This window comes from Dasypus novemcinctus, chromosome 9 (assembly GCF_030445035.2).
Source record: "Dasypus novemcinctus isolate mDasNov1 chromosome 9, mDasNov1.1.hap2, whole genome shotgun sequence".
Classification (NCBI taxonomy): domain Eukaryota; kingdom Metazoa; phylum Chordata; class Mammalia; order Cingulata; family Dasypodidae; genus Dasypus; species Dasypus novemcinctus.
This window is the reverse complement of record NC_080681.1, coordinates 101733252-101876734: the sequence shown is the minus strand read 5'-3', so window position 1 is coordinate 101876734 and position 143483 is coordinate 101733252. Positions and strand designations below refer to the sequence as shown.

The 143483-nt window shown below is 48.0% G+C and overlaps 2 protein-coding genes and 1 long non-coding RNA gene across 3 annotated transcripts; 1 reads left to right on the top strand and 2 right to left on the bottom strand.

Annotated features, from left to right (window-relative positions):
- Nucleotides 1–30298: 30298 nt before the first annotated feature.
- On the top strand, nt 30299–75526 carry AZIN2 (antizyme inhibitor 2). The gene is given in 11 exon segments (NM_001293731.1): nt 30299–30444; nt 30538–30655; nt 31338–31517; nt 32988–33161; nt 38936–39108; nt 40124–40258; nt 41091–41256; nt 42487–42649; nt 43801–43913; nt 71787–72001; nt 75059–75526. Coding segments are annotated over 9 exon segments (1383 nt in total). The 5' UTR covers nt 30299–30444; nt 30538–30655; nt 31338–31412; the 3' UTR covers nt 75198–75526.
- Nucleotides 75527–85126: 9600 nt separating this feature from the next.
- On the bottom strand, nt 85127–91558 carry LOC131279804 (uncharacterized). The gene is made up of 4 exons (XR_009187260.1): nt 90665–91558; nt 88294–88418; nt 85930–86078; nt 85127–85787 (listed from the first exon to the last, which is right to left on the bottom strand). It is a non-coding gene; the product is annotated as an uncharacterized lncRNA (long non-coding RNA).
- A 1974-nt stretch (nt 91559–93532) lies between these two features.
- TRIM62 (tripartite motif containing 62) lies at nt 93533–120314 on the bottom strand. Its single transcript, XM_023592564.2, has 5 exons — nt 119214–120314; nt 109596–109691; nt 104908–105164; nt 103902–104017; nt 93533–95785 (listed from the first exon to the last, which is right to left on the bottom strand). The coding sequence occupies exons 1-5, from the start codon at nt 119619–119621 to the stop codon at nt 95235–95237; spliced, it is 1428 nt and encodes a 475-aa protein (XP_023448332.2). The 5' UTR covers nt 119622–120314; the 3' UTR covers nt 93533–95234.
- Nucleotides 120315–143483: the final 23169 nt, after the last annotated feature.

Genomic DNA, 143483 nt, shown 5'->3' with positions numbered 1-143483 from the left:
CCCAACTGCTTGAGCCACATCTATTTCTCCCCCTCTTTTAAAAGGATTTATTTTTTATTTATTTCTCTTCCCTTTCCCCCTGTTGTCTGCTCTCTGTGTCCATTCGTTGTATGTTCTTCTGCGTCCACTTGCATTATCAGGCAGCACTGGGAAACTGCGTCTCTTTTCTTGTTGCGTCATCTTGCTGGGTCAGTTCTCTGTATACGCAGTGCCACTCCTGGGTGGGCTGTGCTTTTTTCACGTGGGGTGGCTCTCCTTGCAGAGCACACTCCTTGCATGTGGGGCATCTCTCCATGGGGGCACCCCTGCGTGGCACAGCACTTCTTGCGTGCAGCAGCACTGTGTGTGGGCCAGCTTACCACATGGGTATCAAACCCTGGACCTCCCATATGGTAGGTGGATGCTTTATCAGTTGAGCCACTTCTGCTTCCCCTCCTTTATTTAAAATCTTTTTTTTAAAGATACATAGATCACAGAAAATGTTACATTAAAAAATATAAGAGGTTCCCATATACTCCACTCTCCATACCTCCCACTGCTCCCACATCAACAACTTCTTTCATTAGTGTGGTACATTCATTGCATTTGATGAGTACATTTTGGAGCATTGCTACACAGCATGGATTACAGTTTATGCTGTAGTTTACACTCTCTCCCAGGCCATTCAGTGGATTATGGCAAGATATATAACTTCCTTCATCTGTCCCTGCAATATCATTGAGGACAACTCCAACTCCCGAAAAAGCCCCCATATCACACTTCTTTTCCTCTCCCAGCTTTCAGCAACTCCCGTGGCCACTGTCCCCACATCAATGATATAATTCTTCCATATTCTATATTAGAATACCAGTAAGTCCACTCTAATCCATATTTTATTCCTTCTTATCAAGTCCCGAGGGAGCCAGCTATTCTCTGGGCTTGGATGGTAGAATACGTCATGCCTTTTGTTCTCTGCTGTGGACTCTGGTGCCAATTACACCAATTCTGGGAAAACAGGGAAGGTCCTCCCTGGCACCTCACCTCATCTGGTCACACTGCCCTTTCTCTGCCAGCCACTGTACTTAGCACCTTCCTCAGTGAGTCCTGCCCCTGCCCTATGAACTGGGAATTATGACCTCCATTTTACAGATGAGGAAGAAACCTGACCCAAGGTCATGCTCGGTGCCCACTCTGATCCCTACACCCATATGCTCAGGGGCCCTGGGTTGCCAGAAAGCCTCGGAGCTGTTGGAGCCTCAGTTCTGGTCTTCTCAGGGCCTTGCCAAGGAAGGGAGAGGCCGATGTGAGTGGTGCAAAGACGGAGGGGCGCTGGGAGGAATTTGCAGTGAGGCTAGGGTTTCATACTCCTGCCTGGGACTGCTTGGCAGGTACATGTTTGGGGAAAAAGAGAGGGAGAACTGGTTTTTACTTTCTCTTCAGACCTGTTCCTAGTGGATGGCAGGCCCAGGGACCAGAGGACTGATCCCTGGGGTGACAGCCCTGGATCACTGACACCCTCATCATTTGTTGGACTGGAACCCCTTCTCTGCTGCAGAACCTCTGATTGGAGATGCCAGCCCCAATGAACAAGTGTCTGTCCAGTTCCTGCCCCTGCTCCCCAACTCCCTACTGACTCCTGCTTCCCATCATGCTGCACTCCCAAGTCCCAGGATGTGACAGTTCCCAGTACCTACTGCCTGCTAGGCACTGAGCTCATGTTGAGGATCCAGAAATAAGTGAGACATAGCCTCTGTGCTCGAGCAGATCATCGTCGAGTAGAAGGAGAAACTTCCAGATGCCACGTTACAGGGCACATTTTTTTTCTTCAAAGATTTATTTTTTATTTATTTCTCTCCCCTCCCTCCCAGTTGTCTGTTCTCTGTGTCCATTCACTGTGTGTTCTTCTGTGTCCACCTGTATTCTTGTCAGTGGCACCGGGAACCTTTGTCTCTTTTTGTTGTGTCATTTTGCTGTGTCAGCTCTCCGTGTGTGCAGCGCCACTCCTGGGCAGGCTGCACTTTTTTTTGTGCTGGGCGGCTCTCCTTATGGCGTGCAATCCTTACGTGTGGGGTACCCCTATGTGAGGGACACCCCTGCGTGGAACAGCACTCCTTGTGTGCATCAGCACTGAGCATGGGCCAGCTCACCACATGAGTCAGGAGGCCCTGGGTTTGAACTGTGGACCTCCCACATGGTAGGCAGATGCTCTATCCATTGAGCCAAATCCACTCCCCGTACAGGCACATTTAATAAGAGTAAGACTCAGGCACAGTGGAGCACAAAGGGGGGAGTATGTGCTGAACAATAAAAATGAGTTGCTGATACATGCAGTCACATGGATGAGTCTAGAAAACATAAAGTATAACGAAAGAAGCCAAACACAAAAGAGTACATAAAACTGAATGAGGGAAGCGGACTTGGCCCAGTGGTCAGGGCATCCGTCTACCACATGGGAAGTTTGTGGTTCAAACCTGGGCCTCCTTGACCCGTGTGCAGCTGGCCCAAGTGCAGTGCTGATGCGTGCAAGGAGTACTGTGCCACGCAGGGGTGTCCCCGCGTAGGGGAGCCAAATGCACAAGGAGTGTGCCCTGTAAGGAGAGCTGCCCAGCGCAAAAGAAAGTGCAGCCTGCCCAGGAATGGCGCCACACACACGGAGAGCTGACACAGCAAGATGACGAAACAAAAAGAAACAGATTCCCGTGCCGCTGACAACAACAGAAGTGGGCAAAGAAGAACATTCAGCAAATAGACAGAGAATAGACAACTGGGGCAGGGAGGGGGGAAGGAGAGAGAAATAATAAATAAATCTTTAAAAAAAATAAAAAACAAAAAACAAAAAAACCCTGAATGATTCCATTTTTATGAAGTTCTAGAACAGGCAAGACTGTGGATTATATATAGATAGAAATAAGATCAATAGTTGCTTGGGGTGAGGGACACTCACTGGTAAGGGTCATTGTTTTAGTCTGTTAGGCAGGTAAAAGAATATATCAGAAATACGTTAGCTTTTACAGTGGGGATTTAATGGCTTACAAGCTTACAGTTCCAAGACAGAAAAATGTCCAAATCCAGGCATCATCAGGTGATGCTTTCTTCATGAAGACTGACTGCCAGAGCCCCTGGACTCCTCTGTCACGTGGCAAGGCACATGGCGGCATCTGCAGGGCTCTCCCTTCTCTTCCAGGTTTTGTTGCTTCAGCTTCTAGCTTCCCTGGCATTCTCTCTTCTTCCTCTGAATTTCATTCTCTTATGAAGGACTCCAGTAAGAGGATTAAGACTCACCCTGTGCCATGCCTTGATTGAAGTAACTTAATCAAAAGGCCCTACTTATAATAGGTTTATATCCAGAGGAATGGATTAACTTTAAGAACATAATTTCCTAGGGTTCATAACCTTCAAATTGCCACAGTCATGAAAGAATTGTTCTGAGGTGATGGAATGTTCTGAACTCTGATAGGGTGTGGGTGACACAAGAGAATGCTGTGTTAAAACTGACAGAACTGGACTTTCAGGAAGATGGAAGACTAGAAAAACAAAGGACTCTCTTCTCTTACAGAAAAATAGCTAGACGACAGGCTGAAAAGACCTGAAAAAAAAAATCTTCTAGGATTTAGGACGTCAGGTAAAGGCTGGGCACTGCCCAGAAGAGAGAGGCACAAAGGAAGGGAATCGTGATGGCCAAACTGTGAGCTGAAGCCAGCGGCCACTATTGCCGGCACCTCCCCCACACTAAAGGCACTAGGACTTTCAGGCCTCTGAGATGGCTACAGACAAAGGGGGCTCTAGGGATCCACTGCCCCAGGAAAGGGAAGAGAAAGGGATGTGGCTTAAGCCTGACCTAGCTTTTGACCCACAATTTTAGTCTGCTGTGTCCCACCAGCCCTTCCAGGCCAGGTGGGACTGTGCCATGATTTGCCCTGGGAGCCAGCACAGGACTGGAGAGATTCTACACTCTCAATCTCCCTGTCTTCTAGCCAGGGCTGATTGTTGAGGATGTACCTCTGCAGGAAACGGGCGAGAGGGACACAGCCTAAGGCTGACTCAGCTTCTGACCCACAAATTTAGTCTGCTGGGTCCCAGGAACTCTTCCAGGCTGGGTGGGGCTGTGCCATTGCTTGCCGTGGGAGCCTGCAAGGTACTAAAATATTCTAAAACTAAAACTAAAAACTAAAGAGAGCCCACCATCCTAATCTCCTTCCCTACTAACCTGGACTGACTATTGAGGACTCAGAGGGAAGTGGAATTATTTCCTACCCAGGAAAAGGGAGGGGGCTGCTGGAGAAGGCTGAAAAACTGCCTCAGAGAAAGTTTGAATTATAAGGCTCTTAGCCTCCAAGCAGGAAACTTTATCACATTATCTGGTCTGTGTTGCAGCAAACACACTCCAACCGGGCATTAAACTGAGAGGGCTGCCAAAGATCACCATCTACTGGAGGATCAAGGAAGTGCACGTGAAAAAAACTAAAAATAAGAGGGGCTTTTCCCAGCCTTTATAGACTCCCTCCCCAAGGCCCTAGGAAGCTGGTCTGTAACCTATTACTGGGTCCAGAGCCCAGTTTTGAGCAACTTACAGGGAAAATCCTAACAATCCAGGTGGAACCAAGAATCAAAGAACAGCAATAGCACACAGCCTCCTGCCACTAAATCCCCACAAAAGAGAAAGAAATCAAGCATCTGAGTAAACAACCATTCTAATCAGATGCCTAGACACCAGCAAAATTTATGAGCCATATTAAGAAAATGAAAGATATGGCCCATGAAAAGGAATATATCAAGGCCCCAGAAGGGATGCAAGATTTGAGAGAATTAGTGAGATGCACACAAATTTCCAAAATCAAATTAATGAATTGAAAGACAAAATGGCTAAAGAGATAAATGACATCAAGAAGACATTGAGTGAACGCAAAGAAGAATTTGAAATCATGAACAGAAAAGTAACAGAGCTAATAGGAATGAAAGACACAATGGGGGAAATAAAAAAACACGTTAGAGGCATACAACAGCAGAGTCAAAATAATAGAAGAGAAAATAAGTGATACTGAAGACAGAACAGCTGAAATTGAAGAGGGTAAAGAATGGAAAAAAATGAGCAGGGGCTCAGGGAGTTGAATGACAACACAAAACGCAACAACATCCATGTCATGGGAATTCCAGAAGGAAAAGAGAAGGGAAAAGGGGCAGAAAGAGTATTTGAGGAAATAATTTCCTCAAATAACTTCCCAACTCTTACAAAAGAAACAAGCTTACATGTGTAAGAAATACACCATACCCCAATTAAATAGCCCTATTCCAAGACACATACTACTCATAATGTTAGATGTCAAAGATAAAGAGAAATAATGTCAGATGCCAAAGATAAAGAGAAAATTCTCAGAGCAGCAAAGGACAAGCAAGCCATCACATATGAGGGATGCCTGGTAAGACTTGGTGTGTATTTCTCTTCAGAAACCATGGAGGCAAGAAGACTGTGATATAATACATTTAGGGTACTGAAAGAGAAAAACTGCCAGTTGAGAATTCTTTATTTTTTTAAAAAAGATTTATTTATTTATTTCTTCCGACCCCGGTTGTCTGTTCTCTGTGTCTATTTGCTGCATCTTCTTTGTCCCCTTCTGTTAATGTCAGCGGCATGGGAATCTGTGTTTCTTTTTGCTGTGTCATCTTGTTGTGTCATCTCTCCGTGTGGGCGGCGCCATTCTTAGGCAGGCTGCACTTTCTTTGGCGCTGGGTGGCTCTCCTTACGGGGCGTACTCCTTTGTGCGTGGGGCTCCCTTACACGGGGACACCCCTGTGTGGCACTGCTCTCCTTGAGCTCATCAGCACTGCGCATGGGCCAGCTCCACACAGGTCATGGAGGCCCGGAGTTTGAACTGCGGACCTCCCATGTGGTAGATGGACATCCTAACTGCTGGGCCAAGTCTGCTTCGGCTGAAAATTCTTTATCTAGCATAACTGTCCTTCAAATATGAAGGTGAGTATAAAATATTCACAAACAAACAGAAACTAAGAGAGTTCGTAAGAAAGAATCCACTTTTGCAGGAAATATTAAAGGAAGCTTTAGAGCTTGAAAGAAAAAGACAGAAGAGAGAGACTTGGAGGAGAGTATACAATAAATAATAGCAGAAAGGATAACCAAAAGAGTAAAAAGACAGACAAAAATATGATACGACATATGAAAACCAAAGAATAAAATGGTGGAAGTAAATAATGCATTTACAGTAATATCATTGAATATGAATGGATTAAACTCCCCAATCAAAAGATACAGGCTGATGGAATGGATGAAAAAACATGAGCCATCCCTAAGCTGCTTATAAAGAGACTCACCTTAGACCTAGGGATACAAACCGGCTAAAATTGAAGATTGGAAAAAGATACTCCATGTAAATACTAACCAAAAAAGAGCAGGGGTATGGGAAGTGAACTTGGCCCAATGGATAGGGCGTCTGCTTACCAAATGGGAGGTCCGCGTTTCAAACCCTGGGCCTCCTTGACCCATGTGGAGCTGGCCCATGTGCAGTGCTGATGTGCACAAGGAGTGTCATGCCACACAGGGGTGTCCCCCATGTAGGAGAGCTCCATGTGCAAGGAGTGCGCCCTGTAAGGAGAGACGCCCAGCACAAAAGAAAGTGCAGCCTGCCCAAGAATGGCGTCACACATGGAGAGCTGACACAACAAGATGACGCAACGAAAAGAAACACAGATTCTGGGTGTTGCTGGTAAGGATAGAAGCAGTCACAGAAGAACACACAGCAAATGGACATAGAAAGCAGACAACTGGGAGGCCGGGGGGAAGGGGAGAGAAAATTAAAAAAAAAGGGCAGGGGTAGCTATACTAATATTGGACAAAACAGACTTTTAAAAAGTTATAAGAGATATAGAAGACCATTATATATTAATAGAAGGGAAAATCCACCAGAAAGATATAATAGTCATAATATCTATACACCTAACCAGGGTGCCCCAAAATACATGAGACAAATTCTGGCAAAACTGAAGGGAGAAATAGACATCTCTACAATTATCATTGGAGACTTTCAACACAGCACTCACATCATTAGAAAGAACAACTAGTCAGAAGATCAACAAGGAAACTGAGAACTTGAACAATATGATAAATGAGTTAGATTTAACAGACACATACAGAACATTGCATCCAAACTCAGGGGGTTATATGTTCTTCTCAAGTACCCATGGATCTTTCTACAGGATATACCACATGTTAGGGCACAGTGCAGCTCTCAATAAATATAAAAAGATTGAAAGTATACAAAGCACCTTCTCAGATCATAATGGAATGAAACTGGAAATCAGTAATAGACAGGCAAAAGGTAAATTTGCAAATGTGTGGAAGCTAAATAACACACTCTTAAATAATCAGTGAGTCAAAGAAGAAATTGCAAGTGAAATCAGGCAAATGAAAATGAGAACATAACTTATACAAACTTATGGGAGGGAAGCAGATGTGGCTCAAATGATTGAGCTCCTGCCTACCACATGGGAGGTCTGGGTTCAGTTCCTAGTGCCTCCTAAAGAAGACAAGCAAGAGAGTGAGCTGATGTGATGGGGCGGTGCGGCAAGCTGATGCAACAAGATGATGCACAAGAGACACATGGAGGAAAACATAATGAGAGACACAACAAAGCAGAGAGGGGAGGTGGCTCAAGTGTTTAGGCCCCTCCCTCCAACATGCAAGGTCCCAGGTATGGTTCCTGGTGCCTCCCAAGAAAAACCCACAACAAACAGACACAGCAAATGCAAACAATGAGGGGGTGGGGAGAAATAAAAAAACAAAACAAAACAAAACAAAACAAACAAACAAACTTAGGGGATACAGTGAAGCAATCTTGAGAAGGAAATTTATAGCCTTAAATGCCTATGCTAAAAAAGAAGAAAGCACTAAGCTCAAAGATTTAACTGCACAACTAGAGAAATTAGAAAAAGAACAGCAAACCAATCCCAAAGCAAGCAGAAGGGAAGCAATAATAAAGATTAAAGTGGAGAAAAAAAGAGAAAATAAAGAAAACCAAAAGCTGCTTGAGAACATCAACAAAATCGACAAACCCCTGGCTTGACTAAGGAAGAAAAAAAGAGAGATGATACATATAAACAAAATGAAAAATGAAAGGGGCAAAGTTATGACTGACCCCACAGAAATAAAAAGGATCATAAGAGAATATTCTGAGAAACTGTATGCCAACAAACTAGACAACCTAGATGAAATGGACAAATTCCTAGAAATGCACAAACAACCTACACTGATGCTACAAAAAATGGAAGAACTTAACAAACCAATCACATTTAAAGAGATTTGAATCCATCATCAAAAATCTCCCAACAAAGAAATGTCCAGGGCCAGTTGGCTTCACAGGTGAATTTCCACCAAGCATTTTGAAAAGAATTAACGCCAATCTTGTTTAAACTCTTTCAAAAAATTGAAGAGGAGGGAAAATTACCCAACACATTTTTACAAAGCCAGCATCACCCTAACATCAAAGCCAGATAAAGATGCTACAAGAGATACAACCCCAGGTATTGGTTCTTCTGAGCGCTTCAGAGACCCACCTGTTCTATGGTCATGGCAGATGGAGTTCAATTCCATGTCAGTTGGGCCTACTTTGGAGTTTGTGTTTCTGTGTGATGGAGCTAGACTCAGATGTGATCTTTGTTCACAAGTCTCTCCTGTTACTTTTAATGGATCTGTTGTTGGTGTTGGGGTTTAGTGTATACTCAGGGGACCTGAATCTCTGGACTGACCATGTACTAGCCAGGCCCTGAGCCTCAACAGACTTGCAATTCCTACACTCTGGTTTATTGGACTTACCCCACTCAGCTAACATGGAGGTGAAGAAGGTCAACCACCACACCAGGGAGCCAAGAGTGCCTACAACTGAAAGCAGGAGAATTGCATCCAGCATCCATGTGGAATCTAAGCCCCCTCTTGACATTGATGTGGAGTGGACACAACCATTCTAAGGTCCACAGGATGGAGGAATAGAGTATGGATTAGAATGGACTTACTGATAGTCTATACATGAACTATTGTGATTAGTAATCGAAGAAAATGTGGCATTGGTGTGGAGAAAGTGGCCATGGTGGCTGCTGGGGGTAGGAGTGGGAGGAAGAGATGTGATGTGGGGGCATTTTCAGGGGTTGGAGTTGTCCTGGGTGGTGCTGCAGGGACAGTTACCGGACATTGTATGTCCTTCCATGGCCCACTGGGTGGACTGTGGGAGAGTGTGGGCTATGATGTGGACCATTGACCATGAGGTGCAGCAGTGCTCTGAGATGTATTCACCAAATGCAATGAATGTCTCATGATGATGGAGGAGATTGTTGTTATGGGAGGAGGAGTGGGGTTAGGGGGATGGGGGGTATATTGGGACCTCATATTTTTTTTTAATGTAACATTAAAAAAATAAAGACAAAAAAAAAAGATGCTATGAGAAAAGAAAATTACCGACCAACCTCTCTAATAAGCGTAGATGCAAAAATTCTCAACAAAATACTTGCAAATTGAATTCAACAGTATATCAAAAGACCTATACACTACAACCAAGTGGGATTTATTCCTGGTATGCAAGGCTGTTCAACATAAGAAAATCAATCAATGTAAAACACCATATTAACAAATTGAAGGGAAAAAAACCCACATGATTGTCTCAACTAATGCAGAAAAGGCATTGGAAAAAAATCCAGCATCCTTTCTTGATAACACTTCAAAAGATAGGAATAGAAGGATTGAGCTAATAAAGGAGTTCAGCAAAGTGGCAGGATAAAAGATCAACATGCAAAAGTCAGTAATGTTTTTGTACACTAGTATTGAACAATCTGAGAAGGAAATCAGGAAAAAATTCCATTTATAATAGCAACAAAAAGACTCAAATATCTAGGAATCAATTTAACCAAAGAAGTACATGACCTATAGGCAGAAAACTACAAAACAATGCCACAAGAATCAATGAAGACCTAAACAAATGGAAAGACATTCTGTGTTCTTGTATTGGAAGACTAAATATCGTGAAGATGTCAATCCTACCCAAACTGATGTTTAGATTCAACGCAATACCAATCAAAATTGCAACAGCTTACTTTAGAAAAATAGAAAAGGCAATTACCAAATTCATTTGGAAGAGAAAGTGCACCCAAACCGCCAAAAACATTCTAAAAAAGAAGAATGACTTGGGAGGAATTTCATTGCCTGACCTTGAAACATATTAGAAAGCTACAGTGGTCAAAACAGCATGGTACTGGCATAACGATAGGCACATTGATCAGTGGAATAGAATCAAGAATCCAAAAATAAACCCTCACATCTACAGTCAACTGGTTTTTGACAAACTTACCAAGTCCATGTTACTGGACAAAATAGTCTCTTTAACAAATGGTGCTGGGAGAACTGGATATCTATAACCAAAAGAATGAAAGGAGACCTCTATCTTACTCCCTAATTAAAAAATAAACTAAAAATGGATCAAAGACCTAAGTATAAAAGCCAGGACCATCAAACTACTAGAAGAAAATGTAGGAAAACATCTTCAAGACCTTGTAGTAGGTGGGTTTCTTGAACCTTACACCCAAAGCACAAGCAACAAAAGAAGAAAATAGATAAATGGACGTCCTCAAAATTGAACACTTTTGCACCTCACAGGACTTTGTCAAAAGACTGAAAAGGCAGCTAACTCAATGGGACAATATATTTGGAAATCACATATCCGATAAGGATTTAATACCCATGGTACATAAAGAGATGTTGCAACTCAACAATAAAAAGACAAACAACTTAACTAAGAAATGGGCAAAAGACGTTATTAGACATTTGTCCAAAGAAGAAATACAAATGGCAAAAAAACAACAACGACAACACACACATGAGGAAATGCTCAACATCACTAATGATTAGGGAAATGTAAATCAAAACTACAATAAGATATCATTTTATACCAATCAGAATGGTCACTATTAAAAAGACAGAAGTTTTTCTGTGTTGGAGAGGATGCAAAGAAATAGAAACACTTATTCACTGTTGGTGGGAATGCAAAATGGTACAGCCACTGTGGAGGACTTATTGGGCAGTTCATAAAAAAGTTGACTATAGATTTGCCATGTGACCCTGCAATACCACTACTGGGTATATACCCAGAAGAACTGACAACAGTGACATGAATAGATATCTGCACATCTATGTTCAAGCGGTATTATTCACGACTGCCAAAAGTTGGAAAGAACCGAGGTGTCCATCAAACAATGAATGGATAAACAAACTGTGGTGTATTCACACAATGGAATATTATGCAGCTATAAGAAGAAATAAAGTCATAAAGCATGTGACAACATGGATGAACCTGGAGGACATTATGTTGAGTGAAGCAAGCCAGACACAAAAGGATAAATACTGTATGATTGCATTACTATGAACTAAATATATTGTGTAACGTATTGTATGATTCCATTTACATAAAATGTAAATATAAATCAATGTATAAAAATTAAAAAAACCTGATAGAACTGATCTGTGAATTCATTGTTAAATAAATTACACCTGTGGTAGGAGCCTCTAGCATACCCCCAAGGGTATGCATGCCCTTGCGTAATTCCCTTCCACTCTGTATCAGACTGCTCTGTTTCCTGATGGATGCCAGCAGAAGTGATGGTATGAGGCTAGGTCACAAAAAACATGGCGGTTCCATCTTGGTCTCTCTCTTGTCTTCTCTCTCTCTTTCTCTTGGATCACTAGTTCCAGAAGAGCCCATGACTTGAGCATGCCTATAGAGAAATATATGTGGCCAGGAACAGGCACATCCTGTGATTAGTTATGTGAATTAGCTTCGAAGCAGATCCCTTGGCCCCAGAGAAAGGCTTCAGATGTCCTTAGCCTCAGCCAACTGCTTGACCACAGCCTCATGAGTGCTCCTCCAGCAGGACCACCTATGTCAGTTTTTCTTCCAGTAACAACACCCCATTTTCCCTTTGGAAAGCAACACAGCCCCCACTCTCATCACACATGGTAAGCAAGGGGCCATTCCCACTCCCAGCTCCAGGCCTGGCCAATCAGAGATGTGCACATCAAGCAACCAGGCCAAGGAGACACAACCCTGGGGTTTGGGGAGCAGGGTGGTAAAAGCCTGCCTGAAGAGGAAGCCAACTCAGAGGAAGGCAGAGCTCAGACTTGAAGCAAAAGAGATTCCCAATGATGGTTTTGGGCCCTTGGGTTGAGTCTGTGTCTGAACTTTTATCCCTCAATTGCTTAGTTACATGAGTCAGTATATTCCCTTTTTGCTTGAGCCAGTTTTTGTTGGGTTTTCCATTACTTGCAACTAAAAATGTCTTGATTGATCCAAAGTGTCAGGGCCAACTTCTCTGAGGAGAGAACATTTAGACAGAGACCTGTAGGCTGAGCTCCAGTTGGTCAGGTGAAGATTGGGAGAAAAGTGTTCCAGGCAGAGGGAGAAACAGATGCCAAGGACCCAGGAAAGGAAAGAGTGTGGCAGGTTTAAGGAGCTAAAGGGGGCCCAGGATGGTGGTGGCAGGGAGAATGAGGAGGAGATGGGCAGAGATGAGGGTGAAGGGGGTCCGTGATGGGGTCCATGATAGGGGGCCTTGCAGGCTTTGTTATGGATCTGGGACTTTATCTCAAGAGCAAAGGAAAGTCATTGATGGGTTTTGAATAGGAATTGACTTGAATTGTATTTTGATGTTATTTGCATTTTTTATAAGAACACTCTGGTTGCAGGAGGTAAGAATGGTGCAGGGGGATCATTTAGAAAATTATTGCAGACCTCCCGGCTCGAGGTGATGATGACTTAGACGGAGTGGGGCAGCAGACCTATATAGATTAGATGGATTTTGTGCAGCTAGTCTCCAAAGATGGCCCCCAATGAGCCATGCCTTGTGTATTCCCATCCCACAGGGAATCTGGGATGGCCCTATGGCCCGCTTTAACTAATAGAATGCAGAGGAAGAGATACTGTGCCAGCTCTGGACCCAAGACTGAAGAAAGCTTGTTGGCTCCTGCTTTTCCTCTTTGGAAGTCTTGAGCCTCCAGGTAAGAAGTCTAGCTTCTCTGCTGTGAGAAATGTGGAAGCTATAGGGAGGTCCTGACATATGGAGAGGCCCAGCAGTTCTAGTGTCCCAGCTGAACTTCCAGATGACTCCAATCCAACCTGCCACCTGATTGCAACTTCATCAGAGACCCCAAATGAGATCAGCAGAAAAATTGCCCAGCAAAGCCTGATCAGTCCATAGCATCATGAGACACAATAAAAATAGTAGTTGTTTATAAGCCACTTGAGTTTTGGGGTGAGTTGTTTTGTGGCACTAGCTAACTGAAGGCCAATTAGAGAACTAGTCAAGGGGCAGAAAGGGGGCTAAGAGAGTGGAGGGAAAAGGAGGAGTCAAGGGTGATACCAGGTTTCTTGCTCGAGTGCGAGTGGGGAAACGGGATGGGGAGCAGATGGGAGAGGGTATGATGACGAGTGCATTCTGGACATTTGAGATTGAGGTGCCTGGGATCACCTGTGTAATACACACGACTCTGTGAAGAGGCTTGCTTAGTGTCCACGAAGGGCACTGGTGATCAAGATCAAAAGCCCACTCAAGCCAGTGCTAATGAATGAGAGTAATAATGGCAAGGCTGATGGAGTGGCAATCACACGCACTCCTTTCTAACCATTCTATAGGCATTACCTTGTTTCCAAGTCAACCACAGGAAGGAGAGAGTTTTATCATCCCCATTCTACAGATGAGAAAAGTGAGGCACAGACAGGTTCCCTGCATCACACCATTGAATAAATGATGGAACTGCGATTCAAAGGCACAAGTCTAACTCCCACGCCCATGCCCCTGAGGACCCCGTTAGGCAGCCTCCACAAAGGGGGCTACCGAACAGACTCTGGTTTCACGGATGCCACGCAGACTGGTAAGATTCAGACACAGGGGCAATACTCCCGGCTCTTCCTGGAGTGGATTCCACAGACCCTGGCTCTGATCCCATCACCCAGCCACAGTTTCTCTATCTCTGGTTGGTCAGTTAACTGGAGGCCTAAGCATGAGGTGCCCAAGTGTGCTCTTGTCAGCAGTGGAGGAGGGAAACAGAGGCTGGAGGTGCAGGCATGGCTCCCTTGGTCCACGCATCTGTGGGGGTGGGTGGACAGTTTTTAGAGAGGGCAGCATGGCTATGGCAGCCACTAGACAGAGGCCCAGCTTGGATCAGGCATGCACACTCTGCAGCGCCCAGCACCTCGGCCCCTGCCCCACTGTAATCCCAGGGAGGGGGCGGGACACAGTGGGAGGGAGGGGGTGGAATTCTGCTGCCCACCACCTCACACTGCACCGACCCACTCCCTGCGCCTCCTCTCTCCCTAATCTTCTGTCCCCTGTGGGTGTTCCTCAGCTCAGGGCCCCAAATCTCCCCGTGGGGCTGCTTCTCCCATCCGGGCCCTGCACGCTGCTTCTGACACAGCTCTGGATTTCCATCTCTGGCCTGGTGTCCCCGTGACTCTGGGTGAAAGCACGAATAGTGACCACTGAGAACGCATCTCAGGGAAGCGGCTGTGGCTCAAGTGATCGGGCTCCTGTCGACCATATGCGAGGTCCCAGGTTCGGTTCCTGGGGCCTCCTGGTGAAGGTGAGCTGGCCCGTGCCATGAGCTAACGCCACAAGGTGATGCAACAGAAAAGAGACACAGAGGAAAGACAATGAGAGACATGACAAACCAGGCAGCGGAGGTGGCTCAAGCGATTGAGTGCCTCTCTCCCACGTCAGAAGGTCCCAGGATGGGTTCCTAGTGTCACCTAAAGAGAAGATGAGAAGACAAGCAGACATAGAAGAATGCACAGCGAATGGACACAGAGAGCAGACAGCAAGTGCAAGTGGCAAGGGGGGCAAGAGGGATAAATAAATGAAATAAATCTTAAAAAAACAAAAACAAAACACATTTGCGGATGTGTGTGCCAGGCACAAGGCAAGAGCTTTTACCTGTGTTAGCTCACAAACCCATTACAGCAACCCTAGGAGGTAGGTAGTATTATGCCCATTTTACAGATGAATAAAGTGAGACCCAGAGAAGATAATAAGTTTTCCAAGATCACACAGCTAGAGAGGGATGCCACAGGAAATGAACTGAGGGTTACATACTCCTGAAGTTTGTATTCCTAAACTCTGGGAACAGTGCAGGAGCCACCCTAGGCTGGTTTGACCCCACCCTACCTCCTTGCCAAGGTGGGGCTGGAGGCTAGAGCCTGAGGCCTTCCTTCCAGCTTTGACCTTTCCCTGCAGTGCTTTAAGTTTGTTCTCAGTGTGTGGTTCCAGACCTGCAGCTTCAGCACCACCTGGGAGTTTGCCTCTTCTTGGGCCCACTCCAGACCTCCTGAATCAGAAACCCGAGAGCAGGGTCCAGCAACCTGTGTTTTAACAAGTCTTCCAGGTGATTCTCAGACAGGCCTAAGTCTGAGAACCGGTGGAACCACTGAAGAAAAAAGCTGTCGTCAACAGCCTTTTCCATTCTCCTCCCTGGTGGCTCAGAGGAGAGCAGCTGGAGAAAATGAGCATTTTCTGTCGAGTAAGGTTTTATTTTGGATGTTGTTGTTTTTTCTCATCACGTTTGTCAGAAATGACTCAGGTCTTCCGTGAAAGAAGGTGTAAGGAATCCTTAATTGTCACACACTATTTTTTCCCCTACATTTATGTTCAGCCTAAAAAAGAGTGAAAATAAACAAATAAACCAAGCAACCTAATTCAGCATGTTAGCATCCTGTCTGTCTAGGGAAGAGCTGTGACTTTAGTCCCCCGTTCAGTCCACACACTTCAGCTTTGCCTGCTAGGTCCCCGGGCCTGGGCTGGATTCCAAGGGCACTAAGACACCCCCCAAATAACTAGCATTCAGGGTTCCAAGGCTGGAGCCCAAGGCTCTGCTCCAACATGGCCCTGAGCCACACCATTTCAAGTGCTTCGCCAGTGGTTTGAGTCCATGCTCTGCCACTTACCTGCTGTGTGACCTTGGACAAGTCAATTGGCCTCTCTGGGCCTCAGATTCCTCCATTGTGAAGTGAGAACAATAAGTCTCACCTTGCAGGCTTGTTCTGAGGTTGGAGAAAATGCACCTAGCATGGCGCCACTTACTAGCTATGTGACCTTGGGCAAGTTCATTAGCCTCTCTGTGTTTCAGTTTCCTCCTCTGTAACAGAGTTGCTAATATTATGTACCTCAGAGGGTTGTTGTGAGGTTAAAGGTTTTATATGTATCCTACAACAGGGCTGCATAATAGTAAACACTCGAGCAGCATTAGCTATTGTTATTACTAAGCTCACAGCAGTGCCTAGCTTATAATTGATGCTCAATGAATGGTGGCGACAGTTAGTGTTTTGGTGCTTTCCATCCTTATCCCACTGACAGCTCTGGCCTTCGATGTCCTGAGGCTGCTGTTTTTGGTTTCTGGTTACTTCGGGGTCTTCCTCTCACTGATACCAACAGAGGGGTAGCAGTGCTGCCTTCGGGTGATGCCCTCTCTGAGTTCATCTGGTGTCTGTCTCTGGTTCCAGCCACTGCCCAGGTCTGCTGCCGTTTGCTCTTGGCCTGGCTTCAGCTCTCTTTTTTTCTGGCTTCATTCCCTATCCTCGCGGAACAGCTCGCTGTGGGAGAGCCAGACTGAGGGAAGTCTCAGCTCTGTTACTCTAGCTGTGTAACCTCAGACAAGGGATTTAACCCGGATTTCCCATATGCAAAATGGAGCAAACAATGCCTCTCTTGCAGTTTGCCCTAAAGATTAAGTGCTGTTGTATGATTGTAAATATCCAGCATGGTGCCTGGCACACAATAGGTACTCAATAAATGTCATGGAATAAATCCTGTAATCATTCTGTTCTGCTGTCTTCACCTATAAAAGGGGGAAAGAGTCTTCCCTGTCTGTGGCAGAGCCTGCTAGTTGCCAGCCAATATGCAGTCTCCCCTTCTTCTTTAGTATTTTGACTTTATTGCGGGGAAGGAGAGGAACCGCAATACACCCAACTGAAGACTCCATTTTTCCACCTCCCTTGCAACTGGGTATCATCATGCATCTCAGGTTGGGTTAATGAAAGGAAAAGAACAGATGGGTGGAATTTTGGAATTGTTGCTTAAAGAGAGCCTTCCTCCATCTTCCTTCGTGGTGCCTGAAATATGCAGAGTTGGTGTTTAAAATAATTAACAGTTTGGAGACGGGTTCTAACCAATCAGAAAGGATGCTGACCATGAACAATTTGTCTGGGCCCACTCATGTACATTGGCTAAATATTAGCCCTGTAAATGTGTTGGAGCTCTAGCAGCCATTTTGGACCATGAGAGAAACCCTAAGGATAGAAACCAGGAGCTGAGTATGGAAGAACTGGAAGCTAGGAGGCGGGAAGCAAACGTGGCTCAAGTGGTAGGGCTTCCACCTACCATACTGGAGGACCTGGGTTCGATCCCTGGGGCCTCCTGGTGAAAAAGAAGAGAAAGTGTGCCTGCGTGGTGAGCTGGTGCCCACACAAGTGAGTCACGCAGCAAGTAGATGATGCAACGAAAGAGAGACAAAGGGGAGAGTCAAGGCGAAGTGCAGCAGAAACCAGGAACTGAGGCGGCCCAGCTAACAGGGTACCTCTCTCCATAGTGGAGGTCCCCAGGATCAAATCCCTGTGAATCCTAGAGGAGAAAAAATGAAAAGAGAAGACCAAAAGAGAAATAGATACAGAAGATCACACAGCAAATAGATACAGACAGCAAAAATAGCAGGGTGAGTGGCGGAGGGGGAGGGGACGGGGAGGAGAGGGGGAAGGGGGAGGGGGGGGGAGGGGGGTATCTTAGTCTCTGATGACTCTGTGAAACTGCCCATACCTGACCTAGATTGCCTGTCTCCCAAATTACACAACACACATAACGAACTTAACCTGTATTTGTTTATGGGTCTGTTGTTTTGCCTTTTCCACTCTACTCAGCCTAACTTAAACTTAAATGATATCCAGTCCCATGAAGTATTGGGAAGCCTGAATGAAATGACTAGGAAAGTATTTTGCAACCTCCAGTGCTATAGAAACTTTCATTATTGCAATGTCATGACCATGATGATGATTGATTTAGGAAGAAGAGGTTGAAATGGGATAAGAGGGGACTTTTCAGGAGGGGGAGGCAAGATGGCGGCTGAGTGAACTTCCTGGTTACTAGCTCCTGGGGGGAATCGGCTGGGAGGCGTCGGAGACTCTTTGGGACCGGCTGTTTCGGGATTTTTCCTGGTCCGGAGGTGTCTGGACATCGATTTGGAGGGAAGGTAACAGAGAGGATCCATCTGTGAAATATACACGGAGATCCCAGCTACGTGTGGAGGACTCCCTCCTTGGGTAGGCGGAGCCGAGGCAGCTAGCACCGCGGCGGGTGGCGGGCAGGAGAGCCGAGCCGCGCTGTGCCGCAGCGGGCGAAGGAGACAAGCCCAGCCGAGCCTAGCCGTGCCGCGGCGGGCGGCGGGCGGGAGAGCCGAGCCGCGCTGCGCCGCGGCGGCGGGTGGTGGGCGGGGAAGCCGAGTCCGGCCGAGCCCGGCTGAGCCACAGCGGGCGGGGGGGCCGAGCCCAGCCACGCCGCGCCGGGCGGCGGGCGGGAAAGCCGAGCTCAGCCGAGCCCAGCCGAGCCTGGCGGCGGGGTTTCTGTTCTTTGATTTTATTTTTTATTTTATTTTTTTTTTATTTTTTATTTTTTTGTTGTTGTTTTTGTTCTTTTTGTTCTTTTTTTTTTTTTTCCAATCCTCTCTTTCTTGTCCCCAATATTCTTCTTATACTATTTTACCTTAACAATACAATAGGTCCTACAGGAAATACCTCACATTTGCTGGGTTTCCTCACCCTCCACTGCCTCATTTCTCTGTGAATAGATTTAGCCTATCTACACTATCCCCTTTCCCCTACAACTTGATATCCTCCACCATCTGCTATCTCTCCTATATTCCATCTCCCTTTCTTTGATCCACAAAGTGTCTAACTCTTAATTTCTAATACCTTTGTTTAGTTTTCCATCTGGTATTCGTCCCTGAAACTATTACCTTTCTTTTCTCTTTCCCTCTCTCACGAAAACAATAGCCTCTTAGTACGTACCACATTCCTCCCATATTCAGTCGTCTACCTCATTATAGGTACTTTCCTACTACTATAACTCTACACAATTTACATGATCTAACCCCCATCCTCCCAGAACTCATATTGTTGCTTTGTAAACATATATCACCAATACTACTTCACACTTTTTCCTTCCTTACACAATTGACTTTCCCCAGCACTAATACTTTCCTTTAAAGTGAGCTTAACTAGCAATAAGAAATTGGAATAAGAAGAACAAAGTGACAAAGAGAAGATATAACACTTACGCAAAAACAACAGCTAATTAATCTCCAAGACTAGACAAAGAAGCTAAGGAACTGATTAAACCCGTCAAGAAAAAATGTTGACAAGACAGCAACAAAAATCTACAAACCAAACCAGTAATCAGGAAAACATGGCTGAATCCAATCAACAAACTGAAAATCAGGAAGGGGGGCAGGACTTCGCACAAGCAATGAAAGATCTCAGAACATTTATCACCGACAAATTTGATGAAGTAATGAAAGAGGTTAACAGTGTGAAGACAACACTTGGAGGGGAAATTGCAGACATGCGCAAAAAAATAACAGATATGATGGAAATGAACACCACAATTCAAGAAATCAAAAATACACTTGCAGCAAATATCAGCAGACTAGAAGAGGCAGAGCAGAGAATTAGTGATGTGGAAGACAGTGCATTGGAAATCAAACAGATAGTAGAAGTGGTCAATAAAAAGGTAGAAAAAATCCAGATAGGACTTAGGGACCTGAATGATAACGCAAAACGCTCAAACATACGTATTATAGGCATTCCAGAAGGAGAAGAGAAGGGAAAGGGGTCAGAAGGAGTGTTGCAGGAAATAATGAATGAAAACTTCCCAAATCTACTGAAAGAGACAGATGTACATATCCAAGAAGCACAGCGCACTCCACTGGTCATAAACCCCAACAGGCCCACCCCAAGACATATACTTGTCAAATTATCCAATGCTCAAGACAAAGAAAAAATTCTAAAAGCAGCAAGAGAAAAGAAAACCATCACATACAAGGGAAACTCCATAAGATTAAGTGCTGATTTCTCAGCTGAAACGATGGAGGCAAGAAGGCAGTGGTATGATATAGTCAAGGTACTAAAGGAAAAAAATCTCCAACCAAGAATACTCTATCCAGCTAAACTAGCATTCAAAAATGATGGAGAGTTCAAAATATTCACAGATAAACAGAAACTGAAAGAGTATATCAACAGGAAACCTCCCCTTCAAGAAATTCTTAAGGGAATTCTGCAGGAAGAAAGGAAAAAACAGGACAGTCAGAGATGGAGGAGAGTGTAAAAGCAACAAGAAAGACAAAAATAGAAGGGGAAAATAAAATAATACAAACAAAATATAACAAACACAAATCCAACCAAAATATGGCTACCATAAATAACTCTCTAAACGTAATAACACTGAATGTCAATGGATTAAACTCACCTATCAAAAGATTCAGACTGGGACACTGGATAAGGAAATACGACCCATCTATATGCTGCCTACAAGAGACACATCTTAGACCCAGAGACTCATGGAGGTTGAAAGTGAATGGCTGGAAAACAATCATACAAGCAAACAACAACCAAAAAAAGGCAGGAGTAGCTATATTAATATCAGACAAAATAGACTTTAAATGCGAAACAATTGTGAGAGACAAAGAAGGATACTATATTTTAGTGAAAGGGACAATTTGTCAAGAAGATCGAACAATCATAAATATTTATGCTCCTAACAAGGGCGCCTCTAAATATGTGAGGCAAACGCTGGAAAAACTAAGTGAAAGAATAGATGCATCTACAATTATAGTGGGGGATTTTAATACACCACTATCAACTCTGGACAGAACATCTCAAAAGAGAATCACTAAAGAAACAAAACATTTGAACAGTATATTAGAAGAGCTGGATCTAATAGACATATACAGATCATTACACCCAAACACAGCAGGATATACATTTTTCTCAAGCGCACATGGAACATTCTCCAAGATTGACCATATGCTAGGCCACAAAGAAAGGCTTAATGAATTCAGAAAGATCGAAATCATACAAAACAATATCTCTGACCACAGTGGAGTCAAGCTGGAAATTTGCAAGGGACAGAGACCCAGACTTCACACGACAATTTGGAAATTAAACAGCACACTCTTAGAAAAACAGTGGGTCAAAGAGGAAATCTCAAAAGAAATCAATGACTACCTTGAAACAAATGATAATGGTAACACAACATACCAAAATTTATGGGATGCAGCAAAAGCGGTACTGAGAGGGAAATTTATAGCCATAAATTCATATATCAAAAAAGAAGAAAGAGCAGAAATTGAAGAATTAACCGCACATTTGAAGGAATTAGAAAAACAACAACAAAGTAACCCAACAGGAAGAAGAAGGAAGGAAATAACAAAGATAAGAGCAGAACTAAATGAAATAGAAAATAAGAAAGCACTTGAAAAAATAAACAAGACCAAGAGCTGGTTTTTTGAGAAGATCAACAAAATTGACAAACCTTTAGCGAGACTAACAAAGAAAAAAAGAGAAAAGATGCAAATACACAAAATAAGAAATGAGAAAGGTGATATCACCACTGACCCCACAGAAATAAAGACTATCATAAGAGGATACTTTGAAAAACTATATTCCAACAAAAATGACAATTTAGAGGAAATGGACAGATTCCTAGAAATACATAAGCAGCCCATACTGACGAAAGAAGAAATTGATGATCTTAACAAACCAATCACAAGCAAAGAGATAGAATCAGTCATTAAAAATCTCCCAACTAAGAAGAGCCCAGGGCCAGACGGCTTCACAGGTGAATTCTACAAAACATTCCGGAAAGAACTAACACCAATCCTGTTGAAACTATTCCAAAAAATCGAAACAGAAGGAACACTGCCTAATTCCTTCTATGATGCCAACATTACCCTAGTACCAAAGCCAAACAAAGACACCACAAGAAAGGAAAATTACAGACCAATTTCTCTAATGAACCTAGACGCAAAAATACTTAACAAAATACTTGCTAATCGTATTCAACAACACATTAAACGAATTATACACCATGACCAAGTGGGATTTATCCCAGGTATGCAAGGATGGTTCAACATAAGAAAATCAATCAATGTAATACACCATATAAACAGATTGAGAGAAAAAAACCACATGATTATATCTATAGATGCAGAAAAGGCATTTGACAAAATACAGCACCCCTTCCTGATAAAAACACTCCAAAAGATCGGAATACAAGGAAACTTTTTGAACATGATAAAGAGTATATATGAAAAACCTAAAGCCAACATTGTTTACAATGGCGAAGTCCTGAAATCCTTCCCTCTAAAATCAGGAACAAGACAAGGATGCCCATTGTCTCCGCTCCTATTTAACATTGTCTTGGAAGTACTGGCTCGAGCACTGAGACAAGAGCCAGATATAAAAGGCATTCAAATTGGAAGGGAAGAAGTCAAAATTTCATTATTTGCAGATGACATGATCCTATATATAGAAAACCCTGAGAGATCTTCAACAAAGCTCCTAGAACTCATAAATGAGTTTAGCAAAGTCGCAGGTTATAAGATCAATGCGCAAAAATCAGTAGCATTTCTATACACCAATAATGAGCAAGATCAGGAGGAAATCAAGAAACAAATACCATTCACAATAGTAAATAAAAAAATCAAATACTTAGGAATAAATTTAACTAAAGAGGTAAAAAACTTATACATCGAGAACTATACAAGATTGTTCAAGGAAATCAAAGAAGACCTAAATAAATGGAAGAATATTCCCTGTTCATGGATAGGAAGACTGAATATTATTAAGATGTCTATCCTACCAAAACTGATCTACACATTCAATGCAATCCCAATAAAAATCAACACAGCCTTCTTTAAGGAACTAGAAAAACTAACTATGAAATTTATTTGGAATAAAAAGAGGCCCCGAATAGCCAAAGACATATTGAAAAAGAAAAACGAAATAGGAGGAATCACACTTCCTGACTTCAAAACATACTACAAAGCTACAGTAGTGAAAACAGCATGGTACTGGCATAAGGAGAGACACACAGACCAATGGAATCGAATTGAAAGTTCAGATATAGAACCTCATGTATATAGCCATATAATATTCGATAAAGCCACCAAACCCTCTCAACTGGGAGAGAATGGCCTATTCAACAAATGGTGCCTGGAGAACTGGATAGCCATATGTAGAAGAATGAAAGAGGATTACCATCTCACACCTTATACAAAGATCAACTCTAGATGGATCAAAGACCTAAATATAAGAGCCAAGACCATAAAGACCTTAGAAAGCAGTGTAGGGAAACATCTACAGGACCTTGTAATAGGAAATGGCTTCATGAATATCACACCAAAAGCACGAGCAGCAAAAGAACAAATAGATAAATGGGACTACCTCAAAATTAAAGCCTTCTGCACCTCAAAGGAGTTTGTCAAGAAAGTAAAAAGGGAACCCACACAATGGGAGAAAATATTTGGCAACCACATATCTGATAAGAGACTTATAACTTGCATATATAAAGAACTCATATATCTCGAAAACAAAAAGATAAACAACCCATTTAAAAAATGGGAAAAAGATTTAAATAGACACTTCTCCAAAGAAGAAATACAAATGGCTAAAAAGCACATGAAAAAATGCTCCAAATCCCTAGCTATCAGGGAAATGCAAATCAAAACTACAATGAGATACCATCTTACTCCCATAAGATTGGCAGCCATGAAAAAAACAGTAGAATACAAATGCTGGAGAGGATGTGAAGAAAGGGGAACACTCATCCATTGCTGGTGGGAATGCAGAAGGATCCAACCATTCTGGAGGACAGTTTGGCAGTTTCTCAAAAAATTATCCATAGATTTGCCATATGACCCAGCAATACCACTGCTGGGTATATACCCATCAGATCTGAAAACAAGGACACAAACCGATATATGTACACCAATGTTCATAGCAGCATTGTTCACCATCGCCAAAAGTTGGAATCAATCCAAAAGTCCATCAACAGATGAGTGGATCAATAAAATGTGGTATATACACACAATGGAATACTACTCAGCTGTAAGAACCAATACACTACAATCGCACGTGATAACATGGATGAACCTTGAGAATCTTATGTTAAGTGAAGCAACCCAGGCATTGAAGGACAAATACTATATGACCTCAATGATATGAAATAAGTTAACTGCCTCAGAGAGCTAGAGTCTGGAAAAGTGGCTTACTGGAAATCGGGGGGTGGAGGAAGGATGTGAGTTAATGTCTGTAGGGGTGGAATCTGTGATGAGCTGGGGGTAAGTATGAGCACAAAGAAGGGACAAAATGGGGGCAAGGGGTTACCTTCAGGTGGGGTTTTCTGGGTTTGAGGGGGGCTGGGGATGGGAAGAGGGGTAATATGGTCCAAGAAATAGGTGGGAGGGAGGGGCAACATACAAACATGGGAGAGTGCCAGAAGTTCGTTGAGAACTAAATGTTGAGTAAAACGTATCAAAGTATAAATAGGAGGGTCACCTGGTTAGGACGCTCAGGGGGTATGGTCTGATGCGGGACGGACTCCGGAGGGAATAGCTGAAGGCTCATTTTGCCAAGGTGGGTTCTACCATTGGGTGGGGTGAACCCATATCCTGGGGAAGACTAATGCCGTCGAATAGAGAGAACTGTATCTCTCGTGAGAAAGGACGGCTCCCAGGGCATTAGATTGGCAGGCGTTGTGGGCCCTAAGGGGAGGGGAAAATGGACGTGCAATGGATGGAACAAAGGTAAATAAGGGGGCAAAAGAGGAGTTATGTGAGAGTACACGAGGATGAATATAAAACAGCTAATATTACACCAAAAACATATAGAGGACGACAGACTAATAATGAAAACCATAAGACAAAACATAGGATAACTAAAAAATTTAGAAAACTGTACAACCTAAAGCATGGAACACATAGTAAGCACAAATGTTACCTTGTTTGAAAACTATAGTTTCGGAATCTGTACATCAGTTTCAGGAAATATGATATGAATAAGTTAAAAGATTATTGCTGTGGAAGGGAAAAGGTTTTATGGTGGATCTGGGGAAATACTGTATATTGTATATATAAATTTTGGTGATCTAAGACTCTTCTGAAGCTGACATTATGTTGGGATTCACTTTACGGGAAGTTTTGGATCACAGAGTGGTTCAACAATGGCAGCGGAGGAATACTGATATGGGATGTTATTGACAGGATATATATGGTTGACAGGGAGTTATACAGGGCATATGCCCAGGGTATATGGTAATGTCTATATATACTCATAGTGGAAACAATTAAAAACAACAGCTGGGGGGGTACTGGGCTCCTGGCCGGGGAGTCACTGTTGTGGGCCCTGGGAGAGCAGCGGCAATCCTCCAGGTGCAACGGCAAGAACCAGGAAGGAAGGAGGGCCCAACAGTGGGCTCTTGCTACTAATGGCTACACTTTTGAGCCTATGCACCTGCAATAAGAACAAGGCCTAGAGTAGCATTGTGCCTGGGGGTTTCCTCCTGACAGCCTTCATGTTACTCAAATGTGGCCACTCTCACAGCCAAACTCAGCGTGTAGATGTGATGCATTCCCCCCAGCGTGGGACACGACACCCGGGGATGAGCCTCCCTGGCACCGAGGGATCACTACCACATACCAGCTGAAGAAGCAACTAGAAAATGACCTTGAATTAAAGATTCAATGCGGAACAGCAGAATATACCTGTCTACATATAATAACATGACTTCGGGAAGCGGTTTGACCTAATGTAAGGGGGAAATGGAAAGGAGAAATGAGATTATAAGGCTGTGAGTCTCTAAAAAAGAGTCTGGAGGTTGTCAGAAGGAATACCCCTATGTACAACTGAACAGAGTCTAAGAGACAGATAAGGTAGATACAACCCCAGGTATTGGTTCTTTTGAGGGATAAAGAGACCCACGGGTTCTATGGTCATGGCAGAAGGGGTTCACTGCCATGACAGATGGCCCTTCTTTGGAGCTGGTGTTTCTGCGTGATGGAAATGGACTCAGAGGGGATCTCTTTTCACAAGACTTGCATGCTACTTTATTGGAATTGTAGTTGGTGCTGAGTTTAAGATATATGTAGGGGATTTGAATCTCTGGACTGATAATATGACACCCAGGCCCAGAGCCTCAACAGACTTCAGCTCCTACACTTTGACTTATTGGACTTACTCCACTCAGCTAACATGGAGTTGAAGAAGGTCAACCACCACAACATGGAGCCTAGAGTGTCTACAACTAGAAGCGGGAAGAGTGCATCCAGTACCCATGTGGAATCTAAGCCCTCACTTGACATAGGTGTGCAATGGACACAACCAATCCAATGTCCACAGAGGAAATGTGAAATGGGTGTGGGAACGGTAGCCATGGTGGCTGCTGGGTGTGGGGAACGGGAGGAAGAGATGAGATGTGGAGGTGTTTTCGGGACGTGGAGTTGTCCTGGATAGTGCTTCACGGACAATTACGGGACACTGTAGATCCCCCCAGGGCCCACTGGATGGAACGTGAGAGAGTCTGGGCTATGATGTGGACCATTGACTATGGGGTGCAGTGATGCTCAGAGATGAACTTACCAGGTGCAATGGATGTATCACAATGATGGGAGAGAGTGTTGCTGTGGGGGGAGTGGGGGGCGGGGGCGGTGGGGTCGAATGGGACCTCATATATTTTTTTAAATGTAATTAAAAAATAATAATAATAAATAAATATTAAAAAAAAAAAGATAAAAAAAAAAAAAAAAAAAAAAAAAAAAAAAGAAATGGGATAAGATGATTCTGGCCAGAGATCTGGAGCTCTTTGTCCTACTTCAGTTCCATGTTCTTGAGAGCTCTGCAGAGCTCTGTCAACTGAGGTGACAACTGCAAGAGAGTCTGCCAGGCAAGGAGATGCCAGCCTTTAGGCTGGATGCCAACAGGACAACTAGGTGGCTTTTGTTGAACTGAGGCCAGAATTCTCAGCTGCTGGTTGGCAGTCAAGCATAAGGGTTAAGGACCAGAGCAGTTTTGGATTTGAATCTGGTCTCCATCCTTACTTGCAGTGTGACCCTGGGCAAGTTACTGAACTTCTCTGAGCCTCATAGTCTTCATCTGTAAAATGGTAACAATGATATCCTCTATGACATAGGGTTGTCATGGAGAGTCAAAGACATCTTATACCCAGGAAAGAAAAAGAGAAAGTCACAGACGATCTGTACCCATTCAGGATGCAGATTTTTCTGCTCTGACCACTAGCCTTTGACAGATTATAAATTGACAGACTAGATTCTTGTTCATTCCTTCTTTCCTTTATTGATTCATTCAATAAGCAACTCGTGCCTACCATGCAGTACCCGGTGATGAAAAGAGCTGGTGTGGCAGACCCAGTCCATGGCATCCAAATGCAGCTGGCTGAAAGTGATTTTTAGAAAAGTAGAGGGAAACGGACTTGGCCCAGTGGTTAGGGCGTCCGTCTACCACATGGGAGGTCCGCGGTTCAAACCCCGGGCCTCCTTGACCCATGCGCAGTGCTGATGCGCAAGGAGTGCCGCCCCACGCAGGGGTGTCCCCCGCGTAGGGGAGCCCCACACTCAAGGAGTGCGCCAGTGAGGAGAGCCGCCCAGCGGGAAAGAAAGTGCAGCCTGCCCAGGAATGGCGCCGCCCACACTTCCTGTGCCGCTGACGACAACAGAAGCGGACAAAGAAACAAGACGCAGCAAAAAGACACAGAGAACAGACAACCGGGAGAGGGTGGAGGAATTAAATAAATAAATCTTTTTTTTTTTAAAAAAAAAGAAAAGTAGAGCCAAAGTTTGTTTGGAAGCCCCTGCCCTCCTCTTACTCACACCTTCCTTTCTTGAGACCTCCCCTTGGTGTTTCTGCTGTGGCTGTCCTGGTGACTCCCTCCCAATTAATACACGCTTGCTCTCAGGAAGACCTCAGTCACCAATTCATACTATGGTACAAATGACTACGAATTTCTCAAAGCATGGACCTGTAAATGATCCCTTCTGTGAGGCAAAAGACCCCTACTGAAAGGCTGTTCCTATGCATAAAAAGCAAGAAGATTCCAGGCAAACAAGCCCAGAGAAATGATTCAGTCTGAACCCTCTCTGTACACAGTGGGAAACTGAGCCAAGCAGAAGTGACCCAGGTCCAAGCAGGGTGATGCAGCTAAGGTCATCCAGGAGTCCTTGGGCCAGCCTGGGTGGGGAGGAGAAAACAGTTCTCCTGGACTCCATGTTCATGCCCTGCACCATCTGTGTACTGAGCATTACTGGTGAGGCTGTGCAGGGTGCCCTGGGGAGATACTGGGGCACGATAAGAAGTGTCTCTGGCTTAGAAGATGCCTACAGCCTGGCAGGGGACATGGACACATATTTTACACTAAAAGACCTTTTGGCCCCACTGATTTGAAATGTTACCTTCATTATATACTATATTTTCCATTAATTGCACGAGACTGTTCTAGACTTTATTTTCTTAAACTATTGTCTCTTCCTGCACCAGCACTGCTATAGCTTTATAAAATATTTTGATATCACCATCCCAGGGTCCACAGAATGGAGGAATAAAATATGCATTAGAGTGGTCTTACTGATATTCTACTATAAAAAAAATTGTGACTGGTAATGAATAAATTGTAGCATTGAGGTGGAGAAAGTGGCCACAGTAGTTGCTGAGGGCAGGGAGAGGGAAGAAGAGATGTGATGTGGGGGCATTTTTGGGACTTTGAGTTGTCCTAAATGATATTGCAGGGTCAGATGCTGGACTTTATATATTCTGCCATAACCCACTGAATGTACTGGGGAGAGTGTGAACTACAGGGTAAACTATTATCCATGTGGTGCAGCAGTGCTCCAAAATATGTACACCGAATGTGATGAATGTGCCACAATGATGGGGGAGGTTGTTGGTGTGGGAGGAGTGGGGTGGGGAGGTGGGGGGTATACGGGAACCTCTTATGTTTTTTAATGTAACATTTTTGAGATGTATATATCTTAAAAAATACAACTTACAAAAATGATGGGGGTGGGAGGATGGAGAATAGGTTATACGGGAACCTCTTACGTTGTTTAATGTAACATTCTTTGTGATCTATTAACTTTAATTAAAAAAAGTGTTTAAAATATTCTGATATCTGGAAGTCCTCTTTTTCAAGCTCCCTTGCTATTCTTGCATAGTTACTGTTCCAGATAAACTTAAGGATTAGTTTTTCAGTGGTATAGCTGTTCAGTGTTCTTGAGCACTGTTTATGCCAGGCACTGGGCACTATGAGGTGAAAGTGCTCAGTCCCTACCTCTGGAAATTCACAAGCCAGCTGGGAAGTGTAACCAAGCAGGAAGTGTAAAGCAACAACAGGAATCTCATGCTATGGGTAACAAGAGCCAAAAGAGGAATCTATACAGATATAAGTACTGGGAGTTCCATTGTTCTTCAGGGCTGGGGAAATCATGGAAGTCTCCACAGAGGAGATGACATTTATACTGGACTTTGATGAACACGAGTTTGTCAGGGATAGAAGAGAAGAATCGCTTTGAGAGGAGGAAGTCAAAGAAAGTTTCTTGGAGAAGGCAACACATTTCACTCCGAGAGGTGAGTAGGAATTTGCCAATTTCAGAAGGTGAGAGAAGACAGGGATGCTTTGTCCTGAGCTGGGGAAGTCACAAGAAGGGTCTAAAGTCACAAAAAAGCTCTCTGAATACATGTTGGTTTTAGAGTTGGAGGAGCCAGAGGAGGTATAAGGAGTAGGCAATTTTTCAAAAGAAGGATTTTATTATAAAAGTAATTCAAGGTGACATTTGACCTAACCTTTGAGGGATGAGTAGCCGTTCACAAGGCAGGGAAGAGGAAAGAGGAGCCACGGCGTTGGGGCAGTCACAGAAAGGGCTTCCGGGAGGTAAGGAGAAACCTGGCCTCTTGCCTGCGCTCTAGGGTCGGCAGCGGATCGGCGTTGGGAGGCGGCGGCCTGCGGTTGGGCTTTCTCCACGTGGGGTACCCGGGGAGGGTGCTCAGCTGATCACTGAAGCGCAGGTTTGCGGAGCCGGAGCGCTGCTCTGAACGCTTTATGTCGGAATCGACCAATGGGACGGCGGCACCCGGTTGCCAGGGTTACCGAAGGACAGCGGGGTGGAGGCGGGGCCTGAGCCCTAGGGGGCGGGGTCTGGGCGGGGCTTATATAAGCGGGCCGCGGGCAGGAGGCGGGGCGTGGGGTCGGTGGCAGCAGGGCGGGCGGGGCGCAGGCCGCGGGGCCCGAACCGGGGGCAGCGAGCGAGCGGAGGCGCGGAGGATCCGATTCACTCGCTGGGGAGACCTATGGGCCGAAGCCGTGTAAATGCGTTTTAAGGCGAGTGTTGGGGGTGGCTGGGGGAGCCGCGCGGAGAGGGCGCCTTTGGCTCCGGTGCTGACTTGCTCTCCCGCCGCCCTTGCCTCCTCGCAGCAGGGGCCTCGGCTCCGCAACTGCCACTCCTCCTCGGGGTGTTGCACAAGTTTCGAGGTCACCGGCGACCCCCCCTAGCAGCGCGCCTGGCTCTGGCCCCCGCGGAGGACGGGGCTTGGTAAGGGGGCCTGGGGGCGGGGTGGGACCTTGGCACCAGGAGGGGCACCGGGAGGGGGCACCGGGAGGGGTCGCCCGGAGAGAACCTCAGGCTTGCGTTCTCGCCGGCAAGTCCGCAGCCTCCACCCACCACGTGGCACCTGCGTGCGCGCTTCGAATCATAGCACGTCAAGACCAACCTGGCCCTCATTTACGAATAGGGAAACCGAGGTTGTGAGGGGGCAGATAGGACATACCTAAAGTCATGCAGCAGACAGCGGACCCAAACCTAAACCCCAGCTCTCAGGCTGAGATTCTGCCTGGCTGTGGGCAGCCTCTATGTGAGCGTGATCAGGACTGGAGGCCCTGGAACCTTCTCCACCCAAGCATCTCAGTTTTCCTGTTCCGCCTTTCCTTAATCCAGCAGGTCAGAATTGAGAAGCATCTTCAAAACAATCCCTCCATTTTACAGACAGGGCAACTGAGGCTAGAAGAGGCGGTGACATCTAGGCATACAATGCCTTGACCCAGTCTAGAGTCTGAGATTCCTGACCATCCCCGCCCTTCCCAGTGATCCTGAACTCCCCGGGTTTGTGCTGGCTCAGGGTGTGGCGGAGCTGGGTGCCCTGGCCTGGGAAGGTGAGGAAGGCAGCGGAGGCCGACCCGCCTCCCCACCGGCTCTATCCCTCTCCCTCTCCCCGCAGTGTGTTGCATACTTTCTAAAGCGGCAGCAGCAGCAGCAGGTTCAGCTCCATCCAGCCCGTGGGCTCCTCCTCGGCATGGCTGGCTACCTGAATGAATCGGACTTTGTGATGGTGGAGGAGGGCTTCAGCACCCGAAACCTGCTGGAGGAGCTCACTCTGGGGGCCTCCCAGGCTGCCACGGTGAGAGGCAGGGGGAGAGACGGCTGGTTGCCTGTGCTGGCCCAGCTGCCTCTTCTGGAAGTACCCCGAGGACCCCCGTTTATTCTTTCCCGTAGTTGTTATTCAGCCCTTCGTATTTACAGGGAGGGGCCCGTTTTATCCCCAGTTCTTGGTCCTTGCCCCAAAACCTTCCCCTCTCCGTGTTCCTGGCCTTGATGAACAGCACATCATCTACTGGCCCTTTCAGCTGGGGATTCGGCCTCTCCTCCCCATCTCTCTTCTTCACCCCCTACTTCTAGGCATCAGCACACCCTGGGAAACTGTCTCCTGAAAAAACCCTCCCGTGCGCTCACTTGGAACCTCCCTTGTCTCCGCCCTCATCACTCTCAAGGCCCTCCAACCTCCTCCCTGCCTCAGCCCAACCTCTCCAAATATATCATAGCCTTGCTCAAAAATCAGAATTCTTTAGCAGTTCCTCACTGCCTACAGGACCAAGCAAGTCAGAATACCTTTGCAAGGCACATGGGACCTGCCTCCAGAGCCCGGTTTCCGGCTTCTCCCGCAGTGTCCGTTTACTCTCACTTTGCAGTGATGCCAGCGGCTCTATGACCATGCCTCTGCTCAGATTGCTCCCTCTGGGCCTTCTCCCAGCCTCTCTCCCTTACTTATTTCTGGGCGTGCCTTTTTTCTGATTGCCCCAGGCAGATTTAGTATTCTTCTCCAGGCTCCAAACCACTTTGAGAGTTTATTTGAAGAAACTCTCATCTAGCATTTATTGAATGGACTTGTAATTGCTTAAGGGGTGCCTTCTCTTCCAGACACAAGCCCCTTCAAGACTGAGCCCTGTCTGGACAGTTCTGTTCCTTAGCATAAGGTGTCTGGCACCAAGTGGGCATCAGTAAACAAAGTAATGCCTAAAAGGACACTGAGTTCCAGAGAAGGGTTAAGTAATGTGGTCTCACCCTCAGCCACACACGTATGGGGCCCTCGGCAAATCTGTGATGACCAGATGTCCTCAGGGACTGGTGGGATGACTTCTTCAAGGAATTTCCCCTTTCCTGGAGAAGATGGATGTGTATGCAGTTCTGGTATTTTGGGAGCACATCCAAAATACAGTAGGGACATCAAGGGCAAAAGTTGCCTTGTTGGCGGGGGAGAGTGGAAGCTGAGCTGGAACTGGAACTTGAAGGTAGATTAGGGTTTTGCGGGGTAGAAGTGGGGGAAGGGCCTGGCAGGAACAAAGCCTGAAGGTGGGAAAAGGATTCAGCAGCTGGAGTTTGAATCGTATGATCTGGGAGTGGGGGTGGTGGGAACTGGATCATGGAATGCCTGGCTGAGGACTTTGCCTTCTACCCTGAAGGTTTGGGGAGCTCCAGAAAGCTTTAGAGCAGGCTAGCATCATGGCCCAGAGCTGAGCTTGGCAGGACTGTGGATGGCATGGATAGGGAGGGGTCTGGGTGGGGCCTCACAGCCTCCCCTCTTGTTGTGCAGGGTGAGGTTGCTGCCTTCTTCGTGGCTGACCTGGGGGCCGTAGTGAGGAAGCATTTCTGCTTTCTCAAGTGCCTGCCGCGAGTCCGGCCCTTTTACGCTGTCAAGTGTAACAGCAGCCTGGGCGTGCTGAAGGCCCTGGCCGAGCTGGGGCTGGGCTTCAGCTGTGCCAACAAGGTGAGCCTCTGGCCCCCACCGCTGCCCTGACCCTCACTGCCTCCTGAACACTCGTGGCTGCGCTGGTAGGCCCTGGGGAAGTAGGAGTGGCCTGTACTTGGCCTTCTGGGAAGGTTCACCCACTTGGGAGGGGGCTTAAGGCGACCGGGGGGTGGGGGTGGGGTGCTGGTGGGAGCTCTGAGTGTGGAATTTTGCCAGACTTTATGTTCCAGATTGGAAGTTTGTGTGTCCCTGGGTGGATGGGTCACTTTTTTAATGGATATTTTCAAACCTCTTGGTATCCTTGTAATTAAAAATCAAACAAACCTTCACATCGTTGGTTTTATTTTATTTTTTCTTGTATAATCTTTTTTTTTTTAAGATTTATTTTTTATTTATTTCTCTTCTCTTCCCTCCCCAGTTGTCTATGTCCATTCGCTGTGTGTTCTTCTGTGACCGCTTCTATCCTTATCAGTGGCACCAGGAATCTGTGTTTCTTTTTGTTGCATCATCTTGTTGTGTCAGCTCTCCGTGGGTGCGGCGCCATGCTTGGGCAGGCTGCACTTTCTTTCGTGCTGGGCGGCTCTCCTTACGGGGTGCTCTCCTTGAGCATGGGGCTCCCCTATGCAGGGGACACCCCTGCATGGCACAGCACTCCTTACACATATCAGCACTGCGCATGGGCCAGCTCCACACAGGTCAAGGAGGTCCGGGGTTTGAACCGTGGACCTCCCATGTGGTAGGCAGACACCCTATCCATTGGGCCAAGTCCACTTCCCTCTTGTATAATCTTAATAATATGTAACCGCATTTTCTTAAGTAATCCTTCTAGGGTTTTTGTTTGCTTTTTGCCAATGCTACTGTCTTTCTAATTTGATTTCTATTGTTGTCTTAATTCCCTCTACCTTCTTTGCATTTACTTTACCTATATACTACTGTTATTCAATAGTTACTCCCCAAATATCCATCGAGCTCCTACAGCGTGTAGCAGTGTCTACACTGCTGGGTAGGGCTGGCAATAGTGTTGAGGAAGACAGATGCTGTTGTCCTTGACTTGGGTGCTTGGTTCATTGGTTTTCATTCTATTCTTACTCTATGACAAACGTCTTTAAAGCTGTAAATTTTCTTCGGAGTACAGCTGTGGGCATATCTCATTTATTCTTTAAGCTACTATTTACTGAGCACCTACTTTGGGGCCAGGTACTATTCTAAGTGGGGATTTAGCAATGAACAAAACAGAAAAAAAAAAAAAAGCCCTTCCCTCATGAATCTAGAAAATAAACAAGTTAAAGAATTCAGTGTATAGCATTGTAGATCTTAAGTGCGGTGGAGAGAATTAAAGTAGGTAAGAGGAGTAGGGGATGTTGGGAGGGAAGATTGCAATTTTAGATAGTTTGGCCAGAGAAGAGAGCAAAGCTCAAGCTCTGTGCATAAGGAGGGGAAGAGTGTTCATATTGGATGCTGTAGAGAGAGTTCTGGAAGGACTTCTCGGAGGAGGAAAGATGAGAGCTAGACTGGGCAGGTTGACAGGACTGGAGGATATTCAGGTGGGAGAGAGGTGTGTGCACCAGGATGGGATGGTCAGAACCAGCAGGTTAACCTTTACCAGGGACCACATGTTAAGGCTCTTAGTAGCAGAGGAGTCTTTCTCTTGCATCAGCCTGGCTTTGCACCCCTTATTTTGAGAGTGTCTTACATAAAGCCCAGTGCAGCGCAGAGGGGGAGAGATTTCCGTTTTACCGTTGAGGGACCTGGAGGCCCACCTCCCACGGCTTGCTCGTGGCTGAGCCAGGACTGCCCTGGCCGCAGCCTGCCGCATCTTGGCCTGCGCTCTGGAGGCGGAGGAAGGGATCCGTTACTGGCCCTCCTGATCCAGGGGTGAAGAGCTGGCCCAGACGCAGCTGACCAGCACGGGTGCTTCTGGAAAGGCAGGGTGGGGCGCTCCGCCCTCTAGCCTCAGGGCCTGGCCTCGCAAGGGCAGAACTGCGGGGTGTTAGGGCTTAGAGAGACCTTGGAGGCTGTGGGCCTTGAGAGCGGCGCAGCTTGCCGAGTGCTGCTTTTGAGCCAGGCGCTTTGCCCAGTGTTTTCTGGACATGATCTCATTTTATCCTCGCAACGACCCAGTGAGGTAATTATTACCGCGCGTTCTGACCACAGCCCTGCGAGGCACCGCTTCAAAGAAGCTGCGCGAGGTTGAGTGACTTGCCCCAGGGACAGGCACCTGTGGTCTCCGACTCCATCGTCTTTTCCAAGGTCTGCAGGGACGGGATTGCTGAGCTGGGCCTGGGCCAGCGGCGGGTGCGCGGCCGCGGGGTAGAACCCGGGTGCGGATCGGCGGGCGGGGTCACGCAGCCCCTGGGGCGAGTTTACTCTCGCGCACGCACAGCCACGTTGGTTGGAAGGCGGAGACTGCCCTCTCCTGGCCAGCTGTCAGGGTGGCCGCGTTTCAAGCCCCGTTCCCTAGCCCGGGCAGGGCCAGGCTGGGACCCGGCTGGGCGAACAGATGGTCCCACTGCGCACGGGAAGGAGCTCTGGTCCTCCCTTCCACCTTCCCAAGGACCTTGCCCCATCTCTCCTCTTCTCACCCCTTGCCCTCTCTTGCTGTCTCCCTCAGCATCTCCCTCCCTGGACCCACCACCTCCTTCAGCCTAATCCCTTGCCCCGGTTCATGGCCAGCCTTGTCAACGAGCCGTCTACACTCGCTTGCCTGCACCTGCTTGCTGGCTCGCAGCACTGGCTCCTGAAGCCGTTGCTTCCCGACCTCCACTCTCACCACTCCAAGGAATTCCTCTTACCAAGGCCTCCTGTGATCCCCAGGCTTCTAGATCCAGAGAGCACTTTATTTTAAACATTGATTTTGAATTATTCAAATAATACATTGATTCATTCACCAAAGAAAGTAGGACATCAGCTTTATGTCTGCACAGATAATCATCATTATGAATTTGGTGGCCAGATAGTATTTAAAAAATACACCATGGCCTATAGAAAATACATAAAATGTTTTGGGATTTTTCAAGCAAATATGAAAGGAGTTCTTACAGTGCATACCATTCTTCAGAAGCTTTAAATTCGGCAGGTTTTGGCCATCACTCCGTGTTGATGCATTTAGACTTGTTCAGGCGACACTCCCCGGTCCTCTTGTAATCTGACCTCTCAGTGTCATTCAGCACAGCGACATTTTCTTTTGAAAAATACTCAGCTATGACACATACTCCTAGTTTTAAAGAGTCCAGCAGCGTGTAAGATGAAGAGCGAGCGCTGTTCTGCGCCTGCCCCCTCCTTGGTCCCTCTGCCATCTGGGACACTTCCTCCCATCTGGACATGGCCGCGCCTCTCCAGGAACGAGGCTGCTCTCCTTACTTTCCCCCCCTCTGGAGACGGGCTCTTGCCTCACTTTCCCCTGGTCCCGGGAGCTGGCTTTTGCCAGTCTTCTACTACCCTTTAAGTGGTCAGGTTCCTCTGGATTTGGTCTCAGACCCTAACCCTGCAAAGCTCTTCTTAGGGGATCTTTTCTCCTCCCGTGGCTTTACATGCCACCAGTACGCCCCACCTGCCATGTTTTCATCTCCAGCCCAGACCTGCGCGTCCAGCTGCCGACTGGCTAGCACCCAGGTGCCTGGAGCCCGGCCTGTTCAAAGGCCCTGGGGGTTGTGGAGGCCCCTTGTAACTCTCCAGAATCCCCGCGGCCCTTCGCCAGCCCATTTCCGCGGGGTGGCCTGTGCTCCTTCATCCGGCTGAGCTCCTCGCCTCCAGGTGCCTGGCCAGGCCGCTTCCTCTCCTGGCCATGTTCCGTCCTCCTCCCGGCCTGGCGGAGGCCCTCTGCGGGCCTCGACTGAGGTGTCTGAGCCCCTCACACCCACTCTCCCCATCGCACCGTCTCTGTTATCTTGTACTTTTTCTTCCAGGCTTACCCCATTCATAATTCCATTACTCATTGTTTACTTGTGAAGGCCCATCTTCCCCACCACCTAAAGCTCCACGGGGTCACAGTCTCTGCTTTATTCACCCCTTCCTTTGAATAGCACCTGTCACAGAGCCTGGCAACTCAGTAGATAAGCTCAATAAATATCTGTCAGTTCAACATTGAGGTCGTAAGAGCAGGGAGCACTCAAGTTTGACAGTCCTAGGTGAAATCTACAGCTCTGCCACTTATACACTGTGTGACTTTGGACAAGTCACCCAACCTCTCTGAGCCTCTGCTTCCTACCTTATACTTAAGGTTATCAGGAGGAGTAAATATTTAAATCAGTGGCTGACACATAGTAAACTTTCAGTGAATGAGAATAGCTATTATTTAAATATTCATCAGCAAAGCTAAATCACACATCCTCAAAGTGCTATCCTCTCTGCTTCCTCTTTCCACAGGTGGTTAAGTAGGGAGCAGAAACACGTTTTCACATGCACTCATGCTCGGTCAGGGGAAACATCTGCCTCTGGGAAGCAAGCTGTGAGAGCAGTAATTCCAGCTCTGGATGTGGGCCTCTGCGTCCCTCTCTGCCACTTACCGGCTGTGTCACCACTGGCAGATGGACCTCCCTGAATTCAATTTTGTCCTCCGTAAAGTGTGGCTAATAAATACTTCATTGGATCGTTATAGGCATTACAGACATAATGTGTATAAATACCTACTGCTGAAAGATTGCTAAATTGAAATGTAGGGTTTTATTACAAATTCAGGATGGCTAAAAGTGGCTCTTATGTCTCCTACTGTGTTTCAAAACTGGCTCCCACTTGACCCCCTTCCCTTATCCATGCAGAGTCAGATCTGCATTCGAAAGTTGGTTCTTCTCCCTACTTGCTTTGTGGCCTCTCTTAGCATCAGTTTCCTCCTCTGTAGAATGGAGGATTAAATAAAGTAGTGACTCTACAGCAGGGGTCAGCAAGCTGGATGATGGGCCAAAACCAGCCCACCACCTCATTTTGTAAAGTTGTATTGGATCACAGCCATGCTTATTTGTTTACCTACTGCCCTGGGCTGCTTTTGCACGGTGGTGGCAGTTGAGTAGTTGCAACAGAGACCCTCTGGCCTGCAGAGCATGAAGTATTTACTCTCTGGCCCTTTCCAGAGTAAGTTTTCTGACCCCTGGTCTAATGCAGGGCCTGGCTTGTGGTAGGTGCTCAACGAGCATGGTAGCTGTAATTAGCAGCAGCAGCGCTATTTGTCGGTATCACTTGTGCTGCGTCAGGCAGAGCAGTGTTCTGTGAAGAAGAAGAGGAGGTCTTGAGGGGAGAGGGGTTCATTTGGGGTCACTCAGCCCAGTGTTACACACAGTGGTGGCCTTTGGACGTTGGGTGACCTATGTCAGAAAGACTCTTGGTCTAGTTGACTTTCTAATACACTAACATTCTCTAAACATTTAAATCTGCCAGGAAAATATGTCAAAAGCTGGTCGTCAGGGCTTCCATGAGTCCATATAAGTGCCTTCATGTGATTTAGAAAGTCCATTTCTTCAAGACACTTAATTGTTATCATAAATATACTGATTTTTGGTTTAATGAGATGCTTTACTGCCAGGAAATTTCACTAAATATGCAAGTCTACCATGTATTCGATGTGAATGCAACCCTCCCAGGATTGTGCAGTGCACAGCCTGCGTGACTGTACACAGTAGCCCTGCCTGCCAAAGAATGGTGAGCCAGTGTAAGTCCTGATTTCTGAAAATCTATTGAATTAGAGTGTTATGGACCTCCCCATGCTTGGGTACAACTTTGTCCCTCATCTGTGCTTCCTTGGGCTCCATGGGCCCTGCAGGCCCTGGTGCCCCCTCACCATTATCTTTGGGACCCCACAGGCAGAGATGGAGTTGGTCCAGCGTATTGGCGTCCCTGCCAGTAAGATCATCTATGCCAACCCCTGTAAGCAAATTGCACAGATCAGGTATGCTGCCAAGCATGGGGTCCAGCTGCTGAGCTTTGACAACGAGATGGAGCTGGCAAAGGTGGCAAAGAGCCATCCTAGTGCCAAGTAAGCTGAGAACCACACGTGTGAAGGAGGGTAGCTGGTGCGTGAGGGTGGAGGGGGCCGGGGGAGTGAAGGTTGGGACAGAGGCCTGAGCTCAGGGAGAAGGAGGCGGCGCCATGTCCCCTGCCCTGGGCCCGGCCACAGTCAGAGGAGGTTGGAGTGGGGGCACCTGGGCTGGACCCCGGTTGCCAGGGCCTGACTAGGACAGAGGCAGCTCCCGGCGGAGCTAAGCCCGTGTGTGATGGAGGTCAGAATCACAGGCCGAGACTGCAAGAAGGGCTGGCAGCGCGGCGCCGCAAAGCAGGTGGCCTTCCAAGGGGGCCTGGAGAAGAGGGTCGCACTTTGGTGGGCGGGGCGTAAGCAGGGCGTTAGTGTGACCTGCACGAGCCAAGGCACGGAGGTGGGAAACAGCACGGGGCGTTTGGGGATGGCCAAATTTGGGTGTGGCCGGAGTGCGCCCGCGTGAGGGGCGGAAGCAAACAGTGGACGAAGCTGGTCACCGGGCAGGGACCTGGTGCCCAGGGGCTGTGGCAGGGCGTTTGGCTCAGGCGTGCGGTTTTCACACTGTGACTCGACACCCTGCGGACTCCAGGGCGGGCTCTGGAGGTGGAGTGGGGCCAGGTGGGCGGTTCCCCCAGAACAGCTTCCATTTTGTCCATTTTATACGATAGAGGGTTCTCCTTAAGGTTTTATTTAAAAATCATAAATGAAAACGTTGGAAAACTCGGGCTGGTGTGGAGGCCGGTTTGGCTGGATTAGAGCTCAGTGCACCTGCCCAGGGAAAGAACTGGTGAGGCTGGCCCCGGGCAGGGCCGTAGGGATGGAGACACGGGCCGCTGGGGGGTGGACTGCTCAGCCCTGGGGGTTGGCTGGCTGTGCAGGCCGAGGAAGGGGTCAGGAGCCTGAGGGGCTGGGCGGCTCTGAGCCCCGCAGGCTCACAGCCCTGGCCTCTGAGAAGACGTGGCTCGGGGTGGGGGAGGCGGGGTCGCCCCAGCAGAGGCGCTGCCTGTCCCCGCAGGATGGTTCTGTGCATCACCACCGATGACTCCCACTCCCTGAGCCGCCTGAGTCTCAAGTTTGGAGCGTCACTGAAATCCTGCAGACACCTGCTTGAAAATGCCAAGAAAAGCCACGTGGAGGTGGTGGGTGTGAGGTGAGTGGTGCCATCCCTGCCCTGCCAGGCCCCCCGCCTCTTCCCAGGAAATCGATCACTTCTACAGGAGACCCCCACCCCTAGGGCTTCCAGGCAGGGCCTGTCACCAGGGCCTGGGATCCTAACAATTGAGAATTTCCTCTCTTTAGAATAAAGATTGGGTGTGTTTCCTGCCCTAACCCCACAGCCTTCAAAATGTCTGGCCCAGTATGTTTCCCCCAAGGACTTGATTTCATCAGGGTTTCTTAGGTTGTAGCCCCAAAGTTGTGCAGCACATCCTTGTCCCTGTCTCTTTTCTTGCAGGGATATGGAAGAAGTAATGGTAATGACCTAGCAATAGAGTTTTCATTTATTCTTTTCTTAGGCTATGCAGGGCACTGTGCTTCACGTACATTATCTCACAGGTTAGTGTGGTACAAGGCCTTATCCCCATTTTAAAGATGGGTAAACTGAAACACAGGCAGGTTAAGTAACTTGCCAAAGTCACGCTTCTGATAAAGAGACACATCCAGCGCTGGCTGACTCTGGGGCCTTGGCCCTCATCCTAAAAAGCTCAGCCCCAGGGGCTGCACAGAGAGATGAGAGGTGCACCAACTGCCAAAAGACCTCGGAAGTAGCCTCCTGTCAACTCCTCACTTGTCACATGGCCTTTGGCAACCCATTTCACCTGCCTGGCCTTTGTCCCTGCATCTGTAAAGTGGGCACAGTGTCCCATGAGCCTGCTAGAGATACTGCCTGACCAGCTGGGGTGCCAGGGTCGCTCCTGGCTGGGGCCAGGGGGATAGCACCCTGGGGCCTGGCATGTGAGCCAGGGCTCTCTCTCCTTCCCCAGTTTTCACATTGGCAGTGGCTGTCCTGACCCTCAGGCCTACGCTCGGTCCATCGCAGATGCCCGGCTTGTGTTTGAAATGGGCACCGAGCTGGGCCACAGGATGCACATCCTGGACCTTGGCGGCGGGTTCCCTGGCGTGGAAGGGGCCAAAGTGAGATTCGAAGAGGTACCTCGGGGGCTGGAAGCATCCTGGGCTTGGGTGGGGCAGGATGGGGGCCGGGAGGGGTGTAATATTCACAGGGAACCCCGCTGGGGGTGGAGCCTCTGTGGTGCTTTATCTGGATCTTCTCACTTATTATCCCCATATTACCTCTGAGCAAACGGAAGCTCAGAGAGCTAAGTCCCCTCCTGAGTCTCAGGCAGAGCCCAGCTGCATACGCAGTTCTGCCTGACTCCCCCCCAGGCCTTTCGCCAGGCCCCTGCAACATATTTGCATAACTCCTAAGGCTCCTTGACCTTGACCTGGGTACCCCTTATTCACTGACCGGAGGGCAGGGGAAGGAAAAGCCAACCTTGGTGTCCACTCACAGTCCACCTGTCTCCTTCCCACCTGTGAGATGAAACCCAGGAAAATGGTGTCACTTCAATTCCTCCTCCAACCACTAGTGGTCGCTTCTCCTTAAAAAGCGCCTCATATCCTGTAATAACCATGTCTAGGAATTGACCCTAAGGAAACGATTGGGGATGTACACAAAGAATTAGACTCAAAGACGAGCATTGCAGCACTTTTGTAACAGAAGGCTGTGGACTTTCCTGATCCATCTAACAATTGGAAATTAGTTAAATTATCGTATGTTCTTATGATGAAAATATTACACAGGGGAGATCATTAGCAGTCTATTGAGTAAAATAGGTTTTAAAAACATACTCAGGAAAAAGGAAAAAACCGTACACAGCCCCCTCCTGCTTATAATAAAAGAATAGTGCTTGTATGTATAGAAAAGAATCACGGGAGCTACTCCAAAAGTTAACACTGATTAGCTTCCTCTGATGGAATTAGGGGTGATTCTTATCTTCTTTTTCCTTCCCTGTATTTTCTGAATTTTCTGTCATCAAACTGTGTTATTTAACAAATTGGTTATTTATGAACGAAAGCGCCACATCAGGGCTTCCAGAACCTGAGTGCCAAGTGTTATAATAAGAGTGCCCCGTCCCACTGTGGGGGACAGGGAGGGAAGTGATTTATGCAAAGATGAGGATCTCCATCCACATCCTTCCCCCCCTACTTCCCTGGCCAGCTGCTTTCAGTTACCAGCTGGGGCCGCAGCTGCTGCCAAATCCTTCTTCCTGAAATCGAAGCAGCTTTCAAGAAATGGGCTTGGAACTGTAGCAAGCCTTCAGGATAAATCTTGCATTTAAATCACATAATTGTGCCCCCCCAACCCCTCCCACCCAGATTGCTTCTGTGATCAACTCAGCCTTGGACCTGTATTTCCCCGAGGGGTGTGGTGTGGACATCCTTGCCGAGCTGGGGCGCTACTACGTGACCTCGGCCTTCACCTTGGCAATCAGCATCGTCGCCAAGAAGGAGGTTCTTCTGGACCAGCCCGGCAGGGAAGGTGGGTGCCAGGTGGGCGGGGGACCCCTGTTCTCCCTGGCAGTGGCTGGCTGAGCAGGGTCTGGTTTTAGGTTCAGTGGCAGGGGGTGAGGAAATCTGGAGAATGGAGCCTTGCTTTAGGGAGTTATAAATTCAAGTCCTTTCACTCCAAAGACACTTACTTGGCATCTTTTTTTTCCCTAGGCATGTTCATATTTTGTGAAGACTAATTGAGGAGAAAAACTTTAGGGAGAATAGGTACTTTATTAATTCCATTTCACAAGTGAGAAAATTGAGTGCCAAAGAGAATCCAAGTGAATTGCTTAATAGCTAGTAAGAGGTAAAGCCAGGATTTGACCCCATGCCTGTCTCCTCTACAAAATACAGGCTCTTACTCACCCCACTGATTCTTATAATGTAATGACAACTTATTTATTTACTTATTTATTTTTGGCAACTTATTTTTTAAGTCCACTTTACAGGTAACAGAACATGGGCTCAGAGAGGCAAAGTCACTAGCGGATAAGGGGCAGTGCTAGGATTCAGATTCAGGCTGGGCTGGTCCAGAGCTGCCCACATTGCCAGCCCTTCCAGATCAGAGCAGTCCTCGGCAGCCCTGGGAGCAGGCGGTGTCAGGGACTCAGATCTTGGGCCTTTGGCCCTGGGGTCCTCAGGCAGGAGAGCAAAGGCAGGTCTGCGTGCTCTTCCCTCGAGCAAATCCACGTGGAGGGTGGCGGGTTCCAACAGCAACAAGGGGCACATGTATGCATACATGGGGGGGTGGTCGTGTCGGGGGCAGGTAAGCTCAGCCTTACTCTGGCCCCCTTTAAAGGCTCCTGTCTTGTCCAGCCAGGGTCCTGGCCTCTCGCTCCAGTCACCCCCGAGCAGATGGCCTAACCTTTCGGAGCCTTGCTTGGGTGGGCTGCTCTGCCTTCGTGGGGGGTTGCAGTGCCCGGGTGCAGGCTGGGTCCCGAGTGGGGTTGTGTAGTTGCCAGGACGTGTGTTCCTGACGCTGGAAGAGCCTCGCGTCATCTACTGCAGGACCCGCCCCGTAGTTGAGGAAGGGGCCTCCCTTTCCTTCAGGGACCTGCTGTCCTTCTGAGCCCACCGTCGAGCCGGCTGCCCGCTGCTCTCCCCTGTCATTGCGGCCCCTGACCCCTCCCCTCCCTGCAGAGGAAAACAGCTCCGCCCCCAAGACCTTCGAGTACCACCTTGATGAGGGCGTGTATGGGGTCTTCAACTCGGTCCTGTTTGACGACGCCTGCCCTACCCCCATCCTGCAGAAGGTGAGCCGACTACCCCAGGCGGGCCTGTCTTCAGTTAAGTGGGTTTTAAAAAATACATTCGCTATTTTTTTTTTAAGTAAATAACTTTTTTTTTTAAATTAAGTAAAGCACATTTATGGTAGAAAATAGACAAGGATGAGTGGGAACATTTTGATATATTTCCTTTCAGTTTTTTTTTCAAACGTATTTTACTTTTTCTCCATAAAGCTGGGATTGCATTGTTTTGCAGCCTGTTTTTTTTTTTCATTTATTGTATGATATGTCTAGTCCCATGCATTAACCACTCTTTTTTTTTTTTATTTTTTTTATTTTTATTTTTTTATTTTATTGACTTTGTAATAATATTACATTAAAAAAATATATATATGAGGTCCCATTGAACCCTACCACCCCCACCCCACCTCTCTCCCCCCCAGCAACACTCCCTCCCATCATCATGACACAGCCATTGCATTTGGCAAGTACATCTCTGGGCACCCCCGCACCCCATGGTCAACGGCTCATACCATGGCCCACACTCTCCCCCATTCCATCCAGTGGGCCCTGTGAGGATTTACAATGTCCAGTGATTGCCCCTGAAGCACCATCCAGGGCAGCTCCATGTCCCAAAATGCCTCCACCTCTCATCTCTTCCTGCCTTTCCCCATACCCATCAGCCATCATGTCCACTTTTCTCAATCCAATGCCACCTTTTCTATGTGGACATTGGATTGGTTGTGTCCATTACACCTCTATGTCAAGAGGAGGCTCAGATTCCACCTGGATGCTGGATGCAATCCTCCCACTTTCAGTTATAATCACTCTAGGCTCCATGGTGTGGTGGTTGTCCTTCTTCAACTCCATCTTAGCTGAGTGTGGTGAGCCCAATAAGTCAGATTGTAGGTGCTGGAGTCTGTTGAGGCTCAGGACCTGGCTATCACATTGTCAGTCCAGAGATTCAAATCCCCTAAATATATCTTAAACCCCGACACTAACTGCACCTCCAGCACATTAGCATGAAAGTCTTATGAAGAGAGATCCCATCTGAGTCCAGATTCGTCACACATAAACACCAGTTCCAAAGAGGAGCCATCTGACCTGGTAGTTAACCCCATCGGCCATGACCATAACTCCCATGGGTCTCTTTAGCCCTCGAAGGAACTGATATCTGGGGGTTGTATCTGCTTTATCTGTCTCTCAGACTCTGCTCAGTTGTGCATAAGGGCAATCCTTCTGACAGCCTCCAGACTCTTTTTTAGAGACTCGTAGCCATATAAACTCATTTCTCTTTTCCATTTCCCTCTTACATTAGGTCAAACAGCGTTTTAAAGTCATGTTATTTTATGTAGACAGGGATATTCCGCTGATCCACGTTGAACCTTCCATATGAGGTCATTTTCCAGTTGCATCATCAGTTGGTAGTTGATAGTGGTCCCTCGGTGCCAGGGAGGCTCATCCCCGGGTGTCATGTCCCACGCTGGGGGGAAGGCATTGCATTTACATGCTGAGTTTGGCTTCGAGACTGGCCACATTTGAGTAACATGAAGGCTGACAGGAGGAAATTCCCAGGCACAATGCTGCTCTAGGCCTTGTTCTTATTTTAGGCTTATCAGCTCACAAGCTTAGTCATTAGCGTCATGGGCTCACTGTTGAACCCTCACTCCCTCCTGGTCCCCGCTGCTGCACCTGGGAGACTGTCGCTGCTCCCCTAGGGACCACAACAGAGCACCACTGGCCAGGAACCCAGTACCCCCCCCTACTGTGGTTTTTAATTGTTGCCACTATGAGTATATCCAAACATTGCCATGCACCCTGGACATATGTTCTGTACAGCTCCCTGTCAGCCATATATCCCCTGTCAATGGTATCCCATACCAGTATTCCTCCATTGCCTTTGTTGAACCACTCTGTGATCCAGAACTCCCTGAAATTTGAAGCCCAATATAATGTCAGGGTCCTTACTAGGAAATGGCATATAGCGATGGGTTTAAAGGTTATATAAAGATTACGTGTTGACTTTAACCACTCTTTTACAATACTTTTTGATGACTATGTAGTATTTTAACCAGTGATTGTCTATAGTTTGTCTAACTCTAATGTTAGACATTTGGTTCCCTGTTTTGAGCTTTGTAAGTGTATCTGGGCACACATCTCTGACTATTGCTCTGGGGTAAATTCCTAGAAGTAGAACAGCACAGTTCATCTGTAATGGGGTTTTTTCCATATTGACAAAGGGGACAGTGATAGAGAAGAGATTCCTTTCAGCCCCTGGAATTCAGCCCAGGACCTCCTGCAGCCCTAGTGGGCATCTTTAAAAGGGGAAGGGAAACCAGACCTACCAACACATCTTCACAGCTGCAGGCCTTTGCCTGGGCGGCCCTCTGCCCAGAAGGAAATGTCTCTTCGAGGACTTGGTCCCCTCTTTGAACGTCGCCAGCCTTCCCTTCCCAACACGCCTGATCTTTGGGGACCCTGGCAGATGCCAGCTACTCTTTTCGGCCTTCCTGCCCCTCAACCAGCCGCAAGCAGGAGTCCCCCACCCCACCCCAGACTCCCATGTTTGTGTGGATGAGCTTGATGGTGTCCTCGTCCCGGGGTTGTGTCATTAAATGTTGTCGCAGCTACTTGTCTGCATAAGCCTCCCCAGTGTGCTGGGGGGCCGGTTTTCTACCCTGTCTCAGTCGCGTTGCCTGCAGTCTTGTCTCCCATGTCCTCCTGCACCAGAAGGCCAGGGGAAGCTGAGGCTGCAGAGCAGCAGCGGCTGCAGAGCAGTTGCTCTCCCCCTTCTGTTCCCTCCTTCTGTCGCATCCCTGACCCATTCCGCATCCCCGTCATTGTTCCTCTGAGGGTCTGGACTGTGTGACCCAGCTCACTGCCCTCAGCATCCCTCCGGGTTTCTGCTTCGATGAATCTCTAGTGGGTTTTCCTGCCCCTGGCGCCCTCTTGTGACCCGTGCTGTTCCGCCCCTGGACAGCGCAGACGCTTTTTTCCTTTGGGCTCTCAAGCCCTTGCCCAGCTCAGCCACATGTCTGGCGACGGCGTGGGTCCCCCAGTCTGGTGATGGAGACGGACACTGGGCAGATGACAACACACGTAGTAAGCTGGTTACAATTGTGCTGGGAGTGCAGGTCAGAGGGGCCCAGCCTAAGGGGGTGTCTGCACCTTCTCCAAGGAAGGCCCCCTTGCCAGTGGTTGTGGCACCTTTGCACCCCGCTTTTCCCTCCCAGGGACTTTGCTCTTGGACCTCAGGTGTAGAAAATTGTATTATTAAACATCATCTTGGTTTCAAGGTACACTTCTCATCTTTGGACCATGCATGGTCCTCTTTTGCTTATGTTTCTTTTCTATTTTTTCAAAAATCCACCAAATTTTTATTGAGTAACTTCAATATGCAAAACACTATCCTAAGGCCTTCTGGAAATAGAAGGTAAGAATTGTCTTTGCCTTGGAAATTCAATCCTGTTGGGTAGAAACACTTTTGTATATAGATGTGTGTATGTGTGTGGGGGTGGGGTGGGGGGTGCGTGAGAGAGAGAGAGAGGAAGGGGAACTACAACAGTTTCAGGAGAAAAGTACAGTACATGTGCTATGATTTTTTCATAAATATTTTAATATGTATCTCTAAAAGATAAGGACTTAAAAAATAACCACAATACCACTATCAAGTAAAAAAATATTAAGAATTCTTTAGTACTCCCAATCATCTAGTCTCTGTACAAATATCCCCAGCCATCTCATAAATGGTTTTTATAGTTGATTTGCTGAAATTAGGAGCCAAAGGTCCATTTATTTTATCTGGTTCATATGGCTCTCTCTCAACCTATCAGTTTCTCCACTGTATTAGTCAGCCAAAGAAATGGGTTGGTTTTTATAAAGGGTGTTTATTTGGGGTAGGAGCTTACAGATACTAGGCTATAAACATAAGTTACTTCCTTCACCAAAGTCTATTTTCACATGTTGGAGCAAGATGGCTGCTGACATTTGTGAGGGTTCAGGCTTATGGTTTCTTCTCTTCCTGGTCTTGCTTCTTTCTGGGCTCAGGGTTCCTCTCTTCCTGGGGCTAGCTTCTCTTTCCTCTGTGAGCTTACTTCTAGAAGTAGAAGTAGAATGACACAGTTCATCTGTGAAGCTTAAGACTTCAGTACCAAACTCCAACATCAAAAACCCTCAGCTCTGTCCTTTGTCATGCCTTTTATCTGTGAGTCCCCACCCCTTGGTGGGTGGGGACTCAACGCCCTAATGATGTGGCCCAATCAAAGCCCTAATTATAACTTAATCACATCCAGGTACAGACCAGATTACAAACATAATCTAATATCTATTTTTGGAATTCATAACCATATCAAACTGCTACACCCACCTACTTTTCTGTTCAATTTCTTTCTTGAAGAAATTGAAAAAACTGGGTTGCTTGCCCTGTAGTGTTTCCCACATTCTAGATTTTTCTGATTGGTGAATTTCCTGGGTTTCCTTTAGTGTTTTTGAACATGTTTCCCTATGCCCATCTTTTTCTGAAACTAGTGGTTAGATTAAGATTTGATTGAGTTCCCATATGTGTTTTTTTATATAAAAATACTTCATTTTAGTGTAATCAGCATCATTTACTACCTTACCCTATCTTCAGTCATGTGTTTATCATTCCCTTGCTTTCTTTTACTTGATTTTATCACATCCAAATTTATCCTTAAAATGTATGCATGTATATATATAATTTATTTGTTTTTTTACTTTATGAAGATGGTATTATGATGTATGTAACCTTTTTGAACTTTTTTCACATCCTGTATTTTAAGATTGATCAGTACTGCTGCATGCCGCTGGAGTTCATTCATTCGATCACTATATAACACTCCGTTGGTGAATATCCCAGATTATTCACCTAGTCTCCCGTCAAGGCATTTGGATTTTTCTAGGTTTTTGCTACTGTGAATTCTGCCGCTGTGAATATTCTTGTCTGTGTCTCTGTTACACACGAGCAAGGAGGAATAGCTGGGGCCAGGGCTGTGAATGTTCAGCATCGTGAGCAGCGTCGTGAGGTCTTGCCAAACTGTCTTCCAAAGCAGTTCCATGAATTTACAGTCCCACCAGCAGCACATCAGACACTCCGTGGATCCACAATCCTCTTCCTTCCCAACACCTGGTATTGTCAAACTTCAAAAAATTTCCCAGCTGGCTGTAAAATGGTATCTCCTTGTGTCCTGGATTTTCATTTCCCTGGTCACTAATGCAGTTGGACGTCTCTTTGTATATTTATCAGCCATACATGTCTTCTCCTCTTCTAGAGTCTGCACTTCATGTCTGCACCTCTCCACCACGTGGCCTGCACCCACTGCCCCACTCCCTCAGCTCCCACTCCCTCTTCAGACCTCTCCAATCTGGCGTCTGTTCCACGAGTCCATGGAAGATACTCTTGCAAACTACCCGGCACTCCCATGTGGCTAGGTTCATTGGTGGCTCTCCTGTCACCAGCAGCTGCAGCCAGCACAGCTGGCTCATCTTCACACCCTCCATCTTTCCCTTGACTCTCTTGACAACGTCTTAGCTTTGCCCTCTCCTCTGACCATTCCCACCTTGTCTCTAGCCAGTGCTTCTTTCTTCCACTGATCATTCTCTAAATGTTGACCAGCTCAGGCCTCAATCCTTGACCCTCTTCTCTGGCCATACTTCCTAAGTGAACTCTTCTAGAATGAGGTTTCAAATATCCTCTTCTCTCTAATCACTTTCAAATTTATATCTCTATCTTGAACTCCAAACTCATGTATCAAACTGTCCCCTCGACGTTTTCACTCAGGTGTCTCATAGGCATCTCAAATTTAACATGTTCACACTGACGCTTGAGAAACTTCTTCCTCTCTCCCAGTCTTCCCCTTGTGGTAAACAGCACTGCCAGCTAGCCCCCAGTTGTAGCTAAAACACTTCAGCATTATTCTTCATTTTTGCTTTCTCTCTCTTCCCATATGCACTCCATCTGCAATTCTTGTCAAGTCTTATTACAAAATACACTTTGATCCACCGAATTCTTTTTCTGCCAACACCCTAATTCAAACCATCATCACCTCCTGATAGGGCAGTAACTACTAATCAGCCTTCTGGCCTGTTTTAGTTTCCTAGGCTTCTCAAGCAAATACCAGGAGATGGGCAGGTTTAAACAATGGGAATTTATTTGCTTATGGTTTTGAGGGTAAAAGAAAGCCCAAATCATACCATCATCAAGGTGGTGCTTTCTCCCCAATGACTGGCGTTCTGAGACTGGCTACGGTGGTGCCTCCTGGTCTCTCCCTTCTCTGCCAGTTCTGTTGATTTCAGCTTCTGGTTGCTTCCTCTGTGGCTTTCTCCCCTTTCTGTCTGAATTTCATTTTATGAAGGACTCCAATAAAGGATTAAGACTCATCCTGATTGAGGTGGGACACACTTTAACTGAATAGCCTCATCACAAGGTCTTACTTACAATGGGTCCACACCTACAGGAATGCATTAAATTTAAGAATATGTTTTTCTAGGGTATGTACAGCTTCAAACCACCATATGACCTTCATTCCTGCCTTCCTACCATCCGTTCTTCACACAGCAAAGTGACCTTTTCAAAACCCAAAAATCAATATGCCACTCATGCTGAAAATCTTTGGTGGCTCCCCATTCTCTCAGAATAAAATCTAGAATTGACATAGCAAGATGATGCAACAAAGAGACACAACGAGGAAACACAATGAGAGACACAGCAAGCAGGAAATGGAGGTAACTAAAGCCAATGGATACCTCCCTTCACATCGGAGGTCACAAGTTTGGTTCCTAGTGCCTCCTAAAAAGAAGATGAGCACACAACAAGTGGACACAGAGCAGACAGCGAGTGCAAAACAACGATGGGGGGTGGAGGTGGGTGGGTGCGGGAGTAAATAAAAAAAATAAATCTTCAAAAAAATATAAATTCCTTACAAAAACCGGCAGGGCTCTTGCCAGTCCCTCCAGCCACATCACTGCCACTCCTCCCCTCACCCATCGCTCCAGCCCATTGGCCCCCTTTCTGTTCCTGCAATGCCTACTCTTTCCAACTACAGGCTTTGCACTTACCATTTGCTCCACTCAGAAAACTTTCTGCTGGTTTCTGAGATGATTGCCTATTCTTACCCTTTATGTCTCAGCTCAAATATCTCTTCTTCAGAGAGTCCTCTCTTGATCGCCTTTTCTAATGTGGGCTCATTTCCACCACCAGATAATTTTGTCACCCTGTTTATTTTTTTCATAACATACCACAATCTGTAATTACCTGGTTTGTTTGTTGACGTAGTAGGTGCTCAATAAATACTTGTTGAATGCATGATAAATGAATCACCCACTATACTGTGAGCCCCTTGAGAGCAGAAACTCTGTTCACATCTACACTTGGCACAGAGTAGGTGCTCAGTATAAGTTGGAATCAAATTGATTTTTTAAAAATCATAAAACTAACAGAATTTAAAGGAACTTTCAAAAATGGAAAAAAAAAAAACCAAAACCCTGTAGTCTTCTACTCTAATGCAGCTCCATTCATTTTTCCATAATACTACTCAGTCTTTCACCATATACAGGGTCATGTGGTCACAATCCTCACATACAGACTAGTGTCTAAAGTCACTGTGCACTTACCGTGGCAGGTGCTGTATTAAGCACCTTACGTGGCATTACTCTGGTTAATCTGTACAATAGTCTTCTAAAATAGATAATATTATTGGTCCATTTTACAGTTGAGAAAACTGAAGCTGAGGGAGGTGAAGGAACTTGCTCAAAACCCCAGTTATTAAGGGGTGGTGCTTATTAACTGTAGATTGTGAGACCCTTGGAGGTAGGCTGCATGTCTTATGCTCAACCTTTTGATTTCTTTTTTTAAAAATTAACTTTATTTGCAAACACTAATCTGTTTCTTATTCTAGTTTTGTGATTTTTTTTTTTGTTCTTGCATACAAGTTTCAGCACACTATTGTGAGTATTAACTAAGTGTGTTGGATAAGGGAATCTGTCCCTTATCAATCTTTGGTGCTTTGCAGGTTATGGATTACCTTTATTTTATATAGAACTTTTTACTAGTGCAGAAATAGCAAGTTTACTGGAGAAAATTTAGGGCAAAACATAAAATAAAAGAAATAATAATCCCAGGGCAAACATGTGTTTGCATTTCATGTATGCAAGGTATAGTTGAGGGCGGGGAGGGATCCAGAGGTGGCAAGTGCCATGTGAGTTTTATAGGAATCTTGGGGAGCAAATTCAGGGCTATAAGCTGCAGCCACCCTCTCCATACAGGGGCCCTGTCCCTCTTGCCAATATTGAAAGATTTGCTTTCTTGTCATTCTATTTTATTCTAGTAATTTATGTTTTTAAAAGAGAGAGTCTGTTTGGAATGTATGGCAATAGCATTTGCCAAGTGTGGGTCTGCTTAGTGCTTGTCTTAAAAATTCTTTTTTTTTAATTAAAAATTCTTAATAATTTCTAATCCTTTTCTGTTTTCTGCTTTGTCATACTGTAAATTGGTTTCATTTTTTCAGTTATTTCCAGTCCTTTGTTTTATTCTTTTGATGACTTTTATTTTTAGTTAAAAATTTTTTTAAAAAATTTCTCTTCACCCCCCACCCCCCCGACCGATGTCTGCTCTCTGTGTCCATTCGCTGTGTGTTCTTCTGTGTCCGCTTGCATTATTGTCAACTGTACCGGGAATCTGTGTCTTTTTTTGTTGTGTCATCTTGCTGCGTTAGCTCTCTGTGTGTGTGGTGCCACTCCTGGGCAGGCTGCACTTTTTTCTGGGTGGCTCTCCTTGTGGGGCGTTCTCCTTGTGCATGGGGCTTCCCTATGTGGGGGACATCCCTGCATGGCATGGCACTCCTTGCACACATCAGCACTGTGCACAGGCCAGCTCACCACACGGGCCAGGAGGCCCTGGGTTTGAACCTTGGACCTCCTATATAAGAGGTGGACGCTCTTTCAGTTGAGCCAAATCCGCTCCCCTTAATCATTTTTAAAAAATTGTTCAGGCCTTTTCCACACTATTTGACAACAGCTTTGTGCTGTGTTTAGGAAACTGGTGGAATGACTTCTACTTCCAGCAGGGAAGCGGACTAGGTACTCTGAACAGCCTCCCCACTGACAACAAAGAAAAATATATCCTGAGCTTTCAAGAAGGTAGGGAATCTTCAGAGGCCAAAAGTTACATGAAAGCAGAAACCCCCATTTTACTTAGAGTAAAAACCAGTCTATTCTCAACCCACTGGACGGAGAAGTCCTTTTAGACTGTAAGTTAAAGCATGTTGCTTCTCTCCCTAGAGCCCTGCGCTGGCTTCTCTCCTGCTCTGAATTAAAAAGCTGAAGCCCTTACAGTGGCGCCTAAGACCTTGTTTGACCTGTCCTTGTTCCCTCTCTGGCCTCATCTTCCACCACTCTCCCTCCACCTTGCTCATCAGCCACACTGGCCTCTTGCTATCACTTGAACTCACCCAGGCACGTTCTTGCCTTAGCATCTTTGCATTGTCTTTTCCCTCTGCCCTGACCACTTTTTCTCTACATCGTTTCAGTAAGGTCCTACCCTACATCTTATACTCTAATTAATCCTCCAATCTGACCCACCCCCTGTTATGTTTTCTCTTTTCTCTGGTAGCACTATTATTGTATTAGTCAGCCAAGGGGTGGTGATGCAAAATACCAGAAATCGGTTGGTTTTTATAAAGGGTATTTATTTGGGGTAGGAGCTTACATATACCGGGTCATAAATATAAGTTACTTCCCTCACCAAAGTCTGTTTTCATGTGTCGGAGCAAGATGGCTGCTGACGTATGTGAGGGTTCAGGCTTCCTGGGTTCCTCTCTTCCAGGGTCTTGCTTCTTTTTGGGTTCAGGGTTCCTCTCTACCCAGGGCTTGCTTCTTCCTGGGCTCAGTGTTCCTCTCCTCCTGGGGCTTGCTTCTGTTTCCTCTGTGAGCTTACTTCCTGGGGCTCCAGCTTTGGGCTTCAGCATCAAACTCCAACATCAAAAACCCTCAACTCTGTCCTTTGCCGTGTCTTTTGTCTGTGAGTCCCCACCCACCAAGGATTCACGCCCCAATGACGTGGCCCAATCAAAGCCCTAATCATGACTTAATCACGCCCAGGTACAGACCAGATTACTAACATAATCCCATATCTATTTTTGAAATTCATAACCATATCAAACTGATAGAATTATTTTCTTGCCTACTATAAAATTTTCTTCATTTTGTTTGCCTTCCCCTGCTAGACATAAGCCCCATGAAGATGGTGAACTTTTTCTATTTTGTTCATTAATATGTCCTAAGCATATAAAACAGTGACTACTGTAGAAAGGACTTTTGGGAAGTAGTGACTATTGGGAAGAAAGGAACCTTGAACCCAGAGAGAAGCAAGACCCAGGAAGGCTGAACCCTCACAGCTGTCAGCAGCCATCTTGTTCCAATATATGAAAATAGACTTTGGTGAGGGAAGTAACTTATGCTTTATGGCCTGGTATCTGTAAGCTCCTTCCCCAGATAAATACCCTTTATGAAAACCAACCGATTTCTGGTATTTTGCATCAGCAGCCCTTTGGCTGACTAATGCAACTATTCAAGTAGTGCTAATTTATTCATCTAGAGATATCCTAAATTTGAAATTGGCTTTCAATCTGAGGGTGTATGCTGACTCTTTGTAGCTTTGATCTTTAGTTTTTTAAATTTATTTCTCTCCCCTTCCCCGCCCCCCCCCAGTTGTCTGCTCTCTGTGTCCATTTGCTGTGTGTTCTTCTTTTTTTTTTTTAAAGATTTATTTATTTATTTAATTCCCCCCCTCCCCCGGTTGTCTGTTCTTGGTGTCTCTTTGCTGCGTCTTGTTTCTTTGTCCGCTTCTGTTGTCGTCAGCGGCACGGGAAGTGTGGGCGGCGCCATTCCTGGGCAGGCTGCTCTTTCTTTTCACGCTGGGCGGCTTTCCTCACGGGCGCACTCCTTGCGCGTGGGGCTCCCTCACGCGGGGGACACCCTTGCGTGGCACGGCACTCCTTGCGCGCAGCAGCACTGCGCATGGCCAGCTCCACATGGGTCAAGGAGGCCCGGGGTTTGAACCGCGGACCTCCCATATGGTAGACGGACGCCCTAACCACTGGGCCAAAGTCCGTTTCCCTGCTGTGTGTTCTTCTGTGTCTGCTTGTATTCTTGTCAGTGGCACTAGTAATCTATGTCTCTTTTTTGTTGCATCATCTTGGCATCAGCTCTCCGTGTGTGTGGCACCACTCCTGGGCAGGCTGCACTTTTTTTGCACTGGGTGGCTCTCCTTACAGGGCATATTCCTTGCGTGTGGGGCTCCCCTACATGGGGGGGCACCCCTCCTTGCATGCATCAGCACTGTGAGTGGGCTAGCTCATCACATGGGTCAGGAGGCCCTGGGTTTGAACCTTGGACCTCCCATGTGGTAGGTGGACGCCCTATCCATTGGGCCAAATCTGCTTCCCTGATCTTTAGTTTTGATAGCTTTGTTGTTCCTTTTCTAATTCCTCCAAGTGTGCAATTAGGTCTTCAATTTTAACTCTTTCTTCTCTTTTGATATATGAATTTATGGCTATGAATTTCCCTCTCAGAAGAGCTTTGGCTGAATCCCATGGGTTTTGATATGTTGTGTTGCCATTTTCATTCGTTTCAAGGTAGTTACTGATTTCTTTTGAAATTTTCACCTTGATCCACTGTTTGTCTAAGAGTGTATTGTTTAACTTCCATATCTTTGTGCCTAATCTGGTTCTCTGGCCCTTACAGATTTCCAGCTTCATTCCACTGTGGTCAGAGAAATCACTTTGTATGATTTCAGTCTTTCTGAATTCACTGAGAATTTTTCTATGGCCTAGCATATGGTCTATCTTGGAGAGTGATCCATGTGCACTCAAGAAGAATGTATATCCTGCTGTATTTGGATGTAGTGTTCTGTATATGTCTATAGGTCCAGATCCTATAATGTATTATTCAAAGTCTTTGTTTCTTTATTCATTCTCTGTCAAGATACTCTGTCTAATCATGATAATGGTGTATTTAAGTCCCCCACTATAAGTAGAGGCATCTATTTCTCCACTTAGTTTTTCCAGTGTTTGCCTCATGTATTTTGAGGTGCCCTGGTTAGGTGCATAAATGTTTATGCTTGTTCTTTATTTTTCAAAGATGACCCCTTTTACTAATATATAGTGTTTGTCTTTGTCTCTTAAAATAGTTTTGCAATTTAAAGTCTATTTTGTCCAATATTAGTATAGCTGCTCCTGCCCTTTTTTGGTTATTGTTTGCTTGTAAGATTGTTTTCAAGCTATTCACTTTCAGGCTCCTTGAATCCCTGGGTCTAAAGTGGGTTTCTTATAGACAGCATATAGATGGGTCATATTTCCTTCTCTATTTTGCCAATCTGTGTCTCTTGACTGGTGAGTTTAATCCATTAACATTCAGTGTTATTGTTCTCAAGGAATTACTTATACTAGCCATATTTTCTTTGGGTTTATATATGTCATATGTTGTTTTTATTTATTTTTGTCTTTTTAGTTGTTCTTAAACTCTCCTCCAACTCTCTCCTGTTTTTTCCTTTCAACCTGCAGAACTCCTTTTCTTGAAGGGCAGGTTTCTTATCGGCATACTCTCTTGGTTTCTGTTTATCTGTGAATATTTTGAACTCTCCATCATTTTTGAATGCCAGCTTTGCTGAATAGAGAATTCTTGGCTGGAAGTTTTTTTCTTTTAGTACCATAACTATGTAATATCACTGCCTTCTTGCCTCCATGGTTTCAGATGAGAAATCAGCACTTAATCTTATTGAGCTTCCTTTGTATATGATGGTTCTCTTTTCTCTTGCTGCCTTCAGTATTTTCTCTTTGTCTTGAGCATTGGACAGTTTGACAAGTATATGTCTTACAGTAGGCCTGTTGGGATTTATACTGTTTGGGGTGCATCCATCTCCCTCAATAGGGTTGGGAAATTTTCAGCCATTATTTCCTTTAACACTCCTTCTGTCTCCTTTCCCTTCTTTTCTCCCTCTGGGTTGCCTATACTGCATACGTTTGTGTGTTTTGTATTGTCACTCAAATCCCTAAGTCCCTGTTGGAGTTTTTCTTTTTATCTATCTGTTCTACTGTCTGTTTGATTCAGATATACTGTCTCCCATATCACTAATTCTTTCCTCTGCCAGTTCAAATCTGCTGTTATGTGCTTCCAGTGTATTTTTGACTTCTTGGATTGTACCATTCACCACCATCATATCTGTTATCTTTTTATATATGTTTACAATTTCTTCAGTATGTTCTCCCAGTGTTTTCTTAATATCCTTAATCTCTTCCTTCACTTCATTAAGTTGGTCCATGATATTTGTTTGGACAACTTTGATTAGTTTTTCGATGTTCCGTATCTCTTCCTGGTTTCTAGTTTGTTCATTGGACTGAGTAATGTCTTCCTGCCTCTTGGTATGGTTTGTAGTTTTTTTGTTGCTGTCTGGTCATCTTTTTATCTTGATGTGTTTATTCAGTTGATTAGGTTCTCTCTCTGCTTTAAAGTTTTATTTAGTTGCTGTTTTCATGTGTGTGTTAAGTTTTCTCTTTGACACTTTGTTCTTCTTATTCTGTTTCCTTGCTGTTATCTATGTTCCCTTGAAGGAAAAAGATTAGGGCAAGAGAAAGCAAAAGAGGTAAGAAGAGAAAAAGGGTAATAGTAATAATAATAGTAAAAGTTAGAGGAGGAACCATATAAGACCTAGAAAATGAATTTTTAACTCATGAAAGCAGTGCACAATAATAGGAATAAAAAAGTGGAGTACCTACAATGAAATGGGAAACCGAATATAGAGAAGTATATAGAATGAATTAAAAGGCCAGAATGATGAGGAGAGAGGGAAAGAGAAAAGAAAGGGCAAAAAGAAAAAAGTTAAAAACAAAAACAGAATAGAAGAGTTAGAAATAAAAAACCAGAATAAAAGAGGATTAAACAGATGTGGAATGTAAGAACAACAAAAAGCAGAAGATAGAAAAATGTAGGAAGGAAAAGCGATAGCGTTGGTAGACAAAAATCAGTATTCACTGAAAAGGGGAAATCAAGGAAGAGGAAACAGCGAACAAGAAACAAGCCAGCAGCACCTAATTGAAAAAAAGGGGAGGGGGGGAGGGAGGAGAAAGAGGAAAGAAAGACAAGAAAACAAACAAACAACAACAACAAACAAACCCACAAGCAATCAGTCAAACAAAAACTAAGGAAAAACATCTTTTCTCTTAGGCCCCATGGAGCTTCTCAGTCTGCCTGTGTTCATCGATCGATTACCCTGCAGCCTTCTCTCTGCAGGTTTTGAAGCAGGTGTTAGCAAGGAAATTAAGTTAAATTTTAAAACAAAGGTAACCTTTTTAAAAGGAAAACTAAGAGACCCAAGAGAAGCTAATACCAGAATAAGGTCTATGTTTTCCCTGTCCTGAAGTATTAACTGGTTGTTTGATATCCCAGTGGATCACTGAGAGAAACGGGGAATCAAACTAGGGCCTTTGTATATTCAAGGTGGAAATACCTCCACTAAGCTAAACTTTCTTGTTGGGCCAGTTTGCTCTTCCAAAGCTGTCTAGTCACTTTCCCTTGGGCAGGGTTGACTCTACGGTTGGATAAATTCCTGCTGATTCGGAGTCTGTCCCCCCCCTTTTATTCTTATTGCTTTCTCTCGAAGGGCAGCAGCACACAATAGTCTGTGTGAACATTCCCTTTTGAAACTCAAATGGCACACTGGTGACTTAACCCATCGCAGAAATAAATGACTCTCAACCCTCTTCCAGACCACCCCCTCCTCCCAGGGGACCCTAAATAGGCTCTTGGAAGCTTATTAAGCATTTTCTACTGCCCACCTCCCTTAGGGGAGTTGAAATTTCGAGTTTTCAGCACCAGACTAATCATTTGCCTGACTCTGCCTTCTCCCAGGCCGAGTTCCTCTATCCCAGGACGGTTAGGGAAACCAGGCTCCTCAGCAGATTTGCCTTTCCCCTCTTCCTCGTGTCACCTCGAGCCAGCTGGTGTGCTCCTCAAAGGTCAAAAGTGGGTCCAGGCAACCAAACCCACCGAAAGGAAACCCCTCTCCACCCTTCACCAGAACCCTCCCACTCTCGGAGAATGCTTCCTGCGGCTGGGTGACTAGCAGGAGTGGGGCTTGCTGGTGGCTTTTGCCTTGAGGGTGGGGCTTAGCATTCCCCAGTTCCAGCCTCAAGGGCAAGAAACTCAGGGTTTTACCTTGAGCAATTTATCTTTGTCAAGCTCTCTCCAGACCAATGCCCTGAAGCCTCCTGCTCTGTGGGTTCGCAGAACAGCTCACTCGGGCAGGGTCTTGCCCCCACTCAGCCATTTTTTGCAAGAGAGATGGTGAATGTGCAATTAAACCGACACCATCTTTTTTTTTTTTAAAGATTTATTTATTGATTTATTTCTCTCCCCCCACCCGGGTTGTCTGTTCTCCGTGTCTATTTGCTGAATCTTCTTTGTCCGCTTCTGTTGTTGTCAGCGGCTCGGGAATCTGTCTTTCTTTTTGTTGTGTCATCTTGCTGTGTCAGCTCTCCGTGTGGGTGGCGCCATTCCTGGGCAGGCTGCACTTTCTTTGGTGCTGGGCGGCTCTCCTTATGGGGCGCACTCCTTGCGCGTGGGGCTCCCCTATGCAGGGCACGGCACTCCTTGCGTGCATCAACACTGCGCGTGGGCCAGCTCCACACAGACACCGACACCATCTTTGATAGCTTTGTGGATGCGCAGGGCCTGATAAAGACGGAGACTCTAATAGGATCCCCTCACCTAAAGCCAGGAATCCGGAACAGTGCATCCTTAGTGTAAGGGTGAACTAGGAAAGCAACCTGTCATACAAAGGGGGACAGCAAGAAATCTTGTCTGTTTTGACCTTGGTAGTGATTGGAGAAGGGCAAAAATATATAGAATTTCCAACCACAAGCCAATGTTCTCTTGGGCTGGTGGCCCAAATTCATATTCACTGTGTGGTCTGAAAAACCTCAAGTCAAGAATTTATTTTGCCTGGCAGTAGCAAGCACAAATTCTCTCTGAAGGAAGGAAACTTTAGCTTATGCTTTAGCTTAAGCTTATGCTTATCCCCACAGATAAATTTCCAAGGCACATGAGCTCACAGTCAAAATCTTGAAATGCTACAAGGCACTATGAGGGGAACCAGCAGAAGGAAGAGACAGCAGAATCAGATGATAATTGCTTCATGTATTAGAATTACCAGATGCTAAGAGTAAAACAAAAATGTTTATAATGTTTACAGAAATAAGATAATGAAAATATGACCAAAGAATAAGTGAATTATAAAACTGTAAGCAAGCAGGCTTTAAAAAATACTAAATATGACTTCTAAAAATGAAAAATATGAAAATTAAAATTACTGATAGGATAAGCTGCAGATTACTGAGAAATGAAGGGAGAATTAGAGTATGGGGAAGTCAGAGCTGAAGAAACTATGCAAATGTAGCACAAAGAGACAAAGAGATAGCAGATAGGAAAAGCTAAAGAAATGGTGGATAGAGTGAGAAGACAAAAAGTTTAATCGTCGTTTCAGGAAGAGATTGTATCAGGATACAGAAGTCACACCAGTAATTTGTACAGGGAAATTTTAATATAAAAAATTTATAGGTAGTTAATTACTAAAAGAGGTAAAAGCAGCTACCACCTGAGGCACTGACGTAGACTGAACAAGGAAGATATTTAGAAACTTAGAGGAAGGCTCCTCTCTCCAGTGCTGGGGTTCAGCCCTTTGAGGCGAGGCTGTGGGTATCACAGGAAATGCAGACTACTAGTGGCAAAGAAACATGTGAGAGGGTGTCCACCGTGGTGGCATTACAGGAACAGCCTGCCACTGAGTGGAGGAGAAGCTCGCTGGAGAGTGTGAACCAAGGCTGCACTGTGAGGGCCACTGAGGTGAATGTTGCTGGGCCCCCGCTTGCTGAGACATAGGTGGCCACACAGAAATCAGCATGCTGAACTAGGGGAGGAAAGACCTTCTTCCTGATTTATCTTTGCAGTTTTTCTCTAGTCCTCTGTATTGACAAAGTCAAACATTGAGCCAGCTGTTAAGGAGAAATGTCTACAGGGTCCAGCTCCAGTAACACAAAGCAAGGTAAAGGATGGATTTGCAGTTGAAGGGCAAAAAATTAGTGACTGGCAGAAAGTTAATGGAGAATGGGAGACAGGAAACCTATTCTCAGATTCAGGAATTCCAACAAATTCTAAGTAGATTACCTCAAAATAAATCCATACCTAGACAACGTATTAGTGAAGCTAAATACCAAAGACAAAGAGAAAATCTTAAAATTAGTAAGAGAATTGAGGCAGGTAGAGGAATGCTCATAGAAGAATGACCATGAGACTCAGGTGATTTTCCTGCCCAACAATGGAAGCCAGAATACAGTGGTACAGGAGCTTCCAATATGTTAATCTAGAGTTTTATACCCAGCACAATTGTTCTGAAAGAATGAGTAGGAAATATAGGCAATTTCAGACAAAGAAACGGCAAGAGATATCTTCACTGAAGGAATTTCTAAATGACATAGTTCAGGCATAAGGAAAATTATTCCAAATTGTATGATCTAAGTTGCAAGAAGGAATGGTGAGTTAAGATAGGTAAATATGCAGGGAATTTAAAGAACCATTGATTGTCGACAACAACAGCAACAGTGCTACTAACATCTAACTTGGGTTAAAAAAACAGGGTTTAGTTATGACTAGGTTCAGATGTGAGTAACAGATCCCAAAGTATGTGACTTCAACTAGATATAGAGGTTTACTTCACTCTCATGTAAATGTCTGGATATAGGTAATTCAGAACTGATTTAGTGGTTTCATAGTTATCTGGGACTATATTGCTACCAATTATCTGCTCTTCTAGGTGTTGGCTTTATCCTTAATCGAACCTCCAGCCATCATAGGAAAGAAGAGGCAAAGGACATATGCAAATTGTCTCCTTTTGTTGTTTTTTTCCAATTGTCTTTTAAGGAAATCTTCTGGAAGTGGCCACAAAACACTTATCTTTTTAACCCAATGGTCAGATCTTAGTCTCATGGCCATAATTTCATGCAAGGGAAGTTGGGAAATATAGTCTTCTTTAAAAAAATTTTTAGGAGTTACCAGATATTGAACCCAGGACCTAATATATAGGAAGCAGGTGCTCAACCATTGAGCTACATCCATTCCCCAGTGAGAGTTGTTTTTTTCACTTGTTTGTTTTGTTTTCCTTTTTTTATTACATTTTTTTAAAGATACATAAATCACACAAAATGTTACATTAAAAAAATATGAGGTTCCTAAGTACCCCACTTCCCACACCCCCCACTCCTCTCACATTGACAGCTTCTTTCATTAATGTGGTACATTCATTGCATTTGATGAGTACCTTTTGGAGCATTGCTACACAGCATGAATTATAGTTTATGTTGCAGTTTACACTCTTTCCAGTCTGTTCAGTGGGTTATGACAGGATATAAAATGTCCTGTATCTGTCCCTGCAATATCATCAAGGACAACTCCAAGTCCTGAAAATGCCTCAATATCACACCTCTTTTTACCTCTCCCTGCCTTCAGCAACTCTCACAGCCACTGTCTCCATATCAATGATATAATTTCTTCCATTGCTAGAGTCACAATAATTTTATAGTAGTGTTTGTTTTGTTTTTAGGAGGTACTGTGGATTGAACCCAGGATCTCATATATGGGAAGCAAGCACTCAACCATTTGAGCTATATCTGCTTGCCAGGGAAATATAGTCTTTACGCAGGTGGTCATGCGCTCAGCAAACACTGAAGGCTGGAATCTCTAGGGAAGGCAACTAGCAGCCTCTATCACAAAAAAAAAGGTTGAGTAAAACATTGCATAGTAAAAGCACATAAGCTTGGAGGAAGAGTGATCAAAGTTGATGTTCTAATGTTCTGAAATGTTTGAGAGGAAGGTAAAAATATTGATTAATTTTAGTCTTTTGGTTAAGCTTGCATGTTAAAATATAACTGTATAGAGTAATCACTAAAAGAATAGAAATAGTATAACTTCCAGCGTAGAGGGTAATTAAAATAGTTTTGTCATGGCACCAACATAAAACAAATAAACAAATGAAACATAGTTGAGAATTTAGAAAACACCCACGCATTTATAGAAACTTGCTTTTTGACAGGATTTGCAAAGCATATCATTGGGGATTGTTCAATATATGGTGCTGGGGCAACTGTCCATATTTCAAAAAAATGAAATTGGATCCCTATCTCACATCACACATGATTATAAATTCAAGAAACCAATTTAAGGAGAATATCTGTTTGACCTTGAAACAGGGGCAAATAACCTAAAATGCAAAAAGTGTGAGTCAAAAAGGAAAATACCGATGTTTATATACATTACAGTGAAGAACTTCTGTTCATGAGAAGATACCATATGTGAAAGTAAAAAGGCACTCTGAAACTAGGAGAAAATATTGAATCGCATACACAATTGATCAGGGTTTAGTCTACAGAATATATGAAGAATTCTTAATTAAGAAATAAAGACAAATAAGAACTTGAGAAAATAAGGGAAAAAGCAACTCAGTAGAAATATGGGCAAAGTTTGTCAATGAGGAAAGCCGAATAGAATATGGAAAGGTGCCGAACCTCACTGATAATCAAGGAAATGCAAATGAAACTGAAAATATGTTGCCATTTTATACCTACTAAATTAGACAAAAATCTAAAAGTATGTGTAGCAGTTTGATATGGTATGAATTCCAAAAAAAGATACTGGCTTATGTTTGTAATCTGGTCTGTGCCTGGGCATGATTGAGATCTGATTGGGGCTTTGATTGGGCCATGTCATTGGGGCGTTGAGTCCCCACCCACCAAGGGGTGGCAAAGGACAGAGCTGAGGGTTTTTAATGGTGAATTTTGATGTTAGAGTTTAATGCTGAAGCCTTAAGCTAAGTCCTGGGAAGTAAACTCACAGAGGAAAAAGAAGCCAGCCCCAAGAAGAGAGGAACTCTGAGCCCAGGAAAAAGCAAGCCCTGGGAGGAAAGGAACCTTGAACCCAGAGAGAAGCAAGACCCTGGAAGGGAGGGACCCAGGAAGCCTGAACCCTCGCAGCCGTTGACAGCCATCTTGCTCCAACATGTGAAAATAGACTTTGGTGAGGGAAGTAACTTATGCTTATGGCCTGGTATCTGTAAGCTCCTACCCCAAATAAATACCCTTTATAAAAACCAACCAGTTTCTGGTATTTTGCATCAGGACCCCTTTGGCTGACTAATACAGTATGACAATATCAAGTCTTGTTGAGGATATTGAGAATTGGATCTCAGTGCTAGGTGGCAGTATAAATTGATATACCTACTTTGGAAAACAAGTTAGCATTATTCAAATAAACAATGTATACCCTATGTATTAGTCAGGGTTCTCTAGGGAAACAGAATCAACAAGAGATATCTGTCAATCGTATGCGCTTTTATAAGAGTCTCTCACGTGACTGTGGGGATGCACAAGTCCAGGTTCTACAGACAGGCTGCAACCAGGGCCTCCAATGAAAGGCCAGTGAAGGTCCTTGAGAAGTTCTGGGAGACAGTGGCTGTCCAAAGACGAGCTGGGAAATTCTCTACATTTCAGTAAACCTGCATGGCATCCTTCATTCAATTATTCTATTTTAGTCTGGGAGTCATTCTTAAGATGATGGTTTCTTCTCCTTGGGGCCATATGGGGACCCACCCTTTCCACAGTCTTGCTTAATGGCCATTTTCTTGGTTCCACCCTCATCAAGCATCTGGGTGTTGACCAAGCTCCAAACCTCACCCACTAAGAGTGTTGGGTGATTGCCACACCTTACCCAATCTTTGGATTAGAGTCTTAACCCCCCTAGTACAGTGATGTGAAGACAACATTGTCCTTAACCTTTGGCATACAGGCTCAACCCTCTCAGAGCAATGAGTTGACCACCTGGCCTTCCCTAACCTTTGGGGGACAGGTCCACCCCTCTTAGACCTGTGGGGTGCTGACCTTATTGCCATAATCCTTGGGGAATGTGTGCCACCCTCTCTGTACCCTGAGGCAGCAAAACTCTCCACGAACATCGGACAGGAGCATCCACGCTCTTCAACTGCTGGGGCAAACTCACCCTCTCTCTATACATGGGTGGGGTTCCTCTCTTGGCCCAAGGTCATGCCCTAATTCCAGATCCCAGCTTCCATGGTTTTCTTCTTTTTTAAATATTTATTATTTATTTTTTAATTGTCTTTTTTTAAAAAAGATACATAGACCACAAAAAATGTGACATTAAAAAATATAAGAGGTTCCCATATACCTAACTCCCCACTCCCCCACTCCTCCCACATCAACAACCTTTTTCATCATTGTGGCACATTGATTGCATTTGGTGAATATATTTTGGAGTACTGCTGCATTGCATGGATTATAATTTACATTGTAGTTTACACTCTCCCCCAGTACCTTCAGTGGGTTATGGCAGGATATATAATGTCCAGCATCTGTCCCTGCAATATCATTTAGGACAACTCCAAGTCCTGAAAATGCCCCCACATCATATCTCTTCTTCCCTTTCCCTGCCCTCATCAACCAATGTGGCCACTGCCTCTAAAACAATGACACAATTTCTTCCATTGCTAGAGTTACAATAGTTCACCATGGTTTTCCTCTTGAAATTGTTTCCCCTTTAATCTCTCCTTTCCATGTTCCTTTTATTCCAGACTGACAGTGGTTTTGTTCATACAGCTCTCTCAAAAAGTCTGTTGGTTTAGCATGCAGGAAGCAGGGGTCCAAGCCATTAGACAGTAAGACTTTCCAAAAGTCTTTCTGACATAACTGCATCATGTTATGTAAATCAAGTCTGATTTACAAGTTCCAAGTTTAGTTAAGTCCTCCAGTGGGGCACTTTCATTTGGGAGCTTGATTTCCAGACGCTTGGAATTTCCAGAATCAGTTTCTGTTTTCTTTGTGCCCGACAGTTCAGTCCTCAGCATATCTCTCTCGTCTAACATTTTGCTATAAGCTGCAAGCAGAAGCCAAGCCACATTCTCTGGGTTTACTTTGGAAATTTCTTCAGCAAAATGCCCAGGCTTACCATTTTCAAATTCTGCCTTCCATAAAAAACTAGTAATTAATCTTGCTACGTTCTCTGCAACTTTAAAACATGGATCACCTTTCCTCCGGTTTCCAATATAGTTTCATCATTTACTACTAAGGCATCATAAAAAGTCTCTTTAGCATCCATAATGCTATCAATAGTCTCTTCAAAGTGATCTAGGCCTTTTGCATCCAGCATCTCACAATTCCTCCAAAAAATGTTCTTAATGTTGGAGTTTGATGCTGGTGTTAAGCTGGAGCCCCAGGAGAGAGAGTCAGAGCTGTTCACCTGATAGTCTACAGCTGACCTTGTGGAGAAAGGCAAAGCCAAGAAAGCCTCATAGTCTACAGCTGACCTTGTGGAGAAAACAGAGGAACTGAGCCCAGAGGAACCCAGGAAGTCTGAACCCCCGCGGACGTCGGCAGCCATCTTGCTCCAACACGTGAAAATAGACTTTGGTGAGGGAAGTGACTTTTGTTTTATGGCCTGATATCTGTAAGCTCCTACCCAAATAAATACCCTTTATAAAAACCAACCCATTTCTGGTATTTTGCATCAGCGCCCCTTTGGCTGACTAATACACCTTATGTTCCAGTAAGTTTCTAGGCACATATCATGAAGAAGCTTTCAGCATATGAGTTTGAGGCGATATATCAGAAAGTTCATAGCAGCAATCTTTATAATAATTTTAAAAACCCCACTGGAAACAACCTTAATGTTTGTTGGCAAGGTAATGGAAAAATAAATTACTGTGGATTCCATACAATAAATACCATGAGGCATATTGTGAATTATGGCTGCATACATGATCCAAATGATAGGCAATGTAAGCTTCAACAATAACAAAAAAGCAAGTTGCAGAGATTAATACTCTATAGTTCCACTTATTTATTTTTTAAAGTTTATTTTTTATTTCTCTCCCCTTCTCCCTCCACCCCTGGTTGTCTGCTCTCTGTGTCTGTTCGCTGTGTGTTCTGTGTCCGTTTGCATTTTGCATTCTTGTCGTGGCACTGGGAATCTGTGTCTCTTTTTGTTGCATCATCTTGCTGCGTCAGCTCTCCATGTGTGCAGCGCCACTCCTGGACAGGCTGTGCTTTTTTCGTGTGGTGAGGCTCTCCTTTCGGGGCACACTCCTTGCATGTGGGGCTCCCCTATATAGGGGACACCCCTACATGGCATGGCACTCCTTACACACATCAGCACTGCACATGGGCCAGCTCCCCACATGGGTCAGGAGTCCCTGGGTTTGAACCCTGGACCTCTCATGTGGTAGGCGGACACTCTATCAGTTGAGCCAAATCTGCTTCCCTATAGTTCCATTTAAATAAATTTCAAAAATGTGTAATACTAAACAATATATTGTTTAGGGATAGATATACTTGTGGAAAACAAAGAAAAGCAAGAGTATGATGAACATAAAATTCAAAATAGGGAAGTGGATGTGGCTCAAGTGATAGAGCCTCTGCCTACTATATGGGAGGACCCAGGTTCGATCTCTGGGGCCTCCTGGTGAAAAAGAAGAAGAGAAAGCATGCCTGTGTGGCAAGCCAGTGCCCGCACAAGTACCTGTGTGAGTGACCATATGGTAAGCCAGTGCCCCTCGCAAGTGGGTCACGCAGCAAGATGATGATGCATCAAAAGAGAGACAAGGGGGGAGACAAAGTGAAGCGCAGCAGGAACCAGGAACTGAGGTGGTACAATTGACAGAGAACCTCTCTCCACATCAGGGGTCTCCAGGATCAAATCCCAGTGAATCTTAGAGGAGACAAAATGAGAAGAGAAGACAACACAGACAGCAAAGACAGCAGGGTGGGAAGAGGGGAAGGGGAGAAAATAAATAAGTAAATCTTAAAAAAAAAAAAATCAAGATAGTGCTTATTTCTGGAGGGTTTAGGGAAATGGGTTGTCACTGGGGTAAACCACAAAAGGGGTTTCAAAGATATTGGCAATTTTGTATTTTTTAACTGGGTGGTAGGTACACAAGTGTTCATTATATTATTATTCTTTATATGTTATAATGATATAAATGTTCTTTTGTATGTATTAAATATATAACAAAAACTTGAGTCTGTCATTGTTGCTTTATTAATATTCTCTGATGGACTCATGTTTTTTCTTATATCACACTGCTTCTAATTGTTTAGAAAAATATATTTGGGATTTTAATTAGTAGTATTTTATTTAATCTATTTATTAGATTGGAGAAAAATTTTCTTTTTTGTTTCACTAAATTTTTTTCCAGCTAGGAGAGGCTAAATTAATTTGTTTTATTTCTCCCATGAAGATTTTATTATTTTCTTTGAATAAGTGCCCTAGGTACACCCAAGAATTTAATAACTGAATGCCTTCATTACTATTGTGAATGGAGACGTTCCCTTATGCTTTATTTTTTTAAATTATTTTTTTAGGAGGTACCGGAGATCGAACCCGGGACCTCCTATATGGGAGCAAGCACTCACCACTTGAGCTACATCCACTTCCCTCCCCTGTGTTTTTGAGCTGTCATACTGGCTTACACACTGAATCACATCGATTCACATCGATTTCCTCTAATAAATGCCCCCCTTTGGATTTTGCAGGTGGACATACATGTTATCTGCAATGAAATATTTTAATTCTTCATCTTCTATATAGTACACCTTTTTGTTTATTTTTTCCTAATAGCTATTGCCAGTATTTCTCATATGTAAAATACGATTGATAGTGGAAAGCATCATACTTGGAGTCAGAAGACATGGGTTCCAGTCCAGGATCTGCCATCTAATAGCTGAGTAACTTTAGGCAAGTTACTCTCTCTGCTGTCTTCATCTGGACAATGAGGGTGCTGAGCTTTAATTACTAAGGTTGCTTCTGGTTATGAAATGTGGTCTTTCTGGTATTTTTCTTCCTTATTTAAAATAGTCTCTTTTCACTGCAGAGCTTTGTTTTCTGTAGATTTAATCAAGAATAGATGCTATAGGCTTTCGAATGCCATTTTGATGTATTGGGAAAATTAAATTTAAATCACAAATCCTTATATTTTCTCATTCAGATGAAGCCAGTGATCAACTCTGCTATTATTATTCCTACCTTCCAGTTTAGAGATAAATTATCTGATCATTGAAGATGATTCTCTGACCATAAAGGTGGATTTGCCTAGCTAAGGCTTCATTTAGGATTTTTCCTATGTGTTCCCACTGAGATTTTGACCATATATTTCTATTTTTTTTTTTCTTCCTCTTTTTAGTGTGCTGTCCTTGTCTCATCCTTTAAACATGGTTTTTGTACACTTTAAAAGTTAGGAAATTATATAGGGAGTCCATCAGGGTCACTTGCCTTTTAAAATGTTTGACTTTCTGTGGGCCTGCTCTCATATGGGACCTCTTTGAGGAAGACAGGCAGGTGTGGCTAGGAGGCACTTGTCTGGGACTACTCGGAATCCTGCCCCTTACTGCCTCTGGAACCTGGGGCAGTCACGAACCCTCTCCGTGTTCGCCATCCGTGGAACGGGCATTATGGCTTCACGCCAGGCGGGGTGAGAAGTGGTGGACAGACTTTGTAAACTAGGAACCTCACCCTCTCTCGCAGACTGGGCGTCTTGTGTTTTTAGGGTGCTTGTTCATTTTCATTCATTTGTTGGATTTGTACACAGAGCTGAGACTTGCAAGCCTGTTGCCACATGATTTGGAATTATCTATTTTGCAGATTCCTTTTTTGTTTTCTTTTTTAAAATAATGGCTTTAACAGTGAAAGAGTAGCTTTGTGCTATTTCCTGTGAAGTTTTAAAATCTTTTTCTCCAGTGACTTATTTCTACCACTACTAAGAAGCAAGAGAACTCTTATTATAACCCAAGGGTATATTTTCTCTTTATTGTGGAAGAACATTTAAAACCTATCTTCTCAAGAATCCTTGTGGATTTGTTTATACAGTATTTCTCTCCCCAGAACTTTAAAAGTAAGCTTAAGCTTTTTAAATAATTAGAACTAAGGGAAATAATTCAGTGCAATTGAAATTAATTTTGTGCATTAACAAAAGGCTTGTAAACAAGAATGTTAAGTTACACGAACAAGGATACATTTGTCTGTCTCCCCTTCCTAAAAGATGAGCTTCATGAGCACAGGAATTTTGTGTGTGTGTGTGTGTGTGTGTCTTCACTGCAGCATCCCCAGAATCTGGGATATAGTAGGTGCTCAATAAGAATTGGTTGAATGAATGAATATAGGATAACTCTCATTCCTGATTTTAATAATGTGCATGTTTTTTTTAAATTAATGAGACTAATGGTTTATCAAAGAACGTTTCCTCAAATATATAAATATTATTTCTGCTTATGAACACTGTGCCTTTTCTTTCTCAATTTTACCATTTTGGCTCTTGGCTAAAGCATTTCTTTCTTTGTGCATTGTTCTTCCTTCTAGGCTGTGTGGCTGACTTCTGTTCATATTCTCTCTCTTTTCTTTCTTTCTTTTTCATCACTCATCTATTTCCCATACATTCACTCCTCGATTTTTAAAAAATTATTCAAAAAAGCACCTACTGTGTGCCAGAAGGCTAGGCATGGAGGAGATGAGGGTAAACAAGACCGACGTGCTCCCTGCCCTTATGGAACGTGTGGTCTGACAGGGAAGACTGGCCTGAGCAGATGCATTTCCCAAACAGTTCATCGTGAATTGTGCTAAATGCTATGAAGGCGTGCGGAGCATGGAGGCTTTGGAGAGGCTTCCCCAAGGCCGTTTTAGCTGAACCCTAAGGCACAAGCAGGAACTGACTAGTTTGGGGTTGAGGGAAGAGCATGTGGGAAGGCTGGGGGCCAGCGAAGGGAAGCAGGGTTCATTTGGGCTGCCCAGAGCAGCGGGAGTGACTGGGACACAGCCAGAGAGGCAGAAGGTGGAGCAGGGGCCTCCCAGGGCACAGCAAGGATTCGCTCGTGAACATCTTTTGGAGCCGGGACTCTTCCTCCAGGACGTGCCCTGGCAGGAGCCCTATGGTGTGACAAACTGCCTCGATATCTTGTCTGACTGTAACTGACTGGGGTTACAGATTTCTTCTGGGTTTGGAGGTCATTTAAGAAAAATATATCATTTTTATGCAATTGGTGTTTATGAATTTGGGCAAGTCACTTAACCTCTCAGAGCCCCATTTACCTGAAATGGGAGTAATCAGGTCTACCTGATGGGGTCCCCTGTGACCTCTGCCAGGGCTCCCCTGTTGACTGTCTGTTGGAAAGCCCATCTTCCTCGCCAGACTGAGAGCCCTAAGCGGGGCCAGGTCTAACTCTCCTGTGTACTTCTGGCTCCTGCTACTGGGCCTGACCCTGAAGGAGGGGATCTGGGAGGCCTTCAGAGAAGAGGCAGCCCCAGGGCTGGGGCCAAAAGACAAGCTGGGCTTCAGGGTGGGGGTCTGGATGTGGCCAGTGAAGATGGAAGCATAGAGATGATGCTAGCAATAATAACAACAATAGTAGTGCCAACTTATTGAACCCTTGCCATGCACTAGACATTGTTGTAAATGCTCCATGTATACTAATTCATTTATCCTTTCAGTAACCCTAGTTTACTATTATCATTCCCATTTTACAAATGAGCAAACTGAGGAACCGAGAGATTGCGGATCTTGCCCAAGGATACACAGCTAAAATAGTAGAGCCTGGATTTAAGACCAGGCAGTGCAACTTCAGGGCATAAGAGGCAATGCATGTGGGGGCGGGGGGAGGACTTTAAGTTCCAGCCTAGTCTAGTCTTTATCCTCTTGGTTATGGGAGCCCTGGAAGGTTTTGGAGGGAGGCAGTGTTAAGGCTGTGGCCTGCCCAGGGAGGTTGAAGGCGCCATCCCTTTCTCCTGCAGAAACCATCCACGGAGCAGCCCCTGTACAGCAGCAGCCTGTGGGGCCCGGCAGTCGCTGGCTGGGACTGCGTGGCTGAGGGCCTGCGGCTGCCACAACTGCACGTAGGCGACTGGCTGGTCTTTGAGAACATGGGCGCCTACACCGTGGGCACAGGTTCCCTCCTCGGGGGGACCCAGGCCTGCCACGTCACCTATGCCATGTCCCGGGTGGCCTGGTAAGGGGGCCCTGCTGGGAAATGGGGGGCACGGAGTGGGCAGCCTGGGCAGAGGCAGCGAGGGAGGCCTGAGATTTATGGCCTTGCTTCCACGTTCTCCGATCTGACAAGTAGCTCTTGGCTGCTGATTCCAGGCGAGGCCCTGGGCTAGGCACCTGGCGGGGGCCGTGAATGAGACTCGGCTTCCCTGGGGGAGCCCAGAGCCTGTGAGAGACACAGAATTGAGAGACCGTGCAGGGTGGAGGCGGCTGGGGGGTGGGGGGAGCTGTGGGAACCTCCAGCCCCCCCTTGGGCCTAGACCTGCCTCTCTGAGGGAGGTGGAGGAGAGGGGGCTCCAGGCGGAAGGAGCAGGGGCCAAGCACGGTGCCTTCAGGAACCCAAAGAAGGTGGTCGTGAGTGGAGAGGGGGGCTAGAGGGCCTTGAGAATAGGGGAAGCCGCAGACCGGCTTGACGGGGCAGGGACATGGCCCCCCATTTGTGGGTTAGAAAGACCACCCTGCCTACCCTGTGGATTAGGGAGCTGGGCGACTGCTCCGTGATGTGGACTTTCTCTCTGAGCCTCAGTCTTCCCCTTGGAGAATGGGCCGCCTGCCTCACCAGGCTCGTGTGGATCCAGGGAGGCAAGACAGACGGAAAGCTGCATTTGTGGGATCCTTACGTCAGGCCCCACCTTAGGCATCGTACTATAGTTCCCTTCACTCCCACAAAACTCCTTGGGGGCCAGTGATCATAGACAGAGGGGTGACTTGCCGAGGTCGCGCAGCTGGTTGGTGGTGAATTAGGGCTTTTCTGACTCTTTGGACTCTAGAAGGGCCTCTGGGGGGCTGGGAAGAGGGCCGAGGCAGGCAGGGGCCCTACGGCCACCAGGGGCACACAGGAGCGAGTGCGGCCCATGTCCTGAGGGGCACGCTGGGCATTGAGGGTCCCCAGGAACGACACCACAAACCACCAGACCTGACAGGGCGGCTGGTGATCAAGGGCACACTTCTTGTGTCCACGCAACAGTACTTTGTCTCTGTGCCGTGCGGGTGCATGGCATAAATGATGCAGCCATGAGCACATCAGAGATATTTTGCTAAGGCCTCAAAAACAAACTTAAAAAAATAAATCACCACGCAGCCTTCCATATCCCATCCTTGGCTATGTCATCAGGGATCCCAGGTGGATAGGGTTTGGGGGAGTCAGTTGTACCCATTACTAGGAAAGAAAAATTGTGATGTATTAAAATGACCGTGAGAAAATCCCCCATATCAAAGGGGCCTCCTCAAAACGTTCTGCTTTAGAGCCTGTGTGCTGGGTCCTAGGGAGACAAGAGCACCTATGCCAAGGCGGGGAGCCAAGGCCATGGGCCTGCACATGCGGGTACTGGCTCAGAAATTGGTCAGGTCACTGGGGAGGAGGGACAGTGAGCTGAGGGGGGTGGCCGGGCAGCAACTCAGGAAGCACCTCCTAAAGTGGGCCCTGATGGGTGGGGGGACTTTGCCAGGAACAGGGGCCAGACCAGCTGTGGAGAGGGTGATCCCGGCTGAGATGCACAGTGGCACCAAAGAATTCAGTTCATTTGGGAAATTGCAAGTAGTTCTGTCTGGCTGCAGTGGCATGCAGTGGAAGACTGACTCAAGGAAGACTTTAGAGGCCCAGATGGGACTTGATCTTGTTTTTCTTTTCTTTCTTTAATTTTTATTTGCTTTTCTTGGACTTGACCGTGATGGCAGGAGGGAGCCCCTGAGGGGTTTTAAGAAACTGGACCAGCTCATTTTAAGGATAAGGAGACAGAGGCTCAGACACAAGGGTGCTGGGTCTGGAGTGCTTCCCACCCGGAAGGAAGCAGCCTGACTGGGCTCTGTACGAAGGCAGTGCCTACTGATTTGCTGTAGAATAGTTTGCATCAGCAGAAGTGGAGGCCTTGGCGCAGGCAGGCGGGGGGCTGGAATGGGCCTGGGAGGGCAGGGGAGGATCTGCATGGAAGAGGGGGTCTTGTGAGGAGCAGATCCCAGCAGAGGCAAAGGTCAAGCAGCACTCCCACTGGGGCCTCTTCACTCCGAATCCAGGGCTTTATCCCTGCCTTCCCACAAACACCCCCACCCCACCCTGCCCCATCCATCCCTTCCCACTGAGTGCCCATCCGGACCAGCCTGCCTGGGGGCACCAGACAGTCAGCTCAGGTCTAGTCCCTGCCCTGCCATAGTTGGGGACTATCAGGGGCACAGATCTTGAGTCCTTATTGTTACTAAGGAGAAGCTCGTTGTGCTGTGGGATTGGGAAGGCTTCTGAGATTGTTGCAGCGGAGACCTGGAAGGCTGAGAAGGAACGAGCCAGTGAGGGTCTTTGAGGCCTGCAGAGGGACAAGCCCGTGCCAAGGCCTAGGAAGGGATGTGTGTGAGGACGAGAAAGGTCAGGTTCAGTTCCTGGGAGGGAGGCACAGGCGAGCAGGGCTGTCGCAGAGGCAGGAGACGCGGGCAGCGGCCAGACCCTGCGGCGGCACCAAGAGCAGAGGGAAGCTACGGGCCAGAGCAGGGGTTTGCCTTTTAGAAAGATGACCCTGGGGCAGTGCTGATATTGTCTAGAGGGGAAGACCGAGTTAGACAGTGGTGGCAGTGGGAGAGGAGAGAAGCAGGAGGAGCTGGGCTCGGCAGGCGGGTGTGGGAAGGAGCTCCCCATCAACCCGGGGACACTGGAGGAGAAGCAGTTTGTGGCACTCGGGAGGGAGTGATGATCTTTGCCGTGTCCTAAGCCTGTGGGCTTTGGAGTGAGATTTGGGTTCAATCCCAGTTCTGCCACCTTCCAGGTATGTGAAGGTCACTTCATTCCAAGTCTCATTTTCCTCAGGGTTTTGAGGAGATCAGGAATTGTGAATAAAGGGCCTGGCACAGAGCAGTAGCAGGCCTTCAGTGAGGGTGGGCTCCTGTCCTCTTGGGAGCGGGGTGCACTCTGGGGAGAGGAGAGCCGTGGGGGAGGCGGGAGCAGCAGGCTGTGGCCCTGCCCTGGGCCCGATGGCACTGGGTCTGCGGGCCGGGGCCCTGCCGGCTGCCTCCACGGCCCCTGTCTTGCCTCCAGGGAAGCGCTGCGAGAGCAGCTGCTGCCTGCAGAAGAGGATGAGGACGCCGAGGGCGTGTGCAAGCCTCTGTCCTGCGGCTGGGAGATCACCGACACCTTGTGCGTGGGCCCTGTCTTCACCCCGGCGAGCATCATGTGAGCAGCCCCGCTCCCCCCGGAGAACCCCAGCGGGGCTGCAGAGATGCCTCTGGGAGAGGCGGGGAAGGCGGCAAGCAGGGGCAACCTCTGGCCAGGACTCTGGTGCTCGCTGCTGCCCCTGTGCTCCGCCTCTAGTGTTTCTGCCCTGTAAATAGGACCAGTCTTACACTTGCTGTAGTTCAAGTATGCAACATAAATCCTGTCCCTTCCAGCCGTGTCTGCCTCCTCTGCAGCGCAAGGCCTGGTCAGCCAGGTGTGGGTGTTCTTGGGGTCTCCCTCGGTCTCCTTCCCACCAGTGTAAATACGAAGCAAATAAATATTTAAGTTTTTTTACTACTCCAGTGCAATCCAGCAATTCGATTCACAAAGCAGCCTGGGCTAGGTCTGTGGCCAGACTCCCTTACCCGCCACGCCCGGATGGCCGCGTGCCCACAGCTTGGGGCCTGACCCCTCTCCCGAACCCCCTGCAGTGTGGGCGTCTCCCACAGGCACCCACCATCTCTGCCTGAGCTCTCTCCCCCTTGCAGGGCTTTGTGCCTGGCATCACGGGGAAGGGGGAGCCGTCAGGGGTGGACACAGGGGGTCCGAGTTGCCTCCCTTCACCCTGGTGCTGTGGCCTCTGGGAAAACACCTAGGCCATGGCCGGGCCCAGAGTAAGGGCTAGTGAGCATTTGATGGAGCTTTGGAAATTCATACCAAAGGAAAAGAGCAAAGAGATGGGTAGCTGGGTTTTGAGGAGACCTGCACCCCTTACCCTCCTTGCAGGTGGCAAGGCAGTGAGAGGGAGGTATGCCTTGTGGCTGATGTTGCTCATTCAGGCAGTAACTGTTAAAGACCACAGGGTGCTGCTGCGTCCAGTGCCACTGGCCCTGCGCCTCCTCAGACTGACAGTCCTCCCTCAGGACAAAGGCTCCCTCACACGGCCAGCTGAGCTCCTTAGCTACGCCCCTGGAGTATCAGCTGCTAATCAGCAAAGGAGTCATTCAGAATTTAGGGTTCCCCCAGCTGCTCTAAGGAGTCCCAAAGGTTTCTCTTCTTTAATTGGTTTCTTTTTCTTCATCTCCCTGCCCCCCCCCCCCAGTTTTGGAGAGATAATTCACATACCATACAACTCACCCTATTAAAGTGTACAACTCAGGGGTTTTTAATGTACTCACAAGGTTGTGAGTACATTTAATATTTAATATTTAATTTTAGGAAATGTTCATCACCCCTGAAAGAAACCTGTATCCATCAGCAGTCACTCCCTTTCACACCCTATTCCCAGCCCCAGGCAACCATGAATCTACTTTGGCTCAAAGAATTTTCCCACTCCAGAATTTTATTGCAATTATTATTATTATTTTAAAGATTTACTTATTCCACCCCCCACCCCACCCCCGGATATTTCTGCTTCACTGTCTGCTCTCTGTGTCTGTTCATGGTGTGCTCTCTGTGTCTGCTTGTCCTCTTGTTAGAAGGTGCAGGAACCGAACATGGGACCTCCCCTTTGGGAGGGAGACACCCAATCACTTAAGCCACCTCTGCCCCCTGCTTGTTGTCTCTCATTGTTTCCTCCTTGTCTTCTTGTTGTGTCATCTTGTTGCATCATCTTGCTGTGTCAGCTTGCTCATCTTCTTTAGGAGGCGCCGGAAACTGAACCCGGGACCTCCCATGTAGTAGGCAGGCGCCCAACTGCTTGAGTCACATCTGCTTCCGTGCAAGTATTTTTACACCTTCCCTTGAGGTTCTTTTCAGAGAAGCCTGGCCCTTCTGTTCCAGTATCCCTGTCTTGGGTCCTGCACATGGATTTGAGACCATCTTATGAGGTAGCACACAATCTCAGTTTCCCATCTTATGAGTGATCTAGGTTCTTGCCCAAAGCAGCAATGGCTCCCTTTTCCAGGCTGGGTCTAATTTTTTGGACACCAAGAGACGTAAAAATTAATCAAAAAGGATTACTCATGTGCCCTTTGTTATCCATCCAAAGCCGTGTTTTACGGATATTACCACACTGGCCTCCACCCTCCATCCATATGACTGTATGAGACTTAATCAATCTCAGATGTCCGAGCACATTTGGGCCCACTCACTCTTCTTCTTCTTTATTTTTTTGGTGGGGGAGAAGGGGCGGGTGGCAAATACTTTTTCTTCTGCTGGAATTGACATCTGCTTCCAAAGGCGGCTGGAGCCCTGGGGGAGACATGACTGGTCACTTCTGTGAGACCCAGGCATTACCTGTCTGAGGCAGGTTCCTCTGGAAAACTCTTCCGTGGCTTTTACAGTGACAGCAACTGGCATGAACTGTGAACAGGGTGCTACCCAAACTTTTCAAGACTGGCATCTTCTATTTGTTGCAAGAATGTAACATTTACCATCCTGAGAAAGATACACACAGAACTTGATGTGACTTACTTTGGAATGCTAGTTAACTGCCATTTCTTTTCAGTTATTTGCTTTTGTTTGTTTCCATCTTTTTCCCAAGAGAAAGAGGAAAAAAGCATTGAACATGTGGAAGCCTGCTGGCCTGTAAAGGGGAATTTGACCAGAGGTCTCCTGGAGCCCTGGCTGTCTCATGCTATTCTGGCTGCTCTGGAAGCCAGATCTTCTTGCTTGTTCTGCTGAGACCTCCTACAGCTTTACTTGAGGGACTTCCTCCTTACCAGCTCCCCACAACCCACCTGAGCCTCCAGAAGCACCTCTTATGCACTGAGTCCAAGCGTCCATTCATTCACTCATTCACTCGTGCTGGATGGTTAACAAACCTGCTGCTGCCTCAGACCAAGACCATCCTCTCCTGCCCAGGGACTGGTCCTCCACTTCCTCCTTACCCTCCACACCTCACTCTCCACTCAGTAGCCAGTGATGCTCTTCAACTATCATCAGATTTTGTCACTTGGTGATTACCCTTTAACCAAGAATGATACTTGAAGTCCTCAGCCAACTGCCTCTCTGACTGTTACCTGCCCCCCTTACCTATCGGGGTCACACTGGCCTTCTCACTCCTCGAACATTTCATACATGTCACCCCTGCCCCCACTCTCCCCTCTCTCTGCAATTTTCTTCCCTGGTTATCTGAGGGGCTCACTACATTCAGGTTCTGCCCAAATGCTTTCTTTAGGAGAGGACTTTCCTGATCCCCCTCTAGAAAACAGCACTCCCCAGTCTCCCTCTTCTCTCTTACCAGGCTGCCTTTTCTTCATTGCACTGACCGCTGCTGGACATGCTCCACAAGGTTGGTTTGTGTGCCATCTGTCAGTATCTCTAGGATGTGAGTTCCTTGGTAGCAGGGACTTTATTTAGTTCTTCATTGCTTTATCCTCATCACCTAGAACAGAGGACGTGCTCAAAAAGTCTTTGCCAAGTGGACAAATGAATAGAGTTCTTCATCTATACGAATCTATTTCTCATGTGTAAAACATTGCTGCTAAGAGTATATACTTTCCCCTGAGGCTTAATGTGAGGATTAAATAAGAAAATGGGGATCAAATGCTTCCTTGAACATTTATTGAGCACTTACTGTGCCCACGCCCTATGAGAGATGCAGGTGATGCAGAGGTGAGTCTGGACTTAATTCTGCAAATAGCAGGGAGCCCTAGATGCTTCTGGAATAGAAGAATGACAGGAGCTTTGGGAAGATAATTCAAAGTGCATTCAGAAGGGATTAAGAGAAGGGACCTTCAGCCTCCCACCTAAGGCAGGCAGGCCTGGTCAGGGAGCTTGACAGAGGTCAGGGGGACATGAGTTGTCATTTCCGTCCACCCCTGTTCAAGAGGGAGATGATGGTTCTCTGGGTGGGCATCTCATCCCTAGGAAACCCACCTGCCTAAGCCAGTTCATTACAGCTGTAAACAGACTGTAGGGGAAGCAAATAAGGGTTTCCACTCATCTCTTTGCTCCATTTTATTTTATTTTATTTAAAGATTTATTTTATTTATGCCTCCCCTCAACCCCCGTTGTCTGCTCTTGTGTCCATTCACTGTGTGTTCCTCTGTGTCTGCTTGCATTCTTGGCGGCACCAGGAATCTGTGTCTCTTTTTGTTGTGTCATCTTGCTGCGTCAGCTCTCCATATGTGCAGCGCCATTCCTGGGTGGGCTGCACTTTTTTCATGCAGGGGCAGCTCTCCTTGTGGGGTGCACTCCTTGCACGTGGGGCTCCCCTACATGGGGGACACCCCTATGTGGCACAGCACTCCTTGCGTGCGGCAGCACTGCGAGTGGGCCAGCTCACCACATGGGTCAGGAGGCCCTGAGTTTGAACCCTGGACCTCCCAAGTGGTAGGTGGATGCTCTATCACTTGAGCCACATTCACTTCCTCTTTGCTTAATTTTAAACCCTTTTCCTGGCACCTCTGGGATGAACTGCTAAGCCCATGTAAATTCAACCAACAAAATTACCAGATATAGCCTCCTAGCTGATCTATCAGTTTCCACTCTTGTTTCCCTTTCTCTACACTGCAGCCAAAGGGATCTTTTTGAAACATGAAATCAGCTCGTATCAGTCCTCTACTGCAAACCCTCAGTGGCTCCCCACTGCGGTGCCAATAAAAGCCAAAGCGCCCGACACTGTCTGTTCCTATAACATGCCAAGCATACTTCTTTATAACCCCAAATATCCCCTTGGTCTCTCTCCTTCATCCCTTTTAGGTCTTTGCTCAAATGTTACCTCCTCAGTGAGGCCCTCCTGACCACCCTTTTAAAAGCTGTAACAGCTCCACTCCCCGCCCAGTGCTCCATAATCCCTTTTACCTTTTCTTTTTCCCATAGATGGCCACTGACATACTATACATTTTACTTAGAATTAAGCTCTTGAGGGTTCATGTTTATCATGTTTTGTGGCATGTCCTTAGTGCCGAGAACCCTGCTCTATACGTAGAAGTGTTCAGTAAATAACCTGAAAGAACGAATGCATCTTTCAGACCTCAGTATAGTTATTTCTCCCTTTTTTTCTGATTCTCCATAACCCAGATGTTGCTTCTCTGGGCTTGAGAGCATCTTGTAATTATCCCTTGTATTAGCTAACCAAAGGGGTACTGATGCAAAGAACCAGAAATTTGTTGAGTTTTATAAAAGGTATTTATTTGGGGTAGAAGTTTACAGCTACCAGGCCCTAAAAAGTCCAACTCAAGGTACCATAAGAGGTACCTTCTCACTCAAAGTCATTTGCCACGTGCTGAACAAGATGGCAGGTGATGTCTGTGAGGGTTCAGCCTTCCTCTTCTTCTTTAGGCTCTGTGGTCCCAGCTTCTTCTCATCTCAACTGTAGGCTGGGATAAATCTCCTCTCTCTCCTGGGGCTCATTTCTCTCCAGACTCAGCTGCAGGTGTAGGCTATCAGGCTCATTCTCTTCCCAGGGCCTCTGCTGTGTCTATGGAGCCGTCTCTATTCCTCTGTGTTCTTCTCCTATGTATTTCCTTCCCAGGGCTCCAGCATCAAAAACAAAAACTCCTCTGCCATGTTGTTTTCTCTGGGAGTCTTCACCCTCCAAGGAGGTGGGGAATTAATGCCTCCTTGATGAGGCTGAATCAAAGCCCTGATCCTAATTTAATCAGGTAAAAGTGAAACCTGTGAATGAAATACAATCTAATATGGCCAGTGGAACAGACCAGTTTACAAACACAATCCAATATCTATTTTTGGAATTCATAGACAATATCAAACTGCCACACCCCTCTTGAAGAACTACCAATTATTGTAATTTTTCTCTACATACTTCCCTGCAAATCTGTTAATTCCACAAGGACAGGGAGTAGTGTTTCTCCTACTTGCCAATGTGATCCAGAGCCTAGCACAGTGCTTGGCACAGAGTAGGAGCTTAGTGTCTTTTGAATGAAATAGTCTTGGAGGATGAGGGGATGCTCCTAAATCATGAGGGTGTGGGAACATCTGGCCCTTCTCAGGTCTGAACAGCAGCCTAGATCCTGCAGCGGGACATGCTAGTTCCAGAGGTTAATGTTTGGAACAGGTTGGGGGTCCTGCTGACTACCTCAGGATTACTCTTAGGAGACCAGTGCGACATGCTGGTGAGCCCTAGGCAAGGGGGGCAGAAGCCTCAATAGGTTTCCCGCTCTGCTACTCAGTGACCTTGGGCTAGGGTGGTCAAACAAAATACAGGACGCCCAGTTAAATATGAATTCCGGAGGGAAGCAGATGTGGCTCAACTGATAAAGCATCCACCTACCACATGGGAGGCCCAGGGTTCAAACCCAGGGCCTCCTGACAAAATAAGACGTGGTGTTACCTAGGAATTATTGTTATCTTATCATTAGAAACACTGACCCATGTGGTGAGCTGGTCCATGTGCAGAGCTGCCGTACACAAGGAATGCCATGCCACGCAGGGGCACCCCCGTGTGGGGATGCCCCACATGCAAGGAGTGCGCCCTGCAAGGAGAGCTGCCCAGAGTGAAAAAAAAAGTGCAGCCCGCCCAGGAGTGGCGCCACACACACGAAGAGCTGACGCAGCAAGATGATGCAACAAAAAAAAGAGATGCAATTCCCTGGTGCCAACGAGGGTGCAAGCGAACACAGAAGAACACACAGCAAGTGGACACAGAGAGCAGAAAACAAGGGGGGGGAATAAATAAATCTTTTTAAAAATTATAAATATGAATTCAGGGGAGTGGATGTAGCTCAGTGGTTGAGCACCTGCTTCCCATGTTCAAGGTCCCAGGTTTGATCTCTGGTACCTCCTTTAAAATATATATGGGCAGCAGACTTGGCCCAGTGGTTAGGGCGTCCGTCTGCCACATGGGAGGTCCGCGGTTCAAACCCCGGGCTTCCTTGACCCGTGTGGAGCTGGCCCTTGGCCCATGTGCAGTGCTGATGCACACAAGGAGTGCGATGCCATAAGGCAGGGGTGTCCCCGCGTAGGGGAGCCCCACACGCAAGGAGTGTGCCCCATAAGGAGAGCCACCCAGCGCAAAAGGAAGTGTAGCTTGCCCAGGAATGGTGCTGCACACACGGAGAACTGACAACAAAAAGAAACACAGATTCCTGTGCTGCTGACAACAGCAGAAGTGGACAAATAAGATGCAGCAAATAGACACAGAGAACAGACAACCGGGGTGGAGGGGGAAGGGGAGAGAAATAAATAAATAAATCTTTAAAAATATATATATATATGTGTGTGTGGAATGGAGGAATAGAGTATGGATTAGAGTGAACTTACTGATATTCTATTCTGAGACTATTGTGATTAGTAATGGAAGTAAATGTAGCATTGAGATGGTTAAAGTGGCCATGGTAGCTGCTGAGGGTGGGGAGTGGGAAGAAGAGATGTGATGTGGGGGCATTTTCAGGACTTGGAGTTGTCCTGGGTGGTGCTGCGGGGGCAGTTACTGGACATTGTATGTCCTCCCATGGCCCATTGGGTGAATTGGGGGAGAGTGTAAACTGTAATGTGGACCATTGACCATGTGGTGCAGCAGTGCTCAGAGATGTACTCGCCAAGTGCAATGAATGTCACATGATGTTGGAGGAGGAGGTTGTTATGGGAGAAGTGGGATGAGGGGTGGGGGGGTATATGGGGACCTCATATTTTTTGAATGTAACATTTTAAAAAATAGAGATTAAAAAACAAATATGTAGGTGGGTGGGTGTGTATATATATGAATTCAGATAAATGATTTTTTGTGTAATTATGTCCCATAAATATTTGGAACATTCTTATTCTTCAATATTATTTGTAGTTTATTAGAAATTAAACTTTAACTGGCATCTTGCATTTTACTTGTTAATTCTGGGAACCCTACCCTGGCAGTGGATGACCCTGGGCAAGTCCCTGTCCCTCTCTAGATTTGTTTTTCCTCATCTGTGAAATGGGGATAATTCTGAGACTTGCCCGCTGAAACTCCACCCTGAGGAGCAGTGTGGGGAGCACGCTGGTCTCTAGAGTCTCACGCCGTGTAAATAAGAGCAACACCCTTCCCTTAGGAACTTACTTTCCTCATTTGTGAATCGGACTGTCAGGAGACGAAATGATACTCTAAACTACTGCCTCGCCTAAATTTCTGCCTCACCAGGCTTACGGTTGCTTGGGTTCCAGCTCTTTGAACTCCCCAACACGTCACCCAGCCCCCTCGGCGGCGACGGCCAATGGTGTGACGTCACTTCCGTTTCACGGCCTCTTCGCCTTGGAGCCTTAAGCTCTCGTGCCCCCTGCCGGCTCGGAGGTGAGTCTGACTTCACCAAGGCGACTGTGAGAAGAGACGGCGGAGCCCATTGGTTGAATGACGGACAGACGCGCTTTGCCCCGCGACCCTCCACCAATCGAAAAATCGAGCCTTCGCCGAGGGCGGTGCTCTCAGAGGGTCAGCCCGGGACAGAGGTGGAGTGGGAAGGGAGCGACCTAGTCCCTGCAGTCTAGAAAGGCCAGAAATAACACCGGAAGAGGGCTCCTTGTTCATCGGCTACTTCCGCTTCCCCCCAAAAAGCAAGGGGATGCGAGAGTGAAAGTCCCGTATGGCTATTCCTATCTATGCGGACTCGTCGCCAGTTTCATCTTTACCTGTTTCATACTCGAGGGAAGACACCTGCTGAGTTCACGGCGAAAAATAGAGGCTTTGAACGAGTTTTTTACTTCCAGGCCAGGGAGCTTTCTGTTTTACAGTCGCGGTATTTCATTTAATTCTCACAAGCCTGTGAAATGAGTATTATGACACGGACTCCGACTGCTGATGCCTGTGTCGGACCCCTAGTTCCGCCTAGCTGTATATTCTGGGCAAGTGACTCAGTGTCACAGTTTCTGCATCTGTAAAATGGGGTGATAGTATCTACCTCACACCATTGTTCTAAGGATGAAATAAGCTAATATAATTAAAGCGCTTTGAACATGGTAAGCGTAGTAACCATTTAATAAAAAAGTATTACCATTTGCAAATTAGGAAACAGGCTTGAATATGAAGTAACTTGGCTAGAACAGAAAGTAACTAATAGAGGCAGGTTGGCAAGCATCTTTGCCTCGTCTGGAGGAATCTCTCAAATCACTCTACCACCCAGTTCTCTTCCAGTGCTTGAAGGAAGACTGTGGTGACCATAATTGCCTTTATAGCAGCATACTTATTTATTTAATAGGACCCCATTACCCTGGTGAAAATGATGAGGCTTCCTAAACCAGGGGCAAGGCTTCTGGGAGAGGTCAAGATGGGTAATTCCAGGATCCATCTCTTGCTAAATATAACGGTAGAAATGAACTTGTGAATATGTTAAATTAGAGATCCTGTGAGATATCCAAGTGGAGATCGCTGTGGTTTGCTGTGGTAAGTGCTGTGTCCAAGCACAGGGGTCCAAGGGAGGATTGATTAGAGATATAACCACCTGCTTTGTGGAGTTAGGACAGGCTTTATGGAGGAAGCAGTTGAACCGGTGGAAAAGAATGAGGAGGTTTGAAAGAAGCATTCTGGACCAGGAGAATGGCATGTACAAGGGAATAGTGGTATATTCGAAATCCTTTTCATGGGAATTGGAGTACAGGCTGGAAAATGAGATTGAAATGGAAATTGGAGCCAAATCATGAAGGATTATGTTTGGGAGGTATCAGGATGAAAACCTCACATGTTTCCGGGAAGGGGTGAAAGGAGGTCAGCTTTGCATTTTAGATGGCGTTCTAGGAGGCAGTAGAGTGTAGTAGACAGTCTCTAAGATGGCCCCCAGTGATCCCTGCTCTGTATTCACATTGTGGGGTAATCCTCTTACCTTGAGTTGGACTGGACTTCAAGATTGTATTATAATGAAAAGTCATCAGAAGTTATGGGTTGCCATCCTGAGATTTGATCAGAAAAACTCTGTGGATACCCTACCTGTAGCTGAGCGAGAGGGTTTCGTCCTCGCTCAGGCCCAAGAGTCGGGGGGGCTTGCTCCTGCCGAACCACCGGCGGGGGGTGCCCCAAGAGGGAGCACCGGTTCTCCAGGCGTGGGGGACGCACGGTTGGGGAAAAACTATGGAGACCGCTTGAGCGCAAGAACAGGTCTGCTTTATTGCGGAAGTACACTTAGCTATATAGGGTTGGGTAGAGGGAGGGGCGTGATGAAGGGAGGGTTGGCTAAGGGGCGACTGTGGACAGGCTGAAGCTGATGGATAGACCTGAGGTAAGCAGTTACTGGGGAAGAGGGCAGATTGTGGGTTGGCAATATGGGCGGGACTGGCGGGAAGGACGGCGGGGGCTGGAAGGGGAGGAGGGGTGGAGAAAGGCGGCAACAAAGTTGAAACTCTATGAACCCAGGAAAATACATGAGAATGTTTTAAGTTATGAAAAGTGGAAAATTCTCAGGACCATAAGCCCTGGGTGATGTGATAAGCCGCACTCCAACTGGGGTGAAACCGCCTGGAAATGGACCTCTTGCTCCTTGGTAACTTTCCCTGTGGAGGCCCCACAAGGCCAGGGGGGTTCTAGGGAGGCAGGGGTAGCAGCAAGTGGCCAAGGATAGTCTTGGTCCATAGTCACTCAGGGCCGCAGTTACATGAGCTGCCGAGTGGCCCGACCTTGACCTGAGGGGTAGGTTAGTAAAGTCCAACAGAACTTGGATGAGAGCAAGGGAGACTCTGAGGCCACATGATGTAGTTATACGTCTGGGGAACTTTATCCAGGAGTGAGCGCATCATCCGCTATTACCTGGAGAGGGTAAGAAGAGTGTGTCTTCTCAACTCAAGGGTCAAATGTGCCTTCGGGCAACAACATAGACAAGATAAGGCTTCTCCTGAGCACTGTCCACAAGGAGACTACAGAAATGTAGTGCAGTCCTTGACCGGCCTACCTGGGCCCCTCACGGGGGTGGCGGGCTGGGGCGGGTGACCCGGGACCACCGGCGGCATGTCTTCCATAAGATGCAACTGATGACCAGCAGCGTGGACGAGGAGAGCAGGGCTGGGATGGTGATGGCTGCAGCAGGCAAGCTGCCCATGTCTGGCCAAAGGGGTAGGAGTATCAGGGCAGGGGCAGCGGCCTGCTCCTGTGGGGTAGGCTGTGCCCTACCCTCAGCAACCATTGCATGCACAAGCTCGTGGGCCCAGGCCTGGGTGCAGGATAAGGGCAGCCTTAGAGTCAAAGATGGGGTTCAGCTCCAAGTGACTGGGTAAGTGGCTTAATGCTGTGTGGAAATGATTCTTTCCCCCCAGTGTTTGTCACTTGGAAGGTGCTTGGTATGTGTTTGGGAAATAGAAGGGGAGGCAGTGATAGTGAAAACAGCAGGTGCTTCTCATGCCTTGTCTTATTCAACTTGCACTCAATATGGATTTGCAAGGTACCTCTGTATTACCATCTGCTGATAGGGGAAGCTGAGATGCGGAGAGGCTGGCTTGTCTAAGGTTAAAAAAAAAGTTCAGAGGCAGGATTTGAACCCAGGTCTGTGTGCTGCCAGAGCCTTCATGCTATCCATGTGCTTCCCAGCAAGTGTGTCCTACACAATTCCTGTGTGCCTGCCCCATAAGACACCACCTGGCATGTGGTGTCTTAATAAATCCTAGCTATCATTAGGTAATATATGCATTTTTTCATTTCTCTCCCCTTCCCCCCCACCTCTGCCCCAATTGTCTGTTCTCTGTGTCCATTCACTGTGTGTTCTTCTGTCAGCGGCACCGGGAATCTGTGTCTCTTTTTGTTGCATCATCTTGCTGCGTTAGCTCTCCGTGTGTGTGGCACCATTCCTGGGCAGGCTAGACTTTCTTTTCACGCTGGGTGGCTCTCCGTATGGGGTGCACTCCTTGCGCTTGGGGCTCCCCTAAGCGAGGGATACCCCTGCGTGGCACGGCACTCCTTGCGCACATCAGCACTGCGCATGGGCCAGCTCCACACGGGCCAAGGAGGCCCTGGGTTTGAACCGTGGACCCCCCATGTGGTAGGTGGACACCCTATCCGTTGGGCCAAGTTCGCTTCCCTCATTCAGTAATGTTTTGATTAATTTGGTCCTTACAACAATGCTGCAAAGTAGATATTACTATTCCTACTTTCCAGATGGGAAAACTGAGGCTAGTGAGGAGAAATGATTTGCTTGAGGTCACCCGGCTGGCAAATGGCAGGGTCAAGATTCAAACCCAGCTTGGGGTGCTTAGGCAGCAGAGGAAGCCAGTGCTACTGTCTCTGTTTATTCAGCTGAAGACTGGGGTGGTGTCCTTGGAAAATGAGTGAAAATGAGGGACTTTTAAAGGGCTGCCCAGTGGGAAGGAGACCAAACTTGCACAAGGAGCCTTAGAGGACAGAGTTCAGATCAGTGGGGACACAAGGGGATCTGTATAAGGAAAGACTTAATAATTATTGTCCAGTAGTAGACTGGGCTGCTGCACAGGTAGTGAGCTCCCCACCACTAAATGTTACACAGGCATTTGTTCGTTAGGGATACTGTGGTGTGGAGGGCTGAAATAAAAAACTCTTTAGTTTCTGCTGGTGCTGACAAAGTATGTGGCAGCTCTGGATACTTGTCCCAGAGCAGCCACCTGCTCACTAGCCTGTCCTCTCTGGGCTCTGGGAAATAGGGGAGTGAGACTGAGTAATCTAGCTCTGAAACAGCCCCCAGTGCTCCCAGGAGGTGGATTGTAAGGATTAAATGAGATGACAACTAATAAAAGTTATATTCGTGATGTCTCAGACAAGTCCTGGTGCATAATTGGATTCAACAAATCGTAAGGTATGCAGGGGCTTCGAGAGAACAGAGTGCATTTGAAAATGTGGGTTCTGATTCTAGAATTCTGGAGTTGGGAAAGTGCCATAGGAAATACATGGCCCATATTTCCCGCCACATTGGTGAGGAGACGGAGACCCCACACACATACACGGACACTATTTGGCTACTAAATTCCTGGGCAGAGCATGGGCTGAGGGTGGGAGGTTGGTATTTGCTCTGGGAACTGGAAAACTTTCAATTGCCCTAGCCCCCTCCCCTGACACTTGTCTGTCCCTGCTCCTTCCCAAGACCCATCAGTCTGAGGGAAAGTTGGCTGAGGTACAGAGGTGAGGGGCATTGCCGCCCCTCACCCCACCTGAGTCCAGAGGCCCTCCCTGCCTCACAGTCGGGACCTCACAAGTCCCCCACCCCTACCCACCCTGGGTATCAGGTTGGCAGCAGGATCGGAGGACCCCTGGGGTCCAAGGAAGTGGCAGAGGAAAGAGGTAGGCGTTTACTTACTGTACCGGTGGGCAGCGCTGGAGAAGTTGCAGGGGGGCTGTGGACCCATTAGGGGTGTGTTGGGGCTCCAGCTCAGGAGGGGCAGAGGTGGCAGGTGCTCAAGGTCTCCTCAGCATATTCCATTCCTGCAAGGCCGAGGGCAGGCCAAGCTGTACCTGCACCAGGGTTCCAGCCAACTGCTGCAGCTGCCTCCTTACTTAGCACAGGGGTCAGGAAAAGCAGGCTTCTAAGGGGCCCTGAGGTCAAACATCCCTCATTGTAGTAAATGGGTGCTGTAGAAGACTACTTAACAAAGGACAATGCTTAGCACCTAATATGAAGTGAAATGCACATCCAAAAGGTTATGGAACAATAGGTAGAAAGTATTTTGAATTTTGTAAAATAAATTTTACTCACATGAGAAAGACTAAACCTGATCACCAAAACTCTAGCAGTGGTAATCTCTGGACAATGGACTGATGGATGAATTTTATTCTGTGTGTCTTGACTATATTTTCCAAATTTTCTACAATGAGCAAGTTATAAGCAAAAATGTTTACTTAGAAAAGCAACCCATTTTAAATGAGCAAACCCTTTGAGCAACAATTCCATTTGTAGGAATTTACCCTACAAAACACATAGAAGGATGAAGAATAGTAGGTGAAGGATGATCATATTTTTATAAAAGAAAATTATATTTTTGTCTATGCATAAGAAAAATATGCCTGGAAGGGACTGCACCATTTTTAACAGCTATTGACTTCTGGCAGTGGGATGAGGGAAATTTCTATGTTATATTTATTTGCATTTTTTTTTTTTACAATGAGCATCAGTTATTTTATGTATTTTTTAAAAAAAGCAAGTAAGCAAACAACTTTTCTAGTCTTCGACACTCTCCCTGATTCTCCCTGCCCAGAATCTGACTGGGGGTGGTCAGCGGGGCTCGCCTGGGGGGCTCAGCTTCCACCTGAGCATCTTTAGAAAGGGGCTATCTCTGATCGCTAAGATCCCCACCAACTTGGAGATGGGGTGGTTTCGGGATTCCAGATTTGACACTAGCCGGTATAGCCAGCAAGCATTTTCCGAGCTCACTCTGTGTCCAGCACGACGTGAACCCTCTTGTAAAATGCTCGTGATCTAGTAATAGTGGGAGACCCAAAGTGCTTTAGGGGCACAGAGCCATGGCATCTGCTGGGCCATGAAGGATGGGTAAGATTTCAGCAGGAAGAGAAAGGGAAGCAAGGGCCTTCGAGGCAGGGGCAAGAGTGCTCAAAGGCAGATGTGCTAAGGACACAAGCTATGTTTAACATTCTCCGCTCTGGAATTCTCCTACTCTGAGTGCTCTGAGGCTAACACTACATACGCAGCCTTTCTCTCTTTCAGAAGTCCCTGAAAACCAGAAAGGCTGTGGTGTTGCTGCCATTAGCTTGTGCCAGACATGTTGGAGAGGAGAAGGGAGGGCAGGGGGCTGGGATGAAAGGAGAAGTGGGATTGGCTTGGTAAACAAGAGCCACCGTCAGTTTCTAGCCTGGTTTGGGTCCACACAATAACAGGTGCTGTGACGCTGCCCTTATGGAGCCAAATGTGACCCGCCCCCCGTGATTTCACCCCACCTGCCTTTCACAGTGTCTGAAACCCTCCCATTAGCCACTCTTTGGGGGCATGGTTCCTACCACAAATGTGCAGAGGTTGGGGAGGGGGTGACATCTCAGATCATCAGGAGCACAGGAGAAGGAATTTTTGATGGAGGAATGAAAGGGGTGGGAGAGAACATTCCAGGATTGTGACAGAGGGGCCCCCAAAGAGGAAGAGGGATGGTGAAGAGGGGGTGGGCACTGTTCAGCAAACTCCATGAGGCTGTCTCAAGTTAGCACCTTATAACAGGGAGTTGCCCCCAGCTCAGGGTCATCCACCCCTCTGCTGAGCCAGTGAGGAACATAGACCCTGAAGGTGGAGATGAGGCAGCCGCTCAAGGTCAGGGACATAGCCAGGGCCCAGCTCCCCTCCCCGAGTTTAGAAAGGTCTGCCCACAAACCCACACTTGTGAGACACGCACAACCTCCAGCCAGTCTCTGCATTTGCAGAGGAACCTCTCAGGCCCTTATCTCCAGCTTCCCTCTCCCAGGTGGCAGGAACAAAGCTGCTGGGACCCCAGATCTGGCTCCCAGTTGGCAGAGCTGCCAGCGTGGCCAGGGAGGGGCTTTGTCCCAGGGCATGTGGTGGGCAGAGGGAGCAGGCCTAGGGGTTCAGCCCACAGGGGGTGAGTGGGCAATAGGTTCTTCCCTGGGAAAAAGGCTCCAAAACCCCCAACCATCTGAGGTCCCAGGGCTGACTCCAGTGTCATGGGATTAGGGGACCCTCTTGGGCCACCACTCCTGATGCCCTCACCCACCTGGGACAACCGGCGACTCCTGTGACTGTAGGGCAGGGGCTTTGTTCCTGCGATGGCTGGTGCCTCCTGCAGCTGCGGTGCTGGCTCTGGATTCTACTGTCAGCCAGGAAGGTACCAGGTGTGGGCAGGTACCAACTGCCTCTGCCCTGGAGGAGGGGCAGATGGGTCCAGGCCAATTCTCCCTTTTCCTTGGGGAGGAGAACAGAGGAAAGCATCGGGCTTTTGGTGCCTGGTGCTGTGCAGGCCCTGGCGACTCCCCTTCTCCTTCTGCTCAGGTTCCAGGTTCCTGGGGGTGGAGGGAGGCACCAGAACCCACAGGAGGAGATTGGAGGGAGCATGAAAAGCTGAGAGGCAGGAGGCTGGGTCTGGGCCTGGCTTTGCCCCTGCTTGACTGGATGACCATGGGACAGTGTCTTCCCATCTGGATCTCGTTTCCCTATCTGTGTCTCTCAGCAGGCTGCCCTGGAATCTGTGATGCTGACGGCACGCTCAGCCAGGCTGTCTCTAACTCAGAAAGGGCTTCCTACTCCAGCACCCCTGTGCCCTCCTTCCTCTCTCTGAGGAGCTGTAGTCCCTGACTCTGATAGGCACCCCCTTCTTAAACACGAGGCCCTTCTCTAAGCACCTCCCTCCTCAGCCCTGCCCCCTCCCGCTTCTGTCTGCCTCCGTGCTCCTTTTCCTGGGCCAGGCTGGGACCCTTCCTCTCGGCTGGCCATTCATTCTCTCTCTTCTGAGCACTGAGGGTGCCTGGATTCTGGTCCTGGCTCTGCCACATGCTGCATGACCTTGAGTTGGAAACGACCCACCCTGGGCTGTAGATTGGGCTGGAGGATTCCCCAGGGGAACCCCCCCCAACACTCAGATTCATGACATTGAGGCCCACAGTTCTGGGGAGTTCTCCAGAACTTGGGCTTCATGCCTCCCTCTCCAGCCTCCTGAAACGCCTGCCTCTGTCACGTCATGTAGGTGGGAAGCCCCTGGGGCTCTGGTTCAAGTATTGACCCTCCCCCTAATCCATCAATTTTGGGGGTGGGGAGCATTCTGTAATGGTCAGAAATATAATTTTTAAAAATTTTGAAAGACAAAAGACTACTGTCCTATTCTGTATCAGGGTTTTTTAAAAAGTCATAATTTTTATCAAGGTAGAAAAGAAAAATAAAGGAAAATGAACCTGTTTCAAAATAAAAGTTTTACATCGCCCCTCCTGCCAAACTGCATATGTTCACATCTGACTCTGTTCCAGCCCTGCCACCTGTCACCCCCTCTTCCTTTATAGTTCAGGATTCTCGGGGGAGATTGGGTCGAAGCAAGCGTGTAAGGAAAAATAACCGTGCCCTGGTGAGCAATGACGATTCAGCACCTCGGTCAGCACCCCGCCACCTCGCCTGCAGGTAAAACCTGTGGCAGGAGCTTTTGTAACTGATCTCCAGGCAGTGCACTTGGAGGTGATGAAGAGAGCAGGGGCCCAGGCAGGGGGGACGAAGGCAATATTGCTGCCCAGGTCTGAGCAGTCTGCCTCCAGGGATGGCCTCTCCGGCAGGAGAGGAGACCCGTCCCCAGAGTCTCTGAAGAGAGCTCTGTGCTGCTGAAAAAACTTATCTCTGTTGTTTTCTGTCCCTGCTGCCACCCCAGAGAGAAGGGCCAGGAGCTAATGGCCTTGTTAGGTGCTGAGCAAATGAAGCCCTGGGACCCAACATTAGACTTACAGAATCCTGGGCCAGCAGATCTAGGATTCTGGCAACCAGGGACTTAGATCTCAAACCCATCCCCTCTGTAGATGGGGAAACTGAGGCCAAGGGAGGGAGAGGGACCTGCTCAGTGTCATGCAGTGTCTTCATGCGCCCAATCTACCCCCAACCTGGGAAGCAAATGAGGCTCACATCCCATCAAATCCATGCCTGGGGTGGTTCCATCTCTTCTCTCCCCACCTCCAGGTCATAGGTGAGGGTCCACCTGATGCCTGGGAGAGCATTCAGTCTAACCTCATTCTGCAGGTGAGTAACTCAAGAGTGGACCTTCAGGGTACAAGGTGAGTCAAGCAGAGCCGAGACAGGTCCTGTTTCTAAGGGTGCTGCAGAACACCATGCAGGGATATCGAGGCCTCCCATGGACGGTACACCTGGCCTGTGTCCAGACGCAGGGCCCTGCTTGACCCCTGGCCAGGCTGCCTTCCTGTCGGTTAGAGATGGATGGACCTACTTCTGCACAGCTGACCCGGGGACCCTCCTGGCCTTGGTGTTCCTATACCCCTTGCAGGGCACAAGGAGAAAGACAGACTCCTTAGGGCCAGAGCCAGCCCAGAGGTTCAACAAACCCACACAGCTCCAGGTATGACTCAGCGGCAGCAGGAGGGGGAGGCAGGGTTTTCTAAGAGCACGGCACTTTACGGCTTACCAACAATTCATGGGAGGTTGGTGGTATTATCCCTATTTTCCACAGGGACAACTGAGGCGCAGAGGGGTTAAGTCATTATGAAGTCACACAGTGCTGGAGTGTGGACTGGAGCCTAGGCCCTTGCATTGCCCCCTCTGCCTATTCCTAAGGATCCCAACACTCTCTTTTGGGCAAAGACTTGACAGTTTCTGCTGGCTGGTAACTCTCCAGACAGGGCTGTGGTGTGAACACTGGCCTAGAAATCTGATGGAACTCATTTCGAATCCAAGCTCCATCACTTACCTGTAGGACCTGGGATTGTAGGCAAGTCGCACCCTCTCTCTGAACCTCACTTTCCTCCTTTGTAAAAATGAGTTTAATACTCTCTACCCAGTAGGGTTGTTTTGTGGCCTGGCCATGCTAATGTATGTACACTTCCTGGGACAGAATAGATGAGCCTTTGTTTGTCAAAATGAATGGAACTGACCACTGACATCCTGTAACTTGAGTTTAATACAAATTCATCAAAACTCACAAAATGGGCAACATTTTAAATAAAAATACTGTGGAGATGGCCTAGAGGTCTGGTAGCTGAAGTGGTGGGATGGGGCTAAGGATTCCTCCCACCAAAGGGAAGTCCCAGTGGGCAGCAGTTGTGAGATGAGAGCCCCCCAAGTTCAGCTCTTCTGGTGCTCCTGGAATGGGTGTAGTCAACGATCCCAAGTGCAGAACCTACGCACTAGGACTAGAAAGAAAAGCCGAGGCTGGGAGACACTTCAGCTGGGTCCTGCAGGTCCATTTCTCAGGTCCTAGGATGCTGTGTCAAAAACTGCAGATGAGCTTGCTCAGCATCCATTCAACCTTCCTTCTAGTGTGTCTTTTTTTGTACCTCTGAGGCTGGAAAGAGAAAAATGACAATACCCAGACTTCCTTCCAGCTAAGTTTCTGATTCTGGCTTAGGTTTCCCCAAACAGATCCATTGGAGAGATTTGGACTCAGGAACTGAGTTAAGCAGGAGAGGCAAGCCTCAGATCCACTTGCTGACCTGCATGCAGCAGAGGCAGCCCAGTTCAGCAGTCAGTGGCTTCCTGACTCTGCAGCTTCCTGCAGGTGCGAGCAGCTTTCCTGGTCACAATATACACATGATGAGTCTGGGAGCTGGGAGCTGTCCCTGGAAATTTAGCAAAGAATCTGCTTCTCCAGCACTTCCAATGATTCTGCAAGTCATCAGGTACCTGGTAATAAGTTCTTGTCTGCTTAAACAAGCTGAAGTGGCTCCTACTGCCTGCAATAGGAATCCCAATTAAAACAGATGCCAAGTCTGATGAGGGGTCCCAGCCAATAGCACCTCCCAGGGCTCAGGTCCTGACTAAACCAACTGCCCCCAGCAGCCTCCCCACACCCTAGCCTGGTCCCAGAGGCCTAGGTGAAGTGGGCTGGCTGGACCCTGGCCCAGAGCTGCTCATCCTGCAAGTGCCTCTGAGCCAGGGGGCTCCGCGTCAGCTTGAGGTGTGCCCTCATCCTGCCCCTGGGCCAGTGGGCAGTGAGGTAATACGTGGGCTCCACTTCTGAGTGTCTTCTGCAGGCCAGTGCCCTTTCATAGGGAACAGAGCATCATCTCTGACCTGAAGATCAGTGGGGAAAGCAGGAACCATGTAGCTCATGGTATGAGGGTGGCAGGAAAGGGTGGTTCTCAGAACCCTAGGACTAAACTACTGCCTGGGTCTACAGTGGGCCAGGGGCAAGAATCAAAGGTCCATCACTAGCTTGGTCAGAGGCAAGACTTAGACCATGGGGCATGAGATGGTTCTGTGCCTCTTTTGGGTTGCCACCTACTGGCAACACCCTGACACATCTGAGTCCAGGGCATCCAGTGAGGAGGGAGATATAGGGAGGCAGCCCCCTGCCTCTGAGAGGGTGGGGATGAGGGTTGGGCAGGGCTTGGTCAAAATGAAGCCATATCATATCCTTGGACCAAAGCTGCATCCCCATGGAGATCAGTGCCACAGAACATTGATTCTGGAGAGTCTAGGAGCCATGGGGCGCAACCTCCGTTGGACAGATAGGGAAATGGAGGTTGAAGGGTAAACAGGTGGCCTGAGGTCCCAGGGTGGCCAAGCCGGGTGGCAGTCCAGGTCTCCAGTCTCCTGGGCAGGGCGGCCACGCACCCCGGGGCCTGTGTCTTTCGGGGCCGGCACTAGATGCGGACGGTGTTGATCCGCAGCGGCTGCACGTTCTTGCCGTTGGCGTGGCTCTGGCCCGGGCTGAAGTAGGAGCAGAGCTTGCCGGGGAACTTCTCGCGGAAGGTGTAGAGCCAGGACATGTCATCCGCGTTGTAGAAGATGAGCAGGCCTTGGTCGTAGTCCAGGAAGACGCCCACCTTGTCAAGCTTGTCGCGCACGTTGAGCCGCGTCCAGGGCTCGGTGCAGGCGCTGTACTGGTTGCCGTCGTGCATGACGATGCAGTAGAAGCCGCGGCTGGGCTGGATCTGGATGCTGCCTTTGCGGCTGGCGGCCTCGTGCGCCAACCCGATCACCCACTGCGTCTTCTCCGCCACCACCACCTCCCAGTAGTGGACGCCGCTGCTGAAGGCCTCGGAGCCCAGCACCGACACCTCCACGTCAAAGCGCTTCGGCGAGTCCTGCAGCGGCTGAGGGTGCAGGTTGCCGTACGCCACGATGGTGCAGTCGTCAGACAGGATCAGGCGCTGGTGGGCGGTGCCCGGGTCCAGGGTCAGGGCGGCCGGCACTGCAGGGACGGGCAGGGAAGGGAGGCGGGAGAGAGGATGAGTGGAGGCAAGGCTGTGGACCGGCTACGAGTGGCCTCCTTGGGTCTCAGCTCCCTCCTCTGCAGAAGGGAAGGGTAATGGCTAAAGTCCTTCCAGATTTAAACTTGGTTCCCTGGGAGCAGGGGCTAGGGTGCTTGTTCACTGCTCGACACCCCCAGGGCAAGGCCCAGAGTGGGCACTCCCCAGTGTTTGCAGAATGAACCGGCCAGGGAATGAGAGCCAAGATCACGGAATTGCAGAGGTGGGAAGGAGTGGATAGATTACCCAGGCGCTACTGCCCCCTAGCGGGGTGATTTGGAAGTTTCTGGGATGTTCTGGGTTGTCTCTGTGATAGGACCCAGGGATGCAAAATACCCTGAAAAAAATTTGCAGGATAATCCTGCACGGGCAAGTATTGTTCCACGACCACCCCCTCCACCATGATTTCTGAATGTTCCACTAGAAATTCAGGTGGGTGAAAAATCTATTTCACAATGATTTGCAATTATAACCTAACTCCATTTTATGTCTAAGCATGAAATAATTTTTACAGTTTTAAGATATACTGAATGTTTTGAAATGCACCTACCATTGTAAACTGAGGGAAGACTGATCTCTTTTGTTTGAAACTTCATGGGGAATTGTCCATCCTTTTTGGAAAATACATTTCTAAGGGCAACACCACTGACAGATAAAATCTGCCTGTATCAGTTTGCATTTGAGGCAGAATCTTTTTTTTTTTGTTTTTGTTTTTTGTATGGTATGTACCCCTGTCTACTTCATTATGTTTTCAAGTGTGACTGTGCTCCAGCATGTACATACTGAAATGCATAATATTTTATTACAAACAACATCGTTCTATTTTTCTTTATATTATCATCAGGGCATTTTCATATATAAAATATATAAATATATTTCTGAGGTTATGTTGACTTGAAGACATTACAAATGATTTGTTATGAAAAGGAGACTGATAAGATTGAAAAACATGGCTTCCAGGCCAACTCTTCCATTTGATAGATGGGGAAACTGAGGTCCAGGAAGATGTAACTAACCTCAGGCCACCCAAAAACATTGGCAGAGCTAGGTCTAAGCCCCAGGTCTGTCCATTTATTGACTGGGTAGATACTGACAGAGCACCTGCTTTGACCCATGCCATGCTCGGTGCCCAGTCCCTACCCTCCAAGAACTCTCAGTGCTCTTCACCTTGGCTATCAAGGCTGCCTACAACCTAGCCCCAGCCCCCTCTTCCAGCCTCTCTCACTCACAGACCCCTGCCCCTACTCAGGCCCAGTGCTCTGCACAGGCTATTCCCTCCACCTCCTCTCTGCTGTGGCAATCACTCCCAGGAGGCTCAGTTTCAAATGGCTTATCCTTTGGGAAACCTTCTCATCTCCTAGCATTGTGCTCACTCTCTGCTCCTTAACTTTGCTGTGCCCCTCTCCTAAAATGGGGTGTAGTCTTGTGTGTCACCCCATTTGCACCAGGAGGGCAGGGTTTGTGTACTGTCCAGCTGGGGCTCTCCCTTGTGTGCCCAGTGCTAGCATAGGGCCTGGCATGGGTCAGGTTTCTGGAAGACTCAGTAAATTACACTGACCCTGTTTGTTTTGCTCTTTGGGCAGGCAGCACAGGCTGGGTCATCTGGCTCTGGGCTGGCCCCACCGGCCTAGCAGGTTTGACTCCCAAAGTCTCATGAACCCTTGTCATGGCCTCTTTTTACTCTTTCCTCCCTGAGGGAGCTGATGACCAGTCAGAAGGAGAAGGGGAGACCTGGGATTGGCTCCCCCTTAACCTGGCGGACCATTTTCCAGGCCAGAGCAAGAAAGAAGAGAGCAAAGCAGAGCAAGAAGGAATCCTGCCACCAATTCCTCCTAGTGCAGGACTTTTCCATCCAGCTCCCGGGCTCCTGCCTTATCGGGTAGAGCAGGGATGTGGTTACACTTGGCTGGAGCATCACTACCCAGCCTAACCCCCCCCTCCCCCCCCATGTCTAATGGTTACGCACATGCACAGAAATAAAATGCCTCAACCATGGCGACTGTACCCAACAGGGAACAGCAGCCAGTCCCTGAACTGTGCTTCTGTTCATACAGCCACTAACAAAGCGCACCATTGACATATCAAGCTCCTTCCATGATCACTTTCAGGGGTAAATTTAGTTTTGCATTTCTCCTCCTCTTTCCTGTTCTTAGAACTCAGAGAGCTGTATGGAAACAATTAGCCCTGTGAATGGAGGGGTCAATGGAAACACAATATGTTCAGGGACATACAAGAGGGGGAGCCAGGAGAAGAAAGACCAGTGGAATGTGGAGAACTCCCACAGTGGAGCGGGGAGAGGTTGTGGTGGGAGGTGGAGGGAGGCCGGGGGAAGAGCTGGGGAGAGAAGAACCCGGATACAGGAGGGACCACCGCTAACGGGAGGAGGGGGAGTGGGATGTGGGTCATACACAGGTGTGTGTATCGGAGGCTCCTGTTCTAGAAGAGCAGAACAGGCACGGTGCCAAGGGATGAGTGCCACCGTGCCAAGAGGCAGAAACTCGGACTGGGCAGAAGGACCAGCGGGAGACCGACGCGCAGGCCTTGCCGATGCATGGCTGAGGGGCGGGCGCTCTAGGAGGCAGCCAAGTGGGGGCGAGTGATTCTGGGAGTGGGCGACAGCTCTGAGCCTGCAGGAAGGAAATCCTGACACCACGGAGCGCCAGCTCGTGGGGGTGGAGCCGCATCACCTCCGTCCAGGGACTGCCGGGGCGGGGCCTCGTCACCCACTGGGCGGGCCTGGGGGCGGGGCCTGGTCCCCACGGTAGGGTCGGGGCACCCGCCAGGCGAGGCTCATTTAAGTCGGCAGGCGGGGCTTTTACACCCTAGGGGTAAGGCTGGGGCAGTTCCGGGGCTGCTAGGGCTGGCGGAAGTCAAAGCCTTCAAACCAAAGAGAGACCCGCGGGGGGGGGGGGGGGGGGGGGGGGTGCAGCGCCCTTTCCCCCCTTATGAGACCATCTCTGTATAGGGATTGGCGATGCACACCCCCCCCCCCCCCATCCTCTCTCCTCAGGGAAGGAGACAGGCCCAGCTCAACAAATCCAGTCCCCTGGAATTCACTATTTTACAGGCCAGCGCGCTTTTCCAGCGTATGGGACACTGTGTTTTATAAAAACAAAAAGCCAGGTGCTGCAGCAGCCCGTCTGGTTTCCAGGCGTGTTCTCGGTCCATTTAAGCTCCAGGTCCTCTCCGGGCCCTCGAGATCAAAAGGCCTTCAGGAAGGAGCATGGCCTGTGGAGGCCCCAGGACACGCCTCCCAGTCACCTGTCAACCACACTGTAGCCCCAAGCGGCAGAGAAACCTCGCCCTGTGCACAGCCCCAGCTGCCATCCCCGTTGCTTGGCAAGCCAGGGGTTTGGGTCTCTTTGTTCTCAAGAACAGGAGCTTGCAGCCTGCAGAAGCCCCGCAGCACAGGAAATGCCAATGAGCTCTTTCTAAGGCCATTGAAAAATCTGGCCCCTCAGGCCTTCTGCCTACACAGCCCTAAGCTGGCAGCAGGCTCATTCACAAACCATTTTCACACCCACGAGCTCTTGTGGACATCAGAGCAGCCCCTGGGACACAAATTACTGTACCCATTTTTCAGAAGAGGGAACTGAGGCTCCAAGGAGCTGTCTCGGTGTGAAGTGGCTTGCTCAAGGAGCCACTTGGGGGTAGAAGCAGGGTTGGAACTTGAGCTGAGGCTTTTTTTCACACCACGTTCTTTCCATTATGTGGCTCAGGAAGCCTGTTCAGCAAGACTGAGGAACCATCCAATGATTCATAATTATAACAAACGTATCAGGTAATTACTAAGGATTATTATCACAAATAAATCACTTTAATTCTTACACCTACCCTGAGAGGTAAATGCAACTCTTCCTGTTTTACAGATGAGGAAACTGAGGCTCAGAGAGGGCAGCGATTTGCCTGGGGTCACACAGTCAAGTAATCAACATGCTGGGACTCAAAATGACTGGATTCAGATAATCACGGGGAGGGGAGGGAGCAGCCCAGGAGAGGGAGGTGGCAGGAACAAGGGGAGCAGTGTCTGGTGTCTTCGGGACAATTGCCTGGCTGGGGAGGAAGTTTGCCTGGGAGCTGGGGTGATGAGGCCAGGTAGGTAGAAAGGTTGCAGCTGAGGAGAGTTTCCAATGCCAGGCTGAGGGGTGGGGAGGGTGGGTGGAGAGTGGACATTCCCAAGCAGGGGAGTAACAGGTGCTAGGTGGGGTTCTCAGATGACCCAACAGGAAGTCGGAGCTGGGGCATGGGAGGCGGGCAGGAGACTGCTAGAGTCCATGGGGTAGGTCCCTAGGGGTGCCCACCCCTCCCATCCTGACACAAGCACCCTGGCACGGGCAGGGAGCCAGAGTGACTTCACCAGCCACACAGACAGAGGAAGGGGCCCTGCCAAGCAGGTCGCTCTTCTCTGAATTCCCCGAGGGCTGCTCCCACAGCCCTCACCTGTAGGCAGCCTCCTTGGGAGCAGAGTTTCTCCAACAGGACAATTCTGGCCCCTGTTCCCAGGGACATTTGACAATGTCTGGAGACATTTGATTGTCACACTGGGAGTGGTGGAGGAGGTGCTACTGGCATCTAATGGGCAGAGGCCAGGGATGCAGCTAAACATCCTATAATGCCCAGGGCAGCTCCCACAGTAGAGCTGAGGTTGAGAGACCCTGCTCTGGGGCAACCAGCAAGTTCCCACAGCCTTTTACTCACTAGTGCGGGAATCAAGAAGGGAGCACTAGTATCCCCATCTTCACAGAAGAGGCAACTGAGGCTCAGAAGAGGAAGTGGCTTGTCCAAGGCCATGCAGCAATTCCTCCATTTCACAAATATGTATGAAGCACCTACTGTATGCCGAGCACTATTCTAGTAGCAGAACTGGGACCAAAGACTCATTCGTTTGTTTATTCATTCATCAACAAAGCTTTGCAGAGCTGCATATTGGGGCTACACACAGGGGTGAGTCACAGCTGGCTCCTGACCCCTCAGAGCTCACACTCCAGTGAGAGAGGCAGCCGCACAATGACAAAGCAGGGAGACCCAGGAAGGCCAGGGCTACCTGAGGAGCCTGGGGAAAATCCCAGAGGAGGTGTTTACACGCTAAGACATGAAGGATATTGGGCGTTAGCCAGGGACAGATTGAGGTTTGTGTGTAGGTTTCCCAGCAAAGGCAACGCGTAAAATGTGGAGGAGGGAGAATCTGGGTCATTGAAGACCTGATGATGGCTCAGTCTAGCTGAGAGTGATGCCGAGGAAGGAAAGACACGTTGGCAGGGCCCAGATTCCTCAGGGCCTTGAATGCCAGGCCGAGGTGCCCGGAATGCCTCTCTCAGCTGTGACAGGGGAGGGACAGGTGGAAGCAGAGGCCAAGTGGGCTCCCCAGACCATCTGCCTGAGGGACTTCCCCAGGTCAGTGGCTGGGGAGGGACCAGGACCCACAGGCATGCTTCTTGCCCCCTGGAGTTGGGCCGCTTCCCGGGACCCTCACCCCAAGAGGCTGTCCCAGAGCCACCACCAGCCTGCGGCAGCAGGAGCCCTGCTCCCACCACAGCCGCCTCTGCCCTCTGCCCTCGAGGCCCAGGCCGGGGCTTACCAGAACCAGGAGGCATCAGTTCGCTCCTGTGACATCAGCAACAACTCTCAAATGAGGCCTCCAGGCACCTCCAGGGGAGAGGCCCACCTCCCAGGTCCAGCACCCCCCTCAGTAGTTGGCCGTTAGCACCTCTCCGTCCCTACCTGAGGCCCCAGTCCTGAGCTCCCGGGTCCTTCATACCCCTGCCCGCCCCACGGCCTGTGCCTAGGCAGTTCCCAGCGCCGACTGTCTGGGTCCTGCTGCCGCCCCCGCCTGGCAAAGTCCTCAGCCTTCAGCCGTCATTAGACCATCCCCGGTTCTGCGCTTTCCCTGACCCCTCCCTGCCCCATCCCCAGCCTCCTGTTGCCCCCTCTGGCCTCCCTGGGCACCTCAAGTCCCAAGTAAGTCTTTTGTCAGAGCCTTGTGCTGCTGGACCGCCAGGGTCTGTTTGCAGGTTGAGTGCCTCGGGACACGTTCAAAGTGGAGAGATGAAGGAATGGATCCAGGCACGTGGAAAGAACTCCAGCCTATGAGCCTGGAGGCCCGAGGCCTGCTGCCTGCCTGGGCCTGACTCCAGAGTGACCCTGGGACGTCAGTGAGCCTCTGGGACCCTTGCCTCCCCAGCTGCCTTTCCAGGGTGGTGGAAAGCCAGAGAACGGCCTGGCAGCTGGGTGGGCCAGGGCATGCGCTGGGGTCTGATGGACCTGGATTTCCATCCTGGCTGTGCCATTTTCAGGTTGTGACCCCCTAACAGCTCCGTGCCTCAGTCTCCTTGTCTAACAGTGCCTGCCTCTTAGGGAGAATTCCCTCCTATATCCGTGTCTTGCCTTGAAAGGACCCCGTGCGTGGCTCAGGAGCATGTAAGCTTCCCTGCTGCCAGTGGGCTCGAATCTGAGCCCCTGGTGGGCTGTGTGATCATGGCAGGCATTGCGTCTCAGCCTACCAACTCTGCTAGGCCACCTTCTCCTCTCTCTCACTAACCCCCCATCTGCATCTCAGCGGCTGACCTGGCTTCCTACCTCACTGGGAAAGCAGCAGCAATCAGAAGAGTTCCCACGAGCTCTACCCCTGCCCCCTCTGTTTCGATGCCCATTTATTCCGCCTCCGTGCATCCTGAAGGTGAACTATCTGGGCTCCTGGCAGAGGCTGGCTCTCCACCCAGCAGCAGACCCCTGGGCAGCAGTCAAGGTCATCCCTCCAGCAACTCTCTTCTTCATCCTCAGTTCTACCCTCTCTAGTGGACATTCTCGTATTCCCACAAATATGCTGGTATTTATTTCTTTGATCTTATAAGAAACAAAAACAAAAACAGCTGCCACCACATGTTCTCCTTCCTGTAAAACTCCTTGAAAGCATCGTTTCCATCCCCTGTCTCCACTTCCGCTTCTCCCATTCTCTTGGATGGGCTCTAATCAGACTTGTCTCTGTCACTCCACCCAAATGGCTCTTGTCGATGTCACCAAGGACCTCCACGTTGCTAAACCTGGGAAGGGTCAGTTCTCGGCCCTCCGGTACATGGCTTAGCAGCTTTGGACATGGGTGACCACCGCCTCTTCCTGGAAACGCCTTCTCCCCATGGCTTCCAGGACATATCCAGGGTACCAGTTCTACCTCTCTGGCTGCTCCCTCTCCGTCTCCTTGGCTGAGCCCTCCCATCCCTGTCCTCTAGGTGTGCCTTTTCTTAACCCACAGCCAGAGGGATCCTTCAGAAACTAAGTCGGCTCATGTCACTCCCCTACCCCAAAGCTCCCAATGGTTCCTATCTCACTCACATAAAAGTCAGACTTCTCACATGGACCTAAAGGCTATCATGGTCTGGCCCCTGCTGCCCTCTGACCTCCCACCTCCACTCTCCCCCTCACTCTACTTCAGCCACACCAATCTCCTTACTTTTCCTTGAACATGCCAGGCAACCCCTGCCTCAGGGCCTTTGCACTTGCTGTTCCCACTGCCAGGAATACTCTTTCCTTAGATACCCACATGGTTTACTCTCCTTCTTCCTTCAGGTATTTATTCTAATGCCTCCTTCTCAGGGAGGCTTTCTAACTGGATCCCCTCTCTAAACTCTATTCTCCCTTAACCTTCCCTAACCCTCTTCCTTAGCCTTTATCATGTTTTTTGTTTAATTCCTCTCATGCCCCAGAATGTAAGATCCATGAGGGCAGGGATTTTGGCCTGTTTTGCTCACTGCTTTATCTCCAGCATCCAGAATGTGCCTGGCATAAGGTACGTGCTTGAGACATACTATACATATAGAACGAATGAACAGCAGGCCTCAGTCTCCTCATCTGGAGAATGGGCATACTTATGGAGCTTACCTCACAGGCCTCAGGGGGTTGTGCTGCGTTGGATGTAGGAGTGCATTCTATTCTCTGCCCTGCCCCTGTGCTGTGTTTGGGGTGGGAGCCTGGGCTGAGCTGGGACAGCCCCACCTGGCTCTGACCCACAGCCATCCTTGCCTCTTTCTGGGTCTCCCCAGGGAGTGACAGGCAGGGCCTTACCTGGGTGGATGTCCTGGAACAGGGACTTCCAGATGGTGTACTGCAAGGGGCCTGTGTACTTGGAGGTCGGGAAGTCTTCGTAGGTAAGGTTGGTCTCGTGGACCTTCCCCTTGAGCCTGGAAGGAGAGCAGGAGAGCAGGCTGCACTAGGGCCAGGTTCCTGCCCCACACTCACCTGCAGCCCTGCAGCCACCTTCAGGGCTTTGATGTTGGGCAAGGTCTTGGGTATGAAGTCAGCTGGACCCTGGCCCCAGTGTCTGCTGGGGCCGCTCCCCACCTCTCTAGCTATCAGCCTCATTTCCTCACAGATGGGCACTGACGACAGCACCTGCCTTCCAGGTGACTATGAGGCTTACATGGCATCAGGCACTTAAGATGCTCAGCACAAGGCTTGGCTCATAGCACAAATACAGGGTATTAGCTGTCAGTGGTAATCATCAACAAACCCACAATCAAGTGTTATTATTAAGGGCAGCTTTGGGGCCAGAGAAACCTAGGTTTGCATCCTGGCTCCACCACTTATTAGATGAGGAGCCCTGGCCAACTGATCTGCAGGCCTCAGTTTCTTCCTGTGTAAATGGGGATGACAGTGGTACCTACTTCTCCTAAGGGCTGGGAGGGCTAATAACATAAAACCTTTATATAGTATTATAAGAATTATTCATAATTATATACAGTATGACTATTATAAATAGTGAAACTTATGCTATAGATTTAATATAATTATATAACATAATTATAACACAAATATACTATATGATTATAAGTACTGTAAAATATGATTTCTTATCTATGATAAATACATAATATTTTACACATATACTAATATAAATAGGTAAAGCCTTTAGCTGAGGCTCTGGCACACAGCAGGTGCCCCGTGTGTGTTTGATGAAGGTATGAGTGAATGAATTCTCTGCAACCAGCCCGTCTGCTGCCACTCCCACCACCCCGGCTGGCTGGGGAGGGGACGCCCTCCTGGGAAAGGTCCCCGGCAGGTGAGCACCTACCGCTCGCTCAGGGAGGCCACCCCAGCCAGGAAGGTGTGCCGGTCGGTCTCGGCCAGCCGCTCCTGCAGGATCTGCGCCCCCTCCTGCACCTTGCGCAGCTGCTGGCTGTAGCGCTGGACTTTCTGCTCAATGTCGGTGAGCGTGCGGGCCGTGTCCGCCTCCAGCTCCTCCAGCATGGCCTTCTGCCGCTCCCGCAGCAGCCGGTGCAGTCGCTCGAAGGCCTCCCCGATGGTGGTCCGCAGGCTCTTGGTGGAAGACTGTGGGGAACAGCCAGGGGTTATGACAGGGGCAGTCGATGGGGTGAGCCCTGGGTGAGGGGAAACCGAGAGCCCTGACGTGCCGAGGTGGGGAAGGGCATGCTCGATGGAGGGAATGGCACACTTGCTACACGGCCATCTGAAAGGCAGGGCACAGCCAAGCACAGCAAGTAGCTCTATGTGGACCATTGGGAAAGTAATGAAATGGTCCAGGAGAAACAGTGGGGCCTGAACTAGGGGAGAAGCAGAGATGGGGAAAGGGACACAGTTCGTAAGACACTTAGGAGGGAGATTCTGAGCATGGGGACTGGCTGCAAAGCTGCAGAAGAGAAAGGTGTCAAGGGTGACACTCAGATCTCTGGCTTAGGGATGGGAGAGATGGAGAAGACTGGGGGGGGCGGGCAGGAAGGTGTGAGTTCAGCCTGGCATACGCCGAGGTCTTTATTTTTTAAAAATCATTAATGGAGCTCAAGGAAAGATGACAAGGAGATCAGGGGTGTTAAAGAGCTTTATAAACTGCAAAGTTCCAGGCAAATCTTGGTGGTCATTTGCCCTGTCCCGCCATCCCTGAGATCCCCTGGCTGAAGAGCAAGAGCTGGAGGTAAGCCTGGACTAGTGTGGTTCTCTCTGCCCTGTCGGGCGCTGCCAGGCTCAGGAGGGGAGGCAGGTTTTGGTGCCTGACACCCTGGGTAAGAATGGTGGCTTGGGGCGGCTCACTGTGGCAATCTTAGTTGCCTCAGATTTCTAAGCTTGTTTTCTTATCTGTAAAAGGGATAACAAAAGCCACATTGCAGGGTCACGGTGAAGGTGAAACAAGGGAGTGTTGGTAAAATGCTCTGCACAGTTCTAGGCGCAGGGAAGGAGCTTGGTTATCACAAAGGGGTTCGTTCTAATAGGCACGTCTTAGAAGCCGTCACTGAGAGGTGGCTTCTGAGCTGGGTCCTGCAGGATGGACGGGATGCCAGTTGGAGGGGACAGCCTGAGGAAGGACAAGGCGCAGAGGTCCAGCCAGGCTGCAGCAGCGTGTGGGGCCTGCCCCTGCAATTTGACTTCGTGGAATTCTAGCTGGGAGTTCACGGAGTCAGAGGCCCTGCTGTGATCAGCGCCCAGGGCTCCGTGGGAGGCTCCACAAAGCCTCAATTAGGGTCTGCTCCCTCCCGCCGCCGCCTGCAGGAAGAGCTGCTGGCAGCGGGCCAGCCTCCCTGCGCATGCCCACCCCGGAACGCCAGGCAGACAAAGAGGGGGCGGAGGAGAGGCTGGGGACAAATGGCCAGGCTTTCTGTGGCCTCCCTCACCCGGGGAGGGCTGAGGCTTCGGCAGCTGCCCGGTGCTGATGGTGACGATGGACCCCGCCCTCCCCGCACCATCTGGAGCTGCTCTCCAAAGGTCCCCAAATCCCCGGCCACCCCATAGTCCTTCCTCAACCACTCTGCAGCAGCGTTTGGTGCCCTGGCCACCTTCTGGTTCACATCCCCCTCTCTGGCTGCTCCCTCTTGTCCCCCTATGTTCCTCAGGGCTCATCCGGGCCCCCTCCCGTTCTCACCCTCCACGCCCTCCCTCATCCACTCCTGTGGTTTCATCCCCCCTGCTTTTCCAGGGCTCTCAAATCCAGGTCGTGGCCCTGCTTGTCTCCTGAGTGCCACGTCCACCCAGCTTTCCAACTGCCTCCTCTACACATCCCCTTGGGGTACCACAAGCTCCTCCAGCTCATTTGGTCCATTACTCAACTCCTTGACTTTGCCAGCAAACTTGTTACCAGAGTGATCTTTCTAATGTGCAAACTGGGTCATGGCCAGTGTTTAGGAACCTTCCTTGGCTCCTTGATGACTAGTAAGATGCCAAATTCCTAATCCTGGCATTGAAAGCCCTTCTCAATCTGTTCTCAACTTACCTCCCTGGCATCACTGCACTGCACTTCCACCTGCCTAGAATGAATCCCCTCAGACCCTTTATTCAATCAGCAAACTCCTACTCATTCTGCAAGACCCAGATTGAAAGCTACCTCCCAGAGCACTTTGTAAACACTTTTCATACGCCGTCCCACATTTTATGTGTCTCCCTGGCTAGTTGATGAGTCTCTCCTTGGTAGGAATGCTGTCTTCCTTGTCCCTGGATTCCCAGAACCCATCACAAGGCTTGGCATAAGGCTGAGATAGTCAGGAACTGCTGGGGGCTAAAAGAGGGAAGGAAGGAAGGCTGTTGCTCACAACTGCTCTGCAGAGTTGGGTGTAGGCTCCATCTTCTTTCTAGGCTGGGGGTCCAGTGTCTCCAGGACAAAGGAGGATGGGTGGGGAAGGTGGAGAGGCAGAGAGAGGGCAGCTCAAAAGTGGAACAGCAGTAACGGCCACCAGCCCCAAGCATGTCCCCAGTGGGTCCTCCCCACCTACCTGGCCTGCTGACCACAAAGCCGTCAATCATGCTAAGGTCATCCCAGGGGACATCCCAGCATTTGGCTGGATGTACCTGCTGACACACCTGGACAGTGAGTTCCCGATTTGCTACTTACTAGCTGTGAGGACTCAGGTCAGTCCTTCGACCTCTCCATGCCTCAGTTTCCTCTCCAATAAAATAGGGATAACAACAGTTCCCATCCCAAAAGATGTTTCATTTTTTTTCACTCATTTATTCGACAGCCATATATTGTATGCCATGCACTGTGCTAGGTTCCAGGGAATCTTGCCTTTGTGGAGGTGACATTCTGTGGGATTCAGTGAGACGATGAGTGGGAAACAGTTTCCAGCAGAGAAAAAGGTTCAGCTCAACTGGCGAGCACTGTTTACTCCAGTTCTTTCTAGAAACGCCCCTGCCCCACCCCGCCCCTCCAGTCTGTGGCTGGGGAGGCAGTCTCTGCCCTTCCTCCCACCCCAGCTCACCACATCCCTGGGAACAGGAGGAGCTGGGGCCTGTTCCCTGCCAAGAATGCATCACCCCTCTAGGGCCAACCAAGGAAAACACGGGGCCTGAGGAGGGAGCGCAGACGGGCCTTCAGGCCGGGCCACTGGAGGGGCAGGCGCCACAGGAAAGCCAGTCAGGCTCCAGGTGAAATATGACCTCCACGGCATCCATAGGCATTTCTTGTATAAACACCCCAGTCCAGACAGGAAGCGGGGCTGAGGGAACCGGAGGGGGAGGTGGCCCTGCAGGACCCCCCAGAGGCAGACAGATGGACAGGAAAGCGGAGGAGGAAAAGGTCAGTGGAGAAAAACAATGGCGGTGGGGGGGGGGGGCGGCGGCTGGAGAGAAGATAATGCTGAGAAGAAACAGACCACAATCTTCTCCTTTCTTCCCTCCCGAATATTCCATTTGCTCCTCATCAACTGAGAGGGGCAGAAACCCCAGAGAGACAGGGAACCTGAGCTCGGTGACTTTCTCATTTGTTGCCCACCGAGGTTCCTGTCAGAGGCACTCTGGAATGTTCTCTGAAGACATGTTTGTCATGACCTTCCCAAGACCCCAGAGCTGGTGGGTGGCCAAGCCGGGGCACAGATCTGGGTCTCCAATGGCCTCTCCAGGCCCCAGGGTGGCCTCCGGAAGGCCAGAGCTTTCCTAAGCCTTTGCTCCGGCTGCTGCTGGCAGTGCCCTGGCTAACGGGGCCTGGAGCCAGAGCGAAACCAGCCTAGAGCTGGGCAGCTGGGCTGGGGTCCCCAGCTCTTGGTCACAGGAAGATGGGGAAGAAATCAAAGCAAGTCCTGCCCAGTAGTGAGATACCTCTGTGGGGGGGGGGGGGGAGGGGCAGGGGGAGGTCGTGATGGGGGAATCCGAGGAAGCCCCTTGGACGTGAGCTAGGATCCAGAACTTCAGGGCTGGACGGGAGCAGGGAGAGCTCCCATTGTACAGATGGGAGGACTGGAGCCCAGAAAAGTACACAGTTTGCAGAAAGTCACAAAGTGAGTTCACGGCAGGGTTAGAACCCACATCTTCCTCTCAGGTCAAGGAAAAAAGCTTTTCTTTTCAAACCACGTAGCCAGAGGCTGAAGGGTTCAGCCCTACTTTTCCAAATCCCTGTCCCCTGGTCTGAGCTAAAGAGGGGAACTCCCGGGGCCGCACCACAGCGAGGAGGGCTTCGGAGGTGCTGCGGGGAATCTGCCAGGGTGGCTCCTGGGCCAGTGGGCTTGTTTAACGAGGAAGAGAAAAAGGGGCTACATTCTCCCAGCCCTGCAGGACACCGGAGGGTCCCTAGTCCCACTCCAACTCCCACCCCAAGCAGGAAGAAAGAGCTCCCCAGTGACCCTGGCCTGGAGGGCCCACCCTTAGCCCTGACCTGCCCAGATCCTCCCTTCGAGGCCCTGACCTGTGTGAACCCTGGCTCAGTCACCGCCGGCCAGGCCCCGGCCCCTTTACCTCCACGAAGGTCCCCTCACCCCGTCTCTTTCCATAACTGCCCCCCAGCCCCACCCCATCTCCACAGGCCCCGCCCCGCACCAAACTCACCTTGGTTTCCGCAAGCTGGCGCTTCAGCAGCTGCAGCGCCTCCGTGTGCTCCCGCTCGCTGTCCTGAAGGGCCTGAAGCTGCTCCTTCAGCTCCCTCTGGAAAACACGCAAGGCCGGGATGGGGGCACGGGCCAGGGCCAGACCCGGCCAGGGAGTGGTGAGGTGCCCGGACCAGGCGATGCAATTACCCTGGACTCAGCCCTTGCTCCCCTCCCCACCACCGTTCGACCACCACCAAGCCTGCTGCACCTGCCTCCGCAACAGCTCCCCTCTTCCCATCTTTCAGCTGGAGTTTTGCGACGGCCTCCTCTCTGGCCGTGCCAGGAGCTTCTGGTCTCCCAGGCTCCATCCTACCTGCCCATACCCTCCCTCCCAGGGTTGGCCGCCTGGCTCCCTTCTTAGAACCCTCTGGCAGAGGCTAGGTTCTACCCCAGTCCATCGCAGCGAACAACTGCTAACATTCTCTGAACACTTGTCCTGGGGTAGGCACTGTTCTCAGCCCTTTGCTGGTATCAGTTCATTTGATCCTCTCAATAATCCTGACGTAGGCACTTTTATTACCCCCATTTTCCTTTGAAGAAACAAAAGAAGCTAAGGATGTAAGGGTAAAGCCAGAATGGGAACCCAGGCAGTCTGGTTCTAGACACCACGATCTTTACTTCAGGCAGCACATTTTCTACCAACAACAGCAAAAATCCATGATAAGCAAAATATCGAAAGTTTAAATAAAGTCAGGATCAGTAATCTCAATTTTCCCTTTTGTCTTAGGTTCTAATATGGCTCCATATCACATTGTTACATATCTTTATTTAAAAATCTAGTAAGTTGTTCAGCAGATTTTTTGGCATTGATTTTGACCTTTTTAAATGTGGCATTAAATATTATTTATCTCGACTACTGAGGGATTTTTCTGGTACCCCTTTAAATCCTGCACCGGAAGCAAGCCCCTGACCTCACCCTAGACCCACCCCTGTTCTCCTTCCCCCTCCCTCCCTCTCTCCCATCCAGCTACAGTAACTTTCCTCCTGTTTCTCTATCGTCCTGAGCTTGTTTGAGGCAGGATGTGGCCGTTCCCTCTGCCCGGTGCACTCCGCTCTCAGATCTCCTCCTGGCAATTCCCTTTCTCATTCATATATCAATTCAGAAGCTCCGTGGAGGAGGTTTGGCCTAACGCCACGTGCAGCAGGTGGCACCTCCTCACAGGCTGCAGAGCACCTGTGGTCTGAAATGATCTGCTCCCGGAGGTCTGCTTATTGCTGGTCTCGACCTCTCGAATATAAGCGACCTGGGGGCAGGAATCTCGCCTGGCCTGTGCATGCTCCAGCATGCAGAAATCCCCTGTAGTTCCTTGTCAGGCGAATGACTGCCACGTGGAGGCGAGGCCGGCAGCCCAGGGTCCAGTGCCTCCAGTCGCCCGTGGTCTCACGGCCAGTCGCTCTCCCGTCTGCCCCTCCTCCACCCCCACACTAGCCCACGAGTCCTCCGGGGCAGGCCCTGACCGCCCCCGTGGGCTCCACATCTCCTGCACCCAGAAATGGCCTGGCACTGAGATGCGCCTCAAGGAAGTGTGCGGATGAATTGCCATGGAAACAGCTCTGGTCAGGGCCTAGGTTCACCGTCAGCCTCGGCTCTGAATGGGTCCGGCGGCTGACTGACCTGTCCACACTCACCCCCGCCCACTCATCATCTCAGAGCACACAGGGCCCTCCAGAAACATCTAGTCCAACGCATTTTACAGACTAGGTAGCAACCTGGGGAAACAGTCAAGAAGAGATGCTATGCAGGTAACAAAATTATCTTTGTTTGCTGTTGCTCATTCACTCAACAAATATTTGTTGAGCAACTACCATGCAGCAGGCACTCTTGAGGCACTGGGGATCCTGCAGTGAATAAGACAGACGCAGCCCTTGTGCTCAGGGATCTTCTAGTGAGGAAGACTGATAATAAACAAAGAAAGTAACAAAGAACCAGATAATTACCAGCTTCGGTCTGTGCTCTAGAGAAAATAAAGCAGTGTGGGGGAAGGGGGTGACTTTAGGTAGGATGGTCAGGGAAGCCTTCCCTGGGGAGGTAATACCTGAGATAACACCTGAAGGATGAGGAGAAAACAGCTATGAAAACAGAGGTAAGATAGAAAAATGGAAGCGGTTTGTTTCTGAGAGTGGAGAGCTTAAGCAGACATAATGGCTGGAACTCTGGCAGCCATCTCAGGCCATGAGGCAACCTTAAAGACAGAGTGATGCTAGAGGAGAAGGAAGAAAATGTCTGGACCCCTGATGACTGTGGGGCAGCCATACTATTACCAGATTCAGTGATGTGCTGGGAAGCCAGCTATCCAGAAAAAACAAAAACCAAAAAACCCTACTTTGTAGCATTTATTGACCTCTGAGGCACAAACGCTCCCACTGGGGCCAACTTCAAGTTAACAACATGAGGTCACTGAGTGTGGAGTTGGGAAGAGATGTGCACAATCAGCTCTCAGAAGCTGCTGCAAGTCTGCTCCAGCACACCACGACCTGCAGTCCTTTCCTACAGACTTGTTCTTCACAAGAAAGAAAAATACCCCCTACCTGATTTCAGCTACTTTAGGTAGATCTCTGCTACAAAGAGCTGAAAGTCATGCCTAACAGCCAGATTCATGCATATCCTGAACCCACAGGGCAGCGAATCTCTAGTCACCTGCGAGGGCAGAGCGCCCACTTCTCAGGCCCTCTCTCTGTGACGGAGCCTGGCTGAGATGCAGATGTTGGAGGCGGCTGGGCTGAGTGCTACCACTGCCCCCACCCCATCCTGGCGGCCCCCGTGAGTCCAGAGAAGACCCAGCCACCCAGGCAGCCCTTCAGCATTTCTGAGAAAACTGTCCTGGAGGCCACATTATTCACATTGCTCAGGGTGCCAGAAAAACTTGGACAAATTCCTCCTCCTTGCTTTTGGGGTCAGGGGACAACAAGAGCTGGCCTGCCCCTTGCCCCTGGACCCTGGGGGCTTTGGAACACTCTGTGCTGGGACCTCCTTGGGCCCCACATGGTCCTGTGTCAGGGACAGGAGGCCAACAGACGAGGTGGGGAGACATTTACATTAGTGTGCTGCAGTAGGGTAGCAGACCCCAAACCTGCCTCCCCCTCCACGTTGCCATCTCAGTGAAGGGCACCCCTCCCCCAAGCCGGAAACTGGGAGGCATCCCTGACACGCTCCCCCCAGTCCCATCAGCTCTGGAATCTGCTCTCTCCTCTCCATCCCCACTGCCCCTGGCTAGGAGTTCATCACCTCTTTTCTGGGTGTGACCTCAGGCTCCTCCCTGCTCCCCTCCGTGACCCACATAGCAGCTGGAATGATCATTCCAAAGAATGGATCTGTCCCACGTCTCCCACTGCACCCCTCTGCAGGATTTCCACATTGCCTGGGAAGAAGGGCAGAAAGCCTTAGCTTGGCATGCAAGACCCTTCGCCCCTGGCTCCAACCTTCTTCTCCAGCCTTATCTCCTGGTCCACACCTGCGCCGTCTGATAGGGTAGACACTGGCTCCACGTGGCTCTTTTAATTAAGATGAAATAAATTCAAAATTCAGTTCCTCCATTGCACTGGCCATGTTTCAAGTGCTCAATAGCCACGACCAGAGGCAATTATATCGGACAGCATAGATGGAGCACGTTTCTGTTATCTCAGAAAGTTCTATGGGACAGCACTGTTCTAGATGCACTGAGCGTTTTACAATGCTCTCCCTCCAGAACTTGATATGTGCCATCTCCTGTGTCTGGAATGCTCAGCCAAACGCTTTTCCCCCCATACGTGTTTAACTCCTACTCCTCCTTTGAAACCCAGATCAAATGTCACCTCCTTCCATAGCCCATACTACCCTCAGACACTCCTCGTGTGCTCTGTGCCATCAGAGCACATATGGCCTTCTAATAGCAAGGTTCCCTGCCAGGACCTGTGGGCTCTTGAGGGCTGTGCCTGCGTCCTCAAGACACACCCCCAGTCCCTAGGACAGGACCAGGCAGAGAGAAGCCCCCAGAAGGGCCTGCAGAACGAACCTGTTCAGGAAAGAGGCTGGTCAGGGCTTGCCTCTAGACGGTGGGAGGGGAAACCGCCCTGGCCAGCAGCTCTCCCTTAGGTGGGCTAAGTACATACCCTGAGGGAACAGTAATTTAGGAAAACCAAACCCAGACCAGGGCGGGGGCGCCGTTCAAGGGCAGCTTATTTCTGACAATAGGATCAGGGAGGATGATGGGCAGGCAACCTGGGATCCGTCCCCACAAGTGTCTCCTTCCTGGCCTGGGGTCTTCAGACTTGGGTACCTACTAGCTGCGACCTTGCCTATGCCTCAGTCTCTCATCTGCAAAATGGGGATAACAGGTCGAGGGTTGGGAGGGTGAAATGAGATCATAAACAAGGAGTATTTAGCCCTGTGGAGCCTGAGCCTGGCATATACTGGGTGCTCGGGGGTCAGGCCATCACCACGTGCCCCGAGACTCTCCTCAATGACTCTACCCCTCCCTGGGCCCAACCCCCACCCCCACTTCCTCAAACAGCCAGGGAAGGAAGGGTCCCCAGCCCTCTGGATTTCCAGCCCAGGAACAGGCTCAGGACCAGAAAGGCCGGAGGTGGGTGTGGTTTGGGTTTGGGAGTCGTGTCATCTAATTCTCACAATGCCACGAGGTTAGTGCCACTCTTACCTCCGTCTCAGAGGGGGAAACTGAGGCTCAGAGAGGTTAAGCAGCTTGCCTGGGGTTTCATGGCCAAGAAAAGGCAGAGGCGGGGCTCAGAGCAAATCAAAGCCCATGCTGAAACCGCTCCGCACTCTGCCCCAGTCAACTCCAACAGCAGGCATCGCCGTGCACCTCCCACGAGCCAGGCACTGGCCACTCCAATTGCTGAGACACAGCCTCTGCCCTTCGGGTTAGTTTGTCAGGGAGGTAGACAGGCGAGTAGGTAGAACTTAGAGAATCGAATCCAGCTGCCATCCCCTGGCTGTTTGTGACCACCTCCTTCCACCTCAGTTTCCAAATCAGTAATGTGGGGTAATTAATGGCACCTATTTCATCGGGTTGTTGTGAGGATGAAATGGCTTAATTCATGACCTGTCATGACACCCAGGGTGTGCTCAGTCTGTCATTGTTGTCATCATCATCATCATCACACAACTGCATGTGAAAGAGAGACTCAGAACTGGGGTAGTTTCAAGGAGAGAGTTTATTTCTGACGTTAGGATTAGGGAAGACAGGTGGGCAGGGCTTCTTCAAGTCTCTAGAATGGGGCCAGGGCATTCCAGGCGGAGGAGGGAACCCGCTGGGCAGGGCATGCCTGGTGTGTGCAGGCAGCAGGGGAGGGGACAGGGATGGCTGGAGCCAGGTATGTGACAGGGGGGTGGAGTCACAAGCCAGAAAGGCCAGTTGGGGCTAGCTGGGGAGGGGTGGAGGCGGCCGTGAATGACAGCCTTGGGGAGGTGGACTTGGCAGGGCCCCCTCAGAGCTAGGGGCAGGGCTGGATGAGGCGGGCTGGAGAGGGAAGCACCTCGAGTGCAGCTCTCTGACCTTCCTCTGGACAGGGGTAGAGTCACAGCCAATGCAGAGCTGAGCACGCAATTATGCCAGGATGTCAGCTGAGAGGCTCTGGGGTCACAATGGTTTGGGGAGGCCAGGACTGGAGGCAACCGCTCCCCGAGGCCAGGCTTTCCCTCCTTGGAGGCCCTCCCCCCAGCCCAGAGAACAAAGCCATTGCAGGAAACTATCTCAGCCCTGGGACCCTTCTTGCCCCCTCCAAGCAGTGCTGTCCAGTGGAAACAACATGAACCCTGAAGTCAAAAAAATGTGGGTTTGAATCCTGCCTTTGCTATTTCCTGGCTGTGGTCTTGGGCAGGTCACTTCTTTTCCTTTCAGGGCCCACCTCGCAGAGCCTCATCTGTAAAATGGGGATAAGAGCTACCAAATAGGGTTGTGATGAGGACGAAATGAGGGCCCAGCACAAGTCCTGGCACATAGTAGGTGGTCAAGGCCCTCCATTCTCCTCCATGCCCCAGGACTCCTCTCTCATTTCCTCTTTGACCCAAGGATGCCAGAAATCTTAGCATGGCAAGCTTAATCTGCCTCTCCTTTTTCCTCCCCTGCTCCCAGCCCCTCTTCTATGCCCACAAGCCTGAATTCTCTCTCCCAGCCCCAGCCCTCACTGCCCAGTTCCAAGTCTCTCAGTCTCTAGCAACACCTCCTGGCTGTTCCACCTCCTTCCAGGCTGTCCCCACCTGTCTAACCCCACACGGCCCCCAGGTGCACTTTTCACCAGGTCACACCCACCTGCTTAAAATCCATTCCTGGCTCCCCAGCATTTTCCAGATCAAGTCCAGGCTCTGTGGGGGGTGGGGGCAGAGCCCTCACATGCTGGTCCAGCCTCACTTTCCCATTCTCCAGGCTCAGCGAACCACCTGACTGGGGGCTCCCCTCCGTGCTGGGCCCTCCTCGGTTTCAGATAACCAGAGTTCCAGTTCCAGCTTCAGCGACAGTCAGTGGTTGCGTGACCTTAGGCACAGCTTCTGAGCCTCAGTCTCCTCATTTGTATAATGGCTGATGAGGCCGACGGAATGAGAGGCGGTGCCGCCAAAGCCCTCAGCCCAGTCCCTGGCACGGTAAGTACCCAGGAAATGGCAACAGTGCCTTTGCATCTATCATCTCTTAGGACAGGCAGGGCTGTGTTTTAGGTGTCTTCACACATAAAGTGGGGAGCCTTGTTCTTATTTCCATTTCCCAGATGGGGAAAAGGGGTGCAGAGAAGGCAATGCCCTGAGGCAGGATTTGAACCCTGCCCCATAACCTGCTCTTTCCTGGCGTGGGTGCCTCAATGTGTTGGGATCAGCATCCCCAGCTCATCAGGGCACCCGTCCAAGGCTCGTGAATGCTGTCTTCCTCGGCGTGAAGGTGGCCTTGGGAAAGGCTCCAATGGCCACAGCGAGATGAGGCCTGGCGGGGGCAGCTGGGATTGAATTGGATCCCCTCTGGGGGTGGGGAGGGGCGGGAGATGGGGAGGCTAGAACCTGAGATGGCCTGAGAGCCAGATGCCAGGCCTGAACAAGATGACATCCCAGCCACCTACACTTGGCACATCAGCTGGCACAGAAAGACTGTGTTCTTAGCCTGGCCCTGTGCTGGGGACTCAGTACAGAGACAGGCGGGAGGGCGGGGGCGGTGGGAGACAGCTACCCAGCACTCAGAGGCAGCTCGGAGGTTATGAGTGGCTCAGACTGGGTTCAAATCCTGGCCCTGCCATTTACCAGCCGGGTAATGGAACAAGTCACTTAATTTCTCTAAGCCTGTTTCCTCATCTGTAAAAGGAACAAATAATAGTACCCTCCCAATACAATGCTAGAAAGAGTAAATGAAGTAGTGCAAGAAAAGTACATAGTGCAGTCCCAGGCATTGGGCCAGAGCTCAATAAATATTGGCTAAGAAGCCCCAAAACCCTCTGTGGTCCAATTGCTCAGCAGGACACTTGGTACACAATAAAAACTCACTGCCAGGCACAGTACTAGGCACCTTTGATCCAGCATCCCTAACCCTTACAAAAGTCCTTGCCAGGAGTGCCATACTATTCCCATGTTAGAGATGTGTGTGTGGAGGCTTCGAGCCATGAAGTGATCTGTCCAAATCCTCACAGCTTATACATGAGATGCCAGGATCTGACCCCAGTACTGGGAATTGGAGTACAAAGTAATTCTACCTGGCAGGTCAGAAAGCTTCACAGAAGAGGTGATATTTGAGCAGAGTCAGGAAAGTTGAGCAGGACTTCTTTAGGTTAGGGTTCTCGGGCAGGATGATTTTGACCCAGGACACATTTGGCAATATCTGGAGACATTTTTGGTTGTCGCAACTGGGGCTGGGCTGGGGGTGTGTGCTATTGACATCCAGTAGGCAGAGGCCAGGAAGGCTGCTAAACATCCTACAATGCACAGGAGAGCCCCCTACAACAAAAAATTATCTGGTCCCCAATGTCAATGTCAGGCATGATGTAACATACTGGAGCTGTCTTTTATTGAATGCTTATCACGTGCCAGCCGCAGTACTAAATTCTTACAAATATCTCATTTAATCTTAACCCCATTACTCCTATGCTGCCGATAACGGACTTGAGGCTCAGAGATGGTAAGTAACTTTCCTAAGGCCACAGTAAATGGCAGAGCCAGGATTGGAGCTGCCTGGGTACAAAGCCAGAGCTCGTACCCTTTCTGCTCTGCTGCCCCCAGAATTTATTATAATTGTAAAACTGCTAGGCACTATGTGTCAAGAGACTCCACGCCTGGCCTCCTCTGGGCCCCTCCTTTCCCTGCTGCCACTTCCCCATCTGTCAAGTTCAAGAGAGGGTTGCACCAGACAACTCTTAAGGCCCTGCCAGTTCTGAGTTTATAATTCACCAGGAGAGGGGCCCAAGTCCAGACTGCTGTAGCCCCAGGGACAGGGCTGCCAGCTGTTGGGGGAGGAGAAGGTGTGAGGGGCGGGCTCAGCCTCAGGCCCAGTGCAGAAATAGCTAATGAACCCTACTTCCCCATCAGGAGGGAAAGGCAGGGGAGGGGGTGGCAAGAACGGTTCTGAGCCACATTCTTGCCAAACCCTGTGTCTCAGACACACCAAAGTGAGGCCTCCTCCTCAGGCAGCTGGGCACACAAGCTCTCACAGGTAGAAGGAGTAAGCACGGGAAGACGTGCTGACCCAGCCCCCACCGTGCACCAAGCACCTCGAACAGCAGGTTCCTCCCATGATTGTCCTCATAGGAAGGAATCACCGTGACCCCCATTTTACAGATGAGCACATGGGGGCTTACATGAAGCAACTGGCTGAGTTCCCCAGACAGTGCTGAGCCCAGAGCCAGTGCACTAGAAGGGAAGCAGCAGTCCTGCTTTCCTCTCCCCTGCAAGAATGAAAATGCTTTCAAAACGTTTGGAGAAAATATATATTTAATTTCTCCTGCATTTCCCAGGACACAGAATAGAATGAGAGAAAAAAAAGAAGCAAAAAACTTAGATTTCCTGGTTTGCGGCCAGGGGAACCAAGGTTCAGAAGGTAGAGGCCTCTCCAGCTAGAAAGGCAGACAGGGTGAGGAGGGGCGAGCAGCAGGGGCGAGAGGGGCCAGGGTCAGGGCTGTGCTTTCTAGCCCTGGCTCGGGCACTGGCTAGCAGTGCTGCCTTGGATAAGTCGCACCATCTCTCTGGCCCTCAGTTTCCACTTGTATATAATGAAGAGTTCAGACAGATGTTTTCAGAGGGTCTATTATGTCCAGAGCTTTCCAGAGCTGTCAAGGTTCTCTCTTCCTCCCTGTTTATGCGACTTCCGATGCCTGACAGTGGCCCTACGCTTGCCCAACTCTTGATTCGGCCCCGTCCCCAACCCTGCCTCAGCCCGGTGGCTGGTTCAGTTTTGATCTCAGACTGTCCTCGACGTCCCACCGCATCCCTGATCTGGCCCCAACCAGGGACCCACCCTCACTCCCGGTCCATCCGAGACCTCGCACGGTCCTGACAGCCCAAGGCCCCGCCCCTCGCCGCGGCCCCGCCCCATAATAACCCTGATAGGGCCCGGACCCTAGCGGCGGCCCCGCCCCGGCCCCGCCCCCGCCCCGGGCCGGCCCGGCGGTGCACCTGCAGCTCCTCGAAAGCATCGTCGATGCCGGTGACCTGGTGCTGCTCGTGCAGCGCGGGCTCGTCGCAGAAGAAGCAGAGCAGCGCGCGGTCGGTGAGGCAGAAGAGCTTGACCTTGTCGTGCGCCTGGCAGGGCCGCGCGGCGCGGCGCGCGTTGAGGATGGCGTCCAGCGGGAAGGCGCAGTAGCGCTCCACGATGTTGGCCAGCTTGAGGCTGGGCGCGAGCGCGGGCTCGGCGAACGTGCGCCGGCACTCCGGGCAGTCGCGGGCGCCCTGCGCCTCCTGCCGCACCCAGTGCTCGGTGATGCAGCGGCGGCAGAAGTAGTGCTCGCAGCCCAGGCTCACGGGATCCTGGTAGATGCTCAGACAGATGGAGCAGAGCAGCTCGTCCTTGAGGCTGCACGCCATGGCGCCGGGGGCGGCGAAGAGGGGTCCCGAGACGCCGGGGTGGGGGCCGGCTGAGAGCGCGCGGCGCTGGCGGGGTCAGCACCGAGGCATGGGTGCGGGGATGAGGCCGGAAGAGGCAGGGGTAGGGACTACCGGGGATGGAGGGAGGTGCTGTCCGGGAGGGTGGGAATGCAGAGGAAAGGGTCCGGGGGCTCGGGCTAGCGAGCCCGGAACGAGGGTGGCCTCGAGGTAGTGGGTAAGCCGAGGCGATGGGTGCAGGGGGAGCTATCTAAGCGTGGGTGTCTGAGGGAAGGGGCTTCTGGCGAGGGGGTTCTGGGGAAGAGGACAGTCCGAAAGGATGGGTGCTGGGCGAAGGGGATCCGGGAGGGGGCAGGAGCCTTGAGGGGGATGAAATCCCAAGATGGGGGTGGTGGGGGAAGGGGGAGAAGCCCAGCGTGGGGATTCCGGGGGAGGGGAAAGCCAGGCCGAGCCGCACCGCGACGGTGCTTGGCAGAGGAGAAGAGGGGTGCCAGCCCGCTCAGCTGCCCGACCCCGGCCCCAAGCCCCGGCCCCGCGCGGCCCCTTACCCCGGCGGGCTCGGCTGCCACCGCTCGGGTCCGAAAGCAGCTTTCAACCCGGAACCAGCCGAGCCGAGCTGCCGGCGGCCGCAGCTCTCTCCCCGCCCTCGGGGGCGGGGCCCGCGAGACTCCGCCCCCGCCGCGGGCGGGTGAGGGGAGGGACGGGCCTCCAGCCCGGGGAAGGCGCACACGCACACGCCCCCTCTCGCGCACACACACGCGCACGCACACACACACATCCTCGTCCTCGCCAGTATCTAGCCACCCGCCCGCTCCCCAGGGAGCGAAACGCAGCTGTTCCTTCGGAGTCTGCACTTGGACCATCATCCAGGCCTCGCTTCGGATCCCCGCGGTGGGTGGGAGGCAGCAGATTTGGGAGGACGAGTAAACGAGGAGCATCTTCCTGCATCTTCTGTTTGAACATTTGAGGAAAATACTATTTTGTATTAAAAACAAGCCTGTGATCTGCATAGAATAAAGCTTCCACATATGCCTAGGGCCAGTTCAGTACCCCTACCCTCCCAGGCCCTGGGTCCCATTTCCTCTAGGCTTTCTTTAGGAATGCTTAGGGAAGAAGTTGGGAAAGCCCTGGGGCTCACCAATGTCTGACCCGAAGAGTCCCTTCCATTCAGCAAAGCTTTCTAGAGGGCTATATTGTGGGGGAGGAGGAAGGGAATGGAGCGGGAGGAAGGGAGAAAGAGTAATAGGAGACCCTCTCTGGTGCACCAGATGGAGAGGGGATGAGGGATTTCTGGGCAGAGGAGACAGCATGTGCTAAGGCCGAGAGGCAGGAAGGGGGAGGACACACTTGGGGGAAAGGCAACAATTCTTTCCTGCTGGGGGAGGGTGGGGGGGGGGACTTGAGGGGCCTGGCAAAGACTTTACTGAGGCTGTTGGGCCCCCAAGCAGGGGGATAACCTGGTCAGATTTGGCTTTTGGGAAGTCACGAGGTATTCATACCACCAGCAAGGTGAAGGACCCTTTCCTTTGGGTCTGGATTTGTGCAGTGCCTGGCACAAAATAAAGGTGTGGAGCTGAATAATAGCAGGTAAGACAGGGATCGAAGGAGGAGAGACTGGACACCAGTTAGATCAATGTTGTCATATGCCTGCAGGAGGTGAGACCTGAGCTGGGATCACGGCAGTGAGGAAGGAGAGAAGGCCAAAGTCTTGAAAGTTTACACATTGTGACATTTAGTGTCACACTCAATGGACTGGATGTCATGGTGAGGGAGAAGGAGGTGTTGGTAGTTCCACAGTTTTCCCTCTCCAGAGTGTCTTGCCTGGAGTTAAACTTTACTGACAATTTAAGAAGCAGCTCTAAGCTTAGTCACTTGCCGTTTGTGTGTTCTTTATCACACCATCCCCTGGTCCAGTATCTCCATTATTGCCATAGTCAGGTTGGTTGTTCATCCAACAGCTATTCTTCAACTCTTCCTCACTGTCCGAGCCTTGGTTTTGTTCAGGTGTCCCCCTCCTCCTTGTAACTGAGGGAAGGCTGATCCCAGTCCAGCTCCTGCTCCAGGAGTTAAGTCCTGTTTGACTTAAGTCCATCATGGTGGCCCATTCTTGATGGTTTGGACTTGGACATGTGACCTGGCCTGAAAAGACAGAGGGAAGCCTATGGCAGTAGGGGGTGGGCACAAGATGGGAGCTGGTTCTAGAAAGGATATCATCTTTCAAAAACAGGCTGCCCCCTTTTGCTGGATGTGGATGTATTTGATGGCAATGCTTGGATTTGGAGCCGTCATCTTGTTCCCAGTCTGAGGACGCCTCCAACAACGGAGGAAGGCAGGGCCAAGAGAATCTCAGAGAAGAGGAGCTGTTGCTCTGACACAGAGCCCGGACTTTTGGATATGTGAGGTGGTCCATCTTATTGCATAAGCAAGTTTAAGAGGGGTGTACTGTCACTTGGCAACCAAAAAAATCCCAACCAATATACTAATATGCACTCCCAATTTTAATTTTCACCAACAGGCCAGAGTCTAAATTCTTGAAGCCTTTGAAATGAAATGGGACATGGGAAAACGCCTGCTGTTGGGCTTCATTTATTTGACATATACTTGTTGATATTGACTCTGAGCAGGCCTGGTACTGGGAGAATGGGGGGTAGGGGGGAGGTAGACATGAATAAACTATAGCCCTTATCCTGAGAAGCTTGCAGACTAGAGGGAAAACAATGAGCAATTCTTATCAGGCACATTAGAGTGTATGGAGCACTCTCATATTTATGATCAGATCTGAGTCTCATAGCTATTTTAACAAGTAGTTATTATTATCCCCCTTTTATAGAAGAAACTGGGGCTCAAAGAGAGGAGGGGTGGTGGAAATTGCTAGTTGTGTATCAGAATTCATCTTCCCTAGTAATAGAGTTGTAGCTGGAGGAGTGGCTCAGCTGCTAGAGACAGCACTTCCCAGCTGCTCTGTCCTTTCCAATAGAATGTAAGTAGAAATTGGCCCTAAGGCATTGGGCTTGTGCCACTCTGTGCTCCATTTCCTCTTGCCTGGAGTTGAAACACAGATGTGCCAGGGACCTAGCTTTGACATTGCTTTAAAGGGGCCAGCAGAGCAAAGATATGAAAGGAAACTGGGCTCCCAAATGACTATATTGTGTGCTGTTGTGTGAGTGAGAAATAGACTCCATTTTCAATAAGCTATTATTTTGTTGTAGTGCCTTAGCTTTTCCTATGCTATTCTACACCTATTATGAAAAGATGCTCTGGTACTATTTTATGCTATTTTCTAAAAGCCTTTCAGTGGTTAAGTTCTTCTTAAGAACTAGCTCAAATCTCTTCCTAAGTTTACAGAATATGTTTTTGTTTTTTTTCTAGCTTAAAGTCACAGTCCCTTTGACCTTTCATAATACTTTCCAGTTTTCAGACTTTTCACTCTTTGCGCTTTCCCTGACTTTCCTCCAGTTCAGTTAATATGCAGCACACTAAGACTGGTGATTATATTTAAGTTTGGCAAGTCATTGCTCTCTATTCATCTCTGTTTTCATATTCGATGACCTGATGCTTTTGAGGGATGTGAACTTAGACTTGGAGATCCTGACTGCAGGGTTTATCACCCCCTCTCCTTATAATCTAAACGAAAACATCAGGCTGTTGGGTTTTTTGTTTTTTTTTAAATCTCTCTGTCCTGGTTTGTCTTTTGTGAACCCCAGAAATTTATGTTCTTCAGCTAACCCATACTTGTGCCTATAAATGCAGTGTAGGTGGTGGCTTTTGATTAGATCCCATTGGACCTTTGATTAGATCGCTTGATTAAAGTCACGTTAGAGGCTTTGATTGGACTACATCAGTGAGGTGTGACCCAGGTTGGGTCTCCACCCTCTTGCTGGGGTATTTTTCTTTCTTTTAATATAATAAACTTTATGTATTTACTTTTTTAGGAGGGACCAGGGATTGAACCCAGGACCTCATATGTCAGAAGCAGGTACTTAACCACTGAGCTACATCTGCTCCCCAGTGAGAGTTGTTTTTTTCATTTGTTTGTTTTTAGGAAGTACTGGGGATCAAACCTGGGAACTCGTACATGGGAAGTAGGTGCTCAATCACTTGAGCTAATAAACTTTATTATTAAAGAGGTTTTAGATTACAGAAAAGTTATGTAAGAAAAAAATATAAGGGATTCCCATATACCCAACCCTCCCCTCCTCCATCCTCCCCTATTAATAGCATTTTACAATTGTGTGGTTCATTTGTTACAACTGATGAATAAATATTGAAGCATTGCTACTAACCAAGGTCTATAGTTTACATTGTGGTTTATACTTAATTCCAATGCCCTAAAAATGCCCTGTGTTCCACTTATTATTCCTTCTTCCTCCCCTCAGAAACTCTGGTAACCACTATCTTTATATCAATGTTAAACATTCTTCCATTACTACAATATTAATAAGTTTTCTTTGTCCGGGGGTTGCATTACTCCTTATGTTTGTTCATTCCTCAACCCTGAGGACTTGGGAGTGGACTGTCTCAGCTTGAGAGGACGCTTAGATCTTATGGGGCGGATGGAAGGCGCTGTTTTGCTTGCAGGTGGAGATACCTTCGTTTTTTTTGAGATAGGGGTTATCCATCATCATCATTTGTGTTAGTTGTCCCGGGTGAGTTGAATGAACTAGAGAATAGGTGTTGGCCTCAACTCTGCTGAGATTCAGGGCTCAACTGACATGAACAGACCAAAGACTTAAGTCTCTGAGACATATATTTAATGGGCATAGTGCTAATTATAGGCTCAAATAAAAGGGGTAGAAGAATCATGTGTAGGGAAATTATAAATGAGCCTAACTCTGTTACATTGGGGAAATAGGTTGTCATATATTCTAAGGTAAAGTCTACCGATGGGGTGCTGACTTAATGGGGTTGTGTGCCTTGCCTATAGTGTCTGGATGGCTCTAGAGCCCTCAGGAGCACCCCTATTTGAAGCTTTGTTCACCATGACGGTTACTGAGATCTGCCTGAGACATGCGTAAGTGTAACATCTGGAATGAACTCCTGACTCATTTTGAAATCTCTTAGCCAGAAAAACTCTTTTATATTTGATGTTTCCCCCCTTTTGGTCAAAGTCTTTTTTCAAATGCATTGCTAGTTGGCACTTGCTAATAATCCCTTGGGGCCAGGGAGTCATGTCCCACTTGGGAGGGCAGGGGTAGGAAGTATGTTTATTTGCTGAGTTTGGCTTAGAGAGAGGCCACATTTGAGTAACAAAGAGGTTTTCAGGAGGTAGCTCTTAGGCAATAGTTATTATTAGGCTTAGTTTCAATATTACAAGAATAGGATTCATAGTTACATGCATTAATATTAAGGGCTTGACATACTGGTCTGTTTTCTCTTATTAGGCACTGCCTATGCCTATGTACTTGAAAAATTCTTGCCCCTCTATTTGGAATGCAGCAGGAATCCCCAGGATGGGAGTTTAATATTTTGTTGTTTATTGTGGGGGTCTCCACCCATTGAAATGACACCCTATGACAAGATGAACACGTTCGTATTCTATAGAAGCATGCCCCAGGTGCACCCTTTCCTACACATCACCCACCTCCGACACCCTGTACCAGATTATAAACTGAGAACTGGAAGAGACAGAGAAAAGGAATATCTGCCATTTTGACCCTACCTTGTGAGAGAGAGGACTCTAAGTTCACCTACAGCTGCAGAAAGACAGAGAAGCCCTGAAAGGCTCAAGGAGACCAGGCCCAGGGAAAGATGCCTGATCGTCCACAGCTGAGCTCCAGAAAAATAGAGAAACCAGCAGACCCACCATCTTGCCCCACCACGTGGCAGGACTCCAGGACCTGCTAGCAACTGACATTTGGTGAGAAAGCATATCTGATGAAGCCTTGATTTGGACTTTTCATGTTCTTGGAACCATACGTTTTTTACCCCAAATAACTTTCCTTTATAAAAGCCAGTAATTTTGCATTGGTGATCGTGTGGAAAACTAAGGCACTATCCAAGAGATGTTGTTGAATGCAAAAAAAAGGGGGAAATCAAAACACAAATACAGAAAAAGTCACACGTTATTTGCATAACAGAATTGTGTAGAATCATATAGCATTCTAACCATGTTTATCCATGGGGTGGGATTATGGGGGGACTTTATATTGCTCTGTTTACTGTATTAATTTTTTAAAGATTATTTTATTTCTTCCCTTCATCTTGTGTTTGCATTTGCTGCCTGCTATCTTGTCTTTAGTTGAGTGTTCTCTGTGTCTGCTCATCTTCTTTTTAGAAGGCACCAGGAACCGAACCTGGAATCTCCCATGTGGGAGGGAGGCGCCCAATTGCTTGAGCCACGTCTACTCCCTGGTTGTTGTGTCTCTCATTGTGTTTCCTCATTGCATCTCCTCATTGTGTCATCTTGTTGATTCATCTGGTTGCATCAGCTCTCTGTGCCAGCCCATCATATAAGCTTGCTCTCTTGCTTGTCTTCTTTAGGGGGCACCGAGAACAGAACCCGGGACCTCCCATGTGGTAAGCCTAACTGCTTGAGCCACATCTGCTTCCCTGCACTAATTTTACAATCAGAAAAATACAGGATTAAAAATTGTTGTGTATCACAGCATTTCAAGGCACCAACACCACATCCCTTTTCAAAAATCTAGGTAACATCTGCTCCAGCCTTCTCAAAGCAGGAGGGGCAAGAGAGTGGGCACTGATTGAGCATTCCCTGTGTTCTAGGCACTGCCCTAAGTGCTTCGTGTCCCTTATTTCATTTAATCCTTGCAACAGCCCTCCAGACTTGACATTTTTATCCCCATTTGCAGATAAGGAAACAGTGGCTCAGAGGGGTGAAATGTCTTCCCTAAAGCCAGAGGAAGTAAGTGGCACAGCCTTCTGCACCCCAAGTTCCTGGGAAGATCTGGGCCTTTAGGTCCACCCAATGCTCTTTCTAAATGGCCCAGCTCAGCCCCCTCAGCCGGTCTCTTCTCCACTATCCCACACATTTGCATGTGTCCTAAAGCCCAAATGAGACACCTTCCTCAGTTGGTGACCTTGCTTCCTCCCCATTAAGAGAGTAGAACCCCTCCAAGGGGAGTCCTCAACTTCTAGTTGCCTCCAACCTATTAATTTACCTCTAGAAACGTCTCCAGTCCTTGGTGAAAGGAGGCAGAGCAACATAAACAAATGGGTGAAGTAAATGCATGGATCACTTTGTTCATCCTCTACTCCCTTTCCTCTGGTCCCAGAGGAGAATTGTGCCTTCTGTTAGAAACTAATCTCTCCACCTGGGCCCTGGTCTAATCCCCTCAAGGCTCCTCTGGGACCCGACTCTCCAATTATCCCCACCTCCACCCTGTATTTTTGTCTACTTTTTCCTCATTGGCTACTTTCTCTCAGCCTATAAACATGCTCAAGTTTCTCTTAAAACAGCACTCTCTCCAGGTCCCCCCCGCCTTTAGCTACCACTTCATTTCTTGCCTATCTCTAGCCCAGCTTCTTGAAAGAACTGTCTGCATGTTCTCCCTGCCATTCATCAACTCATTGTAGCCTGGCTCCGATCCCACCACTGATCTCACTAATAATCTCCTAATTGCCAATTAAAAATAGCTTCTAATGCACAGTTCCTGCTGTAGAAAAACAAATGACAGAGAAAAACTAAAAGAAAAATTGAAATATTCATGCTCCCACCACCCAGAAAGAACTATTGTTAATACTACGTTATATAGCCTTACAAACTGTTTTCACATATTTTAAATGCACATACACACACCCCAACACGCACACAAACACACACAGGGAAAGATGGGGGGAGGAGAGAGACAGAGAGGTTTGTTTGTTTTTTTAATAGAAGTGAGCTCACTTGCTAAATCAGTACTTCTCAAGGCATGGTCCTTAAACCTCAAGTGTCTTAACATGTGTTCCTCCAGGAGCAGGCCTTGAAATAAAGACTGGAGTGAAAATAGTTTATTAAAGCAGCGATCGTAGATGGCAACTGAAGATGCATCCTGCAGGGAAACTAGAAAATGATGCAAAACACATGCCTCAGAATTATACCACCCGGAAGGCAAGGGAGCTGGGGTATTTACACACCCTCTTTGAGTGTCAATGTTGTTCTCCAGGGGTGTTTAATTACTTGGCACTTGTGACCTTCAAGTCACAAGCAGGTCAATGAGCTTTCTGCAATTCTGGGTAAAAGATCCCTCAGCCATGGATGCAGGTGCTGCCAGCTAGAAATCTTGGTAACACACTGTGGTGGTTTGAAGCTGTATGTATGTCAGAAAAACACGTTCTTAAACGTAATCCCTTCCTGTAGTTGTGAACCCATTGTAAGCAGGACCCTTGGATGATGTTACTTCAGTTAAGGGGTGACCCACCTCAATCAGGATGTGTCTTAATTCTATTACTGGAGTCCTTTATTTTTAGTTTTTTAAAATTTTCTATTTTTTAAAAAAGATTTATTTACTTCTCTCCACCCCTTGTTGCTTTTCACTTGCTGTGTCTGTTTGTCTTCCTTGTTTCTTTAGGAGGCTCTGGAAGCCAAACCCAGGATCTCCAATGTTGGAGGGAGGAGTCTAATCGCTTGAGCCACCTCTGTTCCCTGCTTTGTTGTGTCTCCCATTATGTTTTTCCTCCCCATATCTCTTGTTGCATCAGTTTGCTGCACAGCTCACTGTGCCTGCCTGTCATGTCAGCTTGCTGTTTTCTTTAGGAGGCACTGGGAACCTCTGCTCCCTGCTTTGTTGTGTCCTATTATATTCTTTTCTTCTTGTGTCTCTTGTTGTGTCAGCTTGCTGCACCTGCCCATTGTGCCAGCTCGCTGTCTTCTTTAGGAGGCACTGGGATCCAAACCAGCAACCTCCCATATGGTAGGTGGGAGCCCAGTCACTTGAGCCACATTCACTTCCCTGGAGCCCTTTAAAAACAGAATGAAATCCAGACAGAGAAAACCACAGAAAAGAAGAAATTGAAATTTCAGTGGAACCCAGAAGAGAAGGGAGAGACCAGGAGATGCCACCATGTGCCTTGCCATGTGACGAGCTAGGTAAGGACCAAGGATTGCCAGCAGACAGCTCCAGAGTGCCACAGTGTTCAGGGAGAAAGCATCACCTCGATGATGCTTTGATTTGGACTTCCTCCTAGCTTCAAAACCATAAGCAAATAAATATTCATTGTTTAACCCAAACTGTTTCATGGTATTCTCTTGAGCAGCTCAGGAAACCAAAATAGATTTTGGTATCAGGAGTGGGGTGCTGCTCTTGCAAATACCAAAAATGGGTTGAGGCTGGAAGAATTGCGGGATGCTTGGTAGAAAAGGCCTAGATTGCTTTGAAGAGACTGTTGGTAGAAATATCAATGGTAAAGATACTTCTGATGAGGCCTTAGATGGAAATGACAAATGTGTTATTGGAAACTGGAGGAAAGGCAATCCTTGTTTTGAAGTAGCAGAGAACTTAGTGAAACTGAGTTTTGATACCAGATGGAAGGAAGGCAGAACTTGAAAGCAATGAACTTGGATATTTAGGTGAGGAGATTTCTATGCTAAGTGTGGAAAGTACAGACTGGTTTCTCCTTGCAGCTTATAGTAAAATGCAGGAGGAAAGGGAAAAGGTGAGAACTGAACTCCTGGACACAAAGAAACCAGAAGTGATGTTTGGGAAATTCTGGGCCTATCCAGCCCAGGGCTCTATGTGAGAGTTCAACTGAACATGGAAACAGCAATTTCTCTGGAAGTCAGGATTGGGAATGAAGTTATCCAGGAAGGAGCTATGGAAAGCCCTTCTGTCTGACAGATTGGACCCTGTGGACTACATGCAAAGCTGACAAGATTTTTTGCAAAATTTGTATGACTAGACGAATTGAAGGAAGAATGATTTCAAGGGCAGAACCATGGAATCCGAAGTCTGGACCAAAGAGATCTCAGGCCAAGAGAGTGGGTCCACCCGTGTATGTGGAAAGGGAGAGTCTGCCCCAGCACTTGAGAGGGTGGGCCTTCTACCCCATTATTCAGGGACAGTGCTGCCACCCCAGTGCTTAGAAATGATGGGTCTGTGTCCTGGGGTTTGCAGAGAGGCTGGTCACCATCTCAATGCTTGGAGATGGTGGAGAGGTGGAGACTTTACCTCAGTGTTCAGGGAGAGCATGGCCATTGTGCAAGCACTTAGAAGAGGTAGAACTCCCACTCCATCAGGTCTGGAGGACAAAACATCAATCTACAGATGATTCTCAGACTTTGGAATGTAATGGAGTTTGCCCTGCTGAGTTTCAGAATTGTTTGGGACCTGTGATCCCTGTTGTCCTTGCAATTTCTCCCTACTGGAATGGGAATGTTTACCTTTGCCTGTCCCTCCAACTTGTTTTCTAGGTTTCACAGATCCACAGATAGAGATGAGTATGCCCCAGGACGGATTACACCCATAATTGATTCTGATGACACTTTGTACTTAGCATTGTTTCTGAAATGACTGAAGTCTTTTTGGGGTCCAGAGGGTGGAGTGTGGTGGTTTGGAGCTGTACGTACCCAGAAATACATGTTATTTTGTTTTGTTTTTGTTTTGTTTTGTTTTAAAGATTTATTTATTTATTTCTCTTCCCTTCCCCCTGCACCCAGTTGTCTCTCTGTGTCTATTTGTTGCATGTTCTCTCTCTGTCTGCTTCTGTTGTTGTTAGCGGCATGGGAATCTGTGTTTCTTTTTGTTGCATCATGTTGTGTCAGCTCTCCGTGTGGGCGGCGCCATTCCCAGGCAGGCTGCACTTTCTTTTGCGCTGGGCAGCTCTCCTTACGGGGTGCGCTTCTTGCACGCGGGGCTCCCCTGTGTGGGGACACCCCTGCATGGCATGGCATTCCTTGTGCGCATCAGCACTGCGCATGGGCCAGCTCCACACGGGTCAAGGAGGCCCGAGGTTTGAATTGCGGACCTCCCATGTGGTAGGCGGATGCCCTAACCACTGGGGCAAGTCCGCTTCCTGAGAAACACGTTATTAAACTTACTTCATCCCTGTGGGTGTGAACTCATTGTGAATAGGACCTTTTGATGAAGTTACTTCAGTTAAGATGTGGCCCAGCCCAATCAGGATGGGTCTTAATCCTATTACTGGAGTCATTTATAAGCAGAATGAAATTCAGAAAGAGGAAGCCACAGGAAGCCAAATAGCTGAGCCCAGAAGAGAAGGTAGAGATGAAGGGATTCTGCCATGTGACTTGCCATGTGACAACTAAGAACCAAGGATCACCATCAGCCAGTCCAAGATGCCAGTCTTTGGGAAGAAAGTGTCTCCTTGAGGGTGCCTTGATTTGGACTTTCTCTTAGCCTCAAAGCCATAAGGAAATAAATTTCCATTGTTTAACTCAACTCATTTCATGCCATTCACTTGAGCAGCCCAGGAAACTAAAACACACCCTGATAGCCCAGTTGAGGGATAAGGGTGGGACACTGGCCTTATGTTAAAGCTCAACCTTTACACCTGCTCAGATCACCTTGCACCCCACATTAAGTTTTATTTTCTTTCACTGCACCCCACATTAAGTTTTATTTTCTTTCACTGCTTCTTCAAAGTGATGGTGACAAATCACAATTATTATTTTTTAAAGTAGACAATGGGAGGGGTAGTGGGACAAGCTACAGGACCCACCGTTGAAGCTTGTCCTGAGGCTGTAACTGATGCTTTTCATCTTTCTTATTTATCACCTATTCTATATTCTGCTTACTTAGGCCAGCAGGGGTCACTTGCCCCTGCTAGTTCAGTAACTCCTTTCTTTGCCTGCTGGTCTATTGGTACAAGGAGTTCCAAATTTCAAATGGCCGATATTAATAACTTTAGGTTCAGTAAAACCTTTACTGTATCCCTCATAGGAGTGTTCACCCTCTACCTTTTGAGAATTAGTATTCCTAATCCAACAGAGCCTAAAGTCATGGGGATAGGAAGCACAAATTCATCAAGCAGGGCCTTTGGAATAAAATGAAAAAGAGTCATTTCTTTGCTTCCCAGACCCATGGAGTCTACCTATCAGGATAGAGCACACATGATGGCTACTAGCTCAGATATATACATACAGCTCAACCTATCTTCCAAGATGATGCTTCATGGGAAGCAGATGTGGCTCAACAGATAGAGCATCCACCTACCATATAGGAGGTCCAAGGGTTCAATACCCAGGGCCTCCTGGCCCTTGTGGTGAGCTGGCCCACGCACAGTGCAGCTGCACACAAGGAGTGCCGGCCCATGCAGGGATGCCCCCACGTAAGGGTGCTCCCCATGCAAGGAGTGGCCCCTGCACAAGGAAAGCCACCCTGTGTGAAACCACAACCCGCCCAGAGTGGTGACACACGCACAGAGAGCTGACACAGCAAGATCACACAACAAAAAAGAGACACAGATCCCCAGTACCGCCTGATGAGAATACAAGCAGATACGAAGACCACACAGTGAATGGACACGGAGAACAGACAACAGTGGGGGAGGGAAGATGATGCTTCAGCTGGTAGCTTCTGGATGATGAGATATATTGTAGGACCAGTGGATACTATGGCCATGTGCTCATTGTCACATTTCCTCTGTGGCATGTTATGGGGGATCCCATGATAATAAATTAAACACTCTGTGAGCCCTCAGATACGGGTGCTGCCCAAGACATTTGTATTAGCCAAAAGAGATGCTGATGCAAAGTATTAGAAATTGTTGGTTTTTATAAAGGGTATTTATTTGGGATAAAAGCTTACAGATATAAGGACTTCAAGAGTCCAACTCAAGGTTGCTTTTCTCACCAAAGTCAGTTGCCACATGCTGAAGCAAGATGGTTGCCAATCTCTGTGAGTGTTCAGACTTCCTTTCTCTCAACTACAGGCTGGCTTAGGGTTTGCTTCTTTCCAGGCTTCCTCAGCTCAGCTGCTCTGTTCTCTTCAGCTGCAAGCTGTCAGGCAAATGGCTCATCTCCCTTCCCTGGGCCACAGGATCAAAGTTCTCTCCTCTGCCATGTCTATGGAGCTCTCTTTCTTTTCCATGTATCTTCTTCTGTGTCTTTTCTTGAGTGAGTGTCCATTTATATAGCCTACCAAGAGGGCAGGGACTTTACTTAGTTACACCCTACTGACGTGGTTGAATCAAAGTCCTAATCTTAACATAATTTAATCAAAGACATCTCAGCTGAATCTAATACAATCAAAGGGGATCACACCCAGAGGAACAGACCAGTTTACAAATGTAATCTATATTTTTGGAATTAATAAATAATCTCAAACTGCCACAACATTGTGGCATATTCTTGGTACAGAAGGCAAACCTGCACCCAGAATATGTATCAGGCCCATGAGACCATAGAATAATCACAGCCTCTCCAGAGAAGTTGGGTCCAATGTAACCAACCTGTCACCATGTGGCTGGGCACTCTCTTTCAGGGATGGTACCATATCAAGAGCTCACTATCCCTCTCTGCTCTGATAGGTTGGACATTTAGTGGTAGTAATAGCTAGATCAGCCTGGGTGAGAGGGAGCCCATGCTGTTGAGTCCACGTGTGACCTCTGTCCCTGCCACCATGACTACTCAGTTCACTGGCCTATTGTGAAATCTCTGGGATGACTGAGAAGAAAAGGCTGGCTTATTTTGGTTGTGTAATGCCTCTTCTGTGATGGGCACACTCTGGAAGACATTGGCATGTGACAAAGACCCACATATCTTACATCTTCTCCCAGAGGTCAACCTGCATGCTTTTCCCCAGACCTTCTTAACTCCTGCTTTTCAATCTTGCTCTTTGCAAGCCCCTGATCAACCAGCTAAACCATTTACCAGTTCCCAAGAGTTCTTACCTCCTCTCCTTCTGTACCAAGCTGTTGATTCCATGTAATTCTTGAAGGTCTACTCTTGGGAGCATGTCCCTCACCACTGCCTTCTAGGACATCACTGAGTGGGACTGTAGTGCAGCAGGAGTCCATTTTTGGCCTCACCAACAATTTGTACCAACCCATCCATAACCAAATCCAAACTTTTTCCTTCTCTGTTAGCTGGTCATAATGAATCCCTCATGAGACTACAGGTATAAGTGGAGGGAGAAATTCCAGAACAAATGTCTGGGCCTGCTTGTGTAATTTATTTGTGCCTTCTAGTCTTGTTTGGGTCTGATCCTGAAGGTACCATTTCCATCCTACAATGAATTGCTCTTGTACTTGCCTGACTTTTTGAGTTGCTAGAACTAATAGTATATGTTGTACTTATATATGCTGAGACCACTCTGGTCCGTACTTAATTGTTCAGTATTTATCAGACCCCTATAGCATAACAGTGGTTGCTTTTCAAATGTTGAATGGTTCTTTGCTGCAGAGAGCATGGCCTCAATCCAGAATCCTAGGGGTCTGCCCTGAAACGTTCCTTCTAGGGCTTGCCAAAGCCTCCATAGCATGAGTATTTCTATCACCATGAGATCTGCTAGGTCCTCTGGTCCAAGTGGCAGGGTTGCTTGTCCCACAGCTTGAGCTTGCTGCAGAGCCCTCTCTTGCTCTGGACCCACTCAAAACTGGCAGTTTTCTGGGTAACTCAAAGAATGGTTTGGAGCAATATTCCTACATGAGAGATATGCATCTCCAAAATCCAAAGAGGCCTACTAAACACCTCTGTCTAAGTAATAGGAGGTGCAAGGTACAATTACTTGACCATTACTTCAGAGGGGATGTCTCTGCATCAAGGGTTTGTTGTATCAAACCCTTGAATCTGTTTATCTCCTACTCTCGTGTACATGTGTCTTAGAGGACATCCCTAAAATTTGCCACTTTTCATCTTCTCCAGATCTCATGATCTCATTAACATGATATTTTCAATATAGAGAACTAGTATGATGCACTGAGGAATGTTAAGTACTATATTATGACAGAGCAGGAAAGTTAGCACAGCCCTGGGGCAAGACCATGAATGTGCACTGCTGTTTGTTCCAAGTGAATGCAAACTGCTTCTGATCCTCCTTCTCGAAAAGGCTTGGGGTGAAAAAAGGAAAATGCGTTTGGCAGGGCAATTACTATATACCAAGTGCCAGAGGTGTCTTGGTCTATTTCAGTAAAGATATCACATCTGGTACAGCAGTTACAATTGAGCTGTCATTTAATGATTAATAAGTTTATTGAGTAGTATTAATACACCATCACCCACCATGATATACCTGATTTTAATTTTTTCAGTGGCCAGTCTGGTGAATCAAATGCGGATATGATGGAGACTTCTACCCCTGAATTCTTTAACTTTTTGACAGTGCCACTATGCTTTTTCCTTTCACCATAGAGAGCAGTATTATGTCTTTTTTTCTTAAAAGATTTATTTATTTATCACCCCTTCCCCCACCAGTTGTCTACTCTCTGTGTCTGCTTGCATTCTCATTAGGTGGCTCTGGGAACTGATCCTGGGACCTTCTGGAGTGGGAGAGAAGTGATCATTCTCTTGTACCACCTCAGCTCCCTGGTTTTACTAAGTCTCTTATTGTCTCTCCTCTGTGTCTATTTTTGTTCCATCATCTTGCTGCGTCACCTGCCCACGTTGGCTGGCACTCCTGCATGGGGTGGTACACTGTGTGGGCTAGCATTCTGCTGGGCTAGTTTGCCACGCGGGCCAGCTTGCCTTCACCAGGAGGCCCTGGTACCGAGCCCTGGACCTCCTATATGGTAGACAGGAGCCCAGTTGCTTGAGTCATATGTTTCCCTGTTACTTCTAATTTAATATCTTTTAAGGACATGTGTGTGTGCAATTTCAGATGTATCCACTGAATTTGATCTTTCTACTATTATAGATTTTTCTCTTCAGATTAAGGAATCAATGTGATGCTTCTACATTTATTCATCCTATTTAATATTTAGGTATGAGGCAATGATCACGGGGTGGGCCTAGAGACCCATTAGAACCACTGTGAGATGGGCTTTGGTCAGGACTCTATTTATCACCTTGCTTACCTATTTACCTCTACTCTGTAACAGGAGGGTCATGGTGGCCTTTTGCATCCCTTGGTGTGATGTCAGCCCAGACATCCCCCTCCCCGCTGAATCCAAAAACCATCAAAATATCTGGATAGTCTTTATTCCCCAGTATACAGTTATTTTGTTAAATAGCCCTAAGCCCCTTTAGGGGGAAAACTGGGGTAATCAATTCTGTATATACTTGTTATGGCAATGTGGTCCTTTCTCAGAGGAACCAGTCTTTCTGTCTCCTGGGTCTGAGGTCTAGCCTACACATGGAAAATGGGTGATAGATTGTGATTTTCCACGTGATAGCTCACATCTGCTTTCAGATCACATACTCTTAATCTGTTTGGGTTGTATTGGTCAATAATCCCCTTACTGGATGTTCATTGATCTTGTTCTTAGAAACTCTAAGGTCTATTAGCTATATCACAGATCTCTGTAGGTAAGGCCGCCTGGTTGACTTTCCAACTTTGCTGCCCATTATGCTAATTCCTTCATCTTGTCTGATGGTTAAGTGCTGTCACCTGGCCTCTGCTGTTCTGAAATCCTGTTGTCCCCATTGGCACTGGAGAATTCAGTTCTGTAAAAGTCTTCCCTACTGTTCACTACCTTAGAAAGTTCAGCTACTCTTGGGCTGCTCAGTGGTTCCTGTACCCCTGTCATGAGCTCATTCCTTTTTGCCTTAGTGAAGGAAGTGTGTTCTGGGAACACATACAACTGGTGTGTTCTCCCATTTTAGGTAATAAATTTCTTCTATTGGACCCATCTTGCTCAGCCTTTTAACCACTTCCTCCAGTTCTGGCAGTTCTGGAATTTCCACATTATGTATTATGGCATTTTTTTCCCTGCCAATTGTTAAGCTATTGTCTTAGTGCCAAACCCACCCTTCTATATCCTGTTGCAGAAAGTCACATTTCAGCCTTGCCAGTTGCTCCCTGTTGTGCACTGTCAACAGGGATACAGGAGGGAGACTGCGAGACTGAAGGAGGATGGAGGGACTTGCTCCTTCCTCCTGGCTTTACCAGCTTCTTGTTTCTGTGAGCATTTCCCTGGCAATGCGTCTCCACCCCGGCATCACCACTGCCTTCCCTTAGCAGCAGTTGAATCCAGTTCGCAATTGTTCCAACACTTTGTAGCACCAGTCAACTGGTGCCACTTCTCAGGGTCTGAGTTTCAGTTTCTTGGAACACCTCCTCTAAGCTGCTAAATTTTGATAATCCCACCGTCTTATCTTGTTTTACTAGCCCTGGGTATGGCATTTGTTTCCTGTAATTGCTACTTTTCTGCTCTCTTTTTACCTTTTCAGTTACCTATTTAATAACTTTCCAACTTCAACTTATTAACTTTATACCTATTTAACAATACTTTACCTTAGATATACTCTAATAGATGTGGTATTTAATAAACAGGTGTGATTTCTGTCTCCTGATTGGACCCCAATAATTATCTTTTCCGAGTTTCAAGGAAACATCCCTGCTCCAGATATCCTTGTCAGCACGATAAATCCAGGGGTCTGAGTGCCTCCATATCAATAAATTATTCTCAAATCCAGCTCTATATTCCACTCCCTCTACTAGGTCAATCCTCAATATCTATTTCCAGTTGCAAGTCCTCCAACTTTCTGTTGGCACCTATTAGCCAGATTCTGCAATTCTTTTAGTAAGCATCTCTTTTCTCTACATAAAGGTAGTATTTCCTCAGTGGCACCGTACTTGGACTTGACCCTAGTTATTGGCCTAAAAGTCACAAGAAGGGATAGAAGCAGATCGTGAAGAAGATAGATATCAAATTGCAAGGTTTTGCCTTAGGTGAGGACTCTGTGTGGTTTCCAGGTCGGGGGAGAGAGCCTGCTTTCCTCTAGCAAAGGGGGATACTTCTGCCCAATTATCATCAGGTCCTGGGCCTGGTTATCAGCCCTCTCTGCCCTCCAGCTACAGGAGAGTAGGAGCTTTTAAATGCTGTCATAGTGGGGTTTTTGGTTTTCATACCATACTCTGAGTTGGCAGTTGGCTAGTTCAAGCCTATAATTTTCTTCCTTCAGCACATCAATTATACTTAACAATAATAATTCTTAAAAAATCTCCACCAGTTCTTTTCATTACTATTGCCTCCACATCAAATATTCAAATGATGGAGAGACTGTGTAAACCAGTGTATCCCTTTATACCTTGTAGCCTATCCTAATTTACCACAGGTGAGAGTCCTTATAATAGAGCATCTACAACATGTCAAGGAATACCAAAAATGGTATCCTTCTGGTTATTTGGCTAGCAAATGATCTAATTCTATCTCTCTAAGCTTAGGAGCCTAGAAAAAGACTCCAAGACAGGAGTTCTTTACAAGGGGTCTGTGAGCTTGGACTGAAATCTGGAAAAAAAAACCATTATTTTTGGGATGTGTTGGTGTGATATATTTATTGAATAATACACAGTATAGTGTGGACTTACTAAGAGGTTCGTGGTTTTCACCTGACTGACAAGGGGTCCATGGAACAAAAAAATTATAAGAACACCTGCTCCAAGGCAAGGAATTGAGGTAAATTTGGGGAAATGGCAAAGGAAAAGAAGGCAACCAATAAGAATGCACCATTAAGCCCACTACCACAGCTGGTGATTACAGCTTAATTCAATAGGGTAGGTAACTCTGGGAAATGGTGCAAAACACATGCCTCAGCAACAACCCACCTGAAGGCTGAGGGAGCTGGGGTACTTATATATCAACTCCGATGGTCATTGGTTAAGGGTACAGACACAAATACGGGTGCTAGTTGGCAGCTGGCAGGAAAGGCCCAGAGATATGGGCAGGGAACTGGCAGCATCTGCAACAACCTGCACCTGTACGTGAATCACCTGATCACTTGTTTAAAATGCAGTTTCTTAGTAAAAAGGGAGCCCACACAGTGGGAGAAAATATTTGGCAACCATATATCTGATAAGAAACTTATAACTTGCATATATAAAGAACTCCTATATCTTGAAAAGAAAAAGATAAACAACCCATTTAAAAAATGGGAAAAAGACTTAAACAGACACTTCTCCAAAGAAGAAATACAAATGGCTAAAAAGCACATGAAAAAATGTTCCAAATCTCTAGCTATCAGGGAAATGCAAATCAAAACCACAATGAGATACCATCTTACACCCATAAGATTGGCAGCTATGAAAAAAACAGAAGAATACAAGTGCTGGAGAGGATGTGAAGAAAGGGGAACACTCATCCACTGCTGGTGGGAATGCAGAAGGATCCAACCATTCTGGAGGACAGTATGGCGGTTTCTCAAAAAACTAGCCATAGATTTGGCATATGACCCAGCAATGCCACTGCTGGGTATATACCCAGCAGAACTGAAAACAAGGACACAAACTGATATATGTACACCAATGTTCATAGCAGCATTGTTCACTATCGCCAAAAGTTGGAATCAACCCAAATGCCCATCAACAGATGAGTGGATCAATAAAATGTGGTATATACACACAATGGAATACTACTCGGCTGTAAGAACAAACACACTACAAACACATGTGATAACATAGATGAATCTTGAGAACCTTATGTTGAGTGAAGCAACCCAGACATTGAAGGACAAATACTACATGACCTCAATGATATGAAATAACCAAGCTGCCCTAGATAGCAAGAGACTGAACAATAGGCTTACAGGAAATCGGAGGGTGGAGGAAAGATGTGAGCCGATGTCTGCAGGGGTGGAATTTAAGACGAGATGGTGGTAAGTATGAACACAAAGAAGAGATAAAATGGGGGCAAGGGGTTGCCTTTGGTTGGGGCTTTGTGGGTTTGAGGGTGGCTGGGGATGGGCGGATGGGTAACATTGCCCAAAAGTGGGGGGAGGGAGGGGTAGCATACGAACACAGGAGAGTGTCAGGTGTTGGTGGAGAGTAAAATGCCGAGAAAATCATATCAAAATATAATAAAGAGGGTTACCTGTTTAGAATGCTCGGAGGGGAGGGTCTGATGCAGGACGGGCTCCTGGGGAATGTCTAAATGCTCATTCTGCCAGAGTGGGTGACACCATGGGGTAGAAACCCAAGTAGTGAGAGTGGGGGTGGACCCACATCCTGGGGAGGACTAATGCCATCAAATAGAGGGAACTGTATCCCTCGAGAGAAAGGGTGGCTCCCAGGGCATTGGGGCAGTTGAGCAAGTTAGGCCCTGAACACTATTTCATCTATCTCTGGAAGTGGCTCCTCGGGAAACGGAGGTTGGCTGTCACTGTGGGCACCAAGGTGGAAGGGAAAATGGACGTTAAATGTGTGGAACCAAGGTAAATGGGGGGTAAGAGAGGAGTTTCGTGAGAGTACACGAGGATGGATATAAAACATGTAATATTACACCATAACATATAGGAGATGACAGACCGATAATGTAAACCATAATGTAAAACATAGGATAACTAAGAATTTAAAAAACTGTGTATCCTAAAGCATGCACCACAATGTAAGCACAGATGTCACCTTGTTTGAAAGCTATTGTCTCAGACTCTGTACATCACGTTAAGTGAATATGATGTGAATAGGGTGTAAGAGTATCGCTGTGGAAGGGAAAAGGTTTTGTGGTGGATGTATGGGAGTGCTGTATATTATATATATGCATTGCTGTGGTCTAGGGCTCCTGTGAAGAGAAGTTCAATAATTAGGGGAAAAAAAAAAAAAAGAAAAAGATAGGATGTAGAATTTTTTCCAAGTCAACACGTATTCTTTATCTAACCTTTAAACCCATCGCTATATGCCATTTCCTAGTTAGGGACCCTGACATTATATTGGGCTTCAAATTTCAGGGAGTTCTGGATCACAGAGTGGTTCAACAATGGCAACAGAGGAATACTGGTATAGGATACCATTGACAGGTGATATATGGCTGACAGGGAGCTGTACAGAACATATGTCCAGGGTGCATGGTAATGTTTGGATATACTCATAGTGGCAACAATTAAAAACCACAGCAGGGGGGGTACTGGGTTCCTGGCCAGTGGTGCTCTGTCGTGGTCCCTAGGGGAGGAGCGACAGTCTCCCAGGTGCAGCGGCGGGGACCGGGAGGGAGTGAGGGTTCAACAGTGAGCCCCTGACGCTAATGACTATGCTTGTGAGCTGATAAGCCTAAAATAAGAACAAGGCCTAGAGTAGCACTGTGCCTGGGAATTTCCTCCTGTCAGCCTTCATGTTACTCAAATGTGGCCAGTCTCAAAGCCAAACTCAGCATGTAAATGCAATGCCTTCCCCCCAGCGTGGGACATGACACCCAGGGATGAGCCTCCCTGGTACCGAGGGACCACTATCAACTACCAACTGATGATGCAACTGGAAAATGACCTTATACAGAAGGTTCAATGTGGATCAGCAGAATATCCCTGTCTACATAAAATAACATGACTTTAAAATGCTGTTTGACTAATGTAAGGGGGAAATGGAAAGGAGAAATGAGTTTATATGGCTATGAGTCTCTAAAAAAGAGTCTGGAGTCAGAAGGATTGCCCTTATGCACAACTGAGCAGAGTCTGAGAGAAAGATAAAGCAGATACAACCCCCAGGTATTGGTTCCTTTGAGGGCTAAAGAGACCCATGGGAGTTATGGTCATGGCAGATGGGGTTAACTACCAGGTCAGATGGCCCCTCTTTGGAACTGGTGTTTATGTGTGATGAATCTGGGCTCAGATGGGATCTCTCTTCATAAGACTTTCATGCTAATGTGCTGGAGTTGCAGTTAGTGTTGGGGTTTAAGATATATCTAGGGGATTTGAATCTCTGGACTGACAATGTGATAGCCAGGTCCTGAGCCTCAACAGACTCCAACACCTACAGTCTGATTTATTGGACTCACCACACTCAGCTAAGATGGAGTTGAAGAAGGACAACCACTATACCATGGAGCCTAGAGTGATTACAACTGAAAGTGGGAGGATTGCATCCAGCATCCATGTGGAATCTGAGCCTCCTCTTGACATAGAGGTTCAATGGACACAACCAATCCAATGTCCACATAGAAAAGGTGGCACTGGACTGGGAAAAGTGGACATGGTGGCAGGGGAATGGCAGGTATGGGGTATGGGGAAAGGCAGGAAGAGGTGAGAGGTGGAGGCATCTTTGGGACATAGAGCTGCCCTGGATGGTGCTTCAGGGGCAATCACCAGACATTGTAAATCCTCACAGGGCCCACTGGATGGAATGGGGGAGAGTATGGGCCATGATGTGGACCATTGACCATGAGGTGCAGAGGTGCCCAAAGATGTACTTACCAAATGCAATGGATGTGTCATGATGATGGGAATGAGTGTTGCTGGGGGGGGAGGGGGGGGAGAGGTGAGGTGGGGGTGGTGGGGTTGAATGGGACCTCATATATATATATTTTTAATGTAATATTATTACAAAGTCAATAAAAAATAAAAAAAAAAAAAAATAAAATGCAGTTTCTTGATTGGACAAAACTGGGTGAATGGTACCTGGATTTCTCTTCAACTTCCTGCAAATCTATAATTACTTCAAAATAAAAAGTTCCAAAAGTTGGGAAGTGGATTTGGCCCAGTGGATGGGGCGTCTGTCTACCACATGGGAGGTCTGCAGTTCAAACCCCGGGCCTCCTTGACCTGTGTGGAGCTGGCCCACGTGCAGTGCTGATGTGTGCAGGGAGTGCCGTGCCACACAAGGGTGTCCCCTGCGTAGGGGTGCCCCCTGCGCAGGGAGTGTGTCCGGTAAGGAGAGCTGCCCAGTGCGAAAGGAGTGGCACTGCACACGCAGAGAGCTAACGCAGCAAGATGACATAACAAAAAGAAACACAGATTCCCATGCTGCTGACAACAACAGAAGCAGACAAAAAGAAGAACATGCAGCAAATGGACACAGAGAACAGACAACTGGGGCAGAGGGGAAAGGAAAGGGGAGAGAAATAAATAAAATAAATCTAAAAAAAAAGTTCCAAAAGTTTAGATAAAGATGACTAAGGAAAACAATTACATAGAAATTCAGTTAAAAAAATATTTCCTTGAAGGAATGGAAGGAGGAGCTTGCCATCTGCAGAGAAGATTTGTAAGTAGAGCTCTCCACACCACGGAGGCCAATGCCCATCCTCCACTGGAGGCGCAAGCTGCCTTAGAAGCTGTTCCACAGCTGGAATTGAAAGCTCCACCTCCCAAAAACAGGGGAGGAAGAAACGGTTGGGAACCAACTTCATCTACTGAGAGTACATTCAGCAGGATAAGGTATACTCCTGAGAACAGCTAAAGTTTAAGTCTGTCCAAGTCAGAAAGAGGCCAGTAGCTGCCATCTTAACTCCTTGCCTGGCACAAGGGGAAGCAGGGAAGACTGAAAATAACAGTGCTGGTAGGGACTGGCTTCTTTACATCCAGATCAGATTGCAAGTCTAGCCTAAGCCCCAGGCCCACCTCTGGGAGGGAGGAAGCTGTGGGGACCTGTGCCAGCCTCTCCGGGAAATTACCAGCCAGCTGTGGAGGCTGAGGATTGTCCTACTTTGGCAGTGCAAGATGCCCCAGGGGATATTCTGTGGCTGGAATTGGAAGCTCCATTTCCTAAAAACAGGGGAGGAGGAGACAGTTGGCCACTGATTTTGGCTACTGATTAGTAGACTCAGCTGGCTAAGGTATAACCCTAGGAACAGCTAGGGTGTGAATCTGTCCAACTCAGAAAGAGGCCAGTAGCCACCATTTTGATTCCACCTCCAGCCTGAGGGGAAGCCAGGACCAAAAATCACAGTGACAGTAGGAACCAGTTTCTTTCACCCAGATTGGCCTGTAACCCTAGCCTAGGCTTCAGTCCCGCCTCTGGCAGGGAGGAGGCTGGAGGGCCCTGCACCAGCCTATCCAAGTAACTGCAGGTACCTTTGGCTGGCACAGACCGAATAATCAGAAGTCTACCAGGGCAACTGCAGTCATTTTGGACCTGCACTGCATAGATT

Coding starts and splice junctions, on each gene's coding strand:
- TRIM62 (XM_023592564.2), bottom strand. CDS start 119,621: ATGGCGTGCAGCCTCAAGGACGAGCTGCTCTGCTCCATCTGTCTGAGC. Junction 109,692..119,213: donor ATGCTTTCGAGGAGCTGCAG/GTGCACCGCCGG, acceptor CGTGTTTTCCAG/AGGGAGCTGAAGGAGCAGCT. Junction 104,018..104,907: donor GTGGCCTCCCTGAGCGAGCG/GTAGGTGCTCAC, acceptor CTCTCCTTCCAG/GCTCAAGGGGAAGGTCCACG.